The sequence below is a fragment of the Hylobates moloch genome, unplaced genomic scaffold (genome assembly GCF_009828535.3).
Source record: "Hylobates moloch isolate HMO894 unplaced genomic scaffold, HMol_V3 SCAFFOLD_2, whole genome shotgun sequence".
Taxonomy (NCBI): Eukaryota; Metazoa; Chordata; class Mammalia; order Primates; family Hylobatidae; genus Hylobates; species Hylobates moloch.
In genome coordinates this window covers 151612809-151756987 of record NW_026652277.1, presented here as the reverse complement: position 1 = coordinate 151756987, position 144179 = coordinate 151612809, and the positions used below count along the sequence as shown (strand labels likewise).

Here is a 144179-nt window from a genome sequence, read left to right as displayed (position 1 = left end):
TCCTCCTGGGCCTGTGCATTCTAGGCCCTTGACTCATTCTACTATAAAGTGGTTCTTAAATCTTGGACCTCATTGACTATACATCTTTTTTTTTTTTAATAGAGTGGACCATAATAAGTTGTCTAGTTTCTTTTAAAAAATTTCAAATAGAGAAATTACAAAAAAACAAAAAACTAAGCAACTACTCTCTATCACCACTTTCATGTTTTCTGTTTGTTTGTTTGTTTGTTTGTTTCCTTGTTTTTGTTTTGTTTTGAGACAGAGTCTCACTCTGTTGCCCAGGCTGGAGTGCAATGGCACAATCTCAGCTCACTGCAACCTCCAACTCCCAGGTTCAAGCGATTCTCATATCTCAGCCTCCCGAGTAGCTGGGACTACAGGCGACTGCCACCATGCCCAGCTATTGTTTGTATGTTTAGTAGAGATGGGGTTTCACCATATTGGTCAAGCTGGCCTCGAACTCCTGACCTCAAGTGATCAGCCTGTCTCGGCCACCCAAAATGCTGGGATTACAGACATGAGCCACTGTGCCTGGCCCCAATTCATGTTTTTAAAAAAGAATTCATATTTTAATATCAAAAAATAGTTGGAAGAACCTAATCTCAAAATAAAAGGAAGTCCTTTACATTGAATGATTTACCATTATAAAAAATTCTCTGGATAGCTTTTCTTTTTCTCAGTCTCTTTTAATCTGGTAAAAATTTGAACCAGAGGCTGGCTTTAAAAATTACTTTCTGTTTTTCTTTCTCTTTCTTCTCTTCTTCCTTTTTGTCTTTTTCCTTCTTTTTCCCTCACCCCTCTTATCAAAATGTATTTTCCTTGTGCTCTATTTCTTGAAAGCCTGCCTAGTGACAAGAATTAATTTAAAAAGCCAAATTTATGGTGAAAAATAGCTCAAGATGTTACAGTTCCTTTCGAAGTGTTTCTATCTGTTGACTTTTCAGCTCAAATAATAAAGATATTTTGTAAGCTCATGTAACTCAAAATTTCAGAGGTCAGATAGGATTGGTTTGATTTGTAAGTTTTTAAAGATATTATTAAAGACCGAGCATATCTGCCTCCTCTCATTGTTCTAATCACATAAATCTGGCTCTCCCTCGTGCTCATAAGATTGTGGCAAACAGTATCTGGGGGATGTTTCCTCAACCACATCCAGAGAGAAAGCCTGTCCATGGTTATATTTATCGTTATATTTTGATGCTGGCCTTTCTGGTAGCAGAACTGTTTTGAAAGTCATAGTGAGCCAAACAGATCTTTCAGCAGGCAGCTGCCTGTACCACCAGAAGTCCCACTTGCAGGGGGAACATTAAGAATTGACTGTTTTGTAATTGGCCAGAGTCCCATCTTTCCAAGACTTCTTTCTGTCAACATATAATTATTGAGTTCCTGCACTAAGTCTTCAATGAAGCATGAGGGGAAGGACGAGTTAAACTGTATGCTATATTTCCTCTCCATTATCAATGCTGGATTTTAAACCAAACCACTAAAATGCCTATTATTTAAATTACAAATGCTATTTTATCCTGGGGAACAGAATAAATTATTGGAATATTTATTTGCATTTTAAAAAAATTTTGTAGGGAATCTCAAGAATGGGATTGTTTTTTCATCCTTTCACACCCTAAGAAATTAGATTCCGACCCTGTGCTCCCTGACATCAGGATATTTTTATGGTAGAACTAAAAACAGAAGGTGGAAGGTGCTCAGAGTAAGCCCTTCTCTGCCTCACCAATCCTCCAGCTTGGCTTTTGTTCCAGGAATAGAGGACCATCAAGGGAGGCCTGTACTGTGGGTGGAGGAGCCAGAACTGATCAGACAAGGGTGCAGGAGTATTGGTTCCAGAACCTGAGGAGAAACTGGCATTTAGGGGATTCATGCTGAGCGGGTCCTTGTGCCCCCAGAGGACCTAAGACCTTCCTTATGAGGTGGCTCGTAACTGATAAAGGAACTGAATACTAATAATGAATATTAATACTAATGTCAAGGGGAGTGTACTTATGTCAAGGGGAGTGTTTCCTGATGTTTCCTCCCACATGGAGGGATCTCCATATGAGTCAAACACCTAATCTCTCTCCACCCATAACTGTTGGTCCTCCCAGGCAAGGAGAAGCCACTGCTCTGCTGAATAGGTTGGGGGAAGGAACCAGGTCTGCACATCCCAGGTCTATTCCATTCTTCCCTGATCTCTTCTGCTGTCAATTCTCCAGGCTCTGCCCTAAGGAGTAAGGACTGCAGTTGCAGCCTTGGCTGGGCAGGTGAACCAGTCTATCTCTGGGGTTTGGTATTAGCAAACCATTCAGTCATCCTCCCCAGCCTAGTTTTCTCAGTATCTAAAGTGATATTTTGATCTCCACCTGCACTGTTCCTGCACCTGCCTCTCAATGGGTCCTTAACTCAAGTAGCAGAGAAAAGGAAGTGTCATGTATTGATCCCTTCAGACACCAACAACTAAGGATCATGGCCTTGGACACTGAGGTAACAATTCTTCCTGCCCACTTTGAATAAACCATTCAAGCATTCATTTATTTATTCAACAAATATGAATTGACTGCCCAAGATGTGCTAGGCACAGTTCTCAGCAGTGGAAATATGCCAGATGGGTGTCTCAACCACAGCAATGATATGGTGAAGACAAGATGCCTTTTATGTGTTTGGGGGGCATCATGTAAGTCCTCGGATCCCTAATGACACTCCCAAAACATGACTGATGTATGTAATTTAGAATAAATAATACAATCTTTTGCACATATAAGTACTGTAGATCAAATTAATAATCACTACTAATAATTTAAATTTATTTAGAAAGGGTAGCTATTAATTGAGGGAGCCAGAGGGCAGGATAGGAAGGGAAAAGATAAGACCTTTCCATGAACTATATAGCAGTTATACGAACAATGTAAAAATTGATAATCTTTTCACCCACATCTATTCTATAACACAGAGAAAAAAATTCTAACCTCAAGTAAATTGGGTTCAAAATGAGAAAAGTAAAATGTTAAAAACAAAAAAGGCTAAGATATATCACTCTTTTCTCTTCATACAAAAATGTTTAAAGTTATTCCACAGAGAAATAAATTCATATATGTTGATTCAACACTTGTCAGATTTAAAGTAGTCTCTAAATATCTGGATGGCCAAAATACCACATTTCTAAGAAGGGTGTGTATTAGTGTGTTCTCACACTGCTAATAAAGACATACCCAAGACTGGGTAATTTATAAAGGAAAGAGGTTTAATGGACTCACAGTTCCACATGGCTGGGGAGGCCTCACAATCATGGCAGAAGGCGAATGAGGAGCAAAGTCATGTCTTACATGGTGGCAGGCAAGAGGGCATGTGCTGGGGACCTCCTCTTTATAAAACCATCAGCTCTCTTGAGACTTATTCACTATCATGAGAAAAGTACGGGAAATACCTGCTCCCATGATACAATTACCTCCTACCACATCCCTCCCACAACATGTGGGAATTATGGGAGCTACAATTCAAGATGAGATTTGGGCAGGGACACAGCCAAACCACATCAGGAATATTAATCTGACAGAATAACAAAAACCCCATAATCTCCTTCAAGGTCTTTAAATGATCCATTGCAGTCCCTATACCTTGCTTATTTCGAAAACTCCAAAGGAAAAAGATTTTGAACCACAAAATAATAAAGATTATTATTATTCTCATTTAAATTCCTTTTTTTAGAAACAGGGTCTTACTCTGTTGCCCAGGCTGGAGTGCAGTGGGACAATCATAGTTCACTGTAAACCTTGAACTTCTGGGCTCAAGTGATCCTCCCACCTCAGCCTCCAGAGTAGCTGGGACTACAGGCATGCACCACCATGCCCTGATAGTTTTTTTAATTTTTTGTAGAAATGGGGTCTCAGCCTGTATTAGTCAGGATTCTCTAGAGGGACAGAACTGATAGGATAGATGTATATATGGAAGAGAGTTTATTAAGGAGTATTGACTCACACAGTCACGAGGTGAAGTCCCACAATAGGCCGTCTGCAAGCTGAGGAGCAGAGAAGCCAGTCCGAGTCCCCAAACCTCAAAAGCAGGGAAGCTAACAGTGCAGCCTTCAGTCTGTGGCGAAGGCCTGAGAGCCCCTGGCAAACCGCTGGTGTAGGTCCAAGAGTCCAAAAGCTGAAGAACCTGGAGTCCAGTGATCGAGGGTATGAAGCATCCAGCACTGGAGAAAAATGGAGGCCAGAAGATTTAGCCAGTCTAGTCTTTCCATGTTCTTCTGTCTGCTTTTATTCTAGCTGCACTGGCAGCTGATTGGATTGTGCCCACCCAGATTGAGGGTGGGTCTGCCTCTCCCAGTCCACTGACTCAAATGTTAATCTCCTTTGGCAACACCCTCACAGACACACCCAGTAACAATACTTTGCATCATTCAATCCAATCAAGTTGACACTTAATATTAACCATCACATGGCCTCAAGTAATTCTCCTGCCTCTGCCTCCCCAGGTGCTGAGATTACAGGTGTGAGCCACCACGCCTAGCTCATTTTTAATTTTTGTCTGTGACTAAAGCCATGTACCAGAAGCATTTAAAAATTGTTCATTTTCTTCTCATTTACCTTGTTTGCCAAATCCAAATGTGAAGTGCAAGAAATAGCTTTAGTTTAGTTAAGATTTTTAAAATATGTGTAAGAAAAAAGACATGTTACCACGCCAATTTCTACCATGCTCTAATCACAGAAAGTTGAATTTAATTTACATAATAGCTATTGCAAAACTTGTTCCTTGGCAAGTAGCTCTGGCTCTCAGCAAAGTCATGAAGTGGGTAAATTCTCTTTTGGTCCACCTAATTCAAACTTCTTTTTTGGCGGGGGTGGGGAACAGAGTTTTGCTCTTGCTGCACAAGCTGGAGTGCAATGGCGCAATCTCGGCTCACTGCAACCTCAGCCTCCCAGGTTCAAGCGATTCTCCTGCCTCAGCTGCCTAAGTAGCTGGGATTACAGGCGCCCGCCACTACACCTGGCTAATTTTTGTATTTTTAGTAGAGACAGGGTTTCACCATGTTGGCCATGATTGTCTCAAATTCCTGACCTCAAGTGATCTGCCCGCCTTGGCCTCCCAAAGTGCTAGGATTACAGGCGTGAGCCACCGTGTCCAGCCTCCAATTCACACTTGTTAATGCCCAGGCCTCACTCCACCCACTATTCCACTGTGGTCTTCCAATTTCCCTACTAGAAAATTTCAAATTTCGGTAGATAGCTCTCTTCAAAAAAATTAATTTTAAGAATATGCAGATAAGAAATACAAATGAGCAAAATGAGATATGAGAAGGCTTCAATATAATTCTGCATATACATCTGAATTATGATGTCACATTGGGCTATACTTTGTTTACATGTCTGACTCTCACACCGGATTAATAATTCTGTAGCATAGGCTCACTCTTGTTCACATTTGAATCTCCCCTCCCTAGCTCAGGCCATGACACACAATAGGTGATCAATTTATTTTTGTTAATAATGAATGAAGGTTTATCACATTTGGCAACATATTTGTTGTCTCTGTTCATCTAAATTGCTACCTCTAATTCCCATTTCATCTTTTCTCAAAAGGCATTTTGAAATTGGATGAGTGAGCAGAATAGAAATGTGACTTCCATGGAGGGCAAGCAGAAAACAACTTTATTATTTCTCTTCATTGCCCTTTCAAACCTGTTCTATAAAGGTATTTTTTTCTCTGCTTGTTGGATAAAATCCAAAACAGGCCTCAAGAATCTTATAATAACTCTCAGAAGATAAAAAAGACCTCCAGTTACTTCTAGTCATATCAGCTTTATTTTGATAATCAATATATCTAGTTCCATGTAGAGCAATAAATCCAAACTTAAGTTAAGCCTTCTTCCTTACCCAGTTCAGGCCTCCTCTGGGCTGGAAACTTGCAGTGGGAAAGAGGAATGTGGTAGTTTCCTTTCGATTTCCTTGATTTTCTCCTCTTTCCCAGCTGATCTGAGGCCCTAATCGAGGATGGGGTATGGAGGCTCCAAGCTGACTTTTTTCCTTTGAGCGCACTTGTGGGTTCTTCAGAGGCCTCTGTGAGACTTCACTTTGCCCAGTTTTCTCATGAGGGACTAATTCTCTAGCTGAACTGTTGTAACAACCCTCACCTTCAGCACCTGACCCTTGTTTCCTTGCCCTGATACTGATGGGATCCCCTCACTCAGCTGCTCTCCTAGGTAGGATTCCTTCCAGATGGATCCAGTTACAATCTTCATTGCCCATGTGGTTCATGGCAATTTCAAGCTTTTCTGCCCTCATACATGGCAATAGCTTAGCCTTTTAGCTTTGGATCCATGCGTAAGAGCCAAACACATTACCGACTCTAAGCCACACTCATCAACCTTTCCAAGTGTGTCTCTGAAGCCCTTCTCACTACACTTGGGGTAAAGGTCCCCAAGTCTCTCCCCTCTGCAATGTCTGGGCTTAGGGGGAGAAAAAGACTTCAGCTTGCCAATAATTTTTTTCAGCATGAACTCTTACTCAACCTCACCCTCTTAACCATTTGTTGGATGTTAAGATGGCAGGGGTTTTTGATCGCCTTCTTTGCTAGCTCCGTATAGGAGGCTAAACACTTCACTTGGGAATATGGGAACGTTTGCCATCTATTATTTTTGACTCAACCTTTGCAGACAGCAGTCAACATCAAGAGCAAAGGTGTCCAATATTAATATTCTATGCAAACACAAAAGGTAGGGTTCATAGTAGACTATTGTTTCGAACCCAGACTCTTTTAAAAATATAGTGGTTAGGTTTTAGTGCAAAATGCTGAATGAGTATATGCTACAAATAAAGCAATATAGGGTGAAAACAACCACAACAGGCAATGAGTGGACTGGAGATTTTGACTGGTTTCTAGAATATGGAAAGAAGATCGGGTAGTATTGAATAAGAAGACAAGCAACCTGAGTGCCTTCAAGAGAAGGCTACAGTGGATGTGGCAGCTGTTCTCCTGTGCAAGCTCCAGGGAGCCCTAAGCTCAGGATTGGCCAGAACAAAAGCAAGAGTGGGCAGCAGGCATTTAAGGCATTAAATGCTAGTGGCTACCTTCACATCTATCTTTTCTAACCCTACATTTATCAAGGAACCAGTTCTACCATGCTTAGTCCCAGGTGTGGGGACAAAAATGACTCAATTTTGGGTGCTAATCCACCATGTTGACTTCTGACAAGCCCTAGTCCCATAAATGCCTCCTGCTTCCTACTTTATTTACTGCCCTTAGTGTAAGAAGAGGTCAACAATGATGCTGTCACACAAGTTATGGGCTATGATGCACATGGCGTTCCTGCCTGTTCTGGAGGGTTGTCTTTAATTGTCTTGCTGCAACATGTCCACTCTTTCCCTATTGTATATGAGCTTTGGGTCTGGGAGGTAACCGTGTGGAAATCTACGTGTCTTGTGACCACCCAAGATCATGCTTATATCTGTAAGTTTCTGCAATAAACCACCCTTTACCGACAAACTGAATTTGTCTAGTTTTGTTCTTTGATGTATTGACTCCTTTGGCATCTGGGGACCACTTTGCATACATGGCCCTTTTACAAACATCAGGGAAAAACCCCACAGAGATGAGGTTTCTAAAGAAAGTCAATGACCTATCACTCGTGGGCTTAGGGCCGCAGGGGTGGTAGTTGGCACACTAGAGTAAAGCTCTAGCCTTTTTGACAACAAAATTTGTCTACATGTTCCCTACAGGGCTTCCACCCCAAAGTAGACCCTGTAATTCAGTGCATATGCATGCATGCACAAACACACACACACACACATACACACACACACACATACACACACATACACACACACACACACCCCACCTCCATGACAACTTGCCTGTTTCAGGAAAAGCTGTGTTGAGAGAACAGACCTATGCAGTTGCTCTGGGAAGCATACCAACCACATGCATTAGTCAGTCTAGCCCTTCATGTAGATATGAGACCATCAAGGATCATCAGACCATTGCCAAAGGGGTCAGGGTAAACACCAGAGGCTACAAATTGTGGAGGTTGGGAGCAAAAAGTACTTGGGACCCATGTCGACCACATCCTGTAGAGAGAGGCATGCTTGATCCGGGGAGCTGCTGAAAACAAGGGTGTACTGCTGGAGACCCTGAATTCCTGTTGCACTCCCTGTGTGTAAAGTGAGCCCAACAATGGCCTTGAATGTGAGAAATAAACATTTTGAGCTCAAGTACTAAGAAGTCTGAGCTTAGGCACCAATTACTCCTGGAAAATACCAGCTGTCAGCATCTGGAGAATTTGACAGTGCCTGCTACTGTGAGAAGCTGAATTCCAGTAGAAGCCATCCCAGTGGATGCAGGGGAGCACTTGAGCACATGGGAAAACTCAGGCTCTTTCTCTGGGAAACATGAGCCATCAGTCTCAACAAGCTTGTTGCCAGGTAACCAAGAGCAATTTCCCAAAATTAGTGATTGAAAGAGAAGGACCAATAGGAATAAACAGGATGACTAAATCTAGAGAAATCAAAGTTTATACAGGGAGCCAAAGAGAATTTTTTTTTTTTAAGTCTAGAGAAGATATTGTGTATACCACACTCCCACAATGACATCTGCCCACCTACCTGCCTTAAGAGTAGAAGGGCAGGCCAGGCGCGGTGGCTCATGCCTGTAGTCCCAGCACTTTGGCAGGCCGAGGAGGGTGGATCACCTGAGGTTAGGAATTCAAGACCAGCCTGATCAACATGGTGAAACTCTGTCTCTACTAAAAATGCAAAATTAGCCAGGTATGGTGGTGCATGCCTGTAGTCCCAGCTACTTGGGAGGCTGGGGCAGAAGAATTGCTTGAACCCGGGAGGCAGAGGTGGCAGTGAGCCGAGATCACGCCACTGCACTCCAGCCTGGGTGACAGAGTGAGACTCTGTCTAAAAAAAAAAAAAGGTAGAAGGGCAGAATTGTCAAAGCAGCCACACTTGAATGGTAGATCTTACCCAGCACCAAACTTCACCAATAATTGAAAGACTACAGGCAAGAACCAGACCAGGGACAGATGTGGCATTTCCTTTGACAGGAGCAGGAATCTGTCAGACTCCAGTTTAAAAAACAATATCTCTGTCTCCCTTATGAGTATACATTTTGTTTTCAGATTAACAATTGTCTTCTGAACAATGTATGTGAAATCATTGTTTTCAAAGTGTCAGCTGAAGAATCATGAGTGAGGTTCATAAATTTAGAAAGAAAAGCCATATTTCTCATAAAGGGTTGCAGCCTGCAGGTGGCCATTCTGACAGGCTGGGAAGGAAACACACTTCAAGAGAGGGGTGAAGGGTACAGGAATTTATGCTGAGTCAGTTGGCTAAGTATACATATTCAACAGGTTAAAGGAGGAGCTATGGATATTCAAGAAGAGAAGGCACAGGCGTGTGTAGTGGGAAGGCTGACACACATGCAGCATGCATCCCATGTTCACTTTGGGGTGGACACTTAACATTTAAATGTATTACAATTGGACCCTATCCATCAAAAGGTGAAGCAGAGGACAGGAAGGCCCTCTGTGTGCAGCCTCTGTTATCCACTCCATGGCCAGTGGTCTCTTATCAGGAAGGAATGTTGATCAGTTGTTCTGTCAAAAACACAACAGGGAGGGGTGGCATCAGGTGGTTGGTTTCAAAAGGACTGGTTTCTGTTTATCCCTTAGGGAAGAAAGCCTAATGGTAGTCAGTGGAGGAGGAGCTCTAATGAGGCGTGTCTGGCATCACATTCTGTCATGACCGAGGACTTGGTTTTTAAGGTTTTTCTGGGGTCCCCTTGGCCAAGAAGGTGTCTGTTCAGTTAGCTGGGGGACTTGGAGTTTTATTTTTATTTCTCAAAAGGAAGATACTTAGTTGTGTGCTGTCTGTTCGCCAACCAGTCATGTTGCAAAACTCCATAAATTCTAGGCTAACTTACAATAAGTAATCTTGACTTGATTCTTCTTCTTCCTTATGAAATGGTGCTGTTGTCTCGCATAAATACGCAGGGCTTGTCATCTCACACCAAGAAGATAAAGGACACAGACACAAACAAGGAGTGATTTTAGGAGTGGAGATTTAATAGGAAAAAGAAAGAGAAAGGAGAACAGCTCTCTCTCACAAGAGAGAGGGTCTCCCAAATGAGAATTCCAGCCTGGAATGGGAGTGCACTGGATTTTATAGACAGGCTTGAGGAGGTGGTATCTGATTTACATAGGGCCACAGAATGGTTGGACCAGGTGTAATGTTTATATAGCACAGGGAGAAGGCTGGCCATCCCACCTTAATCTTATTATGCAAATGGGCTTTCCACTTGGCTGAGGCCATGTTGTCTGCTCCTTACTGTATACATGGCTGGCAAAGAGAAAGATGGAGCCGCCATTTTGAACATGCCTAGTCCCAGGTAGCCTTTTCCTACTGGTACAGCTGCCAGCATTCACCTGTGCAAGCTACCAGCTTGCTTGTCTGTGTCTGCAGCTCGATTTTACAGGCTGCTCTTTGTTAGAAAAGAAAATGATTTGGAGGCTGTTTTTCATTAAAAAGAAAACCTTACTGAGGACTTCCTTACCCTCACTATCTGCCTAAATAATTTTTTTAACTCCTGTATCACTTATATTCTTCTTTTTTTTTTTTTTTTTTTTTTTTTTTGGCAGAGTCTCACTCTGTTGCCTAGGCTGGAGTTTAATGGTGCAATCTTGGCTCACTGCAACCTCTGCCTTCCAGGTTCAAGTGAGTCTCCTGCCTCAGCCTCCTGAGTAGGTGGGACTACAGACATGTGCCACCATGACTGGCTAATTTTGTAGTAGAGATGAGGTTTCACCATGTTGGCCAGACTGATCTCGAACTCCTGACCTCAAGTGATCCACCCACCTTGGTGGGATTATAGACATGAGCCACCACACCCAGCCCCTTATATTTATTTTAGATTCTGCTGAGGAATAGCCTCAATATTTTATTTTCAGAAGGATGAATGACAGAAAACCTCTGAGTAATGTGATATTGTGATATAATAAGAATATATATTTTGTTCGTTGTCTTTGGGTCCTGGCATAAAGCTGCTAAAATTGTGGTAATTTCCTAAGTCATAGGGCTGATGAAGGAGAATCTTTTGTTATTTATCATAAGCCCCTTTCAATTACATCTGAGTTTATGTTAATGGGGTAATTTTTGGAAAGCTTCTGAGGGTGGGGGTTGGTTTGTCAAGGGAACCAACCATGTGATTAGAGGGTTGAAACTTCCAGCCCCACTCTCCAACCTTTAGGGAGGCAAGGGACTGGAGAGTGACTGAATCACGAATGGCCAATGGTTTAGCCAGTCCTGCCTATGTAAAGAAGCCTCCATAAAAACCCGGAAGGATGGGGTCTGGAATGTTCCCAGGTTGTGGAATACATGGAGGTGCTGGGAGAATGGCATGTCTGGAGAGGCGCGGAAGCTGTGTGCCACTTTCCACATACCTTGCTTGTCCTATACTTCTCTTTCCTCTGTCCTATACTGTTCCTGAGTTGTATCTTTTTAATAAACCAGTAATCTAATAAGTAAATTGCTTTCCTGAGTTCTGTGAGCCATTCTAGCAAATCATTGAACCTGAGGAGGGGGTTGTGGGAACCTCCAATTTATGGACCTGGACTTGAGACAGGCATGAAGTGGGGGCAGTGCTGTGGGACTGGACTCTTAACCTATGAAGTCTGCACCAATTCCAGGAAGATAAGGTCAGAACTGAATTGTAGGACACCCAATTAGTGTCTCTAAAATATTAGAGAATTGCTTGATGTGGGGAAAAACCCCACACATCTGATGTCAGAAGTGAAGAAAGAGTAGTAGTAGAGTACTAGAGGAAAAACAGATTTCCCATTCAGCAATGCATGCCTGAAAATGCCTTTATTTTGCCTTCTTGGTGGGGTAATGGTGTGGGTTGTTATATAACTCTAGGTTGTCTTAACTGTTGACAGTAAATATCATTAACATATTTACAAGGAGGTCTAGCCAAGGTCAATCATGCCCCCCGGCCAATGTCCCCCCAGGGGAGATAGGCCTCATTCCTGCTGTTAACCTTTCCCTTCTCGGTTATCCTTCTTCATCTTATCATGGATAACCTACCTATGCTGCTATCTATGGCCAACCTTTTCCCCGTGGATGCCAGATCCTGTTTCTTCTTATGTATTAAAGGTCATTGCTCCAGCTATTGTCCCCTTTCTCTCCTGTGTCACTTTATTTTTTGCTCCTTCTCTCCTGGATCATTAGTGCCTGCACACAAATGTGCAATGACTTCTCCCGTCTTAAAGAATCTCTCTTTTGATCCTGCACCCTTGTCCAACACTGCCCCATTGTCTGTGTTTCTCATAGTAGAAAAACTCCCCGGAGAGTTGTCCATGGCTTCTGACTCTAGTTGCTCTCCTCTCGTTCTCTATGGAACCCACTCTAAACAGGCGTCTACTGCTAGCATTCCACTGAAACTGTTCTTGCCAAGGTCACAATTATTCCATGTCACTAAATTCAGTGGTGAATGATCAGTCCCTATCTTTCATGACTCATCAGCAAACAAACTACAGTTTTAACATTGCTTACCACTTCCTCTCCCTTGAAATATGTCCATTACTAGACTTCCAGGATATCACACTACTGTATTGTCATTTTCTCCTTACTTCAAAAAAAGAGGAAATCTTATGGGGCATGGATTAAAGGGGAGAAAAGTTTAAAAATGAAAACTAGGTGCATAGGGTATGGATGAGGGAGGTGACTGGGAGACGTGGGGTACAGTATATACACTCTATGGTGGCCCTTCCATGATTCCTATCTCCTGGTGTTCATACCCTTGTATAATCCCTTCTTCTTGAGTGTGGGCAGAACCTGTGACTTTCTTCTTTGATGTACTTATTTATAATTGACAAATAAAATTGTATATATTTATCATTTACAACATGATGTTCTGAAATATTTAAACACTATGGAATGTCCAAGTCAACCTGTGTACTACCTCACATACTTAAGTTTTGTGTTGACATTTAAAATGTACTCTCAGTATTTTTTTTTTTTTTTTGAGACTGAGTTTTGCTCTTACTGCCCAGGCTGGAGTACAGTGGCACGATCTTGGCTCACTGCAAACTCCACCTCCCGGGTTCAAGCGATTCTCCTGCCTCAGCCTCCTGAGTGGTTGAGATTACAAGTGCCCGCCACCATGGCAGGCTAATTTTTGTATTTTTAGTAGAGACAGGGTTTCACCATGTCGGCCAGGCTTGTCTCGAACTCCTGACCTCAGGTGATCCACCTGCCTCGTCCTCCCAAAATGCCGGGGTTACAGGCATGAGCCATCATGCCCGGCCCACTCTCAGTAATTTTTAGGAGTACAATACATTGGTATTAACTATAGCCACTGTGTTGTATGAGAGATCTCTTGAACATGACTTTCTTCTATTTAATAGATTGTGACAAGGTGATAGAATGTCACTTTTGTGATTATATTACATTATACAAGACCCTTTCTCACTAGAAGACTAGAGCCAAGGATTCCCTCTCCTGAGCTGGCTTTGAAGGAGTGGACAGCCATGTCGATAGGCCCATTGACAGATATCTGGGGGTGGCCTCCAGGAGCTGAGGGCAGCTGCTAGTCAATAATCTCCAATGAACTAGGGCCATCTGTCCTGTAGCTGCAGGGAAATAAATTCTGCCAAGCTTGGAAGCAGATTCTTCCCCAGTCAGGCCTTCATATGAAACTGCAGCCCAGGTTATATCTTCATTGCAGCCTTTTGAGACCCTCAGCAGAGGACCCAGCTAACAGAAACTGTGAGACAGTAAGTGTGTGTGTGTGTGTGTGTGCGCACGCGCATGTTTTTAAGCTGCTAAGTTTGTCATAATTCGTTATGCAGCAATAGATAACTAACATATGGAGGATCAACCCAAAATCTGGTCAAGGGGAGTTCCAGAAATAGAAAATAAGAAAATAAAGGAGATAATAAATTAAATTATACAATAACATTTCTAAAGTGTAAAGAAAAATCTAACAACTCATATTGAAAAGTATTGAGAAAGATTAGTAGATGGGGAAAGATTAATATCAAGATATGAAATTTCAGAATACCATAGATAAATAAAATGGCTTAAGAGATTTTGAGAGTCAGAGCAGAGAAGGTATATAGTTTTTCTAAAAGGAAGGAAAATCAGGTAGGCATCAGATTTCCTGTCCTTATGACTAGATGCTTGGTTTCAAAGTTCTGAGGAAAAGTTATTTTCAACTTAGAGTTATATGCCAACCTACATCATTACTCAAACATGAAGACAATATAAAGGTATTCTCAGACATGCATAGCTCAGAAGGTCTTCTACCAATCACTCTTCTAAAAAAATATTGAGCATCTACTTCAGCAAAACTTAAAATGAATCCAAAGAAGAATGTATAAGAACAAGAAAGAGGAGACTAACCCATGATAAAGATTATGCAGCAAATCTAAAAAGCAACCTGCTCAAATTAAGTAAGAAGTCAAAGAAGATCAGTGGATTCACCTTGACAAATATCACTAAGAAGCTAAATGACATTAGTGAAAAGGTAAAGCCCTATGCTTCTCCTAGGAAAAAACAAAGGCAATTAGAAACTATAAGAAAAACAAACTTATCTAAAAGAAAGTCAGGGTTCAAATATAAAGCAATCTATTATAAAATGTGGCATAATTTTGTGCAATTGATACAGTATAAGAAAATACATTGTTTGACTTTAAAATTTGGACATATTTTTTCTTCTAGTGTCACAGCTTTTAGTGACAAGTGAGTACATTTCTTTATTTATCCAACAGCATTACTTTAGTTCTGCAGTGAATCCTAGATTTATAATCATACTATTATAAATGCTGCATGGTGAATCCCGGTTTTAAAAATAAATATATATATGACATGAATAAATTAATTAGAGCTAGAGAGACCAAACCCATAAAGGCTATAAACATTGAGAATATAAAAATAAATTTAGTTATAGAATTCAGGAGGTGGTATAGTGAGAACTGGAGGCATGCTGAAAAATCCCGCAGAAGAATAAAAAATAACTCCAATGAGTTGGGCGGAGAGAAGTGGGCTGATGAGGTTTGTGTAAGTGAAGGATTCAGTGGGAACAGAAATCTAGGCTTCACTCCGCTCACCCATCCCTGTGTGTGAGGGGGCCAGCTTAAGGCATCCCTTTCTAGTTTCTACTAGGACTGGGTGAGGAGTGGAGGGGCAGCCATTCTGCATAAACCCGGAATGCAATCCTCCGTGATTCTGCCATCCTCCACCCCCAAACGCTCAAGATATGTTGGGGAAAGCATTGCTTCTCTAGGTGTGGAAATCACAGAAGCACTGTTCTCTCCTTAGTTCCAGAGGAGAGCTCTTGAAAACCCCCTTCCCCTACAGCTGCGTGGGTCTTTTCAACCCTGAGCACTCACTCATTCTCTGTTCCTCTCAGGCAGCACAATTCCCCTCCAACAGCCCAGGCCCAGGCAAAACAAAAGCCAGGAGGAGGGGTGTCTTCTGGGTGCCTGGCAACGGATACTTCCTGCAGAGCCACACAAAGCGTCCCTCATGCTGGCTGGGAACACAAAGGCCAGGCTATCTTCTGGGAGGGAGGAGAGGAAAACGTACTGTAGCAGCAAGACCTAAACGCGAACTGATATTTTCAAACAGAGATCTCGCATCTTTCCCTCCCACCTCCCAAAGGATCTTTGAGTCTCTGAAAAGAAAATGTATTCCCCACCCTGATGTCCCTCCAAGAGGGCCAGGCCCCGGTTCCCCAAGATGCTCACCCCCGCCACCTGAAGCCACCTGTTAGTTGGTGAGGGATCTTCCCCAGATGTCCTTAGGACCGGGCATGGGAGACAGGGTCTGCAGCAAGTGAGCCGAGTCCCAGACTGGGGAGGCAACCCCCAAACTCACTGTGCATCTCAGTCTTGGAATCTTCTTGGTCTGGTCAAGTGCCTAAAAAGCCCCAGGTTTGGGGAGCAGTGTTTGGTTTAAAGGCATCAGGAGAGGAAAAACGTCAATTTTTGACCAAAATAAATCTGGTCCTCTAACTAGGCTGGTGCCCTCTTCCTTCTCACCATTCTCCTCCCCATTTTAGGACTTCCATAGTTTGGAGTAAAAGGGAAAACTAAAGGAGCCAGCAAAGCCTCATTTGGAGTGTTATTTGGAGTGTTTCCACTCCCTGCCCCTCCCTGATTTTCCAGGATCACCATAAACACACCTCATCTCCCCGATCCAGCTGCCGGTTCATCAGTGGATGCAGTCTACCATCAGAAGAGCAAAAACAAGGCCATTGTGCTTCTGTAAACCTTCAGTGGCTTGCTCTGAATCTTCTTACTAAACTGGGCTCCTGGTCTCCACTGGGACCACTGGAGGCCTCCTCCACGGTGCATTTGCTTCACTTGGGTTCCAGGCCACTTTTTCAAGGACCAAGTGGGATTCACGTCTGGGCCAGACCACAGGGTACCCAGCCTTAAATGCTCAGCTTCCAGGCCTGTGGAAGGGTGTGCACATCAAGCTCCCCAAGGCCTGCACAGGGGCAGTCAGGGCTTTTTGTTGCTGTGGTAAATTTCCATCTATCACAGCAGGCAAGACATGGACTACTGAAGTTAACCCATTCATATCTAGCTCCTGTATTCATGGAAGTGAGCAATAGCTTCCTTGCCCTGCTCTTCCCACTCTCCTTCACCTGCTTTGGTGGAAAGGAGAGCCATGGGGCTGGAGTGGGAATACATAGAGTTGAGGGAGGGTGAGTGTGCAGTAGAGTGAGACACTCAGTGTTGATGAGCCCATGCCTGCTTTAGACAAGCCTGGTCTACAGCTCCTGGGCCAGTTCCTTCTGTACCAAAGACTTGAATCCAAGTGTAAATACAGACCCCATCCTTTCTGAAAACCTTTTTGGTAGATGCTTAGGGAGGTGACCTTAAGTGTCCTCTGGTTTTCAGTGGACCCTAAATACTCTTCTATTTTTAAAGTTCTCAGAGATTCAGGTGCAGTGTCTGAGAAAGATCATCCTAAGCAAAGACATTCAAATTGTGTCTCTGCAGAATCCATACATTGAAGTCTGACGCCCAGTACCTCAGAATGTGACCTTATTGGACATAGAATCTATATAGATACAATCAGTTAAGAAGAGGGAATCACTGGGTTAGGGTGGGTCTCTCATCCAATATGACTGATGTTCTTAAGCAGAAATTTGGAGATAGACACACGCAGGGAGAACACCATGGGAAGGTTGGAATTATGGTGCCACAAGCCAAGGAACTACCTGAAGACAGGAGAGATCTGAAAGCCTTCCTTAGCACCCTCCAAGGGAGTGTGGCTCTGCTGACACCTGGATCTTGGGATTGTAGCCCTAGAACTGTGAGACAATAAATTTCTGTTGTATAAGCTGCTCAGTTTGTAGTGTTTTGTTACAACAGTCCTAAGGAAACTAATCCATCTGAGATATTTCATCAGTTGGCATCATTTCTGGCCTTAATTATCTGTCACTGTGGTACCATCTACTTAATATTCCCACTTCCCCCAGCCTGGAACCTGCAGTGGCTTATTTTCTGATTGATTTCCATCTCGGGCTTCCCTGATCACCAATTCCTGCTGCTTGGCCTGTAACTTGAACAGCATGCCCATGTTGGAAGACACTGGGGCTGCCCTTGCATTCCTGGAGAAGGGTTCATTTTTTAAGAGACATTCAGAATCTGAGATAGTGGCCTTAAAGATCGCCCCTGCGTCATTTCCTTTTCATGATGCTCTCCTGGGATAAATAGCAAAATCACTCCAATAAACTCAAGTAAAGTTGTCTTTAGGTTTTCTGACATGTTTGTTAATATCTCATTCAGTGTTTGCCCAGGAGTCCTGAAGCATTTTACAGGTTTTTAAAAAGTATTATTTCAAAATCCACTGGTTTGTCGCAACTCAACACTTAAGAAAATCCTAACTCAGCCCTGTCAATCAATTCTCCAAAAGTTAAGCCCTTGTCAAAACAATCTATGGCATACAATTTTATGGATTTTGACCAGCCACGAATTGCCCAAGAATTCACATAAACCCTGGAACTATTCCTCATGTGTAGTTGGTATGAATTTTGTTCCACATCATGTGGTATAAGAAATGTCACATTTCTTGAATTCCTATAAATCAACGATATAAACTCTGGTTGACAGAAAATTCAATCTCAGCTATCTGGGGCTCTGTTTCTCCCAGGTTTGGGGAATGATGTGGAGGTTTCACATGGTTCACAATGTTGAGAAGTAGCCTCTGGCCATGGGTCTACAGTGGTCACTGTGGAGCTCTCTACATTACATACTTCATGGTCCCTTTATGGGGTGGTTTTGCTTCTTTGGTGCCATACTTGGGCCCAGGGATTTTTGCTGAGGTGGTAGTCATGTGCTTTGTGTCCAAGCCCCTCTAGTGCACCAGATAGCCATGGTAACCCAGGCCCTGGCACCTCCAGGGCCCCATGGGGGACACGGTTGGAGTCCTTGGAGATTGTGGTACCACAAAACCCTTAGTCTTCTACCTAAATCCTCAAAGCCCCATTTGTCAAGGGGTTGCTTTTGACTCTTTAGCTCTAACACTGGATTGAATCATTGTATTAGTCTGTTCTCATGCTGCTAATAAAGACATACCCAAGACTGTGTAATTTATAAAGGAAAAAGGTTTAATTGACTCACAGTTCAGCATGGCTGGGGAGGCCTCAGGAAACTTACGATCATGATGGAAGGGGCAGCAAACATGTCCTTCTTCACATGGCAGCAGCAAGGAAAAGTGCTGAACAAAAAGGGTAAAAGCCTCTTATAAAACCATCAGATCTCGTGAGAACTCACTCAGTCTCACAAGAACAGCACGGGAAAAACCTACCTTCATGATTCAATTACCTCTCACTGGGTCCCTCCCATGGCATGCGAGGATTATGGGAGCTACAATTCAAGATTCGATTTGGGTAGGGACACAGCAAAACCATATCAATCATGTCCCCCAGAATTCATGTGTTTCCTAATATTTCAGAATAAAACCATATTTAGAAATTGGGTCTTTGCAGATGTAATTAGGTAAAATGTCATACTGGAGGCAGGTGGGCTGTACTCCAGTGTGACTGGCATCCTTATGAGAAGAGGAGAAGAAACAGACATAAGGAGAGAAAGCCAAGTGACAACAAAGGTAGCACTTGAAGGAATGTGTCTACAAGCCGGGAAATGCCAAGGGCAGCCAGCAAACACCAGAAGCTGGAAAAGGCAAGGAAGGGGTCTTCCCTGGGATTTTCAGAGAGAGCAGGGCCCTTCTGACACCTTTAATTTATACTTCCAGCCTCCAGAATCATGAGAGAATACATTGCAGTTGTTTTAGGACACGCAGAGTGTGGTGCGTTGTTATGCACCCCTTGGAAACTAACACAAACCCAAGCACTGGCCTCTCTTCCCTCCATCAGTCGGACAATCCAGAGCAATCCCCCTCCATCAGTCTGGACTTTGGCAAAACAAAAGCCAGGAGGAGATGTGTTTTCTCAGCACCAGATCACTGCTGCTTCCCGTCTGCTGCTCAATGCCCCGAGGCAGGGCACACTAAGCCCTGATTTCCCCGTGAGTCCAGGAGGGCAACACACTCAATGTCTACATAAACTATCCATGTGGAATTCATATAATATTCGTGAAGTTGATGAGGGAAAAATGTTCTTGGATGAGTCTTTATATTCAAATGTTTCAATCTCCAGATATATTTGAACCCCATATGTCTGGTGCTATCAGCCACTCATGAAAGACCTGAAATCAGAAATTAAGCAAAAAATATTGCTTTGGCCACTGAAAAGTGCAATTATGGGTCTGTGTGTTTTACTCACCAGGGGAAGGGCTGACACCCCTCCCTCAGGCACAGAGCCCATCTAATTATACAGGTGATTTTGGTTTATCTGTCTTTCTTTAACGGCCTTATGTTCCTACCTAGGTTTCAAGTGGGGAGTGGGGAGTAGACAACGTGGAGTGTAGGAAAAAAAGGGGTGAAGAGCTGCAGTCTGTGGGGCCCTTCTGTGAGTCAGTGGACTGGCCAGCAGGAAGCACTTATAGAGAAGGAGAGAGGGCCTGCCCCGAGGCCCTTCAAGGCAGGGCAGCTGCTCAGCTCTCTGAGCTTTTGTCCTGAGGACATGCACAGACCCTTGCCTTATCACCATTTGCTTTGGGAAATCTACATCCAGTGCAGACACAGAGAGCAACTTACAGCAGCTCTCAGTTCAGAGACCCAGGGCTGGCCTCATGTTACCTTCCCTGCAGCCACTCACCTGCCTCCACCTCCAGGAGCCAGCTCCTCTCACCACTGGGCCCCCAGCAGCAGTTCCCTGGGCAAAACCTTGACCCTGATTCTTGAACCCTTCTTCTCTAAAGTCCCAAAGAATGAAACATTTCTCTCCCTTCCCACCCAGTTTCTTTCCCCAACCTCAAAATTTTCATTTGTGCTTTTCAGATCTTTCCCTTCTCAGGATGATCGTGGGAATTGCCACTTGCTGCATGGAGCTGCATCCCCAATCCAAAGGGGGTGGCCTTCTTATTTGGTGCCAGCAAGACAATGATGTCTACTATGTACAGCAGAGTAGACAGAGTATGCTGAGTAGTCTCCTGTGATAGACACCATTGTCTTACTGGCACTATAGTACATTATTATAGTTCCTCAAGCCAGAGTGATTTAGTCTGGTATCACACCACCTGCAAGACATCGATGGACTAGTTCAGATTGAGCCTGGTCAAATCTAGTCCAGTTTTTTTTAAATACTCTTTATATTTTTGGAGTAGTTTTAGGTTCACAACAAAATTTAGCTAAAAGTACAAAGATTTTCCATATATCACCCACCCCAACTACACATGCACAATCTCTTTTATTACTCTCCCCAACCAGAGAAGTCCTTTTTTTTTTGAGACAGAGTTTCGCTCTTGTCACCCAGGCTGGAGTGCAATAGCGCTATCTCAGCTCACCACAAACTCTGCCTCCTGGATTCAAGCGATTCTCCTGCCTCAGCCTCCCGAGTAGCTGGGATTACAGGCATGCACCACCACGCCTGGCTAATTTTGTATTTTTTGGTAGAAATGAGGTTTTTCCATGTTGGTCAGGCTGGCCTCGAACTCCCGACCTCAGGTGATCCGCCAGCCTTGGCCTCCCAAAGTGCTGGGATTACAGGCATGAGCCACCACACCCAGTCATCCATTTGTTAACATTAGTGAGCCCACATTGATGCATCATTATCATCCAGAGTCCAGAGCTCACATTAGGGTTCACCCTTGGTGTTGTGTATTCTGTGGATTTTGACAAATGTTTAAACACATGTATCCACCATTATAGTATCATCCAGAGTAGTTTCACTGCCCTAAAAATCCCCTGTGATCTGCCTTTCCATCCCACCCTCCTCCGTTGTCCCAGCAACCACTCATCCTTTTAACCTCTCCATAGTTTTACTTGATCCAGAATGTCATCTTTGGAACCATACAGTATGTAGCCTTTCCGGATTTGCTTCTTTCACTTAGCAATATGCACATAGGGTCCCTCCATGTTTTTCATAGATTGATAACTCTAGTTGCTTTTTCACCATTTTTCAGTATAAGTTGGGGATTGGGCCTGCTTGCTCCTCCTGCAAACTTCAGGTCTCAAATTCTAACTCATAGCGAGTCTCCCTCCCTCCCTCCCTCCCTTCCACCATCCCTTCCTTCCTTCCAGCTATAATCAATTTATTTTAGAGTAAGAATTCAAAAATGAGAATACTGTCACAGAAGATGCACATGTATGTTTTTATCTGAACTTAAAAATTTGCTGGTGGAAAATAAGTATTATTTGACATTTGGTTTGACACTGAGGCCGATTAGCATATGTAGCAGATGTTATCTACAGATTGGATCTGTAGTTCCTTGCTTTGATGCATATAATAAAGGAATATGCATTATACAGTACCTTGGAAAATATAGACTCTGCAACTATTTTAACTTATGGTAAAATATTTAGATGCCATCTTTAAAATGTGTAAAGAGGCGTGGAGTTTTTAAAGAGTTTTTTGGGGCCTGGTGCGGTGGCTCACGCCAGTAATACCAACACTTTGGGAGGCTGAGTTGGGCGGATCACGAGGTCAGGAGATCAAGAGGTCAGGAGATCAAGACCATCCTGGCTAACACGGTGAAACCCCGTCTCTACTAAAAATACAAAAAAATTAGCCGGGCATGGTGGTGGGCGCCTGTAGTCCCAGCTACCCGGGAGGTTGAGGCAGGAGAATGGCATGAACCCAGGAGGCGGAGCTTGCAGTGAGCCGAGATTGCACCACTGCACTCCAGCCTAGACGACAGAGTAAGACTCTGTCTCAAAAAAAAAAAAAAAAAAAAAAAAGAAAAGAGTTTTTTGGCCAAGTGTGGTGGCTCAAGCTTGTAATCTCAGCATTTTGGGAGGCCGAGGTGGGTAGATCACTTGAGGCCAGGAGTTCGAGACCAGCCTGGCCAACATCGTGAAACCCTGTGTCTACTAAAAATACAAAAATTGGCTGGGGGTGGTGGTGTGTGCCTGTAATCCCAGCTACTCAGGAGGCTGAGGCAGGAGAATTGCTTGAACCAATGAGGTGGAGGTTGCTGTGAGCCGAGACTGCACCACTTTTCTCTAGCCTGGGCGACAGAGCGAGACTCCATCTCTAAAAGAAAAAAAAAAAAAAAAGAGAAAAAAAAGAGCTTTTCAAATTATTTCATGGTGTAAATGAGCAAAATGTTGAGGACTGTATTAGTCAGTGTTCTTTAGAGGGACAGAACTAATGGAATAGATATATATAAACGGGAGTTTATTAAGTATTAACTCACATGATCACAACGTCCCACAATAGGCTGTCTGCAGGCTGAGGAGCAAGGAGAGCCAGTCCAAGTTCCAAAACTAAAGATTGGAGTCCAACGTTTGAGGGCAGGAAGCATCCAGCACAGGAGAAAGATGTAGGCTGGGAGGCTAGGCCAGTCTCTCTTTTCACATTTTTCTGCCTGCTTATATTCTTGCTGCATTGGCAGCTGATTAGATAGTGCTCACCCAGATTAAGGGTGGGTCTGCCTTTCCCAGCCCACTGACTCAAATGTTAATCTCCTTTGGCAACACCCTCACAGACACACCCAGGATCAATACTTTGTATCCTTCAATCCAATCAAGTTGACATGCAGTATTAACCATCACAAGGACCATCAGCTAGAAGTAACAGAGAAGGAGCAAAGGTGACTGTGTATTTGACACATCAGTTACTCTTCAGGACATCATTGTATGACAACACAATACACTCACTATCCAGAGTAATCCAGAAGATATTCATTCTGGTTCCTACCATATGTTAACTAAGGCATATTAATTAGGATAGTTAAAATAAAATTTCAGAGTGGTCATCAAAAAATTTACTCATTATCTAGTTCCCTGATGGTGGTAAATGTGGATATACTATACATTTTTAACTGCCTACTATGGTGTATAAATGTTTTGCCATGTACAGAAGAAAATAGAAAGTATCATTGAGGATAAGGAATGGTAAGATTATATTTTATATTTAGTGGTGTTTGATATTCATCTTTGTCCTATTCTTTTTTTTTTTGAGACGGAGTCTCGCTCTGTCTCACCCAGTCTGGTGTGCAGTGGTGTGATCTCGGCTCACTTCAGCCTCCACCTCCCGGGTACGAGCGATTCTCCTGTCTCAGCCCTCCAAGTAGCTGGAACTACAGGTGTGTGTCACCACTCCTGGCTAATTTTGTATTTTTAGTAGAGACAGAGTTTCACTGTGTTGGCCAGGCTGGTATTGAACTCCTGACCTCAGGTGATCCGCCCACTTAGGCCTCCGAAAGTGCTGGGATTACAGGCGTGAGCCACCGCACCTGGCCTTTGTCCTATTCTTCACCAACCCCTCGAACTTGGACAAGCAGATTCCCTTGTCCGTCCTTTCTCAGGGTGAGGCAATGTGAGAATTGCGTCTGTAGGGCCCAGGCCACCGCAGCACCTGTTCAAGTTTTGCAGCACAAATAATACAGACTTAACTAACTTTTTTTGATAATTTTAAAAATTAAGGATAACAAGATAACATGAAAGTAGTAATTCTACTACCTAATAGTTAGCAGTTCGCTTTGTAAACTAAAGCCACTGAGTAAGTCACTATGTGGCCAACCACTTAATCATGGAGGGGGCTCAATTTCTCTACCTGTCAAAAGGGGACACTGAACTAGACAGTCTCTGAGGTCACTTTCAGTACTTACATGTTGTGATTCTTAGTGATGTCATTATAAAGCTGAAGAGAAGAAATGATTGGGAATCATTTTATTTATTCAATTATGACTGCACATCAGAAAAAAAAATCTTTTAAAGCCCTAGAATGGTTAGGCTGTGGGTAGAAGACTTCAGAAAAATGCAGATCTCTTCTTCCCAGAAATAGTCTTCTGGAATCCAGTCAAGAAATGTATCTGAATGTTGCACTTCTGAAAAGTGCTCATTCTTTGATTAACATGTTTACTAACTTCTTTTTCTTAGGTTTCTTAGACTTACCAATCTTTGAACCCGGGTTTTCTCTTCTTTCACTCTCAAATGTCTAATTAAGGGGTAGAAGGATCATTTTGAGAAGAGGAAAGTGCAGTTTGCATGAGATCAAATTATTATCCATTAAGTAGATCTAGAGTTGATTGGGTTGTGGAAGGGCTTAAAATGAATTGTGATGAAGGTGAAGTTTGGGGAGAGGCTAGACTCTTGTTACTGGTGAGTTTGTTGGTGGAGCACTCGGGACAGGGTCTAGGGGAGGCCACCGTCACTGCTGAGCTGTCCGGCATGGTGGATGGTTCCTAGTTCTTCTACCTTTTTCAGAAGGCAGATATAAGGTGTTGCTTACACCTGTCTAGCAGACATTCAGAAAGCAATAAAAAAGAACTGTTTTCATCCAGCCGGTGAGTCCTAGATAGGAGCTTCAACAGTGAGGAATTTAAAAGGCTCACCTGCACATCAGAGCTTCCAGAGCCCCAGAATCAGTAAGTTGTTTTGAGAACAGATTGTGAGAATACATTTATTTCCAAGTGCTCAGGATAGCAGACATTTTTTTTTCTTCTACCACTTTACTTCTCATCAGTAAATACCATATATTAATGATGACTGAAGTGGCAAAGTACCTCAGCCTGTCGAGGCCACTCTATGTTGCTCTGAAGTGGGGCAAGACTCTGGAATTAGGAAAAAGTGCTTAATTGCCACTTACAAGTGGCTGTAAAGTTAGAGCAGCCAGGAAAGGGATGGAAGTGCTAAAAACTGCCTCATGACATTTTCCTTTTTTTCTGTAGAAATTTTTAAGTGTTCCATTTCTTGTGAACCATCACAGGATAATGACAGCTCTAGATATTAAGAATTCCATTAAAATTTCTTCCCCAACTGAATACCCTTCCATGCCCAGGGTAACCTCAAGTAGTGTATTCTGTGACACAGACTCTGTCTCCAATGTCAGTACAAAACGGATTAAAATAGGAATTCTGGACATAGGGAAAATATGAACCTGAAGAGGCCATTTATAACAACAACAACAAAAAAACAAGTGTCCTTACTAAACAGAATTTGGAATCTGGGAAGCTGTGAAAAGTTGGTTGTTGGATGTGATGTGATAAGAAGAAAGCAATCTTAGATCAAAGACTTCAGTCTTTAAGATTCACATTTAGAAAGGAAGAATCTTAGAGTCAAAGAAAGGTCAGGCACTAGTGTAATGAATATAGTCAGCCTGGAAGAGTGTCTGGTCCTTCGATAAGAATGCCTCACTTATCTTTCTCTTTGTATCACCCTGCATTGCACCAGGCACATGGTAAGCATCCAATATTTGGACGGAGGGATAAGTTTCTAAATGAACGCTTGTGCTCCCTTTGCTCTAGGGCCCAGACACACCTGGGCAGGCGTAGATAGAGTACAAACAAGCAGCTAATAGGTCACAAAAACTGCACAGAGCAGTTGACAGGAGCAACTCTGAGGTTTCAAGTGACTCTCTCTTTCCCTAATAGACTCTGTTATCAACTTGCAGGCTCCCTCCTCTGTCCGTTGCACTGGAAGCCTGATCTTCCCTCCATCTATCAAAAGGGGGCAGCAGACAAGAGAAAATTCAGGTTTGTGGCCTGCTGTGAGCTGAGCTACCCGACTCCCATGAATGACTTAATGCAGATTCCCCAAACTGTGTTCGTTTAAACGTTAGCAGCTTTTTTTGGGGGGGGGCGGAGGGAGGAGGCAGGGAAATTAAGAATCCACAATTTAAGTGTGAGGAAATCTACACTAAAACTGTTTACACATGTATACTGCAAAATTTCTTAGACATGAAACTTTTTTATGTCCTGAGAACAGCATATAATGTGAAGAATTTCTCAAACTTTTTGAATGATGAAACAGCCTCCTCATTTTTTAATTCCACAGAATATCTATTAACATCTCAATGGTCAGACAAGCTCTGCAGAAGATGAGTTTGGAAGTTCTGTCCTAGTAATTCCCGTCCTATTTTCATGCTGAAGTTGATTCTCTCAGCTTTCCGGTATTGGCTCTCTTTCCCAACAGGGAGGGAAGGATCGCGACTTTGACAAATGCCATTTCATGGAGTAGACTCTCTGAAGATGGAGGCTGAAGAATGGAAATATACCCCAATCCTTTACACTTGCCCTTTCTTCTCCTGGTAGCTGTCTCACCACTCCTGGGAGGTAAGGGCAGCCCCCAGATTTTCACCTGGGAGTTAAAAGATCTCACCAGGGGGCTCCAGTTGTGTATGGGCCTCTATGAAATGCTGAGTCAGGCCATGCTATTGTAACTAGAGATGCCTGGACCTTTCTGGTTTTTCACTACTGTTTCAGTTGCCAGTCTCCTGTCATATGCTGCTTCTATCCTTATTTAGAAAGGGAGAGCATAGTTTAAATGGATAAACAAATGGACTAAGCATTAACTCGATTCTCTTCTACAGTTGCTATTGCTGTTGCCTTGGTGAACAGTTCATATTTATATAGCACCTTAATCGTTTTTAAGATGTTTTCAAATACTTCAACTAATTTTCTCTTAACTAAAATCCTTTGAGAGAGTTTATATTAGGGAATCTTTGTGCTCTGGGTAACACTAGCTAAAAATGAATTTGTTGCTTGGCCTTTGGTTCATAGAACTGAAATAAGAAGAACCGTCTCGGGGAAAAAACAGAATAGCTCAGGAGAAACACGTCATAGAAACTGATAAATAGATGGTCTTTTCTGAGTTCTGCCATTGGGAATGGCTGTTCTATTCAGGTGTAGTCTGATGCTACCTTGCAAGATTCACATTTTAGGGATAGAATATCTAATTGCCATTGCAGGTAGAGGGTGGTAAACATTAATTGGCAAGTCCATCAAATCTGCATGCAATATGCAATCCCCCCCTACCCCAACCCCGATAAAAAATTACAGGAATATTGCCAGAGGAGAGAGCTTTGCTTCTGGGTAAGCAATTGACAGCTTTATATGAGGCAAGTGTATGTCTCCCTGTCTTAGAGATGATGAAACTGAGCCTAAAGGGATTATAAGACTTGCCCAAAGTCATGGATAATAAAGTTCCACCATTAGAGTTTATATTCTCTTACTCCTGAACCGATATTTTTTCTCTCTCTTTTTTTTTTTTTGACACAGGGTCTCACTCTGTTGCCCAGGCTGGAGTGCAGTGGTGCAGTCTCGGCTCACTGCAACCTCTGCCTCCCAGGCTCAAGTGATCCTCCCACCTCAGCCTCCTGAGTAGCTGGAACTACAGGCATGCACCACCACAACTGGCTAATTTTTGTATTTTTTGTAGAGATGGAGTTTCATCATGTTGTCCAGGCTGATCTTGAACTCCTGGGCTCAAGCGATCCACTTACCTCAACCTCCCAAAATGCTGGGATTACAGGTATGAGCCACTGTGCCCTGTCCCAGCATTTTTTCTATTATTACTATACACTTCTACAGAGTCCGCTGGATGCAGCAACAGCTATCATTTATTGCAGATGACTATGGTCAGATACTGTTCTAAATACTTTCTATATATTAATTCATTTAATCATCACAAGAAGCTTATGAAATGGCTGCTATTGTTGTCCTTATCTATTAGAAGAAAGGAAATTAAGGCATTAAAGAGGTTCTAGAGCTTGTAAGTAGAGTACAGCCAGAATTACAAACAAGACTAGTCCTAGAACCTCCTTTCAATAGGATGCTGCAATGAAACAACATAAGGTTGATCGGAAGTTTGATTGTGTATACCCTTTTCTTCTTCCTCCTTTTCTCCTGGATTTCTTTAAATACATATTTAGTGAGCAACTCAAGGTTTCAGACACTGTGCCAAACTCTGAAGGCGTATGAACAAGGTGGTCACGACCTTGTGCTCACGGTGTTGACACACTAATAGGGAAAACAGATTAGTGAATTATCACAGCACTCTCTGTTTAATGCTCTGTCCGTGAGAGCAGTATGTGCCCTGGGAGCAGAGAGGAGAGCACTTGGCCCAGCCCCGGGGGAGGGAAGGTCAGAGAAGAGACTGAAGTGCCTTGCAAATGGGGATGGATAGGGAGTGAGGGGGGGATAGAAAAGAGGATATCAGTCAGTCCCTCAGCATAGAAGGGCAAGTGTAAAACACAGCCAGGGCCCGATGCAGTGGCTTACACCTGTAGTCGTAGCATTTTGGGAGGCCGAGGTGCGTGAATCACCTGAGGTCAGGAGTTCGAGACCAGCCTGGCCAACATGGTGAAACCCCGTCTCTATTAAAAATACAAAAAATTAGCCAGGTGTGGATGTGGTCGTGGGCACCTGTAATCCCAGCTACTTGGGAGGCTGAGGCAGAAGAATTGCTTGAATCCCAGAGGCAGGAGTTGCAGTGAGCCGAGATTCCGCCATTGCACTCCAGCCTGGGCAACAAGAGTGAAACTCCATCAAAACAAAACAAAACAAAACAAAAAAAACACCACAGCCAGGCCTCATAGAAAACCCAAAGTCAAGACCCTTGTCACGGGGCCATAGAGTCCTGCTTCTGCTTCATTCTGTGAGTTTCCATTGTCCAGCACTCACCCTTCTTTTATTATGCGTGTCCCTTTTGCTCCTGTTATTACAACTTCGGCTTTGGCCTGCTACAGCCCGGACCTGAAGCCCCAGCTCATATGATCTATTGACACAAACATTCACTATGATGCCGGATACAGCAGCGTGGCCCTCTCAACTTCCATCCTGCCTTCCCTCCCACTGGAGAGATTGATTAAAAAGCTACATTTCCCAGGTTTCCTTGCAATAGGGGTGTAGATATAAGTTAGATGCACCTGCACAAAGATGAATATGAAGGAAGTTTTTTTGTTTTGTTTTTTGTTTTCTTCTTTGGGGAGTTTCTGCTATCCTAGGGAATCAGGCAGATATGAGATTTTCCTGAGGTGGCATTCCAGTATCTATAGCTTCCTAGAGAATGCAGGTATGGGAGCAGAAATGGTCTGCTCTCTGGGTTTAAACAATGCATTCCTGAACTCATGGCTCCACTGGGCAGCTTAGATGTAGGAGCCCAGCTGATGAGTCAGCTCTGTATTATTCTGGGAGTCATTCCTGAATGCTTGGAATCTTTCAGGCTTTCCAATGAAAATATAAGCACCCAATTCTCTGTGCTAAATTTCTTCCTACTTGATGTTCCTGCACTGAACTACGATTGATGCAACAATCTCTAACCTAATCAGAGAGAAAAAGGATCTGAAAGAGAGGACCCTAGCCTGTCCTATTGGCTCCCTGAGCATGAGACATCTACTTCTGGTTAATTTAATTTTGCTGGAGGCTGGTGGGGGGCAGGAGCGGGTGGGGAGATGGGAACCACAATAAAGTGTGAGACAAGATTGTCTAAAAGAATATCAGGTCAAGGAGGCGATGATTGGCATCTCCACCATATAGTTCATGATGGGACCAGATTGCAGAGGTCGAGTCATGAAGTGGCAAGAGATGGACCTGGAGGGATCAGCCCATGCAAGACCCTGTGGGGCATTTTAAGCCTCATAAAGAAATTTAGATCAACCCTAAGAACAACTAGAAGTTGGAGAAAAGTTTAATAAAAACAACTGAAAGCTATTTAAGTATTTAGATTTTAGAAAAAAATCTTGGCACCACTGTGGAGAATGGGCTTAGGAAAGCAAGAATGCCCACAGGAATACCTGTTAGAGGCTATTGCAGCTCTCCCCGTGGGAGATTATAAGGTGGCCCAGATTTAGAGAGTGGTAGTGGGGATGAGGAGGACTGAATGGAGATACGAGGTTTTTAGTAAACATGGTCATCTGGAAAGAACTGTACTTCTCCAACATATTCATAGGGGCAGATCCAAGTTTTGTGGGGCCTGATGTTTATAAAATTTGGGGGCTTTGTTTTAAAAAATAAGAATACAGGCCAGGCACAGTGGCTCATACCTGTAATCCCAGCACTTTGGGAGGCCGAGGCGGGCGGATCACGAGGTCAGGAGATCGAGACCATCCTGGCTAACACGGTGAAACCCTGTCTCTACTAAAAATACAAAAATTTAGCCGGGCATGGTGGCAGGTGCCTGTAGTCCCAGCTACTCAGGAGGCTGAGGTAGGAAAATGGCGTGAACCCAGGAGCTGGCAGTAAGCCAAGATTGCGCCATTGGACTCCAGCCTGGGTGATAGAGCAAGACTCCGTCTCAAAAAAAAAAAAAAAAAAAAGTGAATATTTATTTTGATAAATTACAATTTTTAAAAAATTTAGACAGGGTCTATCTAGCTCTGCCACCCAGACTGAGGTACAGTGGTGTGATCTCAGCTCAGTGACATGACCTCAGCTCACTGAAACCTCTGCCTCCCAGGCTCAGGCAATCCTACCTCAGCCTCCCAAGCAGCTGGGACTACAGACATGTGCCACCATGCCCAGCTAATTTTTGTATTTTTTGTAGAGAAAGAGTTTCACCATATTGTCCAGGCTGGTTTCAAACTCCTGGGCTCAAGCAATCTGTCCGTCTTGTTCTCCCAAAGTGCTGGGATTACAGGCATGAGTTACCATGCCTGGCAGTAAATCACAAATGATAAAAAGCTGCCAAGCATTACAAAAGTTGCATAATCCAGGAATTACCTGATACACTTCCATAATACTTTTTTCCCTTCATTTTTTGATTGCACACATTTTGATCTTTTTTTAATAACACATTTTTTTTTTTTACATACTTTCTATATAGAGAAAATAAAAGAACCCAGTCTGTCCTCTAGTATGGCCCTCTGCCACGGCCCTGGGAGCTGTAGGACAAGTTCACACTGAGAGAGAGCCTCTAGCCCTGTGCTTTTCCATCTTTGTGCCATGTGAGTGATAATGTGGGATATGCACGGCATGAGATGGCATAGTGAGGAGCAAGAGAATTTCCGGAAGTCTTTTCTATACCAAGAGAGCTAGTGAGGGCTTAACTGCATATTAGTTAAGTGCTTGTGAGCCATCCATGAGAAACCAAAACCAGGCCCAGTACAGTGGCTCACGCTTGTAATTCCAGCACTTTGGGAGGCCGAGGCAGGTGGATCACTTGAGGTCAGGAGTTTAAGAATGGCCTGGCCAACATGGTGAAACCTCATCTCTTCTAAAAATACAAAAAAAAAAAAATTAGCTGGGCATGGGGGTGTGCACCTGTAATCTCAGCTACTCAGGAGGCTGAGGCAGGGGAACCACTTGAACCCGGGAGGCAGAGGCTGCAGTGAGCCGAGATTGTGCCACTGCACTCCAGCCTGAGTGACAGAGTGAGACTGTCTAAAAAAAAAAATCCAAAAAAAATTTTTTTTCTAACTTAACTGATATTAAGTCAGATCCCAAACATTCCATGGCCACCCTTATGTCACATGACACAAAGGAAACGAGATGTTGCTGGCCAGGTGCAAAGCATTAGTGGTCTTAACTGATTGCAGTTATTTCATTTTAGCAAATTTTACAAAACATATCATTATATAAGTGCATTGCTGGGTGCCTCCCAGGGCCTTGGAAGGGCTGGTGTGAGTGAGAGGCCCTGCAGCTTAAACTTCATTAGCTTCCTGATTAATCTGCCTCTGCACACATGAAAAAGGACTTACCTAGTTGGGTCTGGTGTCATTCCTAGTTCTTGGTTTAAAGCAACAGAAACCAACTCCAACTTGGAAACTGTAGTCAAGAATAACTCCCCAAATCCTGCTTTGAGGTAATCTAGCCACCCCTGAGCACATACCTAACAGTGTCTAGCAACTCTGACATTAAATATTTTGGCCAGAGCCACTGCCACCATCCTCACTGGAAGGTGGGGCCTGTAGATCCTGCTACTTTGTGCCACAGCTTCTGATGCAAAATCCAGGGTGTATGAACTGCTTGGCAGAGCCTGGTCCTAAAAGAAAAGGGAGTATCAGGCCTTTCCAGCTTCTGTTTAGGAGACAGGTTCTTCCTTGCAGAGGGGGATTCCCAGTACAGGAAGGATCTTCTGATCCTGGGCAGCCTAGAAGAAAATAAAAGCCCACGACAAGCTCTAACATGTCCACCTGAGCTGAAATGTAATGAGTTCATCTTAAGAAGCTGAGCACAAGGTTTCACATTTCAGTAAGCTTTCTGCTCCAAATTTTCCCTGAGTTATTCAGATTATTTGAACTTGGAAAGTAGTCATTTTCTGTGCAGTGCCCTCCTTATTGTCTAGCAAACAAGGGACATGTAATGAAAGCAGACCAGAGCTCCCAACCCAATAACTACTGCTTGTTGTCATGTATGATCAAGCAACTTTTTCTGACTTCATGGTATCAAAGGCAGGTTAATCTCAAGGAAAGGGTTAATCATTGAACAGCTTTTTGTTAATGCCCTCCATCCAAGGGTCATGGCAATCGGACCGAGAGAGATTTTTAAGTTAAAATTACTTTATTTGGAAAAATAGCTAATCAAAGGAAGAACAGTGCTCATTCCATGTAGCTGGGCAGTACAAAGACAGACATAGGCCAAACTAATAGATACGACGTTGGTGTGATTTAAAGGGAGATGATCATTTGAACAGCCCCATCAGTTGCCCAAATGTACCTTTGAGCAAATTAGAAAAAGCTGCCCTTTCTTCAGGTTGGTATTGTCATATTCTGGAAGATTTGCTTTATAAATAAGCAAACTTCTGCTGTGTGCAAATGAGAATGACCCACGTAGAGTTGTACTGTGTCCAAATTGCACAATGGTATATGGCAGCCCTAAGTATGAAGAAGTTTTCTTCAAATTTATATTTATTATATATACAATCTGATAGAAGCATTAAGCAAACAACTTTTAAGACAGTACTTTTTACACAGGATTTACCACCCCAACCTATTAGTTATTTTCAGTTGTTCCAAGTTTCCTTCCAGTCTCTATCAATAGGCACATATATTTTAAGAAAGTATTGTAATGGTAATGAGTATGCAACTTTCTGTATGCCACTTTGATTCTCCCACTTAAAATAACTGAAAAAACATTTTCTTGCATTGCTATGTTGTCTGTCTTTTAATGATTTATCACATGTTATATCAAGTGAACATACCATAATGAATTTAACCACACTTACCTTGTAATTTGAGGGACTTTAATCAACATGTTATGACTGATAATATTCTACACCTAAGGAAAGAAGTCATAATGAAAACTTTGAGATAGGGAAGTTATTTAGACAGTGTAAACAGGTGAAATAATAAACATCCTTCCAAACAGTCATACCAAGATGAATATTTTATTGGAATTAGGCTAAACAAGAAGTGAATTTGTATTTGGAATTTTTTTTGTTTGCATAAAGACCATATTTTCCCATTTGTGTTTACACTGTGATGAACCATTGTAGAAGGTGCATTCCACATCAATGTGCACTGCAGGGTGCACTGCAGAGAAACAATAGGGTGTAGTGAAAAGCATTTGGGTTTTGGAATCAAATGGACTTGAACTGCTGTGCTCTGAAATGTTATGTTCTGCACAAAAAGACTTGTGCAAGAGTGCTCATAACAGTTTTATGTGTAATAGAAAAAAATTGGAAACAGCCCAGATGTCCATCAACAGGAAAATGGATAAACTGTGGTATATTCACCTATATAACACTATTCAGCAATAAACAAAATGAACTACTAATATACATAAAAACATGGATGGATATCAAAACTATGCTCAGTGAAAGACGCCTTACACAAGGCTGCATTCTCTATGGTTCCATTACATGAATTAAGGTTTAGAAGAAGCAAAGGTTATCTATGTGGAAAAATATCAGAAAATTGGTTGCTTCCAGATCTTTTTTGTCTCAAAAAAAAGAACCTAGTATTGAATTCTATTTAATAATATGCATTCTGAAGTATTTCAACTTACTTTGATATGTATAAAAACTAATATTGATCGACAGATGGATGGAAGAATTGTTATATATAGAGGTGAATGAGCAAGCATGGTAAAATATTGAGTGTAGGTTTTCCTGTGGGATTTAAAATTTTACAATTCAACATTGGAAAATGTTTTGATCTTGGCAATATTTCATAAACTTCTCGGTTTCAATTTCTGCAAAATGGAAGTAACGGTCTTTACTTCACAGGGTTGTTGTGAAGCTTTTAAAAAATTGCTATGAAAATAGGCATGCTCTATGGTAGATGTTTATGTGCCCTGTGAAGCTGCTCATCTTCTCTTTCATCCCCTCTTCCCTGCTGTGCCAGTTTATAAGTCAGGATAGGTGTTTTTGAATTTGGTAGCACTGCCTATGAGCAGTGGTCTAAAGTGGTATGTAGCAAAATTTTTGGGGTTATGAAGAATGAACTGTCTGCTGTCTGCTGATTATGAATTCCTTGAGTGGAGGAGCAGATTTTAATAATGGAAGTGGCTCAGACTCCAGGGAAGAGGGATAGCCTGTGGTTATACTTGGTCTAAAGAAATTGGCAGAAACAGAGAGGAAGGACGAAATGTCATAGGCAATCATCATATGGATTTTAACATTTAAAAACTAAATAGTTATTTAGTCACTAAAAGCTCTATTTTTGAGCACTCATTTATCTAACAAATATTTATTAAGTGTCTACTGCATGCCTGGCATTGTGCTAGGAGCTGGACGAATGTGCAAGATAGAAATAGGTGCCTGCCCTCTTGGAGCATACATTCTAGTATTGCTAAAGTTTATTGGATTTACAGGGATCAGTCTGTTAGCCAGCAAATACTTACTGAGTATTTGCTGAGTGCCAGACATGCAGAATACTATAATAAACTAAACAAACACAGTCCATACTCGCATAGAGTTTGCAATCTAGCAGGAAAGGCAGATTTAATCAAATCACTGCATTTAACTGTATTAAATACACTATAGTGTGCAAAAGACTGGGAAGGAGAAGTACAGGGTTCTTAACAGAATTGAGGCAGAGTTTCCCCCCCTAGTCTGGGTGAAAAAAATTTTCTCCCCTAAACTTTTCTCTGAGTTAAGAGATTGAGAAAAGTACAAACAGAGCTTGAGACAGCCAGTGGCCCAGGTAAGGTCACCAGCAGAATAAAGAACAGAATTAGGAGCACCAGGAGGTGATGTTGTCAGTTGCATTGCTGAGCATTCTTTTGACTCCTGGTTGGCTTACTATGCCTGTGGATCTCCTGTACGGTTTGGCTACACAAAACAGAGTGAGGACTGTTGAACTGCTTTTAACCATAGTAAAGTATTCTGGAATTAGGTTTACCTTCTGCCTAGTCAAGCACTATAGCAAACACTCTAACACTCCCATGGGGCCAAGAAGCTGCTAGAAACACAGGTTGTGGGATCACGAAACAAAGCAATGATACAACTAACCCAATGCAAGAACATTTTCCCCCTAATGAGGTCATTGGTTCTGAGCAGAAGGAAGTTAGAAGCCAAGAGAATATAGAGAACTTATGGGAAACATATGTGTCTCACAGATAGAAACTGGGACTCCTATATAATTATAATGCACCCTCGGAACAAATAAAATGAGTTGCTTCAAACCATGGTTGCATTACACATTCTTTAGTGGGGACACTGATGTGTGGGATTCTGAACTTCTTACCCTCTTAATCAGAAGGGGCCTGGATTATGCCTGGAGGACTTCCATTTTCCAGCACTATCAGCAGACATACAACGGGTACACAATAAATACTAGCTGAATTATTATAGGTTTGTTTCCATTTGCTACCTGTTTCCCTGAAAGATAAGAAAAATATAGAATTATTTAGTGACAAGCAAAGGAAACGTACAACTAAGTGAATTTAGAGCTTTGCGGTGATTCAGTTAAAACGTTGAAAAGAAGTAACAAAAATTTAGCTTCTGCTTATACAAGCACAAATTTGTTTTCCTGTCCAGAGAAATGCTTATGACTAAAAGCCATATTTCATGGCATCTTCTTAAAGTCGAGTAGGTCTGAAAGTGTAGGAAGCCAAGAAAATCAGAGAAGGACAAGGCCGGGAAGTTAGAATATAGGAGAGTTACAGCTTTAGACCTCCTGGATTCATAATCTCAGCTCTACCACTGATTAGCTGTGAGACTAGCCAAGTTATCCAACCTCCATTTCCTATTCTATAATGTTGGTACCTGCCTCAAAGTGATCATTTAAGTTATTGCGCTTAGCACAATTTCTGGCACGTAAGTGCTCCATACATGTTAGTTTTTATTCCAAATGATTTTTAAGATGTCTCAATTTCCTCTATAAGGGTTTTTTTTTAATAAACATGATTTGTTGAATGAATAACTGAAGGTAAAATGTCATAACCCTGTAAGACTTTTTTATAAATATGTTCACAAATCAGAAAAAGATCCTCTCTCATGCCCTGATTTTGTTTGAGATTGCATGACCACGACACCCACACAATGGGCCACTTAGTCTGGCCTCTCCGAGTGAGGAGTATCCTCCTCCTACCTAGGCAAACATGAAACCTAACAGAGGATTCAGAGTTAATTTGTCTCTTAAAGACAATTCTGCATTAAGAAATGGATTACTTTGCTATAACCTCAGCATATAAAAAGTCCAAAGAATCTGCACATTCTGTTTGTGTATTTTTGGTCTCAGGCTGTGATTTATCTGACAGGCCTTGGAGAGAAAGATATAGGCCTTTACCTAGATCAAAATCAGGTTGAAACAATAAAGGTATTTTATGCTTTGTGTAAGCTGGTAAATACCATGACTTTTGGAATAATAGTCTTGCTGAAAAATTGACACACTTTTCCTTCTGGTATGTCTTTGCATAAATTGTTCCTCTTTCTGCAAGATTAACTGATACCATCTGTGAGTATTCTATCCCTACTCTCAGTTTGCATTTAAATCTGCATGTTTCCTTTCTCTGCCTCTTTTCAAAGGTGCTAGAATACAAGAGCTACCCTTAGCTAATGGCCAAACACTCCGTCTGAGCTCCCTTTCTTTTAACCCCTTGCTTCCAACTCTGCATCTAAAGGCAAAAACAATCCTCTGACTCACGGCCCTCCCCCTGCCTGTGATAGGCTGCTTGGAATAGCAACAGCCTGTGTCACCGAAAAGGGCAAAGCCTTCGGAAATAGAAACAAAGTTGGTCACAAATCACATTAGCTTTGCCCGAAGTTTTTCCCCACACTCTTCTTTAGCATGCTATTATGGGGAAAGTGACCACTCCTGGGAGCGGGAGTGGTCGGGGCGGTTTGGTGGCGGGGAAGCGGCTGTAACTTCTACGTGACCATGGTACCTGTTGAAAACACGGAGGGCCCCAGTCTGCTGAACCAGAAGGGGACAGCCGTGGAGACGGAGGGCAGCGGCAGCCGGCATCCTCCCTGGGCGAGAGGTAAAGTGAGCCTGCAGTGCTCGGGTGACCGCAGAGAAGCAAGCTGTACTCATCTCCCGAGTGTACTGTCTCTTGAGTCCCGTGTGTGTGTGTGTGTGTGTGTGTGTGTGTGTGTGTGTGTGCGCGCGCGCGCGCGCATGTGGGCGCGCTGGATGTCTGGAGAGAAGGGGACAGGGTCTGGTGGGACGTGGGATAGCTCGGAGCTGTAATGTTGTGAAGATCGAAATCTTGGTGGAACCTTATGTGCCAAGAAAATACAGGTTACACATCCGCCACTGGTATGATGGGTCCCCTTGATTGTGTTTACATAATACAATGTATGGATCTTTTTCATATTGGAACGGTCCACCGGCAAAGATAGTCTCATTTGTAAACACACACAAGCACACGCTTGCCCACACTTTTTCATTTATTGTCACAAATGGACACTGTGTAACCAATTGACATTATAACTACTGTTTTAAAAATCAGTATTTTAAACAGGCTTCATAAAATTATTAGTTATGTAATCAATGAGAACACAAACTTCCTTTTTAAATTCCCAGCACGTTTGTGATGAATTTGAGCGTTATTCAGAGCCTGAAACGCCTGCTTTGCTGGATTCTGCCTTCTTTAAAACTGGCCTTGCAAACTGAGGTTTGTTTGCTATGTTGACCTTCTGAAGGTGAAATTTGGAAAAGTTTTAATTCATTTAAGTGATCTTTGATAAATCAGAGGCTGGTCTTCACTTCCACGTTTACAATTCCCACAAATACATTGTACACATTTTGCTACCTCTTCCTGCTCATTTAGTTTGTGCTGAAAGGCATAGAAAGTAATTGTAATATGAAATGACAACAAACACAAATAATCTTCTCTTTCCTACTACTCTCCTTAGCTGTGTATTCTTAATCAGATATTACATTCCCAAGCAGCATATAGACATTTCATGCAAAATCCAATACTGTAAATGATACAAAAGACATCTGCCTTTCTCTTGGGAATGGTCCCAATACTGACGTTTGCCTTGTGGGTTTGTCTGATCTTGGGGAATTGAACCTGTGACCCCTAACATGGAGGCATGAAGCGGCCCTCTTCAGGAGTGGAGAAGCCCGCCATCTTCCATGTCCTGATCTCAGCCTTCTCTTGCTTTCACACTTCTCGTCAAGAATGAGGCCGGGCGTGGTAGCTCATGCCTGTAATCTCAGCACTTTGGGAGGCCGAGGTGGGCAGATCACTTGAGGCCAGGATTTCAAGACAAGCCTGGCCAACAGAGTGGAAACCTTATCTCTACTAAAAATACAGAAAAATTAGCTGGGCATAGTGGCACATGCCTGTAATCTCAGCTACTCAGGAGGCTGAGGTACAAGAATCACTTGGAGGTTACAGTGAACTGAGATCATGACAATGCACTCCAGCCTGGGCGACAGAGCGAAACTCTGTCTAAAATAATAATAATAACAATAATAATAATAATAATAATAATAATAAAAGAATATCTGGGGTCATCTTTCAATATGGCCTGCCCTCTCTTATGCAGAGGTACCCTTTTCCCTAAGTGCTTGCTACTCATTGGCCCACAAGTTCCCTAAGAGCAGGCAAGGGAAACTTATATTTGGAGATAAAGGGAAAGGGTTGCAAAGTTCTTTTCTCCAAATTCCTGGGAACATGAGCTGCAGTGTAGACTGCAGAGCAAGCTGAGGTGGTGATGTTAACAAAAGGGCTTACTAAATACAGTCAGTGATAATGTCACAAAGAAGATGAAAAGAAACTTTGCCTAGGAAGGGCCTTTGTAGTCACCATTAAAAATGGACTGTTTATTTTGATATGGCTTTGAAGGTACAATGTGCTCTTAATAGCTTATATTGTACAAATTCACAATTATCCAGAAGAAAGATAATGTGTATTTACATTTGCAATGGTTGGTTACATGCACAAAATTCAACTTAAAGTGCAACTGTTTATGTTGTTGTAAAGAAATAATAAATGAAAAAGTACCATAAATTATCTTTCAAATTTAATTTTAAATTAACTTTCATTATGTAGAAGAGAAAGCCTAAATGTTTCCTTAAAATGTCGGATGAAAACAACTTTGATTTGTGCTATATAAAATATGCATTTAGATGAGTGCAAACCTTTTATTTTCTACTTTTGTAAATTTTCTTAACTTGTCTTAAACATCTTTTGGCACCCAAAAGCAATTATACATATATATGTATAAATGAATGCACAGTGCAGACTTGCTGTATGGTTTTCTTAAGTTACTTAAAGTCTCCATTCATTAATACTAGGATTGTGTCTTCATCTATTTTATGAAGGTGTTGAGATTTAATGAGGTAATATTTGTCAAATACTCCTTTTGGCTTCTTCATATTTTCAACTTCTATAATTGTTTTCATCTAAGATATTCAGAGTATTTAAATTATGCTCAACAATTATCATAATATGTCTGCATTTGAAGGTAGCAAGCTTTTCTACATTCCTAGATGGAAAAATCAAAGCACAAAGAGGAATGAGTTATATAACTCAGGACAAGGTAATTAAATCATGTGAGATACTGAAAAACAAAACAAAACCAACCCCCCAGGGTCCACAGTTGAACTCCCTTGATGCTACTGTGCACAGTGAAAAATTTTGGCAGGTCTTTCTTGACTAACCCTCTTTAACTGAAAAGAATGCTTTGTTCCAATGACTAGAAGCTAATGAACTTAATTCATTTTCAATAAGCTATGACTCAAAGTGGTTACATTTTTAGCAAATTTTTTCAGCTTTCATGGACATGTTCCAATCCATCTTAACATAGGGCAGGATTAAGCTCAGTTTGAAATTCTGGTGACAACAGATATAAGTGAAGTGAGATACTAGATGGATGGAGCAATTCACACAAGAGAAACCTGAGGTCAGAAGATGTGTGATTGGCCCAAGGTCACACAGAGGATGGTGCCGAACTGACCCTGGTGGCCTCTGGCCTGGGAAATTCAATACTGACTTCTTCTTCAGTTCCCAGTCTTCCTTTATTTCATGATCCAAACAATTGGCTGGGGAGAGAGTCCTCTTAGGTTTCCCTTCACCCCCATCTGTCCAAAGGTTCAGAAACCAAGAACAATATTTACTGTATGAGTGCAGGTTGTCAGCACTGCAGAACTCTCTGGCACTGGGACCCAGAACATGAAGAACGGGACTCACGAACTCAGCTGAAAGGACTGTCCTTCATCCCCTCTGAAGACGCCACAGTCTGGAATTTAAGAAACACACACTTGTGCTCAGCAGATGAACATTCTAAGGCAGTTGTTCTCAAACACTTTTAAAGCTGTGAACTCCTTTTTCCTAAATGGAAGCTGGGCAGGTGGTGAGTATGTAAGATGTAACGGTAACTATGTTCCTACTGAGTGCTGTTCTCCTGGGTTTAGCTTAAACTGGGCCCCCTGGAATTTCGTCAGGCCTGGCTTTCTCAGCCTTCGTCAGTCAGCTCTAGGGGAAGTCAACTTGTAAAAGAGACGGAGACTTGGAAACAAACTCATCCTCAGGGAAGAGAAAGTCAGGCCAACCAGCCTGAGCAGATGTCAGAGCTTCGGTTGTGAGAAGACAGATTCTAGTAAGAGGCCAGTTACCTTGGGCAGACCCAGGCATCTCAGAGTTTTTGATGCTGGGCCATTCCCATTTTTCCACACTTTCTATATATTAAAAAAATCAAGCATCAAAACAAAATTTATAGTGACAAAAATTATAGTGCTTTAAAAATATATGTATTTAACAAGTCAACATCTGATAACAATGATTGTGTCTACTGTGATATGTATTTCCAAGGAAATAACAGGTTTTTTTTTGTTGTTGTTGTTGTTTTGTTTTTTCTGAGATGGAGTCTCGCTCTGTCACCCAGGCTGGAGTAAGGTGGCGCGATCTTGGCTCACTGCAACCTCCGCCTCCCAGTTTCAAGTGATTCTCATGCCTCAGCATCCCAAGTAGCTGGCTAATTTTTGTATTTTTAGTAGAGATGGGGTTTTACCATGCTGGCCAGGCTGGTCTCCACCTCCCAACCTCAGGTGATCCACCTACCTTGGCCTCCCAAAGTGCTAGGATTACAGGTGTGATCCACAGTGCCTGGCTGGAAATGACAGGATTTTTAGACATGTTCATTTATGGAGGACCACTTGCTCTTCTGTGTGGTCATGAGACCAGATTTAAACATAAACATCTCCCCTTTCAGTCCAGTCAGCGTATCTCTGTGACTGTACATTTGACCTCACTTGGAAATCACATCAAAAGTCTAGATTTGAGGCTTTTCACCACTGTGAGCATTGGGCAAATGGCTCCTCTGGGATCTCTTGGGAAAGGAAAAGGCTGTGAACATGGTGGGAGATGTTTCTCTGCAATCTCTGGGTGCTATGCATCATACGCAGCAGTGGTCTTGCTCCTCTCTAAGGATGTGTCACCCAGAGAGAGCAGAGAGGTTGCCACAGACCCCCTCCCAGGCTCTGAAGCAGCAGCAGACACACGCTGCAGGAAGCCTGCCCTGCCAGGGCCTGGCAGACCCAGACCAAGCCAGCCTGAGAGCAGCCGGCCAAGCGGTTGGGCCCATCTGAGCAGGCTGAGATTAGCTGGTGCACACCAGCATGCCTGAACCAGTTTTTACAGCCATTCTGATAGGTCAGTGCCTCTGTCCCAGTTGTTAAATATTCTCAACATCACCGTTCTCTCTGTCAGATTACCAACAGTTGCTGAGGCAGCTGAAAGCCCAGGAATAGGCCTGGTGGTAGCTGATAGGACCTGAATATGAGCCCACAGGGTATCTTTCTTGTGAATTCTCAAAAGGGTGGTCTTTAGTGGTCTAGAGCTTATACTAGTTGGTAGAGACAGAACTCAAAATACACTGAATCTACCTTGGAGCAGCCGAAGGAAGCTGAGATTTGCATGTGTATATAAAAGATGAATCCACCAATTTGAAATTGCAATTTTTAATTGCTGTAGGTATGTAGGATTTTATTATTCATTCAAGAATAGCTCGTTTTTGAATGATGGTTTCATAGGGAGCATTTTCTCAGTACTATCTAGCCTTTGGGTTAAAAAGTTCTGAGAGCTCTAAAGGGCCCTCCATTGCTATGCAACAGTTGAAAGAGCTATTTACTCAGTGTATGAGCAAGAACGGGTTATATAAGATTTTAAAATTGAATGGAGTCAGAGCTCCTTCATTCAGTATTTTTTCTCATGAACAGTCTCCCTCAGAAGGATGAGTTATTGAAAAAATTAATGCAATGGAAGCCACTTAAAAGATACCAAGTTATGGTGATGAGAAAGGAAAAGTTGGAATTGGCTCCTTCCCAAGAGGCTATTTGACCAAATATCAAATGTGGATGATTTTTCATCCCTTCTTCCCTTCAAAAGTACTCAATCTCAGTTAACGTCACTGAACGTGACATCCCCCAAAATACTTCCCAGCTGAAACTGAGTCAGATATATTACCTTTAAAGTAAATCATAAATTCAAATTTTTTTCTGTATTATTTTGTTTTGTCTTTGCACACTGGTATCATTTTTCTTCCCATGTTGTAGCACACTTATTTATGCATTTGCTAAATGACTATGCCCCAGTAATATACTAATCAGTCTTTTTAAAAATTTAAGACCGAGTTTTGCTCTGTCACCCAGGCTGGAATGTAGCCTCAGCTCACTGCAACCTCCACCTCCCGGGTTCAAGCAGTTTTCGTGCCTCAGCCACCTGAGAAGCTGGGATTACAGACACTCACCACCACATCCGGCTAATTTTTTTTTTTTTTAGTAGAGACAGTTTCACCATGTTGCCCAGGCTGGTCTCGAACTCCTGGCCTCAAGCAATTCACCCACCTCAGCCTCCCAAAGTGTTGGGATTATAGGCCTGAGGCACCGCTGCCCACCTAAGTATTCTAAACAACTTAGTAGAAATAATAATAAGACTAAAATAATTTATTACATCATTCTAGTTTTAGGAGATTTCATTATTTTTTGAACAATGATTTATTTTATACTGTTTTGCCAAAATTCCACGGAGAAAAATGCAACTCTTTGTTTGACTTTTAGGAATATATTTTTTAAGTAAAGCAAGTGTAATTTAATTTTAAACTGTTAAATTGTGATTGCCTTGGAAGTAGCTGTTTCTCAGACAACTCATGACTCAGGTCTGCCTGGCATCACTGGGCTCTGGAACTGTTAGCAGTGCCCATTATTATTTTATACAAAATGTCTTGCTCCCACACACATCTCCACACTTTATGGAAGTTAGAGTTGGGAGTTATGAGTAATGCTCATTAAAAAACCATGACAGCTCAGCTTCAGATGTGCAAAGTTTTTCAAGAATAGGGGAAATGGAAGTTGTAATTAGGGTCAATTTGTGTGGTGAGAGAGCATCCTCACACTAATGAAATGTTTTATTTATATCGGGAAACTAAGCTGCAGAAACGTTCAGACAAAATCACAGGAGAAATTTTTCATGCTGCAAGCCCAATTATGTAGGTACTGCCAATTTTGAAAGCAAAGGAATTCAAGAATTTATGAAAGACACAATTGTTATGCTGGAAATAAGGTATTATTTTATTTCTGTTGCTATCAGTAAAAGACTGTTTCAAAGCTTTACCTCTGTATTATGAAGACTTTACCAACTAGATTCAGATTAAAGGAGGTTTTGTTGAATGATTCTTGTGGGCCAAGTAGTTCTACTACTGTAATCCCTTCAGATCTTTATAGCAACCCCATGAGGCATCCCAGTTCACAGATAAGGAAACTGAGGCTAAGAACAACAGCTAACATTTACCAATCACTTCCTACCAGGTACCAGGGTCTCTTCTGTCTCATTCATTCTTACAACTCTACGAAGGAAGTAATATTATTATCTTTATCTTGTGAATGAGGACACGGAGAGACACAAACCTTAAGGGACGTGTCAAAGTCTAGCCGGTAACTAATTAGGACTCTGATTCCACACTGTCCTTCGCCTTTAAGCCCAGGTTCCTCCTGGAAAAAAGCAAAGGGACTTGTCCTGGGTAGCACAGATATTAGAGGACAGCACAGTGATCTGAAACTTACTTTCCTAAATCCAGTCCAGGTTTGCTCTCTTCACCCATATTACCAGCCAGCGATGATGTTTCTACTTTCCAATCTGTGAATTTGGATTCCAGTTACACTCATTTCAGGACTTGTTTGCATTCTATTTTAGTTAATTCTCTAACTTTTTATGTAACTTGTATTTTTCTATAAGATTATAAGTTTCTGGATAAAATATATATTTCATGCACCTATCAGAGCTCTGAGCTGACTGATAGTGCTTGGAAAGCTCTGTACAATTCATAATAGGTAGGAATCATGCCTTTTTCTCTGTATTTCCAGCCTACACATGAGGGATCACATCCATGTGGCACAAGTACCACCTTCTAGTGCCATTAAATCCAGATGTAACCTAGGAAACATCTCAACACGATGCTGCCAGCAACCACGAAGGCTGATTGCAATAGCCATCAGATGAAACTTGCCTGCCAGACAGTGCTGGCACATAGTACATGCTTAATTGTTGAAGGATCAATGAGTAAAGAAGCGATTGCTGAACTAAAGAGCATTTTACTTCTGCAAATACATATTGGGCACCTACTACATGAGAGGCACAGTGCTGGATGCTTCAGGGTTACAAAAAATGTATCTAAGACATTATTCTTTTTTTCTTTTTTTTTTTTTTTGAGGGCGTTTCACTCTTATTGTCCAGGCTGGAGTGCAGTGGTTCCTATCTCGGCTCACTGCAACTTCCTCCTCCTGGGTTCAAGCGATTCTCCTGCCTCAGCCTCCCAAGTAGCTGGGATTACAGATGCCTGGAACCACACCCTGCTAATTTTTGTATTTTTAGTAGAGATGGGGTTTCATCATGTTGGCCAGGCTGGTCTCAAACTCCTGACCTCGAGTGATCCACCCACCTCGGCCTCCCAAAGTGTTGGGATTACAGGTGTGAGCCACTGTGCCCAGCCTATTATTCTTGTCTGTAGGTTTTACCAACTTATCAAAAAAATAAAAATCAAAATAACTGCAAGATAACCATTTGGCAAATACTGAGTGGATAGTAGGAATCAGATATGATGCCAGGCCCTGGAGTCTGGTGAGAAACGAAAGGCATCCTCACAGTGCAGGTGCTTATTGCCAATTAGTGGAGAGCGAGGAGGGATCAAGAATCCTTTGCTGGAGGAGATGGCTTGATATTATACATGTATTATGTGTAACATCTATGATAGCAAAGGGGGAAGTTCAGCCAGTCCCTGGAGACTCCTGGAAGACAGGATGGCTAAGTTGAGCTGAGCACGTGTAACTGAGGCCAGTAGTTTTACAGAGCATTCTAGGGAGGGAAAATAGCTTGAACATGTTTGGAGAAGAGAGAATGGCACATTCAGGGACCTTGAAATACTTTGGAATTCTGGGAGCACAGAGTTCAAAGCAGGGAAAGAGGATGACAAAGGAATCTGAAGCTGGCAGCAGGCACAGCTTCCTTAGCTTACAAAGGATGTCACAAAACTTTTGTGAACTAAGTACCGTGAAAGCAGGAATTCTTGGGAAGAAGACCGTATTAATTTAGAGACATCAAGAAAATTTCTTTTCTTTTTTCTTTCTTTTTTTCTTTTTTTTTGAGACAGAGTCTCACTCTGTCGCCAGGCTAGAGTGCAGTGGTGTGATCTCAGCTCACTGCAACCTCTGCCTCCCGGGTTCAAGCGATTCTTCTGCCTCAGCCTCCCAAGCAGCTGGAACTACAGGCACACGCCACCACGCCCAGCTAATTTTTGTATTTTTACTAGAGACGGGGTTTCGCCATGTTAGCCAGATGGTCTCAATCTCTTGCCCTGGTGATCTGCCCATCTCGGCCTCCCAAAGTGCTGGGATTGCAGGCGTGAGCCACGGCACCTGGCCTGAGAAATCAAGAAAATTTCTAAAAGTGACAGTAGTGGTGACAGAAGTAGGGAGTTTTAGAAATCTTCATTTACATGTCTCCAAATTCTACAGCTTTATGGGGCCACCATTCTTTTAATATTAAAATAAAAATAGTTGCAGGCCCCATATGGTTAAATCCACATGCCTCCTTCCTCCCCACCAGCCTCCCATCCAAACACACACAGTGCACTTTAGGAGTTTTGTGGTTCTGATCACCCTCCTGCACCAACTTCCTGCTTTTTCTGGGTCCTTGCCCTCCACTTCCAGCAACTGGTCTTTTCTCTTATCGCTGCTCTAATCCATTCTTAGATGACAGCAGCCCCCTTTCCTTCATATTCTCGAATCCTATTCATACAAGCTCTTTGTATATTTTTACTAAGAATTTGAAGAGGGCTGTAGTGCAATTGAATATTAGGTAGGCCCAGAATTTGAAAATTCTCTTGTCAAATCCACCATAAGGAGTTTCTTTTTTGGGGTGTGTGTGTGTGCTTGGTTTTTGTTTTGTTTTGTTTTGTTTTGAGACAGAGTGTTACTCTGTCGCCCAGGCTGGGGTGCAGTGGCACAATCACAGCTCACTGCAGCCTTGATGTTTTAGGTTCAAGCAATTCTTCTGCCTCAGCCACCCGAGTAGCTGGGATTACAGGTGCACGCCACCACACTCAGCTAAATTTTTGTATTTTTAATAGAGACATAGTCTTACTGTGTTGCTCAGGCTGGTCTCAGACTCCTGGGCTCAAGCAGTCCTCCCACCTCAGCCTCCCAAAGTGCTGGGATTACAGGTGTGAGCCACCTAACCCAGCCAGGAGTTTCTTGTAAATCAACTTTTAAAAAATCCACGGGCTTCTTGTCAGACTGAGCCCTTGGTGTCTCTCCCTTTCCCCATTCCCCACAACTTGACAACTTGTCCTGACCTTTTCTTCTACTTTTTTTTTTTCTATTTCTGGGCTCTCTTAGCCTTTCATTCTCTCTTTCTCTTTCTCTGTCTCACTCTCTCTCTCATCAAAATCCCTCTTTTGTATTCGATAGAGCACTTTAGCCTTTTCTCTCTCCCTCTCCCTCTCTCCCATAGGCCATCTGTCCATTATCAACATGATAATGGTGAGCTTAACCCTTAATGTCCAGGTGGCCATTCAGGTATTAATTTTAGTAAATCACTCTTCCTAAAAGGACCTTCATCCACAGCCTTCACAATATTATTTATGTTCTTCCCATTTCACTTCCCTAATTAAATAATTTAAAAAGCACTACTGGTGATTCTCAACCATTATTGAGTGCAGGAACTCCTTTTAAAATATAAAAACAACTTCAAATCCTCACAAAATTGTCTTCACGGTTTTATATTTATTGATTAGAAAATATAGAGTGAGAGAAAGTTGCTATGTACTCACTAGCACATTGAATTTTTTAAAAAAACAACTTTCCATCCCATTTATATACATTTGAAATTGAGAAGTACAGATACGTCTTTTACTATTTTTTCAACATTAAATAATCTTCAGTGGACGGGGGATCCTTTCGGAGACGTCGGTTTTCAAACGTCCACGGCTCACCAAGGCCCACACATATTGAGCATCCCCTTCCTGGAGACGCCAGGGGACTCTAGGAAAGACAGCTGTGGGTTTATTCTCCAGGTTCCCTCCCTCTTTACCATCTATCATTGAAAATCTCCACAAAAATGCAGACAGAAGTGCCAAATCACCACAGCATTGAAAGCCTGAATATTTGTCAATGAGTTAGGATTTAACAGTAAATAAAATGGGGAGCCTAATGTATAAGATTGGGCCGTAAAATGTTGGATTCCCATAAACTGCCACTGTGCATCCTCATTTGACAGAGATGGAACCTTCACCAAGCAAGGAAGGGAAAGAGCTCCTCAGACCCTCAGAGCTGCTTTCTCTGAGGGTCAGAATTTCTTGCCGTAACACCTGATTCTTCCAGTCCCATCCCCCATCCTGTCATTATCACTTCCCTTTCTTTCTCTGGCTCTCTTTTTTTTTGTTTGTTTGACACAACTTGCTTTGTTGCCCTGGCTGAAGGGCAGAGGTACAATCATAGCTTACTGCAGCCTTGAACTTTTGGCCACAAGCAATCCTCCTGCCTTGCCTCCCAAAGCACTGGGATTACAGGTGTGAGCCACTGTACCTGGTCATTTCTCTTTCTATATCTCTTCAGGGGCTCCAATTTCCATGATTTCTACAACTCTGGGCTGAATAGGCAAGCCAGTGACTCACTGCATTTTGAAATATGAAACTAGTGTTAAGAAGAGACAAAGCCTATCAGAGCCAATGGAGCAATGCACTCTAGAATTTTGTTTTGCACCCACTATTTTTGACAAGTAAGGAACTACAGACTGCTTTAAATAATCCAGGAATGATCTCCCTCATTTGTAATCAGGGAACCAAAAAGTGGAAGAAAAAAAATTAAAAAGTTCCTTTCTTGGTTCAATGGAACCACACCAGAAAAATAACACACAGACATCAGAAAGTTGGCTAGCAGATGTGCACATCAATTGCACCTCCAGTGCAAAAGACCTGAGAGGAGTTTCTAACTGCAACCAGGTGGCTAGAATAAGGTGTGTCAGACACTGAATATACCACAGCCATTCCAACTCCCCTCTGATTTTCTGCTTTTCCTACATGGGTAACTAAAAGATTCAGATACGCACTTGTCAATCTCTCTCACAGCCAAGTTTGACCAGTCATCCACTGGTTCTGGTCAATGAGATATTAAGTAAGTCTTCCAGGGTGCTTCTTGAAAGTTTTCCTCCTAATAAAAGGAGAGAGCCACAGGAAGATAAACCCTTGTTCCAAGCCTCCTTCTATTGTCTCCAGCCTATGGATGTGGTTGTGAGGGAACGTAATTCCTGGAGCTGTGGCAGCCACTTTGCACATATGGTGACAAACCAGGGGACAACAGACAATCGTTTGAGGAAACGGGAACAGGAAGATGGGTACAGTGTGAGTCCTTGGAGACAGCAAACCCAACTTGGTCTTTTAGTTAATTAAGCAATAAATGCCACTATGACGTAAGTTTCTGTTTTTCAGGGCTTGGGGTTCTTGCAGTCTGTGTTAGGCTGTTCTTGTATTGCTATAAATAAATACCTGAGACCTGGTGTGGTGGCTCACACCTGTAATCCCAGCACTTTGGGAGGCTGAGGTGGGAGGATCGCTTGAGCTCCGAAGTTCGAGACCAGCCTGGGCAACATGACGAAACCCCATCTCTATCAAAAATACAAAAATTGGCCAGGTGTGGTGGCGGGCACCTGTAGTCTCAGCTACTCAGAAGGCTGAGATGGGAGGATCACTTGAGCCTGGGAGGTGTGGAGGTTGCAGTGAGCTGAGATCGCACCACTGCACTCCAGCCTGGGTGACAGAGTGAGACCTTGTCTCAAAAGAAACCAAAAAAAAAAAAAAAAAAACAAACAAAAAAACCCTGAGATTGGGTAATTTATTTTTAAAAAAGAGGCTTTACTGGCTTACCGTTCTGCAGGCTATTCGGGAAGCATAGTGGCATCTGCTTCTGGGGAGGCCTCGAGAAGCCTCCAATCATGGCAGAAGTCAAAGGGGGAACAGGTACATCACATGGTGAAAACAGGAGTGAGAGAGACAGCGTGGGGTGGAGGGAGAGGGGCCACACACTTTTAAACCACCAGATCTTATCTGAATTCAGAGTCAGAACTCACTTATCACCAAGCAGATGGCCCAAACCATTCATAAGGGCCCCCATGACCCACACACTTCCCACCAGGCCCCACCTCCAACATTCGGGATTAGAATTCGATGTGAGAGTTGGTGGGAATATACATTAAAACAATATCACAGTCTTGGAATGGGACATCAATTGTGACAAAAAAAACTATATCACAGTCAAAAATACCATAACTGATTTAGGGGCTGGGTGAAACGATGCTGCAAATCTGGTTATTGGCAAGTAGGTTTCAAACACAGAGGAAAAGGCTGCATTCGAAGATTTCTATTTATAGGAAACAAATTATGGAAAGCATCTGATTTCTGTTCTCGGTATAATTTTTTAAGATAGACTCTGTGGCAAAAGATGTAAACCACATCTGATGATAAGAATAAACTGAGGTGAAGGTAGAGCTTGCTGAGAACTGAGATGCAAATAGATCAATGACGTGTAGGGTGGAAGAGAATGAAACTGCAACAGCAGAATCATCATCTGAAATCTGTGATGTGGAGGATGAATATGAGAAGTTCTTCTAGGATGCAGATAAAAAGGATGAGAAGATAGAGATGAAAGAGGAAATGAATATATTAAACTAACATATAAATAACTGTGTCTAAACAAATAGGACAAAAATACTAGAGGAAATCTTTTCTGAATGGAAAAAGAACTCAACAAGTAGCATAAAAATTTAGAAGAAAATACACCAGACTTATCCTGGTGAAAGTTTTGAATTGAAGAAAGGAAGAAAGGAGGCTGGGCGTGATAGCTCACGCCTGTAATCCCAGCACTTTGGGAGGCCGACGTGGGTGGATCACCTGAGGTCAGGAGTCCAAGACCAGCCTGGCCAACATGGTGAAACCCTGTCTCTACTAAAGGTATAAAAATTAGCCAGGCATGGTGATAGGCGCCTGTAATCCCAGCTACTCAGAAGGCTGAGGCAGGAGAATCGCTTGAACCCAGGGACAGAGGTTGCAGTGAGCTGAGATTGTGCCACTGCACTCCAGCCTGGGCAAAAGAGCGAGAATCTGTCAAAAAAAAAAAAAAAAAGAAAGGAAGAAAGGATAAAAGGAAGAGCAGAAAGAAGCCAGGCGCGGTGGCTCACGTCTGTAATCCCAGCACTTTGGGAGGCCGAAGCGGGTGGATCACTTGAGGCCAGGTGTGCAAGATCAGCCTTGCCAACATGGTGAAGCCCTGTCTCTACTAAAAATACAAAAATAGGGGGCGTGGTGGCCCACACTTGTAATCCCAGCTATTCGGATGGCTGGGAAAGGAGAATCACTTGAACCTGGGAGGCGGAGGTTGCAGTGAGCCGAGATCGCACCACTACACTCCAGCCTGGGCACCAGAGACTCCATCTCAAAAAAAAAAAAAAAACACAGAAAGAAAAACAATGAAAGTAATACACATAATCAGGCAGAAAAAGTGAACCACAAATCAAAGCACAGGGGAGTACTAACATGCAAATTTAAACAGTGTCTCCTCTTAATACCTCCTCAGCCAATAGGAGTGGAAGAATATTAGTTTCAGGAAAGGATGTCTGTGAAATTGCTGCTAAATCAAACCCGGGGTTGGAAAACTAACAAAAAAAGGTCGCAACATTTCTATATTTTTTCCGTAGAAAATTCAAATAATAATAGATGTTGAGAGAAGCCAAAGTTCCCTTTTGTCCGAGTTTCACTGTGCGCTAAGGAGAGGATCAGGGTGCAGGGGATGGGTGGGAGATAGTGGCTAGATAAGCCTTGTACCCAGTATTTGTCACTACAGGGGTGGCCATGCAGGGTCCAATGCCAAGGAGTGGCATGTTGGACATTTGGTGGGCTGGAAACACCACACCAGAACTCTCCCTGGGACATGCCCTCTGGGGGGTTATAGGAGGTGAACCTTCTGCTAAGCTGCTGCATCTCCTTCCTGGGGCATCCTGTAACCTCTACTGAGCACTGGCCCCCATGATACAGACACTCCTGCTCCCGACATTGTCCCAGTCTAAGGCAGGATACAAACCTAGTGAAATATAATCCAGGGTGCTGTAAAACCTTGGACGTAAAGGCAAGCGAGAAAAGGGAGATTAAAGCTAACCTGGCCAGGTGCAGTGGCTCACGCCTGTAATCCCAGCACTTTGGGATGCCGAGAGAGGCAGATCACAGGGTCAGGAGATCGAGACCATCCAGGCCAACATGGTGAAATCCCGTCTCTACTAAAAATACAAAAATTACCTGGGTGTGGGGTGCACGCCTATAGTCCCAGCTACTCCAGAGGCTGAGGCAGGAGAATCGCTTGAACCTGGGAGGTGGAGAGTGAGCCGAGATCACGCCACTGCACTCCAGCCTGGCGACAGAGCCAGACTCCATCTAAAAAAAAAAAAAAAAAAAAAAAAGCAAAAAAGCCAACCCAAGAGGGTAAGCCTATGGAGGAGGGGATATTGGAGCTGGCCCTTTAAAAAGGAATAGGGGGAGGCCAAGGCAGGAGAATCGCTTGAACCTGGGAGGCAGAGGTTTCAGTGAGCCAAAATCGCGCCACTGCACTCCAGCCTGGGTGACAGAGTGACACTTCTCGAAAAGAAAAAAAAATTGAATCGAGTTTCCCTGGGCTGTGAAGGCAGGCGAAGGACCCTGCAGTGAGAGGAATAGCCTGAGTCTCAGCACAAACTTGAGAAAGAACATAGAAGATTCTGGAAACAGCTAGTGGTGTAGATGGGCTGGAGAGTTGGTGCCTGGAGAATGTTACGGAACCTGAAGACCTGGTTCACTGAAACGGGGCTGCTAAATACTCTGTCTGAACAACTAGAGAACAATTCCATGCATAGGGCTGAAGTTTAATAAAATATAAATACAGTCGTGACAATAAAACACTTTATGGTCCCTCAAATGGTGCTATATCAACTAGCTAAACATAGTGCTAAAACCTTCGTAGAAATGCTAATGGATTGCTATTCAGTTGCTAAATATTCATATGAAGACAAAGTTCTAGATGCTAACCATTATATAACACTACAGATTAACCATAGTCTGTTGATACAATTGTAGGGAGTAGAGGTGTAAGGATCAGTATTCTGGAGTGTTGTTTTCATTCATTCATTCATTCACTCAACAAACATTGAGTATTTACTTTGTGCCAGAAGGCTAGGGGTGAAAGGACAGGTCTCAGAAAGGCAGAGTTCTTGCCTTCAAGGAACTTCCAGTCTAATAGTGAAGACAAACAGGTCAATCAAAGAGTGCCTTAAAATGAGATGGACTCTGAACACACATTCTGTGCACAGTGGGCGCACACGGGCTGGGGGCAAGATAACGCTGAGGACTGAGGAGTGGGCTCCAGAAGTGAGGTGGTACTAGAGATGACTATTGAAAGATGAGTTGGGATCAAAGGCGTTCAGGGAGAAAGAGCAGAGGAAGGGCAGGCCATAGCCTCAAGGCCATTTTTGGACAACTGCAAATTTTTCTTGAACAAAATATGAAGTGGGGGTGGGGGGGCTTTTAAATTTGTGAAGTATTCACAGTTGCTCAAGCTATATAATTACCTGGCTGCCTGCCAAAAAAGAAAACAGAAAACACCTGTGTGTGCATGCTTTTCAGCTGGCTGTAGGATTTAGTCAGCTGGCAAGTGTTTATTGTGTGCCCATTATGTCCATATGCAATAAAAGGCATATGGGGAAGAAAGAGAAGAAGAAAGGCAGAAACTCAAATATTGTGAAAAATGGATTGTTTCGTGTTGAGTGCCAGCTACAGTTGTGGTTTCATCTGACTCACTGTGACCAGCAGACAATGCAGCTATTGTGGTGGTGGCTGGCGCTGCAGTCTCGTGGCATCCCTGGTGCTCTTGCGCTGCAGGTCTCAGCACCTGTTTGAATAAAGCTGCTTGATTGAATCACAGCTTTGATAGGAACAGTTTTACTTTATCACCTTAATAAGGAATTGTCATTGCATCAAAAGACAAACTGGAGATCTTCCTCCTACTGCTGCTGCTGCACTTCTAGCAAAGCAGTGTGGAGACAGAAAGGTGTGATGCCTTTCCTCACTCATCAAGGGTCACAGCTAACACTCCTATCACAGGAGACAGAGTGACAAGAGAAAAGCATAACAAATTTAGTTAATCAAAGTTTGATGTAACATGGGAGGCTTTCAAAATGAAGATCTAAAGACTCAGGGAAAAATGTCTAATTTTATGCTTAGGTTTGATGAAGAAAGGATGGGCGTGTAGAAATGTGATTGAACAAAAGGGTATGAGTTAATAGTAATAAGCTGAAACAGAAACCCAGTGAGGCCTGTCCAGATTCTTTTGGGCCTCACTGTGTGGCATTTCTTCCTCCTGGGCAGAGGGCAGGACTCCCATGAAATAAGCTTTTCAAGGGAAAAGAGAGAGAGTGACCTTTCTAGGTTTTATGATTTGCTTTGGGGCAGAGTGGTTCTGGTTTCTGTGACCCACCTTGGGGAAAGGAATTCTGTTTTCCATGACTTGCTTCAGGGGAAAATGGGAGAGGGTCAGAAAGACCTTGTTTCTGGCTGAAATCCTACAGCCAGCTGAAAAGCATGCACACACAGTTGTTTTTTTTTTTGTCAGGCAGCCAGTGGCCCTTACTATGTTCCTATGTCTAGTTCAAAGTACTCAGCACACCAATGTGCCATACTTTGGGGTATCTTGTTCCAAGCCCCAACAACAGGAAGAAGACAGGATAGGCCTAACCAAACTGCCTGTGGGTACCACTTACAAGTCTCCAGGTAGTTTCCACTTCTGTGATGTCCACAAAAAGCCAAGAATTCCCTATGGCACTTTTTGGGAGAACTGGGACGTAAAGGAAGGTCCCCTGTGAAGCAAAGCCATGAGCAAAATGACTGGGAATGCTCTACTTCATCATTATTAAAGGCAGACTGACTTGAAGGCTGGGTATTTTTTGGAAAAGCGCTAATTGTGAATCCTCATCTTACTCTGTCCTTCAGCACTGGCAACTTCTCCTCAGTCCACGTGGCTGCCCAAACTCTCATCTCTGTGTGTAGACAAACACAAACCCCACCTTCCTGCCAGTGCTTCAACCCACATTCTGATCTCTTGCTTCCTGTTCACTGCCAGATTTCTTAGAAAAAGGTATCTCTACTTTCCAGCATCCATAGGATAGCATCTTGCTCTTGTCGTGGCTAACCAACACACAGGAAAAACCCACTCCTTATGCCTCTCTTTGTAAAGTAGCACCAGGAAAACTTCCTGTGATGGAAGTCTTGAAGTATCAGAGCCACAATCTCAGAAGCACTAAGGACTAGCCTTATACAGTGAATTAGAATTCGAAACCCCAAATGGAAAGGCTGAGCATCAAACGGCAGTCCTAAGTATCAGTAGTAAGGGAAGGAGAAAAGCTAGTTTGGGGAAGTATCCCTTAAAGCTTATAATAGGGAAGATATTAAAATTCAGACAACTGAGACCACAGCTAAATTCTGTAACATATAACTCCATGTTGGTAAGCCCCTCATGTGGGACTAGGGCTTTAGAATGATCTTGTACAAGGTTTTAACCTCTTAAAGGCAAATTGCCCAGAGACAGGAAGATAGAAAGATGGATAGCAAGAAAGAGATACATGTTATCATGTAGAAAATTGTAAAATGTTTTTATGATTCATATAAAAACAATTCTTTAATGTCTCTGAAGAATTACACTCCATGGGTTTCGAGGGGAACGTTGACAAACTGGCATGGCTTCCAGACCCTTTGCACATATTCCCGTTTGTCAGTGTGCTATGAGTCCTGGCCTGAGAAACCAGGCAAATGATCTAAGTCCAGAAAGCAGCAGAAGAGGTTGGGTCCCTCTTCTGTCAGGAGCTCTTTCCTCCAGACAGAGAAGCTAGCACTTAGCAAACCACTTCAGGCTCTCTAAGGTAAGATAATGGAGCACAAAAGGAAGGGACTCTTGCATCTCAAGGCATCTTTCTCATTGTAGGGACACAGTATTTTCCATCTCATGAAAGAGGAAAACAAGAAAGGAAGAGGAGAAGTACAGGGTGGCAAGGACAATCTTCTTCTGCTATTAAAGCCGTTATGGCATTGATTTCCCTGCGTCCTTAACTCCGCAGCCCCAGGTGCCCTCTGCCACACCACATGCCCTTCCCAGGTCCTTCACTCTGTCTGGCCTCCCAAGTGGTCCATTCTCCAAATTCACTTATTTCTCCAATCAGAATATCAGAGACCAGTCCTCAATTGCCAAAACACATACACTAATCAACACAGCAAACATAGATAAAATGAACAATGACAAGTAGAGATAAGAATAATACAATATTCTTATCCAAATGTGAAGATTTGACCTAATTCTCCTTGTGGTAGAGGAATTCATTGCTGAAGATTTTAAGATCACATAGGAAAAAGAATATGGAAACCGTGGACATGAATGAACCTATAAGAGAGTACTTTAAAGTCATTTTGCATGCCAAAAAAGTCAAACTGCACATAAAATTAATAAATAATAGGTAATAAAGATATCATCAGAATGTTAAGTTTTTTGGCCCCATTATACTTGGAACACAATGAAAAGTCATCACTGTGACCAACAAGGCCCTACTGGAAGTGCCCCCTCTGTACTTATCCAAATTCATTTTAAGGCCTTTCCGTCCTACCGCTCCAGGCTCACGATGTGCCCCACAAGTTGTATGCTGGCCATCTGACAGTTCCCGAAACATAATGAGAACTTTCCTCTCCTAAGGCCCTGGAAATTACTTTCTCCTGGGCCTGAAATACTCTTCCCTCTGTTGCTTTTTTGTTTTGTTTTGTTTCTATTTTGACAAGTTGCAAACATATAACAAACATCTGTGTTCCTACCACCAAAAATAAATAGTGATTAACTTTTTGACATTTTTCCTTGGATTTGAACATTAACAAAAGAACAATATAAAGGTAAAGTCTCCTTGTTCTGCCTGTGTTCCATCCCCCGGTTATTGCTGGTTCCTTACACCACATACATTTCTTCCTTCCTTCTGTTTAGCAAAATCTTGACTTTGTTAAGGCATTCACACACTGCCCACTCCCACCTCCACCCTCTGCCCCAACACCCTCATATGTTCAGCAGAGGCCATTCGCGCACAATTGTGGCCCAGGAGATAACAGGGCAAGTTTCCTGGAGGCTGTGTTTCATTTTGATCCAGGCTATCCAGCAAGGAGCCTGTAGCACTTCTAGAGGCTCCTATCCTCTCTCTCCTGCCCTCAAAGATTTGCCTTTAGAGAACTGGAATGGGACCAAAGGGTCAGGATCTTTGAATTTCTGATCCACTGCCAAGGCATGAACCAAATGATATTCTTGTTTGTTCAGTCTTCATCATGTGTCATCTGCTTATCTCAACATCACTGTCTGATCTAAGCCAAAAACATCAACATCATAAATAGAAGGAAACTGGACTTCCTACATGTCTCCATGCCTCTCCTCCCACAAAAGAAAGAAAAATGATTTCTCCTTCTATATCAAGTCATTTTTTGGTTAGTGTATTATTTTATCATAATTGTGTGTGTGTTTAAACCCAGTGCTATGAAAGACTTCTACAAGGTTAAATCTCCGCTCAGATACAAAATGTTTAAAATCTCAACTGAGAACTAACCTCCCTGTCTCTTCTCTCTGCTTGTAGGCTGCGGCATGTTTACCTTCCTGTCATCTGTCACTGCCGCTGTCAGTGGCCTCCTGGTGGGTTATGAACTTGGGATCATCTCTGGGGCTCTTCTTCAGATCAAAACCTTATTAGCCCTGAGCTGCCACGAGCAGGAAATGGTTGTGAGCTCCCTTGTCATTGGAGCCCTCCTTGCCTCACTCACCGGAGGGGTCCTGATAGACAGGTATGGAAGAAGGATGGCAATCATCTTGTCATCCTGCCTGCTTGGACTCGGAAGCTTAGTGTTGATCCTCAGTTTATCCTACACGGTTCTTATAGTGGGACGCATTGCCATAGGGGTCTCCATCTCCCTCTCTTCCATTGCCACTTGTGTTTACATTGCAGAGATTGCTCCTCAACACAGAAGAGGCCTTCTTGTGTCACTGAATGAGCTGATGATTGTCATTGGCATTCTTTCTGCCTATATTTCAAATTACGCATTTGCCAATGTTTTCCATGGCTGGAAGTACATGTTTGGTCTTGTGATTCCCTTGGGAGTTTTGCAAGCAATTGCAATGTATTTTCTTCCTCCAAGCCCTCGGTTTCTGGTGATGAAAGGACAAGAGGGAGCTGCTAGAAAAGTTCTTGGAAGGTTAAGAGCACTCTCAGATACAACTGAGGAACTCACTGTCATCAAATCCTCCCTGAAAGATGAATATCAGTATAGTTTTTGGGATCTGTTTCGTTCAAAGGACAACATGCGGACCCGAATAATGATAGGACTAACACTGGTATTTTTTGTACAAATCACTGGCCAGCCAAACATATTGTTCTATGCATCAACTGTTTTGAAGTCAGTTGGATTTCAAAGCAATGAGGCAGCTAGCCTCGCCTCCACTGGGGTTGGAGTCGTCAAGGTCATTAGCACCATCCCCGCCACTCTTCTTGTAGACCATGTCGGCAGCAAAACATTCCTCTGCATTGGCTCCTCTGTGATGGCAGCTTCGTTGGTGACCATGGGCATCGTAAATCTCAACATCCACATGAACTTCACCAATATCTGCAGAAGCCACGATTCTGTCAACCAGTCCTTGGATGAGTCTGTGATTTATGGATCAGGAAACCTGTCAGCCAGCAACAATACTCTCAGAGACCACTTTAAAGGGATTGCTTCCCATAGCAGAAGCTCACTCATGCCCCTGAGAAATGATGTGGATAAGAGAGGGGAGACAACCTCAGCATCCTTGCTAAATGCTGGATTAAGCCACACTGAATACCAGATAGTCACAGACCCTGGGGACGTCCCAGGTTTTTTGAAATGGCTGTCCTTAGCCAGCTTGCTTGTTTATGTTGCTGCTTTTTCAATTGGTCTAGGACCAAGTAAGTACTTTATTCTTTATTCCTTCCCTCTGTCCCCCGTGAATATTAATGTATTGCTTTTGAGCAGTCAGAGCATCCTACTGCTATAGTACCTCATGCACATAAGTGCTAGAAGGAAGACAAGGATAACATTTGTCAATGTTAATCTCAATTAATAACTAGACTTGCACATGGCTGATGTTCCTTCTAGTGCAGAAAGTATGCTTGGCTTATATCTGCTTCTGAAAAGTACAGGGCTAGTATTCAACTGAAAGATAAGTTTCCCATTATCTGTCACATGAGGATACTTTAATTCCCATTAATTGAGGATGAAATGGGGTAACATTTTCCTCTATATCATCTCTGAGTTTCTTCCTATGTAGAAGGAAAAAAATCAAGTGTTTCGATTTTCTTAAAGACACAATAGTGGATGCATTCCAGTGATAGTAAAGAAGGAGGACGTTATGAGCTGAGAAGGAGGATGTATTATTATTATTTTTTTGAGTACATCTTATTCACTAGAGTAGCCTCCCATGGCACTTTACTCTTGTCCATTAAACAGAAGCATGAAAGTCTAGTTGCTATCATTCAACATAATACAATTTACAAGGACACAGCTATGAGGTTGTTTTATTTTATATAACTAGTCTGCTCTAATGACAAACTATAAACACCTCTCTTGGGCAAACTCTTTTAGAGATGGATTTACTAGAATAGGCTGTTTGTTGTAGTTCTCTTGTGTGTTAGCCTCACATCTAAAGCCTGAATGTCTCTGTAGGGAGGCTGTGAAGGGTCTTTTGTACACCTCAGTAGAAAAAAAAGGAGAACTTAAAAGCTTAAAGGTAGCTTCTATTACCCCACCTCCTACCCCATTCCTCTCTCTCTCTTTCTCTTTTATTCCTCTCCTTCCTTTCTCTTTCTAAGTCTCTCCCTCTCTATCACAAAATTGGTTTTGAAACTTGTTGACAAGGATCAAGGAGGCAAACAAATTGGCTCAAATAATGGGAAGCATTGGAGGTTCAGGCCAATGAGAAGATAAAGGCTGTGCTGAAGAAGGAATTTCATGGGGAGATGTAGGGCTCTGGTTCCAGGTACTGGACAGGGTTTCTGGAAAGAAGACCATGTAGGGGCTTGCTTTAGTCATCCACTGCTAATTCATTAACTATTCATTCAAGCAATATGTATTGAGTGATGACTTTTTTTCATAACCAAGAACTATGCTAAATATTGGGGAAAGGATAATGAACAAGACAGACACTGTCCCTATCTTCAGGGAGATTGTAGGTGAATGGACTGAGCTCTACTCTCTGTATCTGCCTTCTTATGGTCAGCAACCAGCAGGTTTGGTCTGCTTAATCTCAGTTAATAACTAGACTTGCACATGGCTGATATGGCCTCTCCTGCTCTAACTCCACCTCCTCATTTTTCAGCTTCTAATTCCACTTCTAAGGGCACTCAGTTTCTAGATATTGATTTGTTCAAATTCCAAAGACAGAGAGAGAAGGGTTGGGTGAAATCTGATTGACGCTGCTCTTTGCTGTGTCAAGTCAGAGATGGAAGTTCAGGCCTAAACAGCTGTGGCAAGATTGGGTCATGGTCCAAGACATGGAAGACCAAGACACGGCCCTTCCTCTGCACTGTGAGTAGACATATTTCCCGCTATAAGACTGCTTGGGCAGATAGAGTAAACATTACAATACCACCAGCCTCTGATGACTCAGACTTGCTCCTGAACCTTAAACCTGCTTTTTAAGACTTAACAATGATAATTACCATTAATGAACAGTTTCCTGGAAACAGATTTCTACCATTATTTTGGGATTCAATTATCCTGTGTACCTATGAGATACTTATATGGCTACTATGACACCTTAAGCTAATGAAATTTGAGCTAACATCTTATTTTCATTTTTATTATTTTCTTTACTTTATTTTTATTACATTTTTATTTCAAGAACTTCTTCAAAGCAGAAGGACAAGACATAGGTGCAGTCTTGTACCAAGGAACAACTTAGATTTGGGTATGAAACTTCTCTCTGTTAACAAGTACAATAAGCTTTGCCCATTTGATAAACTTCAGGTGGTAATTGTTGTTCCATTGGTTTCTTCTGCTGGCATCTCTTGTTCTTCTTGTATATTAATCATAAAACTAAAAATATTTTCTTTGTACATCAATTTTCTTGGTCCAATTTTTTGAAATGTCAAGATTAGCTAAGAGTCTAAGAAAAAGTCACAAAAAAGAAAGGGATACCCTCTTCTTTCTAACTCAGAAAACCTCTCAGGTTGAAAGGGTATATGTCGTGGCACATATCATAATATGAGAGACATTGATCTTAGGCCTCCTGAACCAACCTACTCATGGTTAGAGTCCTTCAATCTCATGCTACCCATCTCTCTTTAGTTTTGGGGTAATTTTGAAAAATGCAGCAAATCTTCCAGTCTCTAACACATCATTTGATATCTTATTGTATTAGAGCAAGAGTTCTCCTTTTCAGAAAACCAAATTTGATTTTAGAAAAAATTACTGGAGGCTAGGAGTGGTGGCTCATGCCTGTAATCCCAACGCTTTGGGAGGCCAAGGCTGGTGGATTACTTGAAGTCAGGAGTTCAAGACCATCCTGGCCAAGATGGTGAAAACCCCGTCTCTACTAAAAATACAAAAAAATAGCTAGGCATTGTGGCACACAGTTGTAATCCCAGCTACCCAGGAGACTGAGGCAGGAGAATCTCTTGAACCTGGGAGGCAGAGGTTGCAGTGAGCATTGCACTCCAGCCTAGGCAACAGAGTGAGACCCTGTCTCCAAAAAAAAGAAAACAAAACAACAAAAAAGAAAACATTCTGGTGGCTGTTTGTCTTTCAATAACATTCTACGCTATTTCTTTTAAAATATGGTTTAAGCTTTAGATTCCACTAATATTTATTGACACCTAGTATGTCAAATACTGTGCTAGGCAGTTTTTACATACTTTGGAGTACTTCATTTTACCTTCAAAAGAAGCCTGAGAAGAAAGGATATTCACTGCATTTTACAAATGAAGATACTGAGTCTCAGAGAAATTAAGTGACTTGCTGAAATAAATGAAAACATGTTTTATCTTCTGAAATTCAACATTAATCTCAAGTCTAAGACAGGAATAGGCAGTCCTGTGTTGGTCTTCAGGGTAAATGTTAATTATTTTTAGTTCATTCTTCTCCTTGAAAGTCCACTAGGAGGAAGAATGAATAAAAATAGTGTACAATTGTCCATCCCATCAGGATACTAATGGACCATTGTGCATTTTTGCAAAATAGAGAAATAGTCTCTGCTTTTCTGAAGCTCTGCTAAGTAAGTGAACATGTACTTTTTATAAGGCTGAGTTACAGGATGAAAGAGAAGAAGGGTAATAACAAGAAGAGAGTTTTTGCTGTGCATTTCCTTGCATAACTGAACGTATTAAGAAAATGTCGAATGTAGAATTCAAGCTCAGCAGATGTAACAAGGACCAAAATAACAATGGCTTAAACAAGTTAGAAGTTTCTTTCTCTCTTACTTAATAGCTGGAGTTGGGTAGTTCTGGGTGTTGTGGAGGTGCCCAGGGTCGGACACCTGAAGTCTATAGTTTTTCTATACATTATTTAATTCTGGTTTCTAGTCTATCATGATGACCATTTATATAAGATACATTTAAAAATCTCACGCATATTAAGATGCATTTAAAAATCTCATCATCATTTACTAAGAGCTAATGGTCCCTTGGAAATAAGTAAACATGCACGAGTGCAGTCAACTAAAGGGAGATTGGGTATAGTAGGTCCTGGGTAATCTGTAGACAGCCTGAGCAATTGCAGCAGGGAATTAGAACCTCTGTGAGTGATACGGTAAATAATTTCCTATAGGGATTTGGTATCGCACAATTGTAGGAGAAGCTGAGAACACAAAGGTCTAGAAGGGGACAATTGGGGAAAAAGGAAAAATTTATTAATCAAGGCACAGAGGGAAGCTGGTGAAGAAGCACGTGGAAGGCTGCGGTCTTGGCATCTGGTGGTGGCCTTCTGAAGCTTCTGCTTGGCAGCAGGGCAGGCCAGAGGAAAAGCTGGACTCAAAGCAGAGGGAAGCAGAGACGACTCACTGAATCCCGTAGACAAACTGGAATCCATGGGAGGAAACTGCAGCACGCATGTCTTTCGCCACATCACTCCAGTGAGGCAGGCGACCTGCAGAAAAACTGCTGCCTTCTCCCAGAGCCCAGTCTAGTGCTTGGAGAAGTTGTAGGAGGAGATCTGGCCAAACTCGCTGGGTCCTCACTCCAACAAGGGGAACCAGTGATCGGCAGCAGGGTGCACGAGCTGCGGTGGTGGCTAGGGCCCGGCACCGATGCCTCAAGCACAGCACTGTGGGGTCACTTTGGCTTTCCAAATCATGCAAATTTCTCTTTTTTCCAACCCTAATCCAGAGCTACCCAGGGGAAGGGAATTCTGGGAAATGTCATTCTAGCTTAGCTAAGCAACACAGCACAAAGTCGTCACAGTAACAGACTCTGGCCTAAGAGAGAATAAACGTGACTATGGGGGAAAAAATTTCAAAAGGTCAAGGGCCCTAAATTCAGTCCATTGCTGTGATAGACTTTAAAAATCAAAATGTTAATTATTCAAATATATGACTAGCTTCCATTCCATCTAAAACAAGAGGTGAGGTCATTTCATTAAGGTCTCCTGGCCTTCTGTTTCTTTAGCTATAAAACTGAAAAACACATTTGCTAATGCATTATAAAGGCTTTCATGCTTGTTTTCTCAGGAACGTTAATTATCTCCCTTGAGCTGATGACTCTCACTTATCTCCAGTTCCATCGTCTCACATGATTTCTAGTTCCTTTTTTACCAATGAGTACTAAACTTTTCCCCCTCGATGCTTCACTGTCAGCCAAACACAACAACCCCAAATCTGAATTCCTTTTCCTCTTGTACCAGGGTTCTTTACCACTTCCATTCCCTTTCCAGAGGGCAGTCACTCTTCCTGCCACTTGGAGCGATGCTCTGGGGCTTTTTCTCAGTTCAGTCAATCATCACAATGGCTCTTGCTTTTATGGTTTCCTTCCTATGTCTGCCATCCTATGCTACCTCTTATCATCTCGTTGTCAGATTATTGGGATACCCTTCCAGAAGGCTTTGTCTATTCCAGGCCCTTCTCACACCCATCCATCCTCCAGACCACTGCCAACCTAAAATGAGTGACCAACTCTCCGAAGCAAAGAGTTTAATAGGGAATAGCAGGGGTGTTGCAAACCTGTGATATGCATGCTGTGATGGTTCATAGATATATCTGTAGGTTGGGGTAAAGGGGGAGCTTTTAAAGACAAAAAGAATTCCACATAGACTGTAACCAAAGGTTACAAAGACCAAAGGTAACAGGGGTTTGTTACAGAAGTTGGCATTAGCTTATCGGTTGGTTGAGACAGACTTACTAGGCAAGTGTCCTTGTGTAAACAGATTATTTGGAATACTGCAGTCTTGAGGGATTTCCTTGCAATAAGTCTTGTTACAGGAAAACCATGTAGTACGTGCAGAAATCTCTTGTGATAAGAGCTCCTTCTTTCTTGCCCTCCTGACTCCATTTTGTTTGTGTTTTGACATAAGTGACTCCATTTTGGTACTGGCAACTTTCACACCAGTATTCCTTAAATACCATTTTCCTCATGTCATCAATGTTTACAAATCTTCAAAGATTTCCTCTTTTCTTCCACGACATACAGGTCAAATGGCTTTCCAGATGAAAAGGAGATTAGAAATGATCTGGTGCAACATTTTTCTTTTCTTTTCTTTCTTTTTTTTTTTTTTGAGATGGAGTTTCGTGCTTGTCGCCTAGGCTGCAGTGCAATGGTGTGATCTTGGCTCACTGCAACCTCTGTCTCCCGGATTCAAGAGATTCTCCTGCCTCAGCCTCCCAAGTAGCTGGGATTACAGGCGCCCGCCACCATGCCCGGCTAATTTTTGTATTTTTAGTAGAGATGGGGTTTCTCCATGTTGGCCAGGCTGGTCTTGAACTCCTGACCTCAAGTGATCTACCCACCTCAGCCTCCCAAAGTGCTGGGATTACAGGCATGAGCCATTCAATAGAAAACAAGTAAAAGAAATTCTGGGAGATTGAGGGCACACAGATTTGGGAATAGAACCCTAGGTACCTGAAAGCTAATCCATTTGCTTTCTGCTTCTATATCACCTATGTTTGAGGCAAAACCTCTGGTTTTTCAAGACCCTCCATTATCTCACCCAGCTCTATCAGGGCGTCTGCAGGACGTCTGTAGTCTAAGTCTTGTGCTCCAGGGCCACCATAGACTCCACATAACAGACAAAGTGAATGATGCTCCCTGGGATTGTGCAGTGAGGCAATACTTTACCAGTGTGGGTTTATTCCCTACTGCTCCACACCCAAGTCAATACACACAAAGCACTTGTTGTGGCCTCTTCCTTCCCCCTCTACTCTGTCCAGATCCTTCCTCTTTTTGAAGTTAAACGAAAGCTTTATCTCCTCTTTGAATCCACTCCATTTTTTAGAGGTCTTTATTTGTAAGAACTACTAGTGTGTTTCTACAGTAACTCAGTTCTGGGCTACCAAGGGTGTAAATTTAAAATCAGAAAACCTCTGTTCTAATCCCAGCTCTTCTACTTACTGGTGGTGTGAACTTTACGTGATTTTTATTCTCTGAGCTATTTCTTTTTTTTGAGACGGAGTCTCGCTCTGTCGCCCAGGCTGGAGTGCAGTGGCGCCATCTCGGCTCACTGCAAGCTCCGCCTCCCGGGTTCACGCCATTCTCCTGCCTCAGCCTCTCCGAGTAGCTGGGACTACAGGCGCCCGCCACCACGCCTGGCTAATTTTTTGTATTTTTAGTAGAGACGGGGTTTCACTGTGGTCTCTATCTCCTGACCTCGTGATCCGCCCGCCTCGGCCTCCCAAAGTGCTGGGATTACAAGCGTGAGCCACCGCGCCCGGCCGAGCTATTTCTAATCTATGTAATGGGCATAGTAATATCTGTCCTATCTCCTAGAGTACAGGTGCACATCAGATGATCTAATGCATATGAGAGTGCTTTAGATGCTGTAAAGTATGAGAGTATGATATAATGTAAGTTACAATGTGAGAATACATCTTAGTCCTTAGCAATAGGGTATTACTTCTGTATGTTTATTTTGGTTTATTAACCAGAATGTAGTTATAGTCTGTAAGCATTTTGAAGGAAGAAATATCTCATATTTTTTCTTTCTGTCCCTGTAAGTGAGCACAGCATGAGTCTGTTTAAAAATCACGCTGGTTTATTTACCTTTGTGTTTTTAAGCCGGAAGGAGGAAAAGGACTTAAAAATACGATGCAGACATAGGAAAGATCTCAAATTGGGCTTCTTTACTTGTGTAGAGATCTGGCTAGTGGGCAGGCTAGGAACTAAGTAAGCTAGAAATACTAGGCTGCCAAAAACACTCCTGTTCCTGCCAGACACCATCACCAGGCTTTTTGCAGAACAATCCATCACTTGGGCATGATTTTAAAAAAATCTCTTTCTGATTTTGGCTGTAAGAAAAGATGCAGGAGATTTAGTAGTGTTAAGAAACAATTAGCAGGAGATATTTAGGCCTTTCTTTGTTAAGGCATACATAGTTATTCGAGAATTTTGTACACAATATCTAAAAGTTGTTCTGGATGCTTTTTGGATCCTCTGCTTTTTGCTACAACATGGAGAAGTTAGAACTACTTAGACCAAAAGCAATGCCAGTGAGATGGAGAATCTCAGGGTCGAAGGAAGTCTGGATCTAGGAAAAGGAAATACTTCTTACATCTCATGGACTGTCCAATTTACAACTGCAGGTGCAAGGACTGGCCTGGGTAATCACATGTGAGGCTTGGAGTCATGCTGTCAGAGGCAGGAATCCAAATCACATCTTCTAAAGAGAACAGTCATTTCACATTCTTATCTTGAGGCTATGGATTCTCCTCGTGTTTTTAAAAGAGATCCAAATAATTCTCCATTTTTTTTCTTGCTAAGGGTCAATCCTTTACATCCATATTCACATTTTAGTTTCTTTTTCTTTTCTAAAGAAAATATACCATAGTAATTTCATTTCAATCCCCAATTGTAATCTAGGGCATTGGTATAAACTATATAAACTTAGTTGGAGTTTAAAGAAGATTTTTATTAGGAACAAGCTTTTCATACCAGATCTTGAATGCATTACCAAACTTATTAAGCTGATGTGATTAGTGCTCAGGTATTTAGAGAGTTTATTGCTTGTAATACAAACAAATCCTTTGTGTAAATAGAGGTATGAAGGAAAAGTACTTGCTGTTCTAAAGTAACATTGAAAGCAAGATTAAACCATCCTTATTAGACCTTCTTAAATATGGATTGGCTTAGAACAACATTCCTTAATTGTGTTAGATCACAGCATGATTTTCTTCTGCCAGGAAAGTGTTTCTATTCTTAGGTTAAAGTGGATGTCCCACATCATTTTACTTTCTGGTCCCCTGTTCCCCTAACTGTAAAATAATTGGGTTGCCCCAGAATTTGGAATTCGGGGGGGGGTACTCATATAATCTTATGTGCTTTTTTTTTTTTTTTTTTTTTTTGAGATGGAATCTCACTCTGTTGCCCAGGCTGGAGTGCCGTGGCTCGATCTTGGCTCACTGCAATCTCTGCCTCCTGAGTCCAAGTGATTCTCCTGCCTCAGCCTCCCGAGTAGCTGGGATTACAGTTGTGCACTACCACCATGCTTGGTTAATTTTTGTAGTTTTAGTAGAGATGGGGTTTTACTATATTGGCCAGGCTGGTCTTGAACACCTGACCTCAAGTGATCCACCTGCCTTGGCCTCCCAAAGTGCTGGAATTATAGGCATGAGCCATTGCGCCCAACATCTTATGTACTTCTAGAATGCATTTAAAATATTATTCTAAGAAGGGGTCCATAGGCTTCACCAGCCTACCGAAGAGGTTCATGGCCCCAGAGAGGCTAAGAGCCCCTCCCTTCCATTTTTCTGTAGCTAATATTAAAACGCTTACATCAAACAAAATCAGGATGTATACTTATTAAACACTCTGTTATCCATATCTTATCTTTCACTTCAAATATGTTCAAGATCTTACCTCGACTCCCCACTGGGGAGTCTTGATCTGGGGTGCTCTTGATCATCACTTTAGCTCCCTTTAATAACAGAATTTTTCTAACATGGTTCAAGCTTTCACAACATAGAATCACAGATTCTTGACATTGTGAAGACACAGAACAATGTGAAGATTTTTGTATTCATGCTTCACAAGTAAAGTCAAGATGAGCCAAAACCCAAGGCATAATGTTATTATTTCATGAGTTCATCTGAGGTGATACTTGTGTAGAAACCCAGCCCTCCTTAAAATAGCCACTGTAACTCAGAAAAATATGTGTGACTATTTTTTATAATAATTATTAGGGCTTTTTATCCAGAAATTCATATGTCTATAAATTAATTAATTAACCTCTTCTTTCATCTCACGATGAATAACTTTTCACTTTGAGCAGAGGGAAGGCATGTTTCCCAAGGTCACATATGAAGTTAGGTGATAAAGCTGTGACTGTCATCCTTCAGCTACCTTTGTATTCACATATTCAAGTGACAGGTGACACCAAATAACCTCCCCTGATCTCTTCTACCAACTCTGAGGACTCAAATGGGCAGAAATTCCAGCAAGAAAACATCTTGGAGTGAGGAAGAGGAGAAGATAGAGAGAGAAGTGGTAGGGATTCATTGATTCACTCACGCATCCAGCACATGTGTCTTGCTCACCCACAACATGGCAGGCACAGTACCAGGTGCTGGAGATCCACATCCTATTTTCACAAACCAGTGATAGGGACAGACAAAAAGAAAAAAAAAAAATGAACACACCTATGGTCCAGTTTCAGGAGACAGAAGTGTTAAAATTCAGGTGGAGATAAGAGTGATAAGGAAAAATAAAAGAGGGTAAGTGAAAGGGCATGCTTGGAGGAGGGTTATTTCCGATATGATAGTAACAGAAGATGTTTCTGAGGTGGTAATATTTGGGCCAAAGTTTGTATGAAGAAAGCAGTGTGACAATCTCGGAGGAGGGGGTCTTGAAGCAGGGCTAATGGCAGGTCAGATGGCTTTGAGGACGTGAGCTTGAAGGGTGAGGAGAGCTGCAAGAAAGCCATTGTGTTTGAATTTGGACCAGGCTTTGGCATTGGACTGCCTGGCCTTGAATCCAGCACCACCATGTAGGACTTAGGGCAAGTCCGTTGATCTCTCTAGCTTTCAGTTTTCTTATCTAGAAAACAGGGCAATTGTATCCACTCGATGGCCTAACTGTCCAGTTAAATGAAGGAATCTGTATAAAGTGCCCCTAGTTCAGTGCATGGTGTGTGGCATGGACTTAGTACACTTAGTCATTAGTGTTTTTAAATGTCTGGCTGTGGTCTAGACATGAGGCGAACAGTTCTGAAAATGCCAGCACTGACTTCAACAGGCATTTTGCCTAAGTCACTCTGGGACACACAGGAAGTGCTTCAAGCCCTTTATTGATTTACGATGCTGTGGTCTTCTTTCCCTCCCTCTACACATAAATCCAGCTGAGTCAGGACCACAGAGACCAGGTTGTGGCTTTGAGAAGTATAGTTCAATCCTAGGTCACCTGCAGTCCAGAGGGCTTCCTAGGAAACCAGACAGGTTTTACAGAAAATCATGAAGCTTTGGTGAAAGATGAAAGGTGAGATATAGGCTGAGGAACATGAAAATGTCCACTCTTCTTTTTTTTTTTTTTTTTTTTTGAGACAGAGTCTCGCTCTGTCGCCCAGGCTGGAGTACAGTGGCGCAATCGCGGCTCACTGCAAGCTCCGCCTTCCAGGTTCACGCCACTCTCCTGCCTCAGTGTCCTGAGTAGCTGGGACTACAGGCGCCCGCCACCACGCCCAGCTAGTTTTTTGTATTTTTAGTAGAGACGGGGTTTCATCGTGTTCGCCAGGGTGGTCTCGATCTCCTGATCTTGTGATCCGCCCACCTCGGCCTCCCAAAGTGCTGGGATTACAGGCGTGAGTCACTGCAACCAGCCTAAATGTCCACTCTTCTAAGTTGGTGCAATGAATTTCGACCATATGTCCTGTGCAAACATCAACTCTGCCCTGTTCACTTTGGCTTCTTCAGGCCTAACATGGCACCTGGCCCACAATTGGGGCTCAATAAATATTTGTTGGATGAATCAAAAAATTCTTTCTAGAACTCTTTCAGCTTCCATAATTAAGGGGGAGCTGCCTAGTCTGGGGCTGGATATCCTGATCTCCTCTGGTATGACTCTGACCCAATATCCAGGGAATGAGAGGTGAATGTGGCTTGTGTGGAACCTCACACACATTTGGCCAAAAATTATTTCTGGGTAAAGCTACTAAATTGAGGATGCAAGGCCATCTCCAATATTTAGTGACTGAAGAAGTTTCATGTTTTAGAGTCACTAAAATGAAGGCCATTTAAAAAAATGTACAGTGTTAGACAAAATTTATTTTAAGTTTTTCCATATTTTTCTCCAAATATAAGACCCAGCTTCCTCTGAGAAAAAGATTGAGAATAGCCCATTCAAGGTAGGATAATTATTCCTACCTTGGTTTCATGTAATTGAATATATTTAAACTTGACTCTTTACCAAAAAGATTGGAGGAAATTCCTTCATGGTTTTCCCAAGAAAAATATGTGACAATCTAAATCTGGAATTTGGGAGGGAGGTGTTTTTGCTTACCTAATTAAACATTAGAGGTTATAGAAATATTTTAATGGATTATCTCAGCCTTAAGAATCACATTAAATCTCTCAGATGTGAATGGGCAACCTAAAGTTGATAATAGTACTAAAAGATCTTTGTAGAAAAATCATACCATAGCCACAAGTAATCGAACTGTCAATAACTATAAGGGGCTGAGATTTTACCCCACTTGCAAGCTAACAAGTTAACCTGTCACAGTTTAATGATGTTGACAGAAAACATAAGACTCCTTGGTCAGAGACAAAGGGCAGTTTATTATCTATAGCAAAGCAGTAGCTAGAATATCAACAAGTTAGCCTGTCACAGTTTGATGATGTTGACAGAAAACACAAGACTCCTTGGTCAGAGACAAAGGGCAGTTTATTCTCTATAGCAAAGCAATAGCCAGAATATCAACATTTGCCCAGGTTCTCCAAGCCCCAGTACAGGTCAACATGAAGGGGGCCAGATGATACCTGTACATAATTTTTTTTTGAGGGAACACCCCAGCCTAGCAAACCCACATTTTTCATAATAGAGAGTAAGCCACCCAGATGTCTTCCCTGGATGGAGACATTATCTCATTTGTTTTATTTATTTATTTATTTATTTATTTATTTATTTATTTATTTATTTATTTTTCTTTGGTTATTTTTTCTAGGAGATGTTATCTTTAGTGGACAGTCAACAAACTTGCCCTTTGCTCCAGAGGGTGACACTATCTCTAGCTCCAAGACTATTTATTATGCAGCCTACAACAAGGCTATTATACAAACAGCCTTGGAAGGACAGCCTAGAGCAAAGACAGTCAGTGCCTTTTCCCATAAGACGTGAAGAAATGTGAGAGACCCACAGAGAACTGGCTCCCAACCCAAATATCCTAAAACTCAAATGTCTTTCTTTTTATTCGAAACAACAATCTAGAATTTCGAAAAACTCAAAGACCGTAGAGCCTAGCTTTTTGCTCTGTTTGGTTTTATGGAGCTGAACCAGCCTACTGGAGGGTGGGTATCAATGTTGGAAGCATGAGTCATCTGCCATAAAATTTAAACTTAGATTTAAACAAATAACTCTGGCTCTTAAAAGAATTTGTTCATTGGATATTTGCACAGCTAAAGATTATGACAGCTCCAAGGATGTGGAGCAGCAGGTTCTAATTTGGAAGTTTACTTAGTGGCTTCATTTCAAGACCTACTGGGTTTAAGGCAAAGAGGCTGACATTGCAGAAGCACAGGTGTTTCAAAAAAGATTCTGGTATTCTTCAGATTTCCTCCAAGGCTCCAGGTCCCTAACATGCAGAACCACCACAGTCAAAGGCTTTTTCTCTGCTCATCTTCCTCTTCCACCATTCTTATGGGATAATTACATATTTTTAGAGAAAAGGCAATTTCAGACATTGTTATTTTTTGAACAGGGGAGGGTTATTTATTTTTTAAATACATATTTATTTCCAACTTTTATTTTAAGTTCAGGGGTACATGTGCAGGATGTGGAGGTTTGTTACATAGGTAAACGTGTGCCATGGTGGTTTGCTGCACAGATCAACCCATCACCTAGGTATTAAGCCCAGCATCCATTTGCTATTCTTCCTGATGCTCTTCCTCCCCCCACACACTCCTTCCACAGGCCCCAGTGTGTGTGTTGGTCCCCACCCCCCACATGTTTCCAACAGTGTAAAAGTGTTAACAGGAGGGTTTTATTATTAAATGTAGCCATTATACAATAATAGTCACGTGAGTTTATGTTGTGCATCTACCTTTAAGATCTTTCAAATCTTATTTTTCCCTTTAAGTCTTAAATTTCAGTTATCACCAGTATTTACACAAACACTATTCCTTTTTCTCAACTAATTAAGTCAAAGGTCATTTAGAGTGATTGGAATGGTGAACTATTATATGGAAAATAGCATCCATGTGGTTCTGTACTAACTTTGCATCCAAACAACCAGGAAAAACTTAAAGAAATAGGTGCACTTAGCTAATTAAATCCTGTTTTCCCCTTGGAGTTAGATGATGCAGCAGCAGTATCTAATAGAACCAAAGAGTTTAAAACTACATTTTTATAGCATAAGCACAGCTAGAAGTAAAGCAAAATGACACCATCAGTCCTGTCACCATGGGCAACTGCTCATATAATACGTCAGTGTTTAACTTATCTCTCAGTCTGATACTCCAATTACAGTTCTATGACCTTGAAAATGATAAATATTGGACTGTAAAAGACGTTAAAGTGTCAGGCTAAGGTTTTAATACTATCTTAATAAACACAAGTATTCATGTGTTACTTTACTGCTTTCCATGACTCAATGTTAAGGATTTTTCAAGGATAATTTGCAACATTTAAAACTATAATACTTTCCTAATTAAAGTATCAATAATGAAAAATGTACAACATCAAATATGATCTCCAAAGCCATGACATTTAAGTTACAGTACAAACTAGAAAAGATTAATTTCTTGCAGCTCCTTCATTTTTGGCTTGGCATTTTGAACTTTTAGTTCAGTGGTCTGCAAATTGGGGTATGCATGCTCCAGGGTAGGGGTTCCCAACTCCTGGAACATGGACTGGACCAGTACAGGTCTGTGGCCTGTTAGGAACTTGGCTGCACAGCAGGAGGTGAGCTATGGGTGAGCAAGTGAAGCTGAGCTCTACCTCCTGTCTAATCAGCTGCAGCATTAGGGTCTCATAGGAGGGCAAACCCTAGTGTGAACTGCCCATGCAAGGGATGTAGGTTGCACGCTCCTTATGAGAATCTAATGATAAACGTTATGTACTTGAATCATCCCAAAACCATCCCCCCCGCCCCCTGTCTGTGGAAAAATTGTCTTCCATGAAACCAGTCCCTGGTGCCAAAAAGGTTGGGGACCACTGCTCTATGGAGTTTACTTTCTGAAGCGTACTCCCTCCATGATAATTCAAAGCAAATCAATTTCCAGAGATTCAGGTTCAAAAAAATCTGTTTCTTGATATTTCTCCTTCCCCATCTCTCCAGTTATAACTGTTCTCCCACTTAAAAGAAAGCACACTTGTTCTTACCAGAAATATTATTTTGATACATGTTCAAAATTGTAAAAATCTAAGAATGCTAGTCAAAAAGACAACTGGAAATATTGGTGTAGCTGTTCAAAAATGAGTCTAAAGCCTAGATAATCATCATTTTATAAGTCAAGGTATTTCCAATAATTTGCTTTCAACAAAAAATAAAGCATCATCTAATCAAGTTATCAGCACTATATTATTACAAATAACTTCTGTTACTTAAAGAATTAAGTGACATTGCTATTACAAAACTTTTTCAACTACCCATATTTTAATTAATCTTGAGAACAATAATTTTCATCCAGTTAAAAAGTACATTTGGTGCCTGCTCACTCTAGCATTCATTATTGAGGGTTATTCCATTTAGTCCAATTTCCCTTAGTATATTTTTTTGAAAAATCATTTCAGTTGGTTTTGACTAGAAATCTTTAGGACAGAAAGATTAGAGAACATTGAGCCTTTATTTAATTGCCTTTTTTAGTTTGTAATTTAAGTAATCCAAGACAATATTCTTGAAAAAGTATTTCTTTTACAAAAGGCCATGAGTGGATATGACTCAGGGAGACTGAGAATACAAAAAAGAAAAAGAAATTAAAGCAACCACATCACTGCCAATGTTGGGGATGCTATCCTATAGTGGGGCTTATTTATTTATTTATTATTTATTTATTTTGGGGGAGACAGCCTAGCTCTGTCTCCCAGGCTGGAGTGAAGTGGTGTGATCTCGGCTCACTGCAACTTCCACCTCCTGGGCTCAAGCGATTCTCCTGCCTTAGCTTCCCAAGTAGCTGGGACTACAGGCTTGTCTATCACGCTTGTCTAATTTTTTGTATTTTTAGTAGAGATGAGGTTTCACAGTGCTGGCCAGGCTGGTCTCAAACTCCTGAGCTTAGGTGATCTGCCCACCTCGGGCTCCCGAAGTGCTGGAATTACAGGAATGAGCCACTGCCCCTGGCCTATTTTTATTTTATTTATTTATTTTTTTGAGACAGGGTCTCACTCTGATGCTTGGGCTGGAGTGCAGTGGCATGATCATGGCTCACTGCAGCCTAGATCTCCTGTTAATAACTTAATTTAGAAAAACTCTTGGAAGCTCTTAGAGTAAATAAAAAGAAATTTCAATTTAAGATCATATTTTTAATTTGATTTTAAAATTCAAAGATCACTCACTGCAGCCTCAATCTTCCTGCCTCAGCCTCCTGGGTAGCTGAGACTACAGGCACACATCACCACACCTGGCTAATTTTTGTATTTTTTTATAAAGACGAGGTTTCCCCACGTTGCCCAGGCTGGTCTCGAACTCCTGGGCTCAAGCAATCCACCTGCCTCGACCTCCCAAAGTGCTACGATTACAGGAGTGAACCATCACACTTGGTCGTATACTTATTTTTAAAGAACCCAATTTTTCCACTTAGGCAACTTATGAGGCCAGAATTTAAACATCTGGTTGGAAGGGATGGGCACAGTCCCTCTCAAATTCACATTTGAATTACTCCTTTGCCGCTTACAAAGGCAATAAAAACCAAGGATTTTTCACTCCTACAAAGTATAGGGCATGGCTCCTTTGCAAATCAAGTTGTTGAAAACTCTGCAGTCTGAGTGTAGAGCTTCCTCCAAATTGTTAGGAGTTCTCTGGCAAGACTTTCAAGACCTCTGTGAGCCTTTCAAATCCTGGGCTAGCATGCCAGGTGGTTTAGGAAGGACTCAAGCCAAACAGAAAGTGTGCCTGGAGAGCTGTAGAATTTAAATCTGAAGGCATAGAAGGTTAAATGACAGTTTCTGTGGGAAAAACTGGGGCAGGAACCTGAAATAGGTAGGAGGGGGAAAGACACAAGTGTCAGGGCCGCCATTTCCATTGAATACCCCTATGAATCCAAGTCCGTGTCCTCAACCGGAGACAGAGAGACTTCAACGAACTTGCCCTTCATGATCTTTTTATGACACTCTGTGTAGCCATAAGCACGCTGTCTGTGGATTTCATCTGGATCAGGCAAGTTCTGATAGGCAACCTTGATGATTTAATACCATGTGAAATATGAGTTTCATATCTGTAAACAATCACCACACCTCCGCCCCCCACAAGTCCAAAACTTCCTCCATTATTGCAACATAGACAAGACCTTCAAGATTCGTGCAGACCCTGACATTTATAAGAGTACGAATTGCTGAGGCAGTCCTGAAACGATGGGATTGAAAGTGGAGTAATAGGAGTCAAGGAGAATAATTTTAGTGCCTGCTGAACTCCAGTGGCTGCGCTCACTGTAGAAGAGTTCACTGTGTCTCTGTTACGAGTGCTCTGTGGATTCCTGATGCGCGAATAGGACAATGTGCATCCCCTTTTGGCCTGTTATCGGGGTAGGGAATAAAGAAGATGCCCAGAGAGAGTTGCTACTTTTTTGCTGTGGTAGTGAAAGGGAGCCCTCCCCTGTGGCAATAATTTAATTTTCCTTGGGGAGAAATTGGGCCATCTCATTGGGAAAAGGAATTAGTGATTTTAAGAAAACTCCCACCTGTTATTATAAACATAAACACATTAAATCCCCATGTAATGATTCATACCTCTTATGAATGAATAAGAGTTTCAGTCCTTACTTACGAACTGAAACTGAGTTTCTCCACTGCTTCTGCTTCAGGTATTGAAAGCATCTTTCCAGAGAACATCAAGGTTGATGAGATTCTGGCACTGTCTTGCTTCTAGGTCAGCCATGGAAAGACTCTGACCTTTTCAGTGAGTCTATCTTGCTGCACGTGATACTTTCAGATTTGTATTTCCCTCTCTCTGGAGCTGAAAACCTGTGATTTTACAATCTGGAATCATTGTTTAAATAATATTCTCTCTTTTTTGGGATGTGGGACAAGGTCTCTCACTCTGTTGCTCAGGCTAGAGTGCAGTGGTATGATCATAGCTCAGGGCAGCCTTGATCTCCTGGGCTCATGTGATCCTCCTGCCTCAGCTTCCCAAGTAGTTGTGACTATGGGCATGTGCCACCACATCTGGCTTATTTTATTTTATTTATTATTTTAAGTAGAGACAAGGTTTCACTACGTTGCGCAGGCTGGTCTGTAAGTACTGAGCTCAAGCAATCCTCTCACCTCAGCCTCCCAAAGTGCTGGGATTACAGGCTCAATATTCTTATTTTTAACTTGGCAGGCTCCACATTGGGAGGTTGAGCCATCCTTGTCAAATTTCAAAACATTTGTCAATTTTTGTGACATCCAGTTTGTCAATATTAGATAAACCAAGCCATCAATTCTTTAATTCCTTCATTCAATCAAAAAAGAAGTAGACTCTTTCAGCAACAATACAGTTATTTTTGGAAGCATCAGGTGTAAGGCTTGCTTGACAAGTTTCCTTTCGAACAGAGACTGAGGGAAGCCTCTTTTTCAATATTCAACTCACTGCTCGCTGACTGGTGAAACTACTGGAGGACTTGGCTTAGCTGCTATATTGAATGAATGTCTAGGACAGGCTTGCAATGTGGATCTCGACAAGCCCCTGGCAGTTCAGACTGAGCACATACAACTGGTGTTTTGTGCAACTGTCCCATCTTCTTGTTGGCGAGGTCCACTTTCTATCACAGCAGGATCAACTCATTTTCATTTGAGGCCTAGGTGGTTCTGATGAGCCCAGCAATGATTCTCCCCAAACCTCACTAAATAATCAAGGCCACCATGATGAAAGATGGGGAGGGGAAGAAGGAGCTTTGAAAGGTGATGAGGTGAGGATGGAAGTTGGAACAAGAAACTCTGAGCTATCTCCTCTACTAAAAGAAAATGAGAGTGCCCTTTACCCCACCTCCTCCTCATGGCTGTTAAAGCAAATGGTTGTAGGGACCCTCAGCTTCACCTGGCCAGCATTGAATACCCATGCCAGGAAAGGGTATAGGGAGGTTGGTCCATGGCATATATTATTTAGCTTAAAAATCGGATTTATATAATTTTATCTTGCATTTGTCCAAGGACAGGTCTTCATTACAAAGGCTTCACCAGAATTATGCAGATATCAGTCTACTCAGAGCTGGATCTTCAGTCTTGCAAAGCTCAAGACAGGGTTACCTGAGCACTAAACTGGTCTCATTAAAAGTAAAGCGATTCCACCAACGATATAATCTGCAACAATCTAGTGAAGGTCTTTTAGCATGGAGAGGGGCAGGAGAAGAGAGGTGAGGTGAGAGTGTGGCAGACATGCGGTTTCCTAGTTTTGAATTCCCCATTAATAAGAACAACAATAATAATTATACTACTTTTTATTATAATTATCTTCTATGCATGAAAGGTAACCCTGCATAGATTCACTTGGAGAATATAAGAGAAAAATAGATTTTTCCAGTCTTCTGCAATCCAATTTAGTTTTTTCTTCCTTTAAAGCAGCAAATTTACACCCAGCAGATGTTTTTTCTACAGGGCATAATCTTGTGAGGAGAGGCAAATTTTAAGTTAGAGGAATGGCTGACTGCTGGATTCTGGCATAGGCAGCCCAGGTGGTTGCTGGCCAGAGCGGCCTCCCCTTGGCTTCAAGTTTCTTCTTCCCAGACCCTCTTCTGGAATAAAATTATGTAGTTGGTTGACAAATCAGTGCTGGTCTTCTGAAACACTGTGAATCAGCCAACAGTGAGCCTGAGCTGGGGCAGGGCCAAAGGCCTTCTTTCCACTGAATCAAAGATGCTTACATTCGACATTTATTTATTAATTAATAAATATTTATTGAGTCACTATCAAGAAAGCACAGTGATAAAAAAGCATGAATTCCAGAGACTACTAGGGATAATGCCACCTTTGTCACTTATTTGCTCTGTGACCTTGGCAAGTTAACTCTTCTAAGCCTCAGTTTCCTCTTTGATAAAAGAGGTATCATAATAGTTCCTACCTTGTAGGGTTTGTGAGGATCAAATGAGATGAGGTTGTAAAAATGTTTGTAAAAGCCCACAGTAAGAACTCCTGGCTGTTTTTTATTGGGCAAACTGGGTTTGATAGGCTATGAGCAGAAGACAAGTTAATTTGCTCCTTTATTGCCCCGTCTGATCTCATCAGGCAAGCCCCATAATGTTCCTTGTCACTCTCAGATAATAAAAAGTCCTCTGATGAGTTTTGGTGCCAATAAGACTCTCCTAGAAATTCAAATGTTTAGTCTGGTACAATAATCAAATCTTGAAGCTCTATTTAATTTAGAACTTCTCTCCATCCAGCTTGCTTCAGGCCAGGACGCCCAAGTCGGAGAAGGGAGAGTAGCCGGCTTCCTCATGCCCACCTGGCTCCATTTCCTACCCACTCATTAGCTGTGATTTCTGACTCCTCCAAGGTCAGGGGGAGAGAGTTGAGGAAACAGCCCAGTCCTACAGCAGGTACACCTGGGCTCTGGCACTGAGGCTTCTGTGCTTGGCAGATGTCCAGAGCTGGCTCTCTTGTTGCTGCCAGGCAGGTGGCCCCTGCCTCGGCCCCTGCGGTTTGCATTTCTTGGGCCTGCGTCAGATACCAGCACCTCATGCCCCTCACCCTATGCGTGGGGACCATGGTCCAGCTCTCCTAATGTTTCTGTGAATGCTTTCTTTTTTGGCTGGAGGTGAGGGGGCAGCACGTCCCTTTACTGTCCTGTTCTGTTGAGGTAGGAAATGGCCCTGCTTCCCAACCACAAATCCCGGCAGGACGAGGGCAGGGAGAGATCAGGGTGCTGGCACTCAGATTCAATGGGTTTTCGCTAAATGTGCTGTCCGCCACCCACTCTTCCCTTTCTTCTAGTGCCTTGGCTGGTGCTCAGTGAGATCTTTCCTGGTGGGATCAGAGGACGAGCCATGGCTTTAACTTCTAGCATGAACTGGGGCATCAATCTCCTCATCTCGCTGACATTTTTGACTGTAACTGGTAAGAAGTCTTTGTTTTCCTCTAATGTCTTTGGTCCTCATAGGACAAATGTTCGGGAATTACACCCACCTAAAGACCATTTTTTCATGGAAATTTTCAAACACACTTAGAAGGAGAACGGCCATGACCCTGAAGTACCCATGACCCAATTTACACAGTTTTGAATCTAAATCTATTTATAACCCCACCTGCTCTTCCCCCTACCCAATTATTTTGAGTCACATCCCATATGCAATGTTGTTTTTTCTGTAAAATTTCAGCATAGACCTTTAAAAGACATTCAAAAATATATAACTACAATGTCATTATCACACTTAAAAATATAATCATCCCTTAGTATCAAATACCTAGTCTGTGTTCACGTTCTAATTGTCTTATAATTTTTTTATACATGATTTGAATCATGACCCAAATATGTAATTTACAAGTCACTAAGTCATAATTTGTAGGTTTTGTCTCCATCTCCTATACCTTATATTTTTAAAGAAATTAAAAATCTGTTAAAAAACAAATGATTTATTTCATAGAATTTTCCAGTCTGAATTTTGTTGATTATAGTCATGTCACATGTCCCTCTCTGTTTCTCTGTTTTTTTTTTTTTTTTTTCAGACAGTCTCTCTCTGTTGCCCAGGCTGGAGTGCAGTGGCATGATCTTGGCTCACTGCAACCTCCAGCCCCCGGGGTTCCAATGATTCTCTTGCCTCAGCCTCTGGAGCAGCTGGGATTACAGGCACACAGCATCACACCCAGCTAATTTTTGTATTTTTAGTAGAGACAGGGATTTCACCATGTTGGCCAGACTGGTCTTAAACTCCTGACCCCAAGTGATCCACCCGCCTCAGCTTCCCAAAGTGCTGGGATTACAGGCATGAGCCACCACGCTTAGCCCTCCTCTCTGTCTTTTATGTTTCTTGTAAATTGCTATTAGATTTAGATAGAGGCTTGAGGAGAAAGAGAAACCAATCCACAATAACAAAAGGCATGTTTAGGTGTCAGGCAGAATTGCTTGTAATAATAACAAACTTTTATTTTCAAAGGGGATCTCATCAAATTTAAGGATAGAGAACAGCAGAAGGGAGATTCTTTTTTTTTTTTTTTTTAGACATAGTCTCACTGTCTTGCCCAGGCTGGAGTGCAGTGGTGTGATCTCGGCTCACCACAACCTCCACCTCCCAGGTTCAAGCGAATCTCCTGCCTCAGCCTCCCAAGTAGCTGGGACTACAGGTGCGCACCACCAAGCCCGGCTAATTTTTTTGTATTTTTAGTAGAGATGGGGTTTCATGTTGTTGACCCAGGCTGGTCTCGAACTCCTGACCTCGTGATCCACCTGCCTCAGCCTCCCAAAGTGCTGGGATTACAGGCGTAAGCCACTGTGCCCGGCAGGGAGATTCTATAATAAGGTCAGGCTCATTGTTACTTCCACTGAAGCCTGAAATTCAACTGTATTGTATAGAGAATTTGAGGATCCCTATGTCGGAAATAAGGGAAGGCATAAAAAAAAGTTACAAGCAAAACAAAAAATGGCTGTTTATGTGTTCCATTCAGCAGTCCTATCTAAAGGAACCACAAATTAGATTTATATATTATAATAAAATAACCCAGTATTAGGGATCAAATCAGAAACAGAAGCATTCGCCTTGTTTTCCTAGCTCCAACTTGTAAACATGAGCAAAGTAAGAAGGGAAACCCTTTGGGGATTACAAAGAAATAAATAAATAAAGCCTAAATTTATTAAAAAAAAAAAAAAAGATAGAGGCTTGAGGAGATTTACATGTCATTTGTTGGTGAACTCTGTGGCAGCTGCTGCCGTGTGAACTGCCAACAGGAGGCACATGAGGTCTGGTTGTCTTGCTGTTTGTCATGTTGGCCTCCTTTGATGATCATTTCCCAGACCTACTCATTATATCATTCCTTCTCCATTTTCATCTGAAATACCTCTCTAAAGAGAAATTTCTTCTCATTAGCTATTTGGCTATCCTGAAGTGTGGATCATATAAGAAAGGTAAAATACGTGCTTGAAACTTTCTCTTTATTCTCTAGTTTTCAAAATAATGTGGCAGTTCCCCAGTATCCACCAAAACTGACCAATGAGTCGGTTTCTCTTTATTTCATATATAGATGAGGAACATGCAGCATGACTACAATCAAGAAAATCCAGACTGTGGGAAATTCTATGAAACAAATAACCCAATTTCTTCATTTCACATATATTGTCTTTATAGATATAATTTTCAAAAGTGGATGTTTGCTGAAAACATGTGCATATATATAAACACATACACACACACATACACACATATATATTTAGTATATCCACTTTTGGAAATTAACCTTTGGGGTTACTATTTAAGCATGGTTTGGGTTTTTATATAACATTTTCAAATGTTTCTATCCTACCTTTTGAGAAATAGCTCAAGATTAAAGGAAACAAAGAAACTGGTCCTACTCAGATCACACACATAAACACATGCCCTCCACCTTCACATGCGCACACACGTACACAACACACACATACCCTCCATCTGCTGTTTGATGTGGAGAAAGAGAAATATAAAAGAAAAAATGGAATTGAGGGATTGGGAAAGATGACACACATCTCTGGGAGGGCTATAGCTAATACACTGGAGGAGCTAGTGAAGCTTTAGAAGTTCTGTATGGCCATTTAGAACAAATGTTAGGAAAACAGATCCACTTAAAAACAAAAAGCCTAGAATGATCTAAAACCTTTAGATGACATTTAATTGGAATGCTTGACATTTCCTACTTATTTTCAAAAATAAAGTTTCCAAGTGTGGGATAGAGGGATCTAAAAGATGTGAGGTTCTACTTGGCAGCATGCCCTTAAATACCAACATTTTTTATGCAATTTCAGCTGTATCAATAAAAGCAGACTGTTCCAGATAGACAAATGTACTCTGCAGTGATCATGACACAATTGTAGTATTGCATTCAGCTCTGAGTAAAATATCTCGAGAGGGCCATTTAAAAATTGCAGTGTGTTCACTGAAGGAGGGCAACCTGAATGGCGGGGGCAGTAACCTAGGCTGTGGGAAGAATGGTTGAAGAGTTCAGGATGTTTGACTTGGACAAGGGGATTCTCAGAGAAGGGCTGAGGTGCATTCAAATATTTGAATGGCTGTCATGGAGAAGGGGTGGGGAGAGCTGATTCAATGTGTGTCCTTCCAGAGGACAAAGCACAGCCTCTGAAAGGCAGATTTAGGATCTAAGCAAGGAATAACTTTCTAGCAGATGCGACTCTTTCACAGGGCAATAAGAGGCTTCGTGAAATGGTGAGCTCCCTGTTACTCAAAGTGCTCAAACAAAACTGGGGACAATTTGATGAGACAGCCTTTAGTGTTTTGACAATTTCTATATTCTGGTTTTAAGCTCCATAGAGGGAAGGAGACCCAATTCTACATGGATTTTATTAAGCAATCAGTTGGGCAATACCCTCTGCCAGCTAGAAAAGCAGAGAGAGACAGGAGTTTAATTAAAATTGCCAAAAGAACTGTAGTGCGGTTCCTCCTTCCTGCTTCTCCCAACCTCAGCACAACTCACTGACAAGTAGTTACTATGCTTCGATTCTTTCACACTGCATTTACAAACACTGCCTCAGTACACAACTGCTCAGTCAGTTTTCCTGCCTGACCAACTGTGGTTTATGGCTGCAGCTGTTAAAGGCTATTTGTAAAATCTTGTTGTTCGTAGTTGACTACTCCTTGCCACACTAGACCTTCTGCTGCTGAGTCAGGGGCCGCCACAATGCAAATGGCAGACTCAAGTGCATTGTGGGGGCCACTGCTCACCACTGAATGTGCCTTGACTTGGTCCATGACTACAAAGGGACTGTATCTTTGGCTGGAAGTGGTCAGTGGAAAAACTAAGTTTGCAGATGAGAGTCATCAGAATCTTGAGGATCCTGCTTCTTGTGATGCATCTTGGCAAGTTGATGGCTTTTACTGGACCCATAATCACTATTTTCTCTGAACCCAGGAAGAAACATTACAAATACACTGCAAGCTATTAAAAATGATGAAATATTGCCAGCATGAAATGATTTATTCAAATCACAGCAAAGAAGGGTGAGCTCATTCCAAGAAAAATCCATCTGTACAAATGTCATTAAAAATGGCTACCATTGGGAATGATAGCAAGAGGGGGAAAAATTGTCCACCAAACAGAAACTAAACTGCTACCATGGCGATTCCCAAGAGGGGAACTGTGGAGGGGGAGAAGAGAGATTTTACCTTCTACATCATATGTTTCCATGATTTGAGGTTCCTTTTTTGCATGTGCTTTTTTATATTAATAAAGACACATTGCCATTTTGAAACAGAAAGACACGCCCACCAAGAAGATGACATTGGGTGTAAATTGTGATAATTACAAGACTGCTATTTACTTCAACAGAGAAAACTGAGGTAGTCTGTAAAAGTAACACTTTCAGAGCTGGCTACATTTTAAATTTGTGATTTCTATTTTCCTGGATACTGCTGGCATGTTTGAAAATACATATGGTGTTATGTATGTCCTAAGTGGCTGTTCACAAATGGGATCAAAGCTACACAAAACACATTTCTAATCAATTTCTTTTGTCCTTTATAGATCTTATTGGCCTGCCATGGGTGTGCTTTATATATACAATCATGAGTCTAGCATCCCTGCTTTTTGTTGTTATGTTTATACCTGAGACAAAGGGATGCTCTTTGGAACAAATATCAATGGAGCTAGCAAAAGTGTAAGTATTACATGCATTGGTTTCTGAACAATACTCTTTGGTCAAAAGTGCAGCTTTTATATACAGCAAAGGAATAATATCTGAAATTATTTTAGGGCATTCCCTTTAGCGTAAGACTATGTCTCAGTGCATAATTCCAATTTCCCTGCTTTGTCTTTAATTTGGGTGATTCAGCTGAGGAAGAATAACCATTTCTTCCCAATGAGTGAATCTTTTTTTTTTTTTCAAACTACAAAGTGAATGTATTTGATTGACAAGTGCGAATTTTCACTTATTGATGAAATATTGTACTGAATTTGAATAAAATCTTTACAATTGGAATGTTTTTTAACATGTTAGCCTTTTATAATTATCATCAAACTGTAATGCTATTATTCATTACTGTGACCAACCAATATATAGGTACAAGGTTACAAGTTTTTTCCTTTTATACGAAACAAAAACAAAAATACATCATTGTAATTAAAAAGCATTAAACCATATTTTCCTTTTTTGTAATGTAATAATTTTTACTAGAACAAAGTTTAATATTTTCACTGTCTGCATTTCTTTTCTGAAAAAGAAACTGTTATTATTGTTGTTTTACTTGATTTTTTTCTGAAATTAATTTTGTTGTATAGAGGATGTGAATCTGCTGTGCTACTGATTAAAACTATCTCATTAAAAAAAAGTTTATTTCCATAGGTTTTTGGGGAACAGGTGATATTTGGTTACAGAGTAAGTTCTTTAGTGGTGATTGTGAGATTTTGGTGCACCCATCACCGGTTTAGTGGTGATTGTGAGATTTTGGTGCACCCATCACCGGAGCAGTATACATTGAACTCAATTTGTAGTCTTTTATCCCTCACCGCCCCCCAACGCTTCCCCCACCCAGTCCCCAACCAAGGGGTGAACGTTTTAAAGCTCTACTCAGTAACTATCTCAGAACTTCTTCCCTCTGTCTAGCTCCCCCCAACAAGTTTTCTTTGTTTGGGGTTTCGGGTGGGTCCGGAAATGTAGATATACTATGTTCACACTGGGCTAGGACCTTGGGTCTCAGCCTTTCCATCTCTATAAGACTTATAGCTCCTTCTCTGTGCCCTAAACACTTGCTAAGGCTAAGATTAGCAGAGAAACTCTCAGGCTTAACCATCTACCGTTGTTCTAAATATTGCACATTTAAGGTAATTTTAAGAAAGATAAGTTTCTTATATGAACAGGCATTTAGAAAACTGGTTTAAAAAATTTCACAAGGAGAGACTGTTTAAACAATTTAACTTAGAAGTGAAACATTTAATTTAGAAGTGGGTGGCAGAAAATTCCCTTTCCTGTTTTAGTAGCTCTAATTGCCAAAACCATGTCCTGGGGGAAGAGGTGAGACATAGGGGCTAAGAATGAAGCAGAACTTGTTACTCTTCCTAGGATTACTTCATTCCATTTAGAAATGCAGGGATACTTATTCTTGGGTTTTAATATAATGGGAGGAAACTACATTTTCACAATTTGTGATTTTCTTTTAAAAATACTTTGAAAACAGTAGAGAGAAATGTATGATTACAGATATTGTGGGCATAGTGATTCTTCAGCTTTTACTTGAAGGAAGAATAAACCTGATAGGTGAATTGTTAGTAGGTATATGTGTGCATGTGTATTTATATTGAACCAACCATTAATCCTGGCTTATTGGGGGTATAGTAAGTAGGATTGTGGAAAATTTTCACTTTGTGCTTTATATACTTTTAGATGGTCTAATTTTTAAAATATTTTACTTTAGAAATAGCAGAAAAAAATTCTCCCAGTTTAAGCTTAAGGTAAATATCAAATTATAAGGCTAATTTTTTTTGATACAGATGAGGCCCTGTTTTCAAAAATATAAAATGAAAATGATTCATTTACAATGGAAAATAAAATTGTGAGGAAGGTTGGCTATATCCTTGGACTAACTAACGCATTGCCTGGCTCTATCCAAGTAGAGGTCAAAATGATTGGATTTCTTGGTGAGCATTAGACTCTGAATAAGGCTATCAATCACAAATACGATTTAAATCATCAATGGCCTCAGATTTTGATAACTCAATGTATCCACCTGTAAACTGGCAACATTCCTCATGGATTCAGGTTTTTCCATAACTGAGATGCCAGGACACCGATGACTTCCAAATCTATTGGTACTCCTCCATTTCTCATCCTTCCTTATGCCTGTTTCACATCAATTATCCATTGCTGCATAACAAAGCATCCCAAATGTTGCAGCTGAAAACAACTATTTCCCATGATTCTTTGGTTTGGCTGGGTGGTGCCTCTGCTTGTTTTGCCTGGGCTCACTCACATGTGTCCCTGGGCAGGAGGGCCCACAATCACACGGGACTTGATCACATAGGTGGCAGGTGCCGGCTGTCAATAGGGAGCTTTAGTCCTCCCCATTGGCTTCTCATACTTTAGGAGGCAAAGTGGCTTCCTCACATGTCAAACTCAGGGCAGCTTTCCAAGGCAGTGAAGGCAGAAAGAAGCTGCAAGTCTCTCTGAGTTTACATCAGGAAGACACAAATCACTTTGACCACTTTCTATTGTCAGCACAAGTCCTGAGGCCAGCCTAGATACAACGGGTGAAGAAAGAGACCTAACCTCTTGATGAGATGAAGGGCAAAGAATTTCTGACCACATTTAATCTATCACACCTACTCTTTCTTGAAGTTCTTTTAGCTCATGTGAAACAATCTTCTTTCCTGGATGGCCTCCTGGCTGACGGCTCTAATCTCCTGATTTCTCCTTCTGTTCCTACATTTTAGCTAACTTTGAAGATTCAGCTCTACATCCTTACGCTTTCAGACTCAACTCAAGTACTCATCCTTGAAGCCCTGAGTAGCTCTAGCCCTGGAGAGTAATCCTTTGTCCTAGATTTTCAGTATCTTCTAGCCCTCTTTTCTTCTATACTGCATTGGCTAGAACTCTTGTGGTTTCACCTTGTTAATTAATAAAGTTTTAGTTTCCAGGAATGCTCTGTCCATTATCTTTCTTATGTAATTCCTACAATGCCTACCTAGTTTAATATTGATTTCTGGTAGATGATTAAAAAGTATCCACTGTTCGATTTTATAACTTGTTTTGTTGGCTTCATGGTAAATCCACTTTGTGTATATGCACCTTTGAACTACTCATCTACTAACTCAGGGAGCAAAATTCCTTTAAACATTTTGTGGCCTGCTGTAGTGGCTCACCCCTGTAATCCCAGCACTCTGGGAGGACAAGGCAGGCAGATCGCTTGAACCCAGGAGTTCGAGACCAGCCTGAAAACATGGCGAAACCCCATCTCTACCAAAAACACAAAATATTAGCTGGGCATGGTGGCTTGCGCCTGTAGTCCCAGCTACTCAGGAAGCTGAGGTAGGAGGATCATCTGAGCCTGGGAAGTCGAGGCTGCAGTGAGCTGTGATTGCACCACTGCACTCTAGCCTGGGTGACAGAGTGAGACCCTGTCTCAAAAGAACACACACACAAAAAGTAAAATTTTGTGAATTATTGTGAACAAAAATAACCAAAAAATTGAGGCAGGGAGAAAGTAGCAATTAATTAATTGAATGAAACTATATAGGCCTCCCTTACTATCACAACCCATTGTACTCTCTTTAAAAGGTCAAACTTGAAAGCGGAATGTTCTGTATAAGATTAAGAACTTTCAAATCCTTTTTTCATCTAGGGTTGTCAGATTGTATCAAATTGCAAACCAAATGAAAATTCAATGACAGAACTCAAGGAAATCTAATCTTTCTTTCTAGTAGGGTTCCAGAATAAGATATTCCTTAAGAACATATGATGTGGGTATCTAAAACCCAACAGAGCTTATTAATGCAGAATTTGGGGTGGGGAAAGAATCTGTCTAAATTATTAAAATTCTGACTTAGGAAATGTTTTTGAAAGAATCACATTTCTGTTACTTTTGAGTCATGCAATTACTCAAACTTAAATCCAGACCCTCTCCAAGAAAGTCATAAATTGCAAATTAGGAGAGGACCAAAAGCCAAAGGTACTGTGGACCTCCAAACAGACTATAGGAGAACTGCAAGGTTTGTAATGAAGAACAAAAATAAAGACAATTATGAAAGATGAGATGGCAAAACAATTTTACATTTTAAAATCATCACAGCAGTAGTAATACCTACTAGCTATAAACCATGAGGAAGCCCAGTACTGAGGACAAAAAGGAAAAGGTGCTTTTAGAATTTTTTTTTCAACATTTATTTTAGAATCAGGGGCTACATGTGCAGGTTTGTTACAAAGGTTTATTGCATGATGCTGAGGTTTGGAGTATGAATGACTCTGTCACCCAGGTAGTGAACATAGTACCCAGTAGGTAGTTTTCTAGCCCTTGCCCACCTCCATCTCTCTCCTCTCCAGTCGTCTCAGTGTCTATTTTTGCCTCTTTATGTCCATGAGTACCCAATGTTTAGCTCCTACTTATAAGTGAGAACAAACAGTACTTGCTTTTCTGTTTCTGCATTAGTTCACTTAAGAAAATGGCCTCCAGCTCCATCCATGTTGCTACAAATGATTTTGTTCTTTTTGACGGCTGTGTAGTATTTCATGGTGTATATATACCACATTTTCTTTATCCAATCCACTGCTCATGGACATCTGGGTTGATTCCACATGTTTGCTATTATGAATAGTGATGCAATGAACATATGGGTTCATGTGTCTTTTTGGTAAAATGATTCATTTTCCTTTGGGTATGTACTCAGTAATGAGATTGCTGCGTCACATGGTAGGTTAACTTTTTTTTTTTTTTTTGAGATGGAGTCTCGCTCTGTTGCCCCAGGCTGGAGTGCAGTGGCATGAGCTCAGCTCACTGTAAGCTCTGCCTCCCAGGTTAACACCATTCTCCTGCCTCAGCCTCCCAAGTAGTTGGGACTACAGGCGCCCGCCGCCATGCCTGGCAATTTTTTTTTTTTTTGTATTTTTAGTAGAGACGGGGTTTCACCGTATTAGCCAGGATGGTCTCGATCTCCTGACCTCGTGATCTGCCCACCTTGGCCTCCCGGTTAACTTTTATTCATGCAATACTAGTGAGCCAGAGGCTCTTCTGAGCTGAACCAACAGGTTGGCAAAAGCTTTTAAAATGACAATGTGAGCAGCCTGGCTTATGTAAATTGACCAAAGTATCTAAAGGATGTATGTTAAACAAGGTTTCCAAGAGAGAAATGTCAGAGACAAAAAAATACAGTAAGTTATCAAATTAGTTAAGGAAATGCGAGGTGGCAGAAAGCCCATGGAACCTGCCTGTGCACAGAAGCTGAGGTGAACTTGAAGAATAAGGAAGGACACTGCTGAGTTAAGAGAGTCTTCATGAATTTACAAGTTAATAAAACAATGAATCAACTTTGGCCACCAAGGTAACAGTCCTGATGTAGAAATCCCAATGTCTATTTCTAAGAAAGGAAACTACAATATCAAGTTAACTTCAAACATGATACTACACATTGCTTAGCATTTTCCTCTGTATTTGGAGTTGGGTTCTTCTACCCCTCTTTCTAAAAAGCTGAAAAACAAATATTCTTCCAAGGATGTTAAGTTTATTATAAAATAAACAGTGACTCAGCTGAGAGGTCAGAAAAGATTTCCGCAATAATGTAATTTGAAAAGATTTTATTTTGAACTTCTGCCTTGCAAGCTACAAACTCAAAATGGGATGTGATGTTTGCCATATTTGCTGTTTCAGCTATGATTTACTTTCCCCCCAAGCTTAAGTGGGCACAAATGGAGAAAGCAAACAACTTAATGTTTTGTAAATATTTCAGTTCTGAGGCAAACTTATTTTTCACTTTTAGCAGTTAATTTGATGTGGCCATTTCTTCATTCATTCATCCATCCAATTCACTTATTCAACAAATATTTATCGAGCATCTACTATGTGCCAGGCACTGATCTAGGTTCTACAATAACATTACCAGCGAGTACAATCACCATGAGATTTCCAGTATGCTGATTAGATAGTAAGTGACTAAAGGACTACTTTGAATTGGGCGGATCTGAGAAGGTTATTCTGAGAGGTAACATTTAAGATAAAACCTGGGTAATAAAGAGCCAATCTTGGAAGATAGGGGAGAAAATCCAGGCAGAAAAAACAGGTAGTGCAAAGGCTAAGTCAGAAACACACTTGACTTGTTCCAGAAATGGAAAGAAGGCTGTAATCTTTGACAGTGAGTTAGGAAGTAGGTAGAGACTAGTGTGCAGGGCTTTGCAGGCTGAGTGAAGAGTTTGGTTTCATTCTAATTGCAGTGGAAGCTACTGAAGGATTTTAAGCAGGGCAGTGACATGATCTGACTTACACTTTACAGTGTGCCATAGTGAGTGTCTGCAGCCATCCAGCTGAAGGAGGCTGGGAAAGCATGCAATTCTAGTGCTGGGTCTCTTTTTCCATCATGACCACGGACCTTAAGTGGCCTTCAATCACATGTGGCAATCACACATATCCCTAGTCTATTAACTCTGCTTCTCTCCTAGACACAAGTTCCAGATCACTTTCTCTCCAGAAACCTCCTCATATCCTCATTCCTCACTGATGGCCTTGCTTCTGACTTCACTGAGAAAATGGACATAATCAGGGGGGAAACTTTCGCCACCTTCCACATACACGACCATTCCTCCAGGGCCTATGTAGGAATGCAGTCCTTCCTATGAGAGCCCCCTTCACCCCCTCTCTCCTCTCTCCCTTCTCCGGCACATTCTCCAACAATTCTCTCGGCTCACTGCTGCATCATCTGCATCTTTACTTACTCCTCATCAGCACAGAAACCTGCTGTGATTCTCTCTCCATCTTTTTTTTTTTTTTTTTTTAAAAAACAAAGGTCTTTTGGTGCCACTTTTCTTTCCAGCTTTTGCCCTATTTCTTGGGTACTATTTATAGCCAAGTTTTTCTAAAGCATTGTCTATATTTGCTGTCATCACTTGTGCTTCTGCTCTTTCCATTCTCACAAACCTGCTCCAATGAGACTGTTATGGCCACCCCACTCCTGAAATTACTTTTTAACATCCCAGTTACCTCCATGTTGGTTAACTCTGTGGTCAATTCTCACTCCTCATCTTAGACTATCCCTAGCATTTGACTGGAGATAGTGCGTTTGGCTGGGGATAGTCCTTCCTGAAATGCTTGTCTCACAGCCTTCTGGGACCCGTCCCCTGGTTGTCTCTTACTTATGGGTCTCTCTTCCTCTGCTTCCTCTCTTAAAGTTGGTGTGCCCTGGGGCTTAGTCCTCTGACCACTTCTCTATCACCCTCACTGGCCAGTTGATCTCAGTCAATGTTACAGGTTTTTGTTTGTTTGTTTGTTTTGAGACGGGGTCTCGCTCTGTCACCCAGGCTGGAGTGCAGTGGTGCCATCTCGGCTCAATGCAAGCTCCGCCTCCTGGGTTCATGCCATTCTCCTGCCTCAGCCTCCCGAGTAGCTGGGACTACAGGTGCCCACTACCAGGCCCGACAAATTTTTTTGTAGTTTTAGTAGAGACAGGGTTTCACCCTGTTAGCCAGGATGGTCTCGTTCTCCTGACCTTGTGATCCGCCCGCCTAGGCCTCCCAAAGTGCTGGGATTACAGGCGTGAGCCACCGCGTCCAGCCAATTTTACAGTTTTTATCTCATTGATATGCCAGGGTCTGAAATTTATGTCTCTAGCTATCTCTCTAGAATTCAAGGCTTGTTTATTCAACTGCTTACTCTACATGTCTTTCCAAATGTCTAACAGATACCTAATACCTCGCATGCCCTAAATTGAACCTGTGATGTTCTCAAACCTATTCTCACAGCCTTACCCACCTCAGTGGATGTCAATGTTATCCTACTACTTGCTCTGGCCACAAACTTTGGAGTCTTTCCTGACTCTTTCTCTCATACTCCACATTCAGTCTATCAGGAAGTTGTGTTGGCTCTTACTTCAAAATATATCCAGAGCCTGAACACCTACCTTCATGGCTGCCCTGGTCTGAGTCACCATGATCTCCATCCTGAATTACTGCAATACCCACTTACTGGTCCCCATTTCTGCCTTTGTCCCCTCCCATCAGTTCTCTACACAGTGGCCAGAATGATCCCTTAAAATGCAATCAAGGTATTCTTTTGCTCCAATCCTCCAGTGGCTCTCCAGCAAGAGCAGAAGCCTTCCAATGCCCTTCCAGCCCTGCACAGCCTGCTAATCTCCCCTTCTTTTCTCACGGCCACATAGGCCAGAGGCTGCATCCCAGACACATCAGGCATGCTCAAGGCTCCAGATCTTGGCACTTGTTTTCTCTACCTCAAATTCTCTTCCCCTAGATATCCACCTGTCTTGCTGCTTCACCTCCATCAGACTTTTCCTGTCCCTCTATTTCAAATCCCAATTGTGTAGCCAGCTCTGCACCCACTTTCCAATCCTTCAGTTTTAACCAAAGCAGAAACACTGTATTTTACTTGGTCTACTGTCTATCTCTTCCTGCTATATTTAAATTCCATGAAGCCAGGGAATTTTGTATATTTTGTTTACTGTTGTTTCCCAACACTTGGAACAATTCCTTGGCATATAATCGAAGCTCAGCATTGAATAGATGAAAAAATATGAATGAAATGGATACAAGAGTAAGGCAATGAAGTAGTCAGGATGACACTGCAAGTTTTAGCTTGAGAAACTGGACAGATGGTGAGATGGGGAAGCCTGAGAGAGGACTAGGTTTCAGGGCTCAGGAGAGAATAGAGCTCGGATTTGGAGATATTGTGAGATGTCCATTAGACATCAAATAGACACATTAGTAGTAGGCAGTTGGATATGTAAGTCTGAAATTTGGAGACTCTAGAGGTTAGAGTCAAATGTGGGTGGCCATCAGCTTATAAGTGGTATTTAAGTCATGAAGCCAGATAAGCTTATCTGGTCAGAGAACAGAGAGAGAAGGGACTAGGCCCAGTTTTGTGCCAACCTTAGAGACCGAGCAAAGAAGAGAGTGTTAAAAGGGACTGAAAAGAAGCCAACAGTGAGGCTGGAGGAAAGTCAGAAGTGTTGTAGGAAGGTGGCACTGGAGAGGCCAAGCACAAAGACAGAGGTAACCACAGGCTTGACAGACTTAGGCTCAGTGGAATGAGAGGACAGAAGCCGACTGATGTGGTTGGAGGACAAAACGGAAGTGAAGTGAAGAAGCAACAGTCCACTCCTTGCATCAATTTTGCTGTGAAGGGGAACAGAAAAGCAGGATGGCCACACCCTAGACTCACTTCCAATCACTGCTTCATTCACAAGCATTCCACTCACCCTCTAACCACTCATCTCTCCAGCCCACTTCCTCACGTACTGGCACTCCAAGTCTTCAGCCCTACCACGACCTGGAGGCCCACACTCTCCCTTCCTTCCTTACTCTGCTTCCTACTTTCCATGGCCCACCACCAAGGCCACTTCTTTGCATTTCCCCTTCTCCCTTTACCCTCTTCTCTCTCCCTCCATCACTCAGGCAAACCTTAACTCTGACCAAGTCAACTCTTAGTTTATTTTATCCCTGCATTCAAGGAGCTAAACCTGGCTGAATCAAACACACAACTATGCTGATCGGCTTTGTTTTAAACTTATGAACATAAATCTCAAGTAGCTCTTGAGGAATACCCTGCAATATAGCACATTTCCCTGGTGAGTTGACGTTCCTACTTTCGAAGATGATTACTTCACACCAATACTCTTCCCAAGCCTCCAGCACCCCCTCCCACTTCTTCACTCTAATTATTTTGCTTTTTACTTCACTGAGAAAATAAATTGAGACCACCTCGTCCTCCTGCCACAAGATCTACTAACCTACCTACATCTATGCCCACACACACTGCCTTGTTGCAAAGGCCAATGCTTCCATTTGTACACTGACTGCATCGATTTCCCCCTCCTATGGGATTATCATCTCACACACACACGCACAAAGCTGCAGTATTTCCCATCCTGAAAAAATACCTTCCTCAGATTTCCCTCCAGATACCAACCTGTTTCCCTGCCCCAACTTCTCAGGTCTCTGGGATTCTTTGCAGGGTTCCCTCCCTAACTTCATTCCATTTTCTGATCATTGTCACTGCTTTAGAGACATGCCACCTGTATAATACAGTCTGTCCTCTCCCACCCAACTAAATCCTTTTTTCTCCTGCCCCGTTTATTTCTCATTTGCACTTTTACTACTTCAAGTTATAAGCTTGTCTCCCCTCTAAAATCTATGTAAGCTCCTTGGAAACAGGAGTCTTTATCTACTCAACCCATTCTACCTACATATTGTGGCCACTCAAATCATTGGTTAAATCACAGAAAAAGGTATTTGAAAAGGGAGGTTCAAAGGCAGCTCTTCATTTTTAGTAAGGGTAAAATACAATAGCATCTTTTTATGCTGATGGGAAGAATCCTGTAGAAAAATTTGTTAATGCAGGAGTGAGGGATAACATAGAAGATAGAAGAGATATAAATATAGGCATATTGCTGGAGTTTGAGAAATGGAAAAAAATAAGGTCTGGGATGAAACCTCCACTGGTTCTCTGTATGTAATACTATCCTTGGAATCCTTCCCCACAGAGCTGACTGCTGGGATTGTATTCTGAGAAGACACTGTTACCCCTTGCATGAGATTGACCAAAGTCTGTGGCATACTGAATTTCATGATGCAGCAGGATTCTTAATAAAAATATGTATTTATTTTGCATAGCTAAAACATTAAAGCCCCAGGGTGGTTTAAAAAATAATAGCCTACACATTTTTTTTTCATGTAAACTAAGAATGACATTTTCATTAGTGCCTCTTTCTCTTTCAGGAACTATGTGAAAAACAACATTTGTTTTATGAGTCATCACCAAGAAGAATTAGTGCCAAAACAGCCTCAAAAAAGAAAACCCCAGGAACAGCTCTTGGAGTGTAACAAGCTGTGTGGTAGGGGCCAATCCAGGCAGCTTTCTCCAGAGACCTAATGGCCTCAACACCTTCTGAACGTGGATAGTGCCAGAACACTTAGGAGGGTGTCTTTGGACCAATGCATAGTTGCGACTCCTGTGCTTTCTTTTCAGTGTCATGGAACTGGTTTTGAAGAGACACTCTGAAATGATAAAGACAGCCTTTAATCCCCCTCTTCCCCAAAAGGAACCTCAAAAGGTATATGAGGTACAAGGTCCTAAGTGATCCCTTTCTTATTCTGAGCAGGATATCAGGTTAAAAAAAAAAAAGTTACTGGCTGGTTTACTACTTTCTACCTTCTTCACAGAGCAGCCTTTGAATAGACTATGTCCTAGTGAAGACATCAACCTCTGCCTTAAGCTATGTATGTACAGAGGCCAGTCGCAGCTTTATTATTCAGACACACAAGTGGTCTGGACATGAGGGTACAGTTTTTGCCTACCAAGACACTACTTGCACTGGATCTTACGCAACAAAGAACCAGAACACAGAGTGGACAACTGCCCATATATTCTATCTAGATTAGGAGAGGATCCTGGCTAGGATTTTAGTGGTAATTCCTAGTTACATTCAACAAGTATAAAGATTATAGAGCTTATTTTATGAACTATAAACTACAATTTAATGCAAAATATCCTTTTATGAATTTCATGTTAATATTGTGAAATATTAAAATAATTCTGCAATAGTTGAGAAAAATGAGCATTTTTTTCCATTTTTAAAAAATGCATAGAAAAGACAATTTTAAAATCCTGGGACCATATTTATTTAGAAGTAGCTGTTAGTAAAACATCAGAAAAGGAGTCAGGCCATTAGGTTATTTATCCAAATCTCTAAGCAATTAGGTTGAAGTTATTGTCAAGCCTAGAAAAGCTGCCTCCTCGTAAGGCTTTCATGACAATGTATAGTAATCCACAGTGTCCTGCAATTCTTCACACTCCTCAGGAATATCACTACCTCAGGTTACGGTACACAGGCTATAATTGATGATGACTTTCAGATGACTGAAGACACAATAAATGACATTCAGACATCAGGACAATTCCCATGTTCTTCTCTATGATGGCCACTTGTACCAACAATGTGGGTTTCACCTACACAACAATGAACTGTGCTCTACTTCTCCAATTGATTTTAAAGACTTGGTAAGAGGTCTTATTAATAAAATTTGGGTATGATAGAAAATCTACAATCAAATCTTGAACCAAATCTTGAACCAAATAACATGTTAAATTACTAATATTATAAGTGATGGAAGACACACAAAAAACTTAAAAGCACAAAGAACCTAATTTGAAAAAGAATTTTAAAATATGATTAACCTGAAGAAAAGAGAATCCTAGGAGCCAAAGCTCCTTTTTATTTAGCTTGGAATTTTCCTATTGGTTCCTAACAAACTGTCCCAATATATAAGGAAACATAATCTACTACATTCCTTTATAACAATGTGGAGAGACTATAAACCTATGTAAGTAGTAAAACTGTATCAGAGACTCAGGAGACTGACTAAAAGGCCTGGATCTGCAGTGTATTATCTGTATAAAAATTGGCAGGGAGAAGCTAAAAGGAAAGGAGATTTGAGATCTCAATTCTATCATGGTGTATTTCATATGCAAATCAGAGCATGCATTGTTTTTTGTTTTTGAAAAGAGAAGGGAAGTGTGTTCTGCCCCACGTTTCCTTCCGTGTTTATAGTTCAAACACTATATATATACTTCAGGTATTTTTTTGTTTAGCTCTTCATTATAAATAGGCAGGAAATTGTTTATCAACCTAGCCAGTTTATTACTAGTGATCTTGACTTCAGTATCTCGAGCATTCTTTTATATTTTTCTTTTATTATCCTGAGTCTGTAACTAAACAATTTTGTCTTCAAATTTTTATCCAATATCCATTGCACCACACCAAATCAAGCTTTTTGATTTTCAAAAATAAAAAGGGGGAAATACTTACAACTTGTACATATATATTCACAGTTTTTATTTATAAAAAAAATTTACAGTACTTATGGAGAGCCAGCAGAAGATATCAGAGCACTCACTTCTTCCTATCTTTGTTAAGGTTAGCGAATTACCCACGGACACTGTTAGGTAAGGCTCACTGGGCAGCCCTGAAAACAGACTCGGTCACACTGTCTTTACCCTCTCCCTTCAGATAAAGCACTTCGATTAGCTATTGATCTGCCCAGTTTTCAAGTCATGCGAATACTAAAAAGGTTACATCATCTGGATCTGTACCTTGGCTATATAAGCATGTTTTCCTCCATTCTATATTTCTTTTTTTGGTGAATATTGCAAAACAGGAGGTGACTTATTACTGTTAATTAAAACTAAATGAAAAATGTCGTCTTTAAAACAGTGAGCTTGTAACTCTTTCATGTAATTTTATTCTCTATATTTATGAGTTTGGCTATCCTACTGAATCTTAAATTAAAGGAAATAAACACTTTTTTTTTTAAAAAAAGGAAAAATAAAAGTCTAAAAATCTCAATGAAATATTTCACAAGAAGGAAAAATGTAAGTTAGCCTTTGCTTTCCACTTTGGAATAAGAAGCAGGTTAGGGAAGGCATTGAGAAGAAAAAAGATAAAAATAATATGTGTTGTTCAGTGCAGTGCCTAAGCTAGGTTTTCAAGATTTTATAATACAGTAAGGAAAACGTACTATATATGGAGGTTAGGATGTTGCAATTTTTCCACAAAGGTTTAAAAACATTTTGGAAATACAAGTTTTTGTGGAACATTGTGTTGGAATATTGTCTCCATTAAGTTTCTCCTGAGAAGCTAACTGGACTCTCCACTCAGCTTTATTTCTAGGTATAATCACTGTTGATTACACTAAACTCCTAAACCTAAATGACAGGGCACAACTACAGCTTGATCTTGTATTACCACGTCAGGGCTCCTGGGTGAGCCAGAGACACTGTTTCATAAATGCGTATTTATTATAACTTTAAGAGTAGCAATCTCATATACTGAATAGTCACTCTTTAACTCCATTAAATAAGATACAGCAAGGGGAAGGACAGTATCGCACAAAATGGCTTTCAAATTCAAGTGGGGCTATTTGTTAATTACATTGTGGCACAGAGGCAGCTTGTGGGCACTTCTTGTTAAAACATCTCCATGTTACCAACTTCTGACAAGACTCTTAGTATAGGCTTGGGCACCAACCCAAGATTAAAGTCAAGAACCTCAATCACTTCTCTACAACTACAGGTGTTGAGTCTTTCCAGAAAAACAAAGGTCCAAATGAGGCACCATTCATCACAGCTTCTTTCTCATGTCCATCTAGTGGGTAAGAGGTTTCTCTTCTTAAAACTACAATTTCTTAACCTTTACAAGTTATTTAACATTTTCTATCATATTAAATTAGCAACATAAAACATTATCCTTTATCTGTAAACTTCTAATCTGGTTCCCTAGAGTTTATATACACGTTTTTATTTCTAATCTGCAAGAAGAAAAATTCCTATTTGTTATTTGGTAACAGAGCATTAAAAGATACTATACACATGTGGTGCATATATATATATATGTATATATATACACACACACACACACACACACAAAATACACTTCAAAAAGAAGCCAACACACTTTAGCTGAAGTCTTAAGCTTGCATAGATTTTTAAAAAAAGAAGTATGAATACAATTTTTGTTAAAATAGAAAATGGGGAATAAAAGTTACAGAATGGATATGAAGAAAGATCTTTTCCAAACTTTTATTTGTGCACATTCAATTGAAAAAGATAACTTTTACAGGTTCTTTGGTGCCCATATTCAGCATACAAAAATGTAAAAGACTATTCACAAATAAAACACATTAGCTCAAAATGGAAAAAAATAACAATGACAACAATAAAACAATCTAAGGTAGTGCACACTGTGACAGCTCTGCTTATGGGGACATGAGAATTACTGCGAAAATAAATAGAATGTCCTTTTGTAAAAGCAGCAATGTCATGTCTTGTAAACTTCCTTTTATATTACAGCAAGATTTGGAATAAAATCCAAAGGGACTGGAGCTTACACTGTAGCCGTGAATGAATAAAAGAGTCTATTTCCTCAATTACTGTTGGTCCAGTTTTCCTTTTGAGTCCAATGTGCAGCAGGTTTAAAAGGTGCTCAGTTAGAGATTCTAACCAATTAAGTGGTGAATTATAAAATTTCCTTCCTGCTTTCAAACACAAATGGGTAAATCTGTTCCACGGCAGTAGCAACAGCCTTTACATTGGGCCCTGTAACAAACACAATGGAGGAAGGAGTGAGAAGAGTTGGAAAAGGGAGCACTAGGAAAAACTGATTTTCCAGAATTAAAAATATTCAAGTGGTATAGAATATCAAGTTAACTGTTTAAAAAAAAAACTACACATAAAATTATACACATAGCCTTAATAAGTAAAAATAATACAGATTTTGTTCTGGGCAATTAAAGGACATATGAAACACAAAATGAGGTTATTCACTTTGTTTTAGGGCACCAGACTGAAAAAAAACTGCATACAAACTATCATGGACTAATATAAAAAGCACTGTAATATAATATGTACATGAAAGGAAGGAGTAACAAATGGGACTAGATAACAGCTATCCTTTAAATCACTATTATCTGGCTTCTGGTTAGGCTACAACAGAGGCTCAGGAATATGGAGGAACACAGCAGAGTGAAACAAAGCTGCTACCAAAATGTTGGGAAACCAGAATGCTGTTTTAAAATATATGGTTTAAAAATCTCCACAGATTTACCACCACGGGGTATCCACATATTTATTACCAATCTGGTCATTTCACCCTCAGAGCTTATACAAGTCAATAGAAAACAAAAAAAGCACAAGGCTAGGAGCTGACCATGCTTTATGCTAATTCTTGAACAACTTTATAAAAATGTAATCTTTCATTCAAATTGCTAAAAAGAAACATAAAAAAGGACAATGAAACTATTCTCATAAAATTTATTTTGAATAAAAATGGCTTCACCAATACACACTTACCTCTTTGAAAGACCCAGGAAACTAACAAATCCATCCACTGTAAACTCTTTGAAGGTCCTAACCACATCCTATCTTGGTCAGGTCCTTCCTGACTCACTTTACCCCCACGCTGCTATGCTTTGCTCATGGAAACCAATTCAGTAACATTTCACAGGATATTCCTGATCTAAGTAAATAATGCATACTACTTAACCAAGTCAATTGTCTTCAGTTTGTTATTGTTTTGTTTAGTATCTAGTAACTCAGTAAATACAGAGTTTTACATATGCATTGTTTTATTATATACTTAGTAGAGATTGATCAATAGGCTTTGGGGCTTCTCAGACATCCAGGCTCCAAAGTGTAGAAACAGAGAGCTGAAAGAAGGGAACAAACAGACTCATCTCCTATCATCCCATATTTAAGATGCAGGTGGGATCTTGGGAATACGTTTTGAAAGTCCCCAAGGAAGATGGAAAAACCCATGGGATGAGTCAAAACTAAAGTTTGTTTGTTGACAGACTAAATTATTTTCCTCTACGGATTGAAGAAAGAAAAAATAAAGCTCAAGGACATTAAAGACATTTTCTTTAATTCTTTTTTGCCTAAGGTTGGGCCTGACTCCCAAGCAATGCCTCGGTACAATTTATAATCATACTACCATTAAAATGTCACACAGCATGCTAATGCTACCCTTTGACATGAATGCCTAGTTTTCTGAAACCACCCTTTCTCCAAATAAAGATTCAAAAGATATAGCAAGACAAACATAACAAACAGGTACCAATTATATTTAATATTTTGCTTATGTAAAACCTCCGTGAAATTTATAAAATGAGTTTCTGAGAATTTTAAATGTAAGATATCATCAATTTACAAAAAAAAATACTATAGATACATATACCAGAAAATATATATATATATATATATGTATGTATTTTTTTTTGAGACAGAGTCTCACTCTGTTGCCAGTCTGGAGTGCAGTGGTGCGATCTCGGCTCACTGCAACCTCTGCCTCCTAGGTTCAAATGATTCTCTTGTCTTAGCCTCCCGAGTAGCTGGGACTACAGGCGTTCACCACCACGCCCAGCTAATTTTTTGTATTTTTAGTAGAGACGGGGTTTCACCATGTTGGCCAGGATGGTCTTGATCTCTTGACCTTGTGATAAGCCCGCCTCAGGATTCTAAAGTGCTGGGCTTACAGGCATGAACCAACGCACCTGGCCCACCAGAATATTTTTAAAGCTCCACACTGGAAACTTTGTCCAATAAGAATGAATGATCTACATACAACTACACAGAATATAATATAGATGAAACTCACTAAGATAATACTGAGTGAAAAAAGACACAAAATAGTATGTGTAACATTTATAAATAGTACAAAAGTAGGTAAAATGCATCTACAGTGTTAAAAGTCAGGAGACTGGTTCCTCTTAAAGGGCAGAAGTGACTGAAAGGAACAAATCACACATTATTTCTATCTTGGTATGAGCATCTTGTATCATTCAATCCATAATTGACAAGTTTGGTTTCAATATCATAGAATACCTGTTACTGTGATACTTCCTGTCGAAAAAATCTGTAACGTAGCTCTTAGAGATTTTATCCGATAGCACACAGCAGGATGAAGTTCAGGTTCGTAACTACACAAAATAAGCCACAATTAATATAAATATTTATACCCTGACTAGTAATTTCAAATTTGGTAATTTATCAAGATAAATTGCTTCAAAGACTTACCTGGCATGAGGTCTATTGTTCTTTGTGAATTCTGGCAAACGGATTTCAAATGGCATGTTACACACTGCCAGAACGTTAACAACCTTAAAATCTGTAAATATTACCTTTAGGAGAGAAGTAAAACTCAATAAATTTATTTTGAAACAAACAAAAAATCTGCTCATCATGGCAATCCTTAATAACCATCAATCCTTAAAAACAAGAGCAAACAAGATAAAACAAAAACATTTTAAGTGTATGTTTAGTACTGTAAGTTGTGTAGCATGGAAAGCTTTAATTCAGTTTTTTAAAAAGCTCAAAAACTCCATTAAAAAATTAAAATCTGAGGTATTTGCATGATCAAACAGTATGGGTCTTTCTAATTATATGTTTAATTATTTAATACTTTAAGTAAAATATTTAAAACTACTGAGAAAGGAGAGAGAATACTGAGGGAGAAAATTTAAGTCCAGGTCATCCTGCTAGAGTAAAAATGGAAAAGATGTCACTTTAAAGTCAGTAAATACAGAGTGTACACTGGGCTCCAAAAGTTAGCTGTTTTTCTCATATGCAATAAGGCAAAATGACATTTCTGTGAGATTAGCTAGATGTTTATTTTCTTTCTGGGGATAGAGTGATAAAGTTGTTTCTAACTAATTGGGATTTCTCTCAACACTTCTGTTACACTAAGAAAAGAAGTTCCAAGGCTGAAAACAATGCTCTTAACATTAATAACTTTGGCCACTCCTACCAACATTTTCAACGTTTCATCTCATTATCTTTTCAAACATTCCTCCTAAAACCACAATTTTGGGTGAGCAAACTATCCTTCAACTCAGCCTTGCACACAGCAGTTGTGCAAAGCCAGGAAACCGCAAAGTGGCAGCACTCTCAAATCACAGTACAACTCAAGACTCTCTCTACCGCCACCCTCCTCAAGCACCAACCCCCCACTCCCCACCAGCCGTTCAGTCTCTTCCTATCACCCTCTACTTCAGAGAGACTGAGTCATCAGAGGGAAAGGTAACTTCCTATCCCCACTTCTACAAACTTGTCTCAATCCCAAACAGCCTTGCCCTCATCTTCAGGAACCATTCTCATCTTTATCTTTCATTTATTCATCATTTGCAAGTGACCTAGCAAGTCCATAATATGTAATCATTTTATTCAAAGGTATACCTCTATCAAGTTATAGTGATGAGGCTGACATGCCAGTGACAGTCACGTTACAAGTAGGAGAGCCCGCCAGCTGGTGTGTCCCTGTCAACGGCCTCTGCCATTCTGTATTCACCACTCTGACCTGGCATTCTTGAGATGACCAAAAACCATTTTGTTTGTGTACGTCAGAGGTGAAAACACTTAAAAGAGTTGAAAAGGAAATTAACTTGTGAGGAAACAAGTCTCTTTATGGAAAGGAATTAGGGAAAAAGCTAGGATCCTTTGCAAATACCCACATGGCCACATTTTGCTACTAATTTTCACACTGAAGGGCAGTATTAAAAAACTTAGAAAAAGTTTAATCATAAGAATAGTATGTATAGTGATTTCGAGTCTACTACAATTTTTAATTCTACAAAAATAAATCCTTGAATATTTGTAGTTTAGTTACCGTTCGAAAACGTTACCTGAAAACCTAGTTTCTGCAGACTGCGGGCTAAGCGTCTGGCACCAAATTTAGCTTCTTCTTCACTACGGTTTTAAGGAAAGAAAAAGATTATCAGTTACACAGGAAATAAATTTTATACTGAGGAACATAACAAACTTTACATATGATTTTGCTGTTAAGTCTAGGAAAATGTTCTTTCCATGAGGGAAAAAGTAAAAAATAAAAATAAAAAACCCAAGTAGCATTTACCTTGTTGCTCCAGTGCAAATAATTTTTCCTGAGGACCAAATTGTAGCTGTAATTCTAGGTTTTCTAAGCTTCATTAATACTTTCTGGGGGAAAAAAAATCTGATTACCTCATAAGCATTATTTTTCGCATAAGATTGTGTTCTATATAGTCATATTTATGTCCAAATACTACTCTCCAAGCTTATCCAAGACTGCAATAACTGGTCTCCAAATCAACCACTCTGAAATCAAGTACAATACTGAACACAAAGAACATATTAATCCAAAAAGACATTTGATTAATTAAAAATACAAGGTGTACAGAAATCTCTCTATACACTTGAAATCAATGTACTCCAAGTATATGAACAATTCAACTCTCATTCCACCCCAGTCACATAGCTGGAACTTGCATGGTTCCTCACACACACCAAATCTGTTCATGCCTCAGAAGCTTTGCGGTAGCTGTTGCTTTCATTTGGAATATTATCCCCTCAATATTCTCACTTCATTCAGGTCTCTTACCAGATGTCACCTCCTGAAGAGAGGCCCTCCCTAATCATTTCCCTGAAACACCCATCCCTTCATCGCTTTCTAATTCCTAACTCTGCTTTCTGCTGCTTCATGGTACCCATCACTACTTTATATTGCATCCTAGAGTTGAGATGCTTATTACATACTCAAGTTCAACATTGGCATCTTGAATAAAGGAGAAATGTTGGAGCTGGAGATGTAATTAGAAATTCATTAGCTTTGGAAGGCATTTAAAGCTATGGGTTACAATGAAATAACTACAGAGTGTGTATAAATAGGTCAAGGACTAAGCTCCAAGAAAATATGCAAATTTAAATTTTCATTCCAACTTTTCATTAATGGAAATATTTGTTAGATGCTCATTCTATGTAAGAAAGACATAAATGCTCACTGACTAACATATAAATGAATCAGACGTTTCTGCTTAAAATTTTTGTTACATTTTGTGTTCTTCATTCTCTGTCATATGCCATATTATCAAACAAGAATGCTATTAAAACTGGGCAGACTCAAAATTTACCAAAGATTAAGATAAAATTTGAACTAAAATACATTATAAAATTTCACATACAAGTGACTGAGAAACACTTGACTGAGTTTATCCTACATTTAATTGTCTCTCACCACCACCAGCTTGTCTATCAACTCAGATTTTTCAATTAACCTTCCTTAAAAAAATTACTTCTTTTCCATATGTCATGCTGAAGTACCAAAGCAATGTTAGGCATATTCCTCTCTGAACTTTTGAGCAGACATATTTATTACTTTTCTAAAGGAAAGATGGGATTGCTGACAAACTTGAAAATCTTTGTGAGTCACTGAAATTTTTAATTGAATTTAATTTCTCTTTACTTAGTTTCTAGTACTAAGAATGGAGGCTGAGGCAGGAGAATGGTGTGAACCCGGGAGGCGGAGCTTGCAGTGAGCTGAGATCGCGCCACTGCACGCCAGCCTGGGCGACAGAGCGAGACTCCATCTCAAAAAAAGAATTAATGACGGCCAGGCACGGTGGCTCATGCCTATAATCCCAGCACTTTGGGAGGCTGAGGTGGGTGGATCACGAGGTCAAGAGATTGAGACCATCCTGGCCAACACGGTGAAACTCCGTTTCTACTAAAAATACAAAAATTAGCTGAGCGTGGTGGTGTGCACCCGTAATCTCAGCTACTCGGGAGGCTGAGACAGGAGAATTGCTTGAACCCAGGAGGCAGAGGTTGCAGTGAGCTGTGATCGTGCCACTGCATTGCACTCCAGCCTGGCGAAAGAGTGAGACTCTGTCTCACTAAAAAAAAAAAAAAAAAAAATAGGTATCCTGGCATCTAATTTTTAAAGCTAAATAGAGCCTTGAGATACATTCTTAATTTTCATAATAAACGTGTAAAATACATATTCATCTCATCAATCTTTGGTTTATAATGACATCCAATGTCTTTTATAATGTTAATCTCAAAACACTAAGGTTTTATTATTACTTATTAATATTCAGGCTTTAAAATATTACAGGTTTAAATTTTAAGATGTCCAGGTTAAGATATAAATCATATTATTTTCAGCAGTTTGTTATGAAAGAAAACCATCTACCTTAAAGAATATGACAATTAAAATATTATAAAAATTATAATATATATTAAGGCATCATTCAAATGTAATTATATTTGAATAGGTACATGTGTGAATATAAAGGTCCCTTTCTTCAGTTAAAATCAATTGAGAGAACAATAAAATGTCTCTGTAACCAATGAGTTCTTTGCTGATTCAGGTACCAGCACTCTATGTACAAAAGCTTGCACCTCCATGAGAGGAGGGATTGCTTTTACAGGGCTCACTTCTGTATCCAGGACAACCAGCACATGGTAAGGTGCTCATAAACTATCTGTAGAATGAATACATTTTAGTATCAGTCATAGAACTATAAAATTAGGCTATGTAGTACAAATACGAAAACTCAGATACTTACTCCAACATCACGTTTATAAATTACATTTGCTCCTTCCAAAGCAATCTTCCTTAAGTTTAAATGACATCTTGTTCTAAAAACACAGACTACATTTGTAATTAGAATGTCCAATGCAACATCACTGTCTGCATCCATTGGGGTGGTTTTAAAATTTAGCTTTCCACCACGAAGATCACATCCTGAGAAATAAAACAGAATAAAGTCATTAAACTTAAATGTTCTGTTAATTCACTTTTCACAAACAATTTTGAAATTGAAATGTAAAAAATGAATCCATATTATTTATTTTTCAAATGTTACTAGAATCAAATCATGTCCCTGGCCGGGCACAGTGGCTCACGTCTGTAATCCCAGCACTGTGGGAGGCCAAGGTGGTTGGATCATCTGAGGTCAGGAGTTCGAAACCAGACTGGCCAACATAGTGAAACCTGGTATCTACTAAAAATACAAAAATTAGCCAGGCATGATGGTGCATGTCTGTAATTCCAGCTACTAGGGAGGCTGAGGTGGGACAATCACTTGAATCCAGGAGGCAGAGGTTGCAGTGAGCCGAGATTGTACCACTGCATTCCAGCCTGTGAGACAGAGTGAGGCTCTGTCAAAACAAACCAAATCATGTCCTTTCTTCTCCCCACTAAAAATGTCATTTTTAAAAAAACTAACACGACATCTAATATATTTCAAAATCTAGGCCTAACTTTCATTCCTTAAACTAAAAAGTAACTTTTACTTGCCAGGAGCTTGCCAGACTTATCTCCTGCTATTCACCTCTACAAACACTATGTTCCAGGTGTACCACAGCAATGACAAATCCCCAAATGCACCACATTCAAGGGTTGGACTCTGGTCCCAATGTCTAACCATTAGTGGCATACAACCCTTCTCATGCAACTTGCTGGTACTATAAAAAATACGACATACTTCTATTTCAAGCAGAGTAATTGACTTAAGTTTAAAGCAGCAAAAATATGAATAACATTTACTAAGAGACTTTTCTCATTACTAACCATTCATTCATTATTTTCTTTCTGAACACCTATACACTGAAGATAATGGAGGCAAAAAAATGATTAAGGCAGTCTTTTGTCGTCAAGGAGTCTGCAAACTTGGGTGTATAGGAGGAGCTCTATCAAATAATTTGCATAATACCATTTTTATCGAGATCAGAATCTTCCAACATGTATTTGCCGAGACTCCTATGATTTATACAAACAAACAAGCCCCAGTTTTTACTAAGTATGTGACCCATGACCCAGCTAAAAAATTCTCTCTTTGCGTTTTCACACTTCAAAAAATAAACGGCAATTTGACTTAACTCACAAAAAGATCAGAAAATGGTAAAAACATACTATAGTTGTCTTTAAAATTCCTTGCAGCCACAATGTAAAAAACTAGTATTCTTTATAATAAGGATTCAAATTATTATATAACTAGAACAGTGAAGGGGCCAAGGGTCTAAATAAAGAAGGTCTTGTTTCTCTGCCTTTCAGTTTCTGATAGAACACAGTGGCAAACCAGACCAAGACTTCTGACACCTCTATAAGACCATATGGCATTCAACTCTGTGTATCAACTGTACCTCAACTTCATTATATTTTTTCACTCTTATATTCCCATATTCCCTTCAATCTGTGTATCTTTTTGTTTTTCTGTTCTTTGTGCATGTTTAAGCTACCTCAAATAATTTTTATGTATGAGGAGTGAGGCAGGGGTGACAATAGGAACTGATGGATAGATATATAGGCAGACAGACTAAAAAGCAGAGGCACAGGGCCAGTTTATTACCATTGGTCTTAGCACGTGCAACATCTGACTCATCACTTAATACCTATCAGAACTTGGGCAAGTTATGTAACCTGTGTCTCAGTGTTCTCATATATAACATGGAACAGATCATGCCTACCACAGAGCAGTGTTGTGAAAATTATATAATGTATGAAAAGTACTTAGCATATATATCTAGGATATTGTAACAGTAAATGACAGTAATTATTGATGAAATAAGTTCAAATCAACAGGGAGAGGATTTCTTAGCACTACTTCCCATGATTACATCAGAGCCCAGTTACTGAGCCATCTGGACAGCAGCAGGTTTTCTGCTAGGCTCCTGGCTGCTTACCCCAACATCCATTCCACCCTGCCTTCATAATGGTCAGAGCTCAGATGTTTAGCTGAGTACAATGTGGCAGAAATAAAATACTATAGATGTCAGCCTCCCTGGCAACAACTGGTATAGCCAACTGGCCACCTGAATATGTTCTGGTCAACGAGACATAAAATAAAATGGTTATGTATCTTCTGGGAAGTCTACTTAGGGCAACCAACTAAACCAGCAAGGGCTCCTTTGCCTTTCTGCCTTTTTTCATTCTTGCTGTCTAGAGGTTGGAGATGAGAGCTAGGGCTCAAGTAGCCAATTTTGCACCACGAGACAATGAGGATGAGGATGGTGGAACAACAAGATAGAAGCAGCCTGGGCCCCTGACGCTGTGAATCTCCTTATTATCCCTGTTCTTCTTACTTCTAGACCTCATGAGTATGAGAGAAAAATCAGTTTCCCTCATGTTGGATTTCTGTGATATACAGCCAAACCTAATCCTAACTGTTGCACATCCCTTGAGGATAAGCTACCACAAGGCAACTACTGAAAAAGAAACTTCATGCGAATCAACTATCAAATTTACTATTTTACTTGTTTTTATATCAAACAGGAGAAAACAAATTGACTCAGATTTACTACTTTGAGTTCTACTCTACTCTGAATTTACTATTTTGAGTTCTGCCTGAGGGGACAACATTAAGGAAGATATAAGTAAAACTAAGTTAAGAAAAAAAAAGGGTAAAGCAAATCTGTGTGAATGCAAAAAAGAAGACTTGAAATTCAAAATTGATGATTTTTCAGCATTTCAGCAACTTAAATTTAAAAAATAAGATCATGGGAATAGTTCGTCATAAGTTACTAAGTATTCATATTTTATAATATGAATAACCTGACAAGCAGGCTCAGAAAAGATTGCTTTAATAAGTTTTCAATTAAAGATGCAATATAAAAAGTCAATACTTTTTTAAAAGAGGCAACCTACATAAAAGACCACATTTTTCAAAGCATGAAAAAAGGCCCACTTGCAATCAGTTCATCTATCTTGTAGAACAAGAGCACAGAACTGGATATTAACAAAGATTTACTTTTTAAAGCTAAACATATTATATCCCTTTTCAATAGGATAATTAGAATGACAGTCCAATGAAACAGACAAATCTCAATTTCTTTTCTTTCTTTTTTTTTTTTTTTTTTTGAGACCAAGTCTCCCTCTGTTGCCCAGGCTGGAGTGCTGTGATGCGATCTTGGCTCACTGCAACGCGATCTTGGCTCACTGCAACCTCCGCCTCCTGGGTTCAAGCAATTCTCTGCCTCAGCCTCAGGCACCCACCACCATGCCCAGCTAATTTTTGTATTTTTAGTAGAGACAGGGTTTCACCATCTTGGCCAGGTTGCTCTTGAACTCTTGACTTCGTGAGCCACTGCTTCGGCCTCCCAAAGTGCTGGGATTACAGGTGTGGGCCACCACGCCAGGCTGACAAATGGCTCAGTTTCTACAAAGCATCTGATTGCCTAACATGTCCCTTGTATTTTTAAGTGTAGTGACATAATTTATCGATGGGCTAAACACGTCTATCTAACTAAATATTAGTAGTTTAAAGGCTTAGGTTATTCTTGAAAACACAGACTCACCACTTTGTTTAAACTAAAACAAGAAGAACAATAAAACAGCTAAAGGAAAGATGGAAACTAATTCCCAGAAGGGAATATTCCAAATTGTTTATGACTATAATGGTACCTACACTTAAACATCAGAATCACCTATTTCCCCTACTAAATTCTAAGCTTCTTGAGGTGAAAGACTGTTTTATAGGTCTATATATTTCCACGGCTCAACATCGTATCTGACATATTGTAAATGTTCAATTATTTGGTGTATGAATGCTATGAAATCCAACATTTCAAACTCCTAACTATATTAAATTTCTCGTCTACCTAGAATTCCAAATTATTTCTTTTAATTCTAAGCATGAATAAAAAAAAAACTGTTAGCAAGGCTGAAACTATTTCCAAAGCCACCTATTTTCACTGAATGCAAAAGAGTTAACGATCTTTTTTTCCTACAAGCCCTTTGACACAACATTCATGAAAATGCATATACAGTATACTTCATTATATTTCATGGTGGTTTATACATGACTTTTTTTAACTGGTTGTATAGATTCCAAGGGGAAGGTGTTTAAGCAACTCCACCAAAAATACAGCATTTGAAAGCGACATTTAAACTCACAAGGCTATTAAGCCTGCTAACCATGGCACTACCATATATTTAAGATATGCAAAAAGACAAAAAGAACACAATGAACATCTATGTACCTATCACTCAGCTGAAAAAATAAACATTACAGTACAACTGATGCCTCCCCATGCAGTTCTTCCAAATCACATCCTCCTCACCTTTCCCTCCAGAGAAAGCCTCTACTTTCAATTACGGTCTTATCATTCTCATATATTTCTCTTAAACTTGTTATACATACACAGTATTATGTTCCTAAATCCAATTAATTCTTGATTTTTAAAAGACTATTGATGAATCTGGTTTGCTAATACTTCATTTAGTTATTGGGTAGAATTAGCCTATACTCTTCCTTTCTTGTATTGTCCTTATCTGGTTTGAGCATCAAGATTATACTAGACTCATTAAACAATTTAAGGTGGCTTATTTCTTTTTTCTTTCTTTCTTTTTTAATTCTCTGGAAGACAGGTTAGAAGACGTTACCTGAAGATTATCTGGAACTGTTTCTTGTTTGATAAATTTTTAAAGACAATTTCCAATTTTTAAATTAGATTGAATTTAAACTTTTAAATTCAATTTCTTTAAGAGTTTAAAAATAATTCATGTCTCTGTTTTCTTCAAGTCTATTTTGCTAAATTAAATTTTCCATTTCTTCTAAATTTTAAATTTTACTGGGCATACAATTCTTCATGGTTGTCTTAATAATCTTTTAAGGTCTCTGTTGTAGCCTACTTATCCTTTTTTCATTGTAGTATCATTTATTCCTGCTTTTTATTGCTCTCGTCAATCTTGCTTTTCCACTTTGGTTTCTTCCCAGAACAAACTATCAGTAGCTGATCCTCTCTAGTGAATTTTTTGCCCATGTCCATTGTTTCCTTCCTTCCACAGATTTAATATATTCTTTTTCTAATTTCTTACATGAAAGTATTTAAGTTGAATACTTAATAGTTTTTAACTGTCTTTTCTTGTATAAACATTTAAGACAATTATAACCCAGTGTCTTAGGTATGACTGAAGTTGGATATGTGTTTTCATTATTCCTTAATTCTAATGATATTAAAATTCATTTTTTTCTTAGACTAATCATTTATTTAGCACTTCTTTGCATTTACTAGTAATTGAGGAAATGCTAACTTAAAAGAATAAGATGCCACTTACTTATATTGGCAAATATCAAACAATGTTGAAAGTATGAGTAAATCAGCGTTCTCTTACAGTCTGGTACAAAAACTTTCTATAGGAGATACTCTGGCTGTGTGTATTCAGATAATTTAAAATGTAAATATATGTGGAACTATAGTCAACCAGTAACAATAAGAAATAACTGAACTCGTCTGGGCACGGTGGCTCACGCCTATAATCCCAGCACTTTGGGAGGCCGAGGTGGGTGGATCACTAGGTCAGGAGTTTGAGACCAGCCTGACCAACATGGTGAAACCCTGTCTAAAAATACGAAAATCAGCCGGGCGTGGTGGTGCACGCCTGTAATCCCAGCTACTCAGGAAGTTGAGGAAGGAGAATTACTTGAACCCAGAAGGCAGAGGTTGCAGTGAGCTGAGATTGTGCCACTGCACTCCAACCTGGGTGACAGAGCAAGACTCCATCTCAAAAAAGAAAAAAAAGAAATAACTGAACTGACCAAAGCATAATAAGATGATATATTGCAACTTTATTTATAACAGAAACAACCTGTACATCCAATGAAAAGGAACTAGTTAAATAAAGTACAGAACAGTCTTATATAATAGACTACTAAATGGATTTTATAAATTATAAAGCTAGACAGATGTAGAGATGTAGACAGAGGTCCATAATGTTTGCCAGAGTAGAAAAAATTATATGTCTAATTATGAGTTCATTTTGGCTTATGTATCTACATATGCACTTACATAGTTATATCTGCCAAAATGTTAACAACTGTTCTATTCAGAGAATTGGCACAGCAGGGTGACTTTTTTTTTTTTTTTTGGTAAAGTCTGGATCTTTTAAAATAAAAAAACAAATTTTATATATATTAGGTTTAATATAAGAAAAATAGTTGTTCTCATTCTGATTTAAATACAAATACCAATTATTTGCCCACTGCCCAAGGCCTAATATTAAGACATAGCTTGATCAGGTGTTTGTCTTGTTTCTCAAGGAAATGGCTTAGTGTGATTTGTCAAATATCTTCTTATAAAAAAAGCAAACTTCAAAACTGTAGCCCTTCAGGAAGTGGCATATTTCTAGCTTTCTATTAAAATGCATCATAGAAGTTAAAGCACATTCTTCCCCACTCAATGATTTTGTATACAAGAACACATCATCTGTATTTTTGGTCCTCTTTCTAGTGGTATTCAAAAACACTACTCCAGCAACTACAATGAATTGAAACCTTAACTGGAAAACATCACCACCTTCTGGCTTTTATGACAAATTGCATCAAAGACTACTGCATTTAAAATTTTCCACACCAGGAAAGATATTTAAACTGAAAGGCCACAATAAACCCTGTCATAAAAACGAAGCAAAAATAAACCTAAAATCTAATTGAAAGCCAAGAGAATAAATAAACCTGAGAATATAGAAAAGAAGAATCTAGCTACTTAAAGTGTACTCAAGTTGAAGGTGAGGATACAGAGGAATGGGCCTCAAGGTTCTAACCACAAAATTACCATCTATGATCTGAGAAATGGCAGAAGCAGGGGAGGACTGATAACAGACCAATTTGCAAACACAATAGGAACCCACATGGTCTCCTAGAGAGAGCTCTTTTCTAAAAGAAAGACACGCCATACAAAGTAACCTCATATCCTTTATAAAGCTCCCAAAATAGTAGATTAGGAAACAGACATTTTGTGTCCCAATCCCAACACATTACTTGACAGTCTCTCAACACATGCCTAGAATCAAGATGAAGAAAAGCTAACATTTGCCTTTTAGAACGATGTTCTTTCGTATCTGTTGGATAGTATAAAATAAGCCTTATAAAAGAGGGCTCTGACCTAGTGTTCCCATTTAGCTATGTGACACTGGGCCACTTACCTAACCGCTCTCTAAATCTTCATTTTCTCATCTATAAATTGGTGATAATATCACCTGTACCTCCCAGGGTGCTTTTAAGGATTAAATATTATTATCCATGCCAAGTATATAGCATACAGTATGTGTTCATTAAATGGTGGCTATTACTGACAGATGGATTCACCAATAGTTGAATATTAATTGTATTATTTAATGAATTGATACAAAACTTGAGAACAGTTCCAGATGAGGGGGAAAAAAAAAAACCAAGATCATAATAGGTTAGGCAAGGGTCAGCACACTACAGCCAATGGGCCAGTGCCTGCTTTGCCCTGTTTTGCAAAAGTTTTATTGGAACACAACCATGCCCATGTGTTTCCATAATGACTATGCAGCACAACTGAGTAGTTGTGACAAGAACCAAACGAACCACAAGCCTAAAATATTTACTCTCTGGCCCTTTAAGAAAAAGTTTGCTGATTACTGGACAAGCCCAAAGAGGCACTACCAAGAAAATAAAATTTATCACTGATAAATTTAAGGCCCTTATTTTTAATTAAAATGACAAAATGTCTGTATAACATGGTCCTTGATTGGATCCTGGTTTTAACAAATCAGTGTAAAAGATATTTGAGAGAAATTTGAGTGATTTGAGTGGATCTGAATAGATCTGAGTGACATGAAATTATGAAATTACTGTTAATTTTGTTAGAAGAGGAAATACAGTGGTTATGTAGACAGACTTTTTTTCAGAGATGTAGACTCAAATACTTGGGGGAATGTCTTGTCTGCAATTTAACTTTAAAATCTTTCACTGTTTGAACTCAGTAACAAATACATTGAGATACAATTTCAGATGACTCTTGATGTCTGGAATCTTGCCACCAAACAAATTTGGATAATCTATTCTAAGATACAGCACAGACTTGGATAGTAGTTATCACAGTATTTTAGGACCAAAAAATGCTGTATTACTGCTTCACCTCTTAACGATTATTAGATCAAGATGACAGAGATTACATCCAACTAAAAAGCTTTTGCACAGCCCAGGAAACTATTAACAGGTGAAAAGCCAACCCACAGAACAGGAGAAAATACGTGCAAATTATATATCTGATAAGAGATTAATATCCAGAATATATATCAGAAATTCAACCAACTCAGCAAAAGAAACAAATAGTCTGATTAAAACATAAGCAAAACACCTTAACAGACATTTCTCAAAAGAAGACATACCAATGACCAACAGGTATATGAAAAAATGTTCAACATCACTTATCATAAGGAAAATGCAAATCAAAACCACAATGAGATACCACCTCACTCCAGGTAGAATGGCTATTAAAAAAAAACAAACAACAACAACAACAACAACAAAAACACCTAGGTATTGGTGAGGATGTGAAGAAAAGGGAATACTTTACACACTGTTGGTAGGATAGTAAACTCATACAGCCATTATAGAAAACAGTATAGAAGTTCCTCAAAAAATTAAAAATAGAACTACCACATGATCCAGCAATCCCACTGCTGAATATATATCCAAACAAAATGGAATCAGGATGTTGAAGAGATTTCTGTACTTCGCTATTTACTGCAGCACTATTTATAATAGCCAAGATATGGAATCAATCTAAGTGTCCAACAACGGAAGAATGGATAAAGAAAATGTGAATATTATTCAGCTGTAAGAAATCTTGTCATATGTGACGTTAGTGAACCTGGAGGACATCATGTTATTCCTCATGATCTCACTCATATGTGGAATCTTAAAAAAAAAAAAAAAGGTGTTATCATAGAAGCAGAAAGTAGAAGAGTGATTAACAGAGACTGAGGAGAAGAGGATGAGAATGAAGGGAGGTTGGTCAATGGATTTAAAATTACAATTGGATCAGAGGAATAAGTTATGGTGTTCTATTGCACAGTAGGGTGACTATGGTGAACAGTAAAGTATTGTATATCATAAAATAGCTAGAAGAGAGGCTTTTGACTGTTCCTGTCACAAAGAAATGATAAATTCATGAGGTGACAGACACCCTACCCTGATTTGATCACTACACAACAAATCTGTGCCTCATAAATATGTACAATATGTACAATCATGTGTCAATTAAAAAATAAAAAACCAGCCTGGGCAACACAGACAGACTAAATTTCTACAACAAATTTTAAAATTAGCCAGATATGTTGGTGCATGCCTGTGGTTCCAGCTACTTGGGAGGCTGAGGTGCACTGAACCTGGGAGGTTGAGGCTGCAATGAGCTATGATGGCACCACGGCATTCCAGCCTGGGTGACAGAGTGAGACCCTGTCTCAAAAAAATAAAGCAAAACAAAAACAAAAACAAACCTTGGTGACAGATATATGAGTGTTCATTACACTACTGTCTCCACATTTCTGCCTAAAAGTTTCCATAATAATTTCTAACAGCTGTTTAAGATTAGGACTTTATTTAATAATAGGTTTACAACATGGGGTTCAAAATGTACTGTATTACTTAAACAAACACATATACACATAAGTTAGATAAGAATGTCCAGACCAAAGAGAGTAATAGCCTTTGCTATTGAAATATCCAGAATTTATCAAATTATTATTTAAAGATATTAAAGATATTATTTCCACATACCCAAAGGAAAGTACGACGGTGTGAGATATAAAAACAGTGAGCTGTGTGAAGAAAATCTTAGGACATTTAGCATAAGAATGGAAAAAGAGTGGTTGTTCTCAAATAACTGAATAAAAAAGAAAATTGACAGAGTCAATTGAGGTCACATGAAAGATTTCATGAAGCCACACAAAAAACCACATACTTAACACTGCAAAGTGGTGGGCTCCCCAGAAGATACGTGTCCAAAAAGGGAAGGTAGGGCTAGATAATTAACCAACAGTTAGGAGTGGCACAAAACAAGTCTTCTATTAGGTGAAAGATGAGACTAGACTGATGGTTTTTAAGATTCCCATCTAATTCTAAAATCCCAGGAGTCTAACATAGATGAAGATACATTCTAGACAAATGTAGGAATTATACAGTAAATTTCCATTTTAATTCTAGAATTATTCTGTTAGTTTAGATAAATTATCATCAATTCTGAATTCCCCACTTTCCCTTCAGCATGCATTTGTGTTCAAAGGGGCAGTAATGGGAGAGAGTTAGATGCACTAAGGTCTAACAGTTGAAAACCTTGAACTTGTTTTGCAGGGTGACATTCTATCATGAGGACATTTAGGAGTCAGTCCACAAGGTTGGCATTTTTATAGTCTAGCCACATGAAGAAAATTTTACCAACAGTTTGCCTGGCCATGAAAAACCTTGTATCTTCCAAAGGAAAGGACTGTATATTTTACCACCCGTAAAACATTTAACAAATGCTTAAATGAAAGCAAAGGTATTTGATGTACAAAAACCATCAATACATTCAGTTAAACAGAAAGTTAAACTGTCTTCATTACATATGTCTACCTACTATCGATGAGACTCAATCTAGATATTCAGTCTGAAGACTGTTAAGCAGGTAGCATTCATTTGAATAATTTTGTATCAAAGTGAATTATGGTTAAAAAAATCTATATTAAGAAAGCTACAAGGTACTATTTTTTAATGGAAATTAGTCAACAACTCTGAGGTTGCCAGCATCTATTTACTAAAAAAAAAAGAAAGGAGTGTATTTTATGCTTCAGTCAACGACATTATTTGTAATGGTGTCTAAAAGGTGACGGGGAAAGATTTAAGATGATACTGATTTTCTGAATGACTGCTTAAGAAAAGATAAGTTCAATGGTTTACATTCTCATGCAAAAATTCTGGTTGAAAAAATGAAATATTTTGCAATATAAGAAGATATAATTGAAAACCTGTCTCATCTTAATAATGTTTCAACAGTAACCTAGTTAAGATTTTCACTGTTTCGAAGAATACTAAAATATATCTATAAAGTAAGAAAACTTGGATGCTGGCCGGGAGCGGTGGCTCACAACTGTAATCTCAGCACTCTGGGAGGCCAAGATGGGTGGATCATTTGAGGTCAAGAGTTGGAGACCAGCCTGGTGAAACCTCACCCCTACCAAAAATACAAAAATTAGCCAGGCATGGCGGTGGGCGCCTGTAGTCCCAGCTACTGCGGAGGCTGAGGCAAGAGAATTGCTTGAAGCCAAGAGGCAGAGGTTGCAGTGAGCAGAGATTGTGCCACTGCACTCCAGCCTGGGCGACAGAGCGGTCTCCATCTCAAAAGAAACAAAACAAAACAAAACAAAAAACTTGGATGCTAAGACAGTAGACATGAATTGTAATGGAAGCTACACGACAGTGGACTAGTTCTGAACTGCTCCTGTTCTCATTTGTAAAACACAATACCATTTACCTCTCATGATTGTTTTGAATAAAAAACTCACAAATTTTGATATCCTCTATTAAAGCAATGTATTAGTCGATGCTAACAATAATATTAACTAATATACTATTGTGGATAAAGGAAAAAAGTGTATTTTACTGACTACAACCTTACATTTGGAAATTCAAACGCAAAGATGAGAAATTTGGCATATGATTCTTTATTATATAAAAGCAAGTTTTATTTTGGATAGATTTCTTAATATTCCAGATAAACTGTCTAAGTATACAAGATTTAAGGAAGATAGCATGTCATTTTCTGATTATATAAGAAATACTCAAATAGTCACCTGGCCAGGCGGATCACAAGGTCAACAGATCGAGATCATCCTGGCTAACATGGTGAAACCCCGTCTCTACTAAAAATACAAAAATTAGCTGAGTGTGGTGGCACGCGCCTGTAGTCCCAGCTACTCGGGGGAGGCTGAGGCAGGAGAATCACTTGAACCCAGGAGATGCAGGCTGCAGTGAGCTGAGATTGTGTCACTGCATTCCAGCCTGGTGACAGAGCGAGACTCTGTCTCAAAAAAAAAACAAAAAAACAAAAAGAAAATAGTCACCCATATCCTAACAGTGATAACTGCTTTTTTCCCGTGCTCATATAAGCACATGATTCTAGGCTCTAAATCCATGTATTTGTCTGTGCATATGAAACAAGATTGGGATCACACACGCTGTCTTACCTAGTCACCAAAGGATTTTATAAAAATCTTGGACAACCTGAGATGTGAAAAGCGGCAATACTGAATTGATTTTCCTTGAATATTAATGAGGGTGAACTTTTCAAACACAGTCATGTGCTGCCTAACAATGTTTTGGTCCAGGGGTACATAATATTATAATACTGTACTTCTACTACACCTTTCCTATGTTTACATACCCAAATACTTACGATTATGTTACAACTGCCTACAGTACACAGTAAAGAAACATGCTGTATAGGTTCACTGCCTACAAGCAATGGGCTATAGTACATAGCCTAGGTGTGTAGTAGATTCTACCATCTGGGTTTATATAAGCATACTCTATGATGTTCACGTGATGACAAACTCACTTCTCAGAACACATCCTTGTCACTAAGCGATGCATGACTATATTACTAACCATTTGTATTTCTTTAAAGTTAGCTGCCTCCTATCTTCTGTTCATTTTCCTTCTAAGATTTCTTATTGATTTATGGAAGCTCTAATATATAAAGAATATTAACCTTTTGCCTGCTTAATCTAATTCATTCTGCTGAAAATGATTTATGCCCACTTCTACATGTGATCCACTCCCACTTGTTCTACAGCTCAGCATCGCCTTCATTCAATCAATTCTATTACAATGAACTGGAAATCTAAGCATTAAGACCCATACTAGGGGATAGGGACCTGGTAGTGAACAGACTTGGTTCAGGAAACAGCAGATATTCACAGCTGAGTTAAGAGTAGGAACTGCTCAGGCCTGAAGAAAGAATCAGCATGGCTACGGTGAGAAAAGGGAAAAGGAAAGTGGCATAAGACTAGGCTAGAGATGCAGGGAGGGGTCAAATCACGCCTTCTATGCCATGTTCAGAATTTTCATGTTTATCTCAAAAGTAGTGGTTAGCTAAAAGAGAAACAAGAACTGACATCACATATTTGCATTACGAAAATGTATCACCACCACTCTGCAATGGGAGGATGGACTGAAAGAGAATGGGTAGCACAGCAGTCCAGGCAAGATGACAGGACAGACCACAGTGGTAGTACTGTTTGAAAATGCAAAGTAGTAGACACAAGAGAGGCAGTTTTAGGAGACAGAGTGAACAGAATTTTCTGATTGATATGGGGATGGAAAAAAAGGAGATGGAGAATGACTGCAGGTTTGTGGCCTAAGATACCATTTACTAAGATAGGAAATACAGGAGAAAGGGCAGGTTTGCAGGGCAGATGAGAAAAGTAGGAGGGGTTAACAATTCGGTTTTGGACATTTTGAACTGAAGGAACTTGTGAGACATCCAAGAGGAGATACGGAGCAGTTAATCAGCTAAAAGTCCATTGCTCAGGACAGGTCTAGGTTAAGACTGGAAATGAAAATTTGGAAATCCTAGTACAGAAGGTAATTAAAACCATCATGGGTGAAATTTAAAAATCAAAGGAACTCAGAAATCTGATCCTCAGTACTAAGCCAGAGTGTCCCTATTCTGAGTCCCATTTGGTCAATGGTAATGTTACTATACATACTTCTATCACAGCAGTTTTCCACACTACAAACTATGGTAAAATCTTTCCTATTTATAGTCTCCTTGGTAGACAATAAGCTCCTCAGAAGCATGATCAAATCTTCTTTATTTCTGTACCCCAGCCTTGGCATAGTTCCCAATGCGCCATACACATTCAATAAAATGTCTGCGGAGTTTAACTGTAAGCTTGAGGTTATTAAAAAGCAATGTTTACTTACACACCCACACGACACACACACACGCACACAGGCACACACACACTCTCTCTCTGTTTCTCTCTCTCTCTCAAGTTGAAGAGCTCAGCAGAATGCTTGGGTTAAATCTAGACTCTACCACTTATTAGCCATATGACTGTGGGTAAGTTAACACCTTTGTGCCTCAATACTCTCCTCTGTAAAATAAGGCAGATAAACAGAACCCATCACAGTGTTGTGAAAATTAAATTTCATATAAAGCTCTTGGCACAGTACTTGCACATGATAAGCATTCAAATGTAGCTGTTCTTACTGTTACTATTATTATATCTCCTTTCTTCATCTTCTGTGGACGGAGAAATGTTCAAAAATGGAAAGGATTTCTAGTTACTGCAGTCCTCAAGCTTTGGAACACAAAAAGAAATCATATTCCTTCAAGTTTAAAAGCAAGTGGTAAAAATAAAGAATACAACTTTGATGTATCTGTTAAGAGAAATGAGTACTGAAAAAAGCACTAAATTTAACAGTGAATTTAAAAAAAACCCCCACAAAACTCCAACAATAACAAAACCATCAAATCAAAGCAAATAGTTGTTGATCATGGGGTTCTTTTTTGGTGGTGCTGAGGGGAGTGGGGACAGGGAAGGTGGCAAACGAAACAGGCAAAGACTGACCAAATCTACTACATGTTACGAAATAGATATTATGCTAAATTTTACTTCATTAGGTACCTGCAAAAAAGCAGGAAAATTAGAAGCATAATGGGTTTGGATATTAAATTGTGATACAAGTTTATGATGTTCATTTCATTTAAATTGTAAGGTATTTGTTTTCTTGAGCAGGTCTTATATGTGTCCCTACTTCCCATATTACGGACTATAATTTTAAAAGCTAAAAAGTTTCATCTCTTTACTGAGAACTTTGATATCTGTCCTAAGCTACCTGTAAGTGACTATAATTTGTAAGACTAATTTAGCCATTAAATTAATGCTAACAAAACAGCATAATTTTTAAAAGATTATTATTTTCATTTGCAAGTGTAAATGTTAATTCACTAGGGTAGCTAAAAGACTGAATAAATCTTCTCACAGGTTGGTGTCAGAATTGGCATGCATCAAGATCAAGCCTCTATATTCTGATTTATTTCAAGGGTGTGAATGCAGGGCTCAAACTTGAAGCACTGATAACTCATCAAGAATTTAATCAACAGAAAGTACTGCATGGGGAAAAGACAACGGGTGAAACTTCCTATTTTCATAGTTTCAACTGTTTTTATAGAGTTACCCCTCATATAAAATGCTCTAGCATAGACAACCTGTTTAAGGTCTATGTCATGCACAAATGCCATTTTAAGAAAAGGAAGGTCAGATTATGAAATTAGCTACTTGGGAAAATAAAACAGAGTTCAGCCAGGCATGGTGGCTCATGCCTGTAATCCCAGAACTTTGGGAGGCCGAGGCGGGCGGATCACGAGGTCAGGAGATCGCGACCATCCTGGCTAACACGGTAAAACCCCGTCTCTACTAAAAATACAAAAAATTAGCCAGGCGTGGTGGCGGGCGCCTGTAGTCCCAGCTACTTGGAGGCTGGGGCAGGAGAATGGCGTGAACCCGGGAGACGGAGCTTGCAGTGAGCCAAGATGGTGTCACTGCACTCCAACCTGGGAGACAGAGTGAGACTCTGTCAAAAAAACAAAAAAAAACAAAAAAAAAAAAACAGAGTTCAAACATTTCTGATTTAAAAAATATACTTAAAACAAACATGATTAGATAATGAACACTCTTTCCACATGTAAGCACAATTAGGAATTTCTTATTTTACTCAGAGCTTGTCAGATCTGAGTAACTAGTTGAAGGGTGCATCACTCAAAAAAGATAAACACAGAGAACTTGGCTAGAGATCAGAAGAAAGCTATACATTTTTAAAACCTGAAATTACAGTCTGTGAGAAAGTCAAGAACACTACCACAACAGTAGGGTGAGTAACTTAATGATAATATACAAGTAAAAGAATGGGTTCTTACACAGAACACACAAGAGTGATAAGGAAGTTTTCTGATTGGAACATTGGTTCTTTTTTTTTTTTTTTTTGAGACGGAGTCTTGCTCTGTCGCCCAGGCTGGAGTGCAGTGGCGCAATCTCGGCTCATTGCAACCTCCGCTTCCCGGGTTCACATCATTCTCCCGCCTCAGCCTCCCGAGTAGCTGTGACCACAGGCGCCCGCCACCACGCCTGGCTAATTTTTTTTTTTTTTTTTGTATTTTTAGTAGAGACAGCGTTTCACCATGTTAGCCAGGATGGTCTCGATCTCCTGATCTTGTGATCCGCCCGCCTCAGCCTCCCAAAGTGCTGGGATTACAGGCGTGAGCCACTGCACCCAGCCGGTTCTTAACTATTAAGAAAAAGACAAGGACAGGCCTGGTGGACTCATGCCTGTAATCCCAGCACTTTGGGAGGCCAAGGTGGGCAGGTTGCTTGAGCCCAGGAGTTAGAGACCAGACTGAGCAACATGGCGAGACTCTGTCTTGACAAAAAAAATACAAAAATTAGCCAGATGTGGTGGTGTGTGCCTATAGGCCCAGCTACTCAGGAGGCTGAGGCAAGAGGATTGAGCCTGGGAGGTCAAGGCTGCAGTGAGTTATGATCACACCACTGCACTCCAGTCTGGGCTATAGAGTGAGACTATGTCTTAAACAAATAAAAAGACAAAAAGACAAAACAACAGAAACAAGATAGTAACTATGAAGATGCTCAAACCCCACAGATACAGATTTAATTGACCTTGATAGGGCCCTAATTTTGAAAATATTTCCAAGATGTTTCTAATGGGTAGTTCGTTGAGAACCACTGGGTTGAAACACCATCACAGGGTAATTAAAATAATGGAATTTCCCTCTCCATAAATCCTTAAAAAGGGCTCTATTCTTCTATCGGTACTGTTTATCAGAGAACATTAAGACTTCTACACTCTGTTTACCATCCCTTGTTTCCCAAACTCCATTTCATGCTTTTAAACCGGCATAATCTGTCTTCTGCCTCTACACAGTACAAAATGTTACAAATGAATGGCTCATTGCTGAATTCAGTGGCACACTTGAAACTCCCTCCTACTCTAGAGCTTTATGCACTGGGATCTTCTGATTCTCCAACTGCTCCCTTGCCATGTCCTATCCCTGGATTCTGAAGAAGCTTTCTTGAACTCTCTCCCCATCTCAAATACTTCTCTGTCTGTTCCTTAAATCAGAAGTTCTTAACTGAAATCCACGCCAGACCCTGAAAAACTCAGCAATAGGTTCCAGAGGTTAGGAACCCCCTGAAATTGTAAACACACTGATCTGTACCTGAGAAGGCCATTGTTTTTCTCATATTACCAATAGGTTTAAGATCCCTAAAGGTTATAAACCACTGCCTGAAATCCTTTTCCTCCTTAAACTTTCCAGGCCTCAGTTGCTATCTATGAGCTTATGGCTGGCTCCTACATCAATCCTGACCTATCAGATATCTGAATCTATATTCCCAATAATCTATTAGGCATATCTATTAAAATCAACACATCCAAACAAAACTCATTAAGCATCTCAAGAAATCTTGCTCTATCTCCTTGTAATTTTGTGAATGGAGTGAGTCACAATTAATACTCACTCACTTGAACCAGAAATTTCAGAATCATCCTTCATCTCTCATTCTTCTCCTCTGCTTAGTTAACTTTTAATCTAGCTTCTTTTCTGCATCCAAAGCAACAACGTTTTATTTTAGGCCAGCTCACATGTCATTATGGCTACAGGCTTCTAATGGAACTCTCTGCTTGCATTCTCCATGCTCTAATCCATCTACCAAATAGCTACCAGGATTATCTTCCTAATTGTCTCCCTATCTGAAGAGGCATCTCTTGGCTCTCTTAGAATGAAAAACAGAATCTCATCTGCTTGCCTTGGAATGCAGTGGACTTTCCACCCCCGATCTTCCTTATATAACCTAACCCTCCATTTCCAACACACCTTAACATTCTCAGCTTTACACTATTCCTCTTCTAATAACAGACTGTTTCCCCGTTTTATAGCTGCCTAAGTTGTCCTTTCCCCACTCCTTCAACTGGGAAACTTTTACGCATAATTGCATATTTAGTATGCAACTCATGTGAACCAAGCTCTGCGGGTAGACAGTGGGAATACAGCTCAGAACAAAATGGTGAGGCAAGGAACTCTCATGGCAGTTATATTTCAGTGGAAGAAAAAGACAATAGGCTGACAAAATAATCAAGAGAATGTGATCTATGTTATAAAGGAAACGAGATAACGAAAGAGAAACTTCAGGAGGAATGATCCAGGGAAGGTCTTTCAACTTTCTTAAGAGGTAAGAAATAATTCTTGGCCAAGTGCGGTGGATCACACCTGTAATCTCAGCACTTTGGGAGGCCAAGGCGTGCAGATCATGAGGTCAGGAATTCAAGACCAGCCCGACCAACATGGTGAAACCCCATCTTTACTAAACACAAAAACTAGTCGGGCATGGTGGTGTGCACCTGTAATCCCAGCTACCCAGGAGGCTGCGGCAGGAGAATGCTTGAACTTGGGAGGCGGAGGTTGCAGTGAGCCGGGATTGCACCACTGCACTCTAACACGGGTGACAGAGCACGACTCCGTCTCAAAAAAAGAAAAAGAAAGAAAGAAAGAAAGAAAAGAAAGAAAGAAAGAAAGAAAGAAAGAAAGAAAGAAAGAAAGAAAGGATCTTAAAAAGAGATCTTAAAGGATAAGAAGTAGCCAGCCATATGAAACACTGGGAGAAGAGCAACCCGGCAGAGGGCACAGCAAATGAATGGTACTGCTGGTGTTGTAAGTGCTGAACTGCAGACACCAAGCTCCTTGAAGATACCAGTTTAATTTAAATGTGTGTCTTAGAACTTGGCTGAATTGCTGGCATTTGGTCCTAAACTCAATAAAAAGTTGATGAATTAAATGAATACCTTAAGAACAACTGAGAAAATGGTTTGTGGGGTTGGGGGCAGGTTAAGTGTAAAGAGTAGATATCTTTCACGATAGCAACAAGAATCTGAGTAGCCTCAACCAACTCAAGTTCTCCAACAGTATCCAACTCTTCCCTTATTTCACTTTCTGGTATATTATACTTAGTGCTCCTACACCTAACAAGTTACTAATGGTTTTAGGTCAGACCCCCAAATCCTGAAGAGCAATTGTGTTCCAGGAGCTTTTACAAATACAAAAATATATTTCTGATGTAAGAAAAGAATTATTTTAATTAAAACACACCTACTGACCTTCAGCATTTTTTATATTCCCTTTTCTCATCCTCTGAAAGTTACTGTCTCCTTTACTTCATCCCCAAGGGTTCTAACTCACCCATGTTCTATAGCCTACAGCTATTTCCACTATAGCTGGTCATCAGAGAATGGCCACCCTGTCAGTCACTTCCAAGATATCAACCATTCAGTTAAAGTTAAACAGGGTGTGATGATAAAGCCATTTTTCCTCTATACCCAAAGAGAGAGCAAAAATATATAACCAAGACAAACAAATTCAGAATATGGTTTCAGGCATCTGAAACTCTTCTAATTTTAATAGGCCAAAACCAAAAGCCTAAAAAGAGTAAATCAAGAGGCACGCATTCTAAATGTGCAGACAAATTAAATAATTATCCAAGTTGTTTTGTACTGCACACTGAAGTGGAAGTTTCAAGATTACTGGCCACAGCCAAGGAGTAGGGTTGAATTTCTTAAAATTAAAAAAAAAAAAAAAAAAAAAAAAAGGCTGGTCAGCCAAAGGCTTTCTCTGCTATACTGAGACCTACAGATTTCCATTAGCAATATAGCTTTTTAATCTGTTGAGCCACTCAGCATCCCTTACTGAGGGCCTCCCCCAGCCACCTCCCTACAAAAGAAGAGTAAAGAACAGAGTACCTTTAAGATTAGCATACCAATTTCTGTTGAGGAAGGTCTAATGAATTAGTCATTGTGCCTTCAATATGGTTGTCTGTGATCCCTGCAACCACCCTAATCTGTAACGAGCAAAGATCCTGGAATGTGGTCAACCCACAAGCAATTAAGGTATGCTCATTACAACTTTCCTAGGTTGTACATGCACACAAGTCACTGGAAATGCCCAAGGAACACACTGCAGCCGTAAGTAGGTGAGAGGAAAAACACTTGCGGCTCACCAGAAGTATCTGACAAATTAAAAAGAATGGGGTGGTTCTTGTTCCACAAAAGCTTCAAGTTCATTAACTGAGTTTCAAACCGTAACAGGCCCTATAAATGTTGTCCACAGTCATAATCAAATCTCCATCTTCATATTTGCACTTTTGGGTTACACATTGACTTTATTATGTTCATATCTGAAAGACAGCAACATCTGTCCCTGAAAAAGAGTGTGATAGAAAGAACACTAGGTGGCCAGGTGCAGTGGCTCACGCCTGTAATTCCAACACTTTGGGAGGCTGAGGCAGAGGGGCCACCTGAGGTCAGAAGTTCAAGACCAGCCTGGTCAATGTGGTAAAACCCTATCTCTACTAAAAATACAAAAAAATGGCCAGGTGTGGTGGTGGGTGCCTGTAATCCCAGTTACTCGGGAGGCTGAGGCAGGAGAATTGCTTGAACCCAGAAGATGGAGGTTGCAGTGAGCCGAGATTGCGCCACTGCACTCCAGCCTGGGTGACAGAGTGAGACTCCATCTCCAAAACAAAACAAAAAGAAAGCAAAAAAGAAAGAACACTAGAGAAACATTAACAATGTGTTAGACAGAACTTTGTCTCAAAACAGGCAAGTTTTATTGTGGACTATAGTACTGATACCGTGGCAACCTGTTTTCCTAAAAATTTCCTAACACAGACCAGGCATGGTGGCTCGTGCCCATTGCCCATAATCCAGCACTCCGGGAGGCTGAGACAGGCAGATCACTTGAGGCCAGAAGTTCGAGGCTAGCCTGGCCAACATGGGGAAACCCTGCCTCTACTAAAAATATAGAAATTAGCGAGGCGTAGTGGCGCATGCCTGTAATCCCAGCTACTTGGGTGTCTGAGGCACAAGAATCACTTGAACCTGGGAAGCCGAAGTTGCAACAAGCTGAGATGCCACCATTGCACTCCAGTCTGGGTGACAGAGTGAGACTCTGTCTCAAACAAAAAAAAAATTTCCCAGCACAGTCCTTAGGGTATCTAAAACTAAAGGAAATATATATCTCTATCTATTTGGTGCAACAGTCATGATCATTTCCTCTCTTAAACAGGAAAACAAAAGTCACACCTCTAAATACAAGCATATTTGCCAACCTCCTTAGTGCGTGGAAGCTTATAAAAACCAGCTGAAACAAATAAACAAAATCAGCACAACATGGAAGAAGGAATCATAACACTTTACCCTGTACATTTAAAGCAAAATATGCTTTTAATAATATATTTTATATAAACCTCTATAGTATATATTTTATAAAAATGGATTTCAACTAAAAACCAAGACCTGGATATTAGCCAGAATAGGAAAGAACAGTCTGTAATTCACTTTGTTTAGGCAGAAACATTTAGTCAGCAGTTTCCAATGTCCACACAACTAAACTAAAACATTTGGACTTAACTTTTTAAAGTTAAACTATTTCAGCAGCAGCCTAAACAAAACTATAATTATCATATTATTTTCCTGATTAGGTAGCTTCAGTATTTGTTTTTAGCTTTACCATAAACAAATAATTTTGCTATCCTACGAAGTCATTCTTGAGCCACTTGAATTACTGGGGCAGAGCAGCAATTTCAGCTACTTCTAAAATTACAAAAAAAGCTATTATTAGAACATTTATAGTGGCACAGAAAGCTCACAATACATGGCTTTACACTGATACTAACAAGCTTCAAGTTTACCATCAACTAAGGTTATACAAGTAAAAAACAGTGCCTTCTAACGAAAGCCTAATTCTATTAAATGAAACCATTGGGGTTTATTCCTTTTATTCAGAAGTATCATACAGCTAAACAAGTCAAGTCCACAGGGAAATAGTATTTCAATAGCTGCAACACGGTGCCAGCCCAGGCTTTGTTGGCCTTCCTTTTCCAAGAAACAGAGATGTCTCTCTTTACTTAGTCCATCTGCCATCAGTGATAACCAGATGCCTGTGTGACAATTCAAAACTTAAAAAAACTACTTCCCCCTCCTAAAGCCTAACAGCAGAGACGAGTCCAACAGTCAGTGATCAGAAAGAAAGAAAGATTTCAGTGCTCTAGTAGAACGCCTCCCCATCAAAGAAACAAAGCATCCAAGTGGTCCAACAGTTCACCTTTAATATAATATCCAGTGCCACTGCTACTAGCACCTGCTAATACTTTTTAAAGCTTTTAACTAAAGTTCCAAGTGCTTTATGCTTAATTCTCACAGCAACCCTGTAAGGTAGTAGTAGTATTAACTCCCTAGTACAGATGAGGAAACTGGGGCTCAGGGCAGTGAGAAAGCTATTTAATATTTAAGGCCATGCCATTAATTAAAAGCACAGCCATGATGCTGAACACAGGCTGCCTGCATCCAGAGTCCGTACTCTTTAAGTGGTGTACCAACCCCAATCTCAAGAAAACGTAACTGATTCTGATCAAAACTCTTCTGTCTCACAGTGAAAATACTTGTAATTTATCAGGAGCAGGAACGTTAACACCTGATTCTTTGGAACCATTTTATTAATGGAAACAAATTTTTTTACTGCTTTTAAGTAAGACTTAAGTTCTCACCTAGTGAGTTAAAAAACAAAAACATACCATGGGCCAATGTCTACACATAGATGTCTATCTTGTGCTAAGCACAATTCAATGCTGAAATCATCCACATATGTCCTAAGAAAACTCTGTCCTTAACACACCATCTGGCTTTCAGTATTTTTTATTAATGGATGGTGAAAGTAACCAACAGCCAAACTTCTGTGCTGTACTTTTTGGTGAAATTTTAAACAGTTTCATTATTGACTCCCACATAAAGGCACATCTCTACTGCCCCAGAAACCACCCTATTGAGTTTTTTTTTTTTTTTTTTTTAACATTTAATGGGATCCATAGCAGCATGCTTCAACCCACAAAACCAGCCATTTAAACCAAATTCTCAACTTTATCACCCTTTAGTCACAGATGAGTAGAATTTCTGATGTGACCTGATTCCTTTCCACTAAAGACATACTTCCGGAATCTTGCTTTTTCACAACTATACAAATACACAAACTCCATCTGTCTTCTAAAGAAAAGATTGACTGGTTAATAATACAAAAATCAAATTTGTCTACGTAGCCTGGAAAAACCTCAGATATGTATACAGTCTCTCATCCTTTTGAAATTTCCCAAAGTGGTAGTCATGTGACAAGAGCAAATATCGTGTCTACTCAAGTGAAGGTAGTCCACCATTATCTTTATTGTTTGAATTGGTTAGAAGCTCTAATCATGCTTGAGAAAGTGTCACTGCTTGTAATTTGCATGCCCACAGCCAGAATACAAAGTTGAAATTTTAGGCATCAAGAATCAGATTTCAAAAAGGTTTCCTTCATCCACTAGCTAACCTCTTAAAGTGAAATAAACAAACACGTATCTCCTTCTATTAACAACGTAATCTTCAAAATACACACACAGGGCAGAGACATACAATATGATGGCAACTCATATTCCTGATCCTCAAGAAACTTCTAGTTTAGCAGGCATGATGAAGTCCATTCACCAATAGCGACAGGACCAGGCAGTATGTAATGAAGAATTTAAAATTCATATTTGTGTCTGTCATGTTTTGTTACACACATATGTCATTTCTCTGCTACCTACAAGTGCACAAAAAGCACCTGAAGGGAAATACCTCTTTCATCCAGCTTTGTACACCTGACACGGCACCAGGCATACAGAAGGTGCAACAAAATGGATGTAAGTTTCAGGGTATCTTTATTAGTTCGAATGTCACAATACAGCTAAAATTTGAAAACACCAGAGATTTTAACTCAGAGACAATGTGGAAACACTCTACTATAAATTCTTCTAAAAATCAACTGCAACGTTTGTATTTTATAACAATAATTTCATCACATGGTCCATGATGAAACAGAAGGAAATCAATCACCTAGGTTATTACTGGTATCCATCTAAAAACAGTCCTCATGTTCACTCAACTAGATTATACAATATTTTCTGATTTTTAAATAGTGTACCATATCCATGAGAAGAAATAACTCTCTCCAAAAACATTCAGCTATACATGTCATAAGTATTTGTTCTACTTCATAGCAAATTCTGCATTCTATATGTGTTCATCTACACAAATGTTGATGTGACAATTTTCTATGTTAAGAATAACTTGGGGAAATTACTATAAGTAGTTCCCTCAAATTTGGCAGAATACAATTTCAGTCAAGACTGATTTTAAGAATAATTTTTTTAGAATAAGAATCATGAAAATCTAAGGTTCAATTTAAAACACAGAACAGGCTCTACAATACTTTTTAAAAAAGTGACCGTCTACAATTACAGTATTACCATTTGGACTTCTAACGTCTTTCATTCTGCTAAGTTCAAAAATTTTAATATACCTTATTTTAATATAAGCTCTTGAGTTTCAGCACAGGCTCTTAACCTGTTGTATTCACAACCAACAGTTACTCAGAATGAATACAGAACATCTAACGTGACCACTCCAATTTTCCAAATAAAGAGGAGGGGTACAGAAGGAAAATGCAACAGATAAAATCACATTAATGAAATGCATATGCAGGTGAAGGACGCATGTTGAAAATGCTGTAAGAAACAGAAATGATACAGCATAAAAAATCATTTTTGATTGGGACATGATTAAGAAAAGACAGTAACTAAACCACCACCAAAGTTAGGAGTATTGGGGCGGAGGAGAGCAGGGAAAGCAGACACTGGATTGTTAATAAAGGTGGAAGCTGGGGCTTGACCCTCACTCAAACAATGAAGAGACAGACAACGGCAAACCAGGTCTAGGTCAAGTGAGTCTGATGGCAGCCCTGAGGTTGAGGGACACTTCGTCAAGTCTCATAGGCACAAAGATAATCCCAGGACTCAACATCCACAGCCTCAAGTATGGCTATCCCAGTATATCCTTCACAGAACTGCTACAAAGATTAAGCAACAGTCTTTGATGCATTAATCTATCTTTTTCTTCTTAGTGTCTTAAAATGCAACTTAAGTTTCCCAATGTTCACACTTTCCATCCTGTCCACTTCTTTGCACATGAAATTCCTTTAACAGACACTGGACCTCAATTCCATATTAAACGCTTAAGATGAAAACACCTGAGTTAAAGCTATATTCTGGCTAGCCCTCATTCAGGAATAAGCCAACCCAATCAAGGGCACATAGCAGTAGGTCACTACAGTTTCTGATACTGATTTTGAGGGCAGAGGGTATGTAAAGAGGAGGCTGAGGAAAGGATGACACCTTTTTGCTTAGGAAAAGTCAGGTTTAACAAAAGCGGTGGGGAACAAAGGCTGTGGTTGACCTAATTGCTCCTATGATTTGTCAATTTTATTTTCATCTTTAATCTTTAACTTTACATAAAGAACTTTGTATGTATATGTGGCCTTTTCATTGTGCTACAGGAAAACCTCATTTACTCACCTAAAATGATTTTGTAACGTATAAAACCATTAAGCAGCTTGTGATGTGAGACTAAAGAGGTAACATAAACTGATATTTCACTGGGCATACCAAACTGTGAATAATCCTTTCAACCAGATAGTGCTAACAGTCACTTCTCAATAGGAAGGAACTGCCATTTTCTCAAAGAGACTGCGAAATTATGCCAGGATGGCTGAACCTTCTTATATGTCTCTTTTTATATTTTCCCAGAGAACCCACATTGCTTACACACAAACACACGCAAACCTGCTCCCTTGAGTCACAGTTTTAAGGCACTGTTCTAAACCCTAAACACAGAAGCTTATGCACTTACTGCCAGCGTCGCTTTGGAACTGCAGGTGACAGATGCAGTCAGAGAGCTCACAGATGTGGACTGACTGCAGTTTGAGTCTTATTGCAATGAGCACATTGACAGAGCCTGCAGATGCACATCTCGGCAGGAGAGATTTTCTTTTTAAGCCCTCATGCCCTATTAGATTTACTTTTAGGGCTTTTATTGGCTATTTTTATCACTTATCCCGACTCTCATCCCTGCTTAGCCCTACCCACAATTCATTTTCTCTTCTTCATTTCTAGATCCTTCTCCATCAATCCTAATTTTGATCAAAAATAATAATAAAATAAAGCGAGTCTGCCGGCATTGCCAGAACCAGAAACCGATGAAGCCGCTTTTTGGGAGCTATTAGAGAGGCCACTGTAAGTTTTCTGAGAAGCAACGGACCCCTAGCATCTTTGCACGGTCCCTCTTCCCCTGAGTGATGGCTCCGAGACAGATGAGGAATCTCTTTTCCCTGTTTTTCCCAGTGGTGGCTTAAACGAAAGATAACCCTTCTTTTCTTATCCTACACCAGGCTCGATAACGCTCCCAGGTACGGACGCCCCACCCCCAACCCGTTATTCCTAACGAGATCCCCAAATATCGCCCAGTCCTCTTCAGAACTGAGCCCTCCCTCGGCCACCGGACCCGTTTCCCCCACCTCAGCGGCTGCCCTCCAGTCGCCCGCCCCCACATATCCCACCCCAAGTCTGGCCCGGGCTCCGCACATGCCCACCCCCCGCCCAGAAGCCCCGCACCCGGTGCTCAGGCCGCTCAGCCGCCCGCGCTCCCCGCGCCCAGGATCGCCTAGGGGGTTACCGTGGGAAGAGGGAGCGGTGGCTGAGGACGCGGCGGCAGCGCTGCTGCCGGTTGCGTCGGATGCGAAGGAGAAGCTGGAGGACAAGGATGAGGATGAGACGGGCGCGCTCCCCAGTCTCCATGGAACTCCAGCCCCGGCCCGTTGCTAGGAGCCCCCGAGGCTCGGACTCCCTCGTCCTTGCTTTGTTGTTCCGGGTGCGAGGCGGCCGCCGCTTCCCCGCGACAATAAATAGACTAGACGCTGGGGAGCATAGAGACAGCGCACGCGGGCTAGAGCGCCGCCGGACAGGGCACTCCTGGGTGCCTCGCTAGCCACTCATTTCCGGCTCTCACTGCTCCCGTCACTTTCCCCGTCCCCCGCCCCCACCCTTCCTTCCTCCTTCCTGGTCCCCAAATCAGGCCCCTCCTGCCCACCCGCTGGGCGCGGTGGGGGGGGGTAAGAGGTGAGATGGGGGCGGGGCTAATGGGCATCGGACTAGACTTTTTTGTTTAAGAACCGCTTGAAAGGGTTCTGAAAACACCGTGTATCCCTTGTATATTTTTAGTTGATATCTAAACATGTGTAGTAATTTCTGGCATACAGCCGAATATTTAGGTGGACTTTTTTGTCAAAACCGTAGAACTTTCTATCAGCTCATTAAATTTATACAAAAGGTCCTCCCCACCCCCCATTATATAATTGCTAAAGCTAGTCCTTACCGACCAGACGAGACTTGTTTTCTGCCGGAAAAAAGTCTTTCGCTTTTTCGGTCAAAATGAACCCGTTAATTTATGATGTCGCGATAAATTCCCCTAGTGAGATTCCTCCCTAGGCGAATTGGAATCCTGGTCTTAGAGCGACAGGGGATGACAGATGACAGACGGAGGGAAGGAAGGGGGGAGAGATGGAGACACAAGGTGTGGCGAGACGGAGGGATAACGCAGGAACGTATGCCACTTCTGTCGCCTGTCCCTTCCACATTCCTTACTCTACGTGGGTTTGCGATCGGGACTGTCCCTCGGGAACCGAAAGGCGGACCCAGGAAGGATGGGAGTGGGAGAGGGCGGATGCTGGCGAGGACTCAGGCCGCCCAGGGTAGGAGGACGTCTAGGAACGGAGACCCCCCGCGGCTCTGCGCCCAGGTAGCCCTGCAGGGGCCGGGGGACCCCGGGGGCGCACACTGGCCCGTTTGAACCGTCGCGCTGGGGCCCGAGTGCGTCCTCGGGGCCCCTCGGGGGTGGCCTGAGAGGCGCTGCCCGCGGGAGCGAAAATCGCGTGATGGCCCCGAGAGCGCCACGCCACGTCACGCCGCGCGGAAGCCCCCGGCTCCTGGCCCCACGTTTCCCACTCTCAGGCTGGCATCGGCCTCTCCACCAGAGCTCGGCTGCAGTCAGAAGCCTCTGGCGTTAGTTGAGGTCAATGGCAGCCCTGATTTAATTATTAAAAGACCACGCCGAGCCAGGTTCATGGGTACCTGGCCTCTGATTGGTGGGAATCAGATGAAAAAATGAAAATGCCACTGCCTTTTTAAAAGAGAAGACGTGGGCTGAATTCTTGGGGTTTTGGCAGTAGGCAACCATTTAGGTATTTTATTATTTACGAGATCTCCAAAGATGCCTCTTGATTTTTTGCTTTCTCCTATGAGTGTTCAGAAACATATTCGAGCATTTGAAAGCTCTGTAGAATGGTGGAGTTTGTTTTCATTTCTGTACTAATTTATTTTTCAAGGGATAGTGATTATATATATGGGTCAGGTTTAATAAAGAAAATGAACAAGAAGCTGGGTTAGAAAGTAATGTCTGTGTGGTGGTGGGGAGAGGACTTTCAGGAGGTAACATCTCAGCCAATTTCTAAAAGGGTTGGGAGTGGGAAGGATGTATGTAGAGTGTTCCAGTCAGAGGGAACAAGATATGCTGAGTACTTGCTGTGCTGGGGTATTAGTGTGGCTAGGGCATCAGGAAACAGTGCAAAGGAAGAATGACAGCCATTGAAATTGGAAGGAAATGAAGGCCTTGACTATTGATCAGTACAGAAATTGATAAGCTAGAAATAGGAATTGTGATTGCTGACCCTTGTATTGGGGTTTTCTAGAAGGACAGAACTAATAGGATATATATATCTATCCTATTAGGATAGATATATTTCTATCCCAATAGGATAGATATATATCCTGTTATATATGTATATAACTACTACTTAATAAAATATATATATGGGAGTTTATTAAGTAGTAGTTAACTCACATGATCACAAGGTCCCACAATAGGCTGTCTGCAAGCTGAGGAGCAAGGAAGCCAGTCTGAGACCCAAAGCTGAAGAACTTGGAGTCTGATGTTCAAGGAAGCATCCAGCATGGGAGAAAGATGTAGGCTGGGAGATGTAGACTGTAAGACAGTCTAGCCTTTTCAGGTTTTTCTGCCTGCTTTTTATATCTTGGCCATCCTGGCAGCTGATTAGATGGTGCCCACTCAAATTAAAGGTGGGTCTACCTTTCCCATCCCACTGACTCAAATGTTAATCTCCTTTGGCAACACCCTCACAGACACACCCGGAATCAATACTTTGCATCCTTCAATCCAATCAAGTTGACACTCAGTATTAACCATCACAACCCTAAAATGTAGAACTGGCCTAGTAAAGGAGGTGGGGACAGTGAGGAGTCATCCATCCCAGGCTTGGAAAGTAGCAAGTTTTATTGGTTTTATCAGTGCTACTACAAATGTGATGTACAATGTGATGTACAGACCAAAGCCAGTCTGCAAGCTCTACTAGTCAATAATGAGATATAGAAAGTGAGAGGAGGATTTGGAAACGTTTAATAATTTGACATCACAGGGCTATCTAAGCATGCAGTTTTGTATTTATGAAAATATTTGTCTGCAATGGGCTGGTAATTAAAAATAATCCAAAAATTGATTCTTCACCCTAGAGACTTTGAAAGACACTGGTAGATTATTTGTTACGCTCAGTAAGGCTCTAACTTTAGGGAAATGGGCAAAAACAAAACAAAACAAACAAACAAACAAACAGGCTATTGGAATATGTTGGCTACTTCTTGCTTCAGTGCCATGAGAGAGACAAACTAGCTCAGCATGGGCTTTCTGAAAGAAACCAGCAATAGTGAGATGTAAATTACAGAGCATTGTTGAGGAGCTCTTTTGCTAGTGGTTTAGTTATCCTATATTCCTAAGGATCAGATAATACTTACTCTGCCAAGTGAAATAACGAAAATTTCTGCCGTCCATAAGTTAATACACTAAGTAGGAATTAGCAATGGAGTCATGGATGCTTCATTCCTCAGAACTCTTCCCAAATATCTTCTGCTATGCTTCCTTATCAATGGAAAAAGGTAATTCCTCCCATTATACCAGTTGAGTGGTATACAACTTAAGGATTGGCATCCAATACAATAACCTAGCTTCATAATCCCAGCCTGTTCTCTTCCTCACCCTTGGAGAGCCTATGACAAAAGCCATTGAACTAAGATATCCAGGGAGATTTCATGGAGCTGCCAGGCTAGTTTTCAAGAGATCAAAACAGGAAGGGTAGGGTCCATATTTGAACCTCAAGTCTTAGTGAGATTTCTGATAACAAGCTAACGGATTTCCCCAAATGACACTGACTGGCCGCCAAGTCAAGTTTTAAGGTATCGCCAGAAATTCCTCCTCAGCCTGGCAAAAGGTACCTACTGTTGTGCTGTCTTAAAGGCAACATCCCAGTCTCCATTCCTGGTAGAAAGATGGCTACCTAATGGCTGCCGGGATTCCTTTCACTACATCTCTAAGGCACGATCTTTGAGACAAGGAAAATCTTGACACTTTGCTTGGCTGACAGAGATCTTGATTCTTTGACATAGAAGCGAAGTCTTTCTTTCTTTTTTTTTTTTTTTTTTTGAGACAGAGTCTCGCTGTTTCACCCAGGCTGGAGTGCAGTGGCACAATCTTGGCTCACTGCAGGCTCTGTCCCCCGGGATTCACGCCATTCTCCTGCCTCAGCCTCCCGTGTAGCTGGGACTACAGGCGCCCGCCACCTCGCCCGGCTAATTTTTTGTATTTTTAGTAGAGGTGGGGTTTCACCGTGTTAGCCAGGATGGTCTTGATCTCCTGACCTTGTGATCCGCCCGCCTCGGCCTCCCAAAGTGCTGGGATTACAGGCGTGAGCCACCGCGCCCAGCCAGAAGCGAAGTCTTTCTTACTCTTCTTAGTCTTGTCCAGCAGGATATGGTATATGGTCACAGCCATTGTATGTTGCTTTTCCTTTTTCTGTTTTCTCATTAGTTTTTGTTATCTAGTGCCCCCCACCGCCTACACCTTTAACATACATTTGTACTCTAGGGATAAATTCATTATTCATTATTTAGCCACATCTGGACCTCATCAAGATTGACAGTACTCAAAGATCCTGAATTTGAGGCTGGATTCAATATCGGGATGTGACTGAGTTTTCTCCTCTCACTAGGGAGGGACTGGATATGGAGAAACCAGGGGTGTGTGTGTGTGTGTGTATGTGTGTGTGTGTGTTCATGCATGCACTGAGCAGTGAAAGGGTGAAGTGTAGGGAACATTTTTGTTTTGTTAGCCCAGAACTCCTCTCTTCTTTTGGGAAAAGTGCTTCTCCTTATTTTGGGAGAACTACTTGGGAGAACTACTTTTCTTCTCTGCCTATCTCCAGTCTAATGAGAGACCAAATGGGAGCTGCAATAGCCACGGTGGTTGACAGAGGTAGTTTTTCGACCTAAGCTAGCCAGCTGTATAGTACCTGTGCTGTATTTTATTTATTGCCTCTCAGTTCCAAATTCACTTTTCATGCTTGCTCTGTATAGATGGATCTGACCCCTTAAAATAGGCTTCTACTACTTCTTTCAGCATTCTCTATGTGGTAGGTAGGTCTACCTACCACAATGGTAAGTTCTGTCCATAAAGAATGCTAGAGAGGCATTGAAATAGGAAAGGGTTTACTTTCTGGTTCTAGCATGCTTCCCTGACAGGCTCCTGCAGCATGGAAGGCCTCTCTAGAATCCATCTTCTGCAGCACAAGTGGCTATCCCAGCCCTAGTCAGGCGCTGGAAGGGCAGTGGTGAAGGCAACTCCTCCAGGTGGGCATAATTCAAACAGTACATTTGTTTACCCAGCATGTCTGGAGCGAGAGATGACCAGAATGGGCAGTGGCTAATGATTTATATAGATAGTCTGTGACTTGGAAAGAATGATATTGAAAAATAGGCAACAAGGAAGTGTGGGAAAGAGATATCTGGAAGGACTTACCTGAATGTTTACAAACTATAAAGTGTATCTGCTACATTAAATGTATCCATTGCTGAGGAGACTCCTAATAATCAGGTGGACACTCTGTGGATATCAGTCAGCATCTTTGCCCAACCAGCCAGTGCTTGCTCAGTAGGCTTATGAACAAAGTGGCCATAGTGGTAGGGATGGAGACTATGCATGTGCTCAACAACTTGGAATTCCCCTTTCCAAAGTTTACCTTGCCAGCACTACTGCCAACTGGTTAATCTTTCAAGAGCAGAGAACAACATTCAGTACCTGATATGGCACCATTCCCAGGGGTAATGAACCAGCCATCTGGTGGCAGGTTGATTACATTGGACTTCTTCCATCATAGAGGGAGCAAAGATTCATCTTAATTGGAATAATCACATATTTTGGAAATGGATTTGCCTTTACTGCTTATAATGCTTCTGCCAGCACTACTATCTGTGAACTCACAAAATGCCCTATCTACCATCAGTGCTTTCTACTCAACATTGCATTTGATTAGGGAACTCATTTCACAGCAAAGGAAGTGCAGCAATGGATCATGCCAATAGAATTAACGAGGCTTACCATATATACCATCACTTGGAAGCAGCTGGCATAACTGAATGGTGAAATGGCTTACTGAAGACTCAATTATGATCTTAGCTGGAAGACAATACCCTGGAAAATGAGTTTCTGTCTTAAATGATATGTTTTGAGTCAGAGACCATTATATGTTGCTGTCTTTCTCATAGCCAAGATACATTTGAATGTAGTTATGGCAGTAAGAGTAGCTCTTCTTATAGTACCACCTACTCTCAGAAATTTTTTCTTCCTTACCTGGAAACTCTGTCTTCTGCTGGTTTAGAGACCTCAGCCTCCAAGGGAAGAGTGCTTCCATCAGGAGATGCAACAATGGTTTTGCCATAATAGACTATGAGACTACCACTTGGCCATTTCCTTACACCACTGAAGCAAAAGGCAAAAACAGGAGGTAATCCACTGGCCGGAACAATGGATCCTGATAACTAAGAGGAAATTGGCTAGCTTCTAGACAATGGGAGCAAGGAGTATGGTCTAGAACCCAGGGGATCCTCTAGGGATCCTCTCAGTACTTCTGTGTCTGGAATTGGTGGGTTCTTGGTCTCACTGACTTCAAGAATGAAGCCGCGGACCCTTGCGGTGAGTGTTACAGTTCTAAAGGCGGCGTGTCCAGAGTTTGTTCCTTCTGATGTTTGGATGTGTTCGGAGTTTCTTCCTTCTGGTGGGTTCGTGGTCTCGCTGGCTCAGGAGTGAAGCTGCAGACCTTCGCAGTGAGTGTTACAGCTCTTAAGGCGGCACATCTGGAGTTGTTTGTTCCTCTCGGTGGGCTCGTGGGCTCGCTGGCTTCAGGAGTGAAGCTGCAGACCTTCGCGATGAGTGTTACAGCTCATAAAAGCAGTGTGGACCCAAAGAGTGAGCAGTAGCAAGATTTATTGCAAAGAGCGAAAGAACAAAGCTTCCACAGTGTGGAAGGGGACCCGAGTGGGTTGCCGCTGCTGGCTGGGGCAGCCTGCTTTTATTCTCTTACCTAGCCCCACTCACGTCCTGCTGATTGGTAGAGCCGAGTGGTCTGTTTTGACAGGGCACTGATTGGTGTGTCCACACACCTTGAGCTAGATACAGAGTGTCGATCGGCGCACTTGAGCTAGACACAGGGTGCTGATTGGTGTGTTTACAATCCGTGAGCTAGACATAAAGGTTCCCACATCTCCACCAGAGCAGCTAGACAGAGTGTCAATTGGTGCACTCGAGCTAGACACAGGGTGCTGATTGGCGTGTTCACAATCCCTGAGCTAGACATAAAGGTTCTCCACATCTCCACCAGACTCAGGAGCCCAGCTGGCTTCACCCAGTGGATCCTGCACCAGGGCTGCAGGTGGAGCTGCCCGCCAGTCCTGCGCTGTGCGCTCGCACTCCTCAGCCCTTGGGTGGTCGATGGGACTGGGCGCCGTGGAGCAGGGGGTGGCGCTCGTCAGGGAGGCTTGGGCCGCACAGGAGCCCATGGAGAGGTGGGAGGCTCAGGCATGGTGGGCTGCAGGTCGCGAGCCCTGCCACGCAGGAAGGCAGCCAAGGCCCGGCGAGAAATTCAGCACAGCGCCAGTGGGCTGGCACTGCTGGGGGACCCAGTACACCCTCCGTAGCCACGGGCCCGGGCGCTAAGTCCCTTATTGCCCGGGGCCAGCAGGGTCGGCCGGGTGCTCCGAGTGCAGGGCCCGCCGAGCCCACGCCCACCGGGAACTCCAGCCGGCCCGCTTGCGCAAGCGCCGCACGCAGCCCCGGCTCCCGCTTGCGCCTCTCCCTCCACACCTCCCCACAAGCTGAGGGAGCCGGCTCCCGCCTTGGCCAGCCCAGAAAGGGGCCCCACAGTGCAGTGGTGGGCTGAAGGGCTCCCCAAGTGCCACCAAAGTGGGAGCCCAGGCAGAGGAGGCACTGAGAGCGAGTGAAGGCTGTGAGGACTGCCAGCACGCTGTCACCTCGCACTTCCATGTCCAATATTAGGATAAATGAAAAACACAGCAACTGAAAATAAAAGGTAGGGTGTTTGAAGACTTAGATCTTTCGGAAACGAAGGTTTGGATTACTCCATCAAGAATCCTGACCAGCTGAGTTTCTGGCTGAGGGCAGAGGAAATACAGAATGGGTAGAGGTGGGGGGAAAGCTGTAGATGTCAATTATAGCCTTGTGAACAATTATAGAAATGAGGACTTATAGCCTTGTGAACAATTATAGAAATGAGGAATTATAGAAATGCAGTAACTTTACATATTTTCTATTGGCTTATTATATGTATGTGTTGATTTGTATCTAGTAACCATTTTCTTTTCACTCCTTCCCCATTTTAATTTTTTATTCAAACTCTTGGCACTTGTGTTATTTTCCTAGGGCTGCTACAATAGAGTTACCAAAAACTCGGTAGCTTACAACAGAAATCTATTTCCTTACAGTTCTAGAGGCTAGACATCTGAAATCCAGGTGTTACCAGGGTTGGTTTCTTTTGGAACCTCCGAGGGAGAATGCGTTCCAGGCCTTTTTCCTAGTTCCTGGTGGCTGCCTGGCAATCTTTGGCATCCTTGGGATTTTCATGCATCACTCTGATCTCTGCCTTATTTCACATCATTTTCTCCTCTGAGTGTCTCTGTGTTTCATATTCCTCTCTTTCTTTAATAAGGACACCAATATTTTAATTCAGAACCCACCCTAAATCCAGGATAATCTCAAGATTTTTTTTTTTTTTTTTTAACACAAAGTCTGGCTCTATCACCCAGGCTGAAGTGCAGTGGCACGATCTTGGCTCACTGCAACCTCCGCCTCCAGAGCTCAAGCTATCTTCCCACCTCAGCCTCCAGAGTAGCTGAGACCACAGGTGCACACCACCATGGCTGGCTAATTTTTGTATTTTTTGTAGAGATGGGAGTCTCACTATATTGCCCAGGCTGGTCTCGAACTAGTGAGCTCAAGTGAGCCACGCGTTGCCTCAGCCTTCCAAAGTTCTGGGATTACAGACATGAGCCACTGTGCCTGGCTGATCTCAAGATTTAATAGCATCTTCCAAGACTGTTTCCAAATAAAGTTCCAGTCCCAGGTATTGGGGTTTAGAACTTAGATCTTTTTGAGGCCACAATGCAACTTTCCACAGAAGTTAACTTCACAATTTGTCTTTAGGTAACAATATTTGGTGGAATTGATTATGAGGATTAATAATATAGCCAGTGATGGATACAATTACTCCCAGGACTCCCTTTCCTCATTCTGGGGAAAGCATAAACTTCACTTGTAAGAAGATAGCTGTATCTTATTACATAGAAAGATAGCATTCTTTGTTGCAGAAAGGTGCATATGGAAGCTGAGTAGTCAGGTGGGTTTCTGAAGTGCATGTGGCTGCTGCAATGTGAGCAGCTTCTCTGGCATCTGATTCTTGCAACACATGCAGCTCCTCCAGCGCCCAATTCCTGCAACAACATCCCCACCTCTGCCCTGTCAGGTGCCTCCAGTGAACTGCTTTCTCCAGCACCTAGAGGGTGGATTTCCAGTCTGTGAAGCATCATAGATTCCAAGGCATTCAGTGAGCCCTGGCCATGCCCTCTCCAATAAGGGCTGGAGCTCAGCCATTATGAGGGGGAGCAGGGGTGGGGGGGAGGTTGAGGGGGTGGCAGGACATGAAGGGAAGCTCTTTGGGTGCCCCATCTCAGCCCTAGGAGTAGTACCTGCACCTTATACATACTATTTATATATTTAAAGTTTTCTTGCCTTCTTCCTAGATATTTGCTCAATACTCCAATCCCCTGCTATAGTTTAAAATTCTTTATATTATTGTCTCTATTCAAATTACTGTATGGTTTACCTCCCCTGACTGGACTCGTTACCCCACCTTCCTGGCCACTGTGATTGGTGGGAAGAAGGTATATGAGCAATCCAGACCAAAGAGTATCCTACCCAGGATTAACTGAAGTGCAGCTAGGAAAAAGAGCAATTTCCTTTTCTGGTAGTAAAACTGGGAGGATGAGAACTGAAAGCAATAGGCTGACATATCTTCTGTGAATATGAAGATGATATGCACTAGCGGATAACAAAGCTGACATGCAGAGAGCAGCAGAGACAAAAGGTGGAGAGAAAAGAAAAGCAAATGTGATACTACTTGCACCAAGCTTGTCCAGCTCGAGGCCTGCAATTCACATGTGGCCCAGGACAGCTTTGAATGTGGCCCAACGATAATTTGTAAACTTTCTTAAAACACTATGAGATTTTGTGATTTTTTTTTTGCTCATCAGCTATCATTAGTGGTAGTGTATTTTACATGTGGCCCAAAACAGTTCTTCCAATGTGGCCCAGGGAAGCCAAAAGACTGGACACCTCCTGACTTAATGAAAAGCTCAGTAGTGTGAAGATACCAATTCTCCTCAAATTTGCTACAAATTTAATGTTATCCCAATCCACAGCCAATGATAATTTTTATAAAATTAGTCAGATTCTAAATTTCATCTGGAAAAGAAAATGCAAGAGCACAACAGAAAATTTTGGAAAAAAAAATACATTAAGACTGCCAGGGACCAGGCACAGTGGCTCATGCCTGTAATCCCAGCACTTTGGGAGGTCAAGATGGTAGAATCACTTGAGGCCAGAAGTTTGAGATCAGCCTGGGCAACACAGCAAGACCTCGTCTCTATAAAATATGAGTAGTCCTAGCTACATAGAGACTGAGGCAGGAAGATTCCTTGAGCCCAGGAATTCAAGGCTGCAGTGAACTCTGTTCATGCCACTGTACTGCAGCCTGGGTGACAGAGTAAGACTTTGTTGCCAAAAAAAAAAAAAAGAAAAAAAATTTTTTTTTTAAACCTGCTAGCTGGGTGTGGTGGCTCATGCCTATAATCACAGCACTTTGGGAGGCCAAGGTGGGTGGATCACTTGAGCCTAGAAGTTTGAGACAAGCCTAGGAAACATGGCAAAACCCCATCTCTACAAAAAATACAAAAATTAGCCGGGCATGGTGGTATGCACCTGTAATCCTAGCTACTGGGGAGGCTGAGGTGGGAAGATCAATTGAACCCAAGAGGTTGAGGCTGCAGTGAG

The 144179-nt window shown here is 41.1% G+C and overlaps 2 protein-coding genes across 3 annotated transcripts; one reads left to right on the top strand and one right to left on the bottom strand.

Annotated features, from left to right (window-relative positions):
• The first annotated feature begins 37407 nt into the window (after positions 1–37407).
• Positions 37408–99055, top strand: SLC2A12 (solute carrier family 2 member 12). The gene is made up of 5 exons (XM_032159364.2): positions 37408–37654; positions 57842–59182; positions 79682–79804; positions 84410–84542; positions 95307–99055. The coding sequence occupies exons 1-5, from the start codon at positions 37552–37554 to the stop codon at positions 95458–95460; spliced, it is 1854 nt and encodes a 617-aa protein (XP_032015255.1). The 5' UTR covers positions 37408–37551; the 3' UTR covers positions 95461–99055.
• An 84-nt stretch (positions 99056–99139) lies between these two features.
• TBPL1 (TATA-box binding protein like 1) lies at positions 99140–134591 on the bottom strand. 2 transcript variants are annotated; one of them, XM_058435572.1, is made up of 8 exons: positions 134034–134558; positions 133335–133575; positions 106461–106639; positions 103991–104073; positions 103761–103824; positions 102157–102260; positions 101965–102059; positions 99140–99681 (listed from the first exon to the last, which is right to left on the bottom strand). In XM_058435572.1, exons 3-8 carry the CDS (start codon positions 106593–106595, stop codon positions 99602–99604), a joined length of 561 nt encoding a protein of 186 aa, XP_058291555.1. In that variant the 5' UTR covers positions 106596–106639; positions 133335–133575; positions 134034–134558; the 3' UTR covers positions 99140–99601. The 2 variants fall into 2 exon arrangements, with proteins under 2 accessions (XP_058291555.1, XP_032015276.1); XM_032159385.2 differs by lacking the exon at positions 133335–133575 and having other exon boundaries at positions 134034–134591.
• Positions 134592–144179: the final 9588 nt, after the last annotated feature.

Excerpts from the sequence above, each read along its gene's own strand:
- SLC2A12 (XM_032159364.2), top strand. The coding sequence starts at position 37,552 with ATGGTACCTGTTGAAAACACGGAGGGCCCCAGTCTGCTGAACCAGAAG. Across the intron at positions 37,655-57,841 it reads GCATCCTCCCTGGGCGAGAG|GCTGCGGCATGTTTACCTTC; the intron begins GTAAAGTGAGCC and ends CTCTGCTTGTAG. Across the intron at positions 79,805-84,409 it reads GACATTTTTGACTGTAACTG|ATCTTATTGGCCTGCCATGG; the intron begins GTAAGAAGTCTT and ends TGTCCTTTATAG.
- TBPL1 (XM_032159385.2), bottom strand. The coding sequence starts at position 106,595 with ATGGATGCAGACAGTGATGTTGCATTGGACATTCTAATTACAAATGTA. Across the intron at positions 104,074-106,460 it reads TTTATAAACGTGATGTTGGA|AAAGTATTAATGAAGCTTAG; the intron begins GTAAGTATCTGA and ends TTTTTCCCCCAG. Across the intron at positions 103,825-103,990 it reads ATTTGCACTGGAGCAACAAG|TGAAGAAGAAGCTAAATTTG; the intron begins GTAAATGCTACT and ends TTAAAACCGTAG.